Below are 129,558 nucleotides of genomic sequence, written 5' to 3'. Positions count from 1 at the left end.
GATGGTCTGGACGCCCCTCTCTGCCTCACCGTTGCTCTGCGGGTACCTGGGACTACTGGTGGCATGCTCAAAACAGTAGTCCTTTGCAAAGTCTCTCATTTCTTGACATGCAAATTGTGGGCCATTATCGGTAATCAATGCTTCAGGTATTCCATGGCGTGCAAATATTGACTTTAAATGCACAATCACATTGGCTGAACGAGTTGGGCTGAGTTGAGCAATCTCGACATATCTCGAGAAATAATCTACTACCAACAGATAGTTTTTGTCTTTTAGTGTGAACAAATCAGCTCCTAAATTCTGCCATGGCCTCTCAGGTAAACGTGTGGGCATAAGAGGTTCCCTCACATTAACTCTCTCCTGTATGCACAGCCTGCACTTAAGGACAAGTTCACTGATCTGATTACTCAAGCCTGGCCACCACACTGCTTGTCGCGCACGTTCTCTACACTTAACTACCCCTTGGTGTCCCTCGTGTATTTTGTCCAAAACTGCATTTCGCATGTTTGCAGGTATGACCAACCTTGTGCCTCGCAGTAGTAGTCCATTGTGTACACTCAAAACTGCTCTTTCAGACCAGTAGTGTTTTACCACTCCCTGCAGCTGGTTCCTGTCCGGCCAGCCCTCTGCACAGAACTTCATGACTTGGGAACAGACGCTGTCAGACTGTAGCTGCTCACGGAGATCTGTAAGGTATTTGCTGCTAGTAGGAAGGCCCTAAGATCATTGTCTCTGGGAATCACGCTGCCTGCCAGCAGTAACCGTGACAGCGTGTCGGCTGTGGTGAGGCTTTTGCCTGGAATGTGCCTTATAGTGTAAGAATACCTCATTAGGCGCATGCGGAATCTCTGTATCCGCGGTGGAAGCAAATCCAGGGCTTGTCCTCCAAGTAGGCTCACAAGTGGCTTATGGTCGGTCTCAAGCTCAAAGTGTAGCCCTAGAATAAAGTCACTGAATCTTTCACAGGCCCAGGTGAGCGCCAGCGCTTCTTTTTCCAGCTGAGCATAGCGCTGCTCTGTGGCTGTCAATGATCGCGAGGCATACGCGACAGGTGACCACACGTCATTGTCTTTCTGTAGTAAGACTGCCCCCAACCCGTATGAAGAGGCATCTGCTGAGATCTTTTTGGGGTTTGTTTGGGTTGTAAAGCTGTAGTACTGGTGCAGATGACAGTTCTTGTTTTAAACTGTTAAACGCGTTTTGTTGCTCATGCCCCCAGTACCACATGTTTTTAGTTGAAAGCAAGTCTCTCAGTGGTTTGTCTTTTTCGGAGAGGTTTGGGATGAATTTCCCCAGCTGATTCACCATTCCTAAGAAGCTCCTAAGCTCACTCATGGAGCTTGGCTCTTTCATATTCTGCACTGCGCTAGTTTTGTCAGGGTCAGGACTCATGCCTTCAGATGACACAATGAATCCTAAGAATTTCACTGCTCTTTTGCCAAACTCACATTTTGACATGTTCAGGGTGACGCCCGCCTTCTCTGTAGTGCTCCTGTCACTGTAGGAAATGTCCTCCTTTGTGGACCCAAGTACGGTCAGTGCTGCACCTCCTGGTCCATACAGTGGCTTTTCAGCTTTTTGCAAATGCTCATTTGGCTGCTTAATGTCTTTGAATGTCTCCTCTGAGATAGCTGTGACATCTGCCCCCGAGTCTAATTTAAATGTCATGCTTTTGCCTCTCACGCAGATTTTAGCAAGCCACGGGTCTTCTCCTGAATCCAGTTCTCCTAGGAAAAGTTCATCTGCACTGTCTGCCACCTCATGCACAGCTGTAGACCTACAAACTCTCCCGTAGTGTCCACGTTTCCCACAGTTGTGGCATTCTGCATTTTTAGCTGGGCACTGTGCTGCTGGGTGCATCTGTGCTTTTCCACATTTAGAACATGTTTTATTCTCTTGTTTTGTTATTCGTGGTTTTTGTGGCTTGAACTGCTTTTGCTCTCTGCTTCCGAATTTATTTGGCTGTGATTTCCTGACATGCACGGCATCCACGGCTGTTTTGCCAGTGCTGCTTTCACCTCTTAGGTCAGTTTGCTGTCTTTTTATTTCCTCAGATTGTCTCGCCATTGTGATAGCTTTGGTTAGGGTCAAATCTTTGTTGAGCTGCATTCTCTCTGACAGTGATGAATCTTTAAGACCCACAACGAGTCTATCCCTTAAAAGTTCATCGTGAAGTTCACCATATTCACAGTTTTCAGCGAGAGCATATAGAGCTGTTATGAAGGAGTCAACTGTTTCTGCTGGCTGTTGTACTCGCTTATTAAACTTTGCTCTTTCATAAATCACATTCTTTCTGGGGACAAAATGTCTATCAAATGCGTTTCTGACCGCATCGTACTGCTGGCGCTGCCCGTCTGTTAGGTCAAGTCCCCTTATCACGTCGTCAGCCTTGTCTCCCATGCAGTAAACTAATGTGTTCACTTGGTTAGCATCTGTTGAACCGTTCAGATTACTTGCCATTCTAAAATGCTCGAAACGTCTGATCCACTTCTCCCATTCTTGGGGCTTTGCGAAGTCGAACGGTTCCGGTGGCTTGATGATGAAAGTAGCCGCTGGTGGAGCTGCCATAACCGGGCCAGTTGCCGCCGGTAGAGCTGCTGCTTGCTCCGTCGTGTTTGTCGCTAGCCGTTCGCCAAGCTGACGTTTTTTTCAATTTTCTCAGTTCACCGCTTAGAGCGAGTGCACTTCTGACACCATGTTGTGTTGGGCTCTTGAATAAAACTCCCCGCTCAAGCGATAACGTGGAGCAACAACCATCTTTTATTTTAGCTTACTCTCGTCTGATTACATGCCATCATTTCCTGACTAAAGGGTAAGTACTGCCGCCTAGTGGCACATGATGTACATCAATATAGATTACACCACAGCGTGGAGCCAAGTGTAAATCCTGAGGCTGAACGGACTTTGTACAAGCACACACGCTTCTTAGCAGGGCGAAGCTATGAGCTAGAAAAATCCAGGCAGACAGCCTGTATCTGTCCAACCAATCAGAGAGCTCCTTACTTTCCTCGATGTGGCTAATTTGAATAGCCTCAAGGAAGTTGTTAATCGAAGAGCTAATCCAGCAGCTAATCCCTGAGCGAACAGGAAAGGGAAATGGATTTTTGAAATGCAGTTTATTAAATTGGAATTCAAAAATGAATTTACAAATGCAGAATTTATTCTACAATTCATTATTTAAGCACAGACTTCTTTATTTCGATGCGCATGGCTCTTGTGGTCCTCCATATTTCACATGTACCAAAATACTTCAATACTTCAACTCCCTGATGAATGAAAAACAGATTCACCACCTTTTAAAGTCATCAAAGTGTTTAGTTTTTTTCTCAAAACCTTACTGCCTTTGGAAAAAGTCTTAAAAATGTAGGCTGAATGGGAAGTGAACATTTTTCAGGCATAAAAATGAAATGTGAAGGATTTTTAACTAAATGAAATTTGAGAAAAGCAAAATAAAACCACCATAAAAGACAAAGAAAATAGATACAGTCTGTGAACATAGAACCAACTAAGGTATAGTCCAGTAAAGTCACAGTACAAACATTCAGCACCCACTTTATTAGGTATTAGGCACAGTAATCCAGATATCTAATCAGCCTTTCACATCAGCAGCAACTCAGTGCATTTCAGCATGTAGACATGGTCAGGACAGGCTGCTGAAGTTCAACCCAAGCATCAGAATAAGGATGAAAGATGATCAAATGTGGCATGGTTGTTGATGTCAGATGGGCTGGTGTGGGTATTTCAGACATTGTTGATGTACTGGGATTTTCCTCCACAACCATCTCCAGGGTTTACATGGAATTATCTAAAATGAGAAAACATTCAGTGACCAGCAATTCTTAGGGTGAAAATACCTTGTTGATGTCAGAAGAGAATGGGCAGATTACTTTGAGCTGATAGAAAGGGAGAAGTAACTTACATAACCACTCATTACAAACAAGTTATGCAGAAGAGCATCTCAGAAAGCGCAACAGCAACAGAAGACTGTGCTAGGTGCAACACCTGTCAGCTAAGAACGGGAAACTGAGGCTACATTTTGCACTGATTCCCCAAAATTAGACAATAAAAGATTGAAAAACACTGAACTCCAGTGGCCTCCACAGTCATCAGATCTTAGTCCAGTAAAACAGCTTAGAGGAAGGAGAAATTTGGATGAGCAGCTGACAAATCTTCTGCAGCTGTGCAATGCTATCATCTAAACATGGAGCAAAATTTCTAAGCACATTGATGAATCTATGTCACAAAGACTTGAAGTATTTCTGAAGGCAAATGACGCTCCACCTTGAGGCTTGCAAGGTGTAACTAATAAAGTAGCAAGTGAGTATATGTATAGTATATGCTTGTGTGTAATTAACAGCGCCATGACATCAACCTGTGACACAAGAGTATGTATTTCTATTTTTTTCCAATTAACCTTTTCTGAGAACATATGTTTATATTAGCTTTCAGCTGAAGATGAGGTTCCTGTAGGTCTGTCACTGTCAGTGAAAAAAGTAAAATGTTTGAAGTAAGTAATTTGAAGTAATTTGAAAATACTCTCCAACAATGCTGCAGAGTGTTAAGGAAAGTGAGAGACACAATAGCAGTGTACAGTGTAGACAGAGACCAAATAGAAAGGCTAATGTGAGTGGGGAAATGTGTTAATTAAGAGTTAGTGAAAATGAAGTTCCTGATGTGAGAACTGCACCAAAGCGATGGAGAAAAACTGTAATTAGTAAAAATCTTTACACAGTACCTTAAAAATCATTGTATTTAACCCATGGACACATTACTGGCATCATTGACATTCAGCCACAAGGATGACATTCTTGATTTGCTTCATATACAGTATTTAACGTAAACATAAGACAAACAAGAATAAAGCTCTTCTGTAAGACTTCAAAGACCTTTGCAGTGGTGTGGAATGAGGTCATGATCCCCACGTGGTCAGCAGAGTCAATTCAAACAGCAGAGTTCAAGAAGGTCATTAAAGAGACAGCAACATGGTTACACTGTGCACATTTGCATGGGTGTGGCTACTGTGAAGGAGGTTGTGGCATCTGAATTGTGTTCCATCCCTTCCTCCTTCTGCACATGAGCAAATGTATACGTGCATACATGTATTGCATGTGGAGCAGGCGAAAAGAGGTAGTGATCAGGGAGTGGTAAAGGGAATATATCTCTCAAATGTGTCAGTCATCTTTTGGTCCACATCCGGAATAAATCTAGAAAGGGGATGCAACACTTTCAAAGGAGGCCTCTCCTCAATATGTACACAGAATTGCCAAATACTCTCCCAAGTCTTTGATTAGGAAAGCAGCTCAGGGCCACAACTTAACGCTATAAAGTGGATTCCTCTCTATCATCTGCACTCATCTCAGTGGAGTAAATAGCTTCCTATGGGAATTCATTAGATTGCTTTCACTTTCACCAGAAAAAAAAGCATCCCCCCTTTCAGATCACATTAAGTGTAGAGAGAAGACGACTCTTCTGTTTTACTGATATCCAACCTCTTTGAATCTTTTCTGTTTCTGAGCCATTTAGATGCACCCAAGGTTTATCCGGTCTTCCCTTGGCTGCCCTTCTCTATCCATTTTACTGTTGTATTTGGCACTATTATTCTTCACTGCCAACTCAGGGACAGCCGCTCACCATGACACCAGCTTTGGTGAGGCTCATGCCACACTCCACTATCAATAGCTTCTCTGTGCTTCTTGAGGAAGGGCTCTCTTTCTCCCTCTCTCTTTGAAGGGAGCTCTAACACAAGTCCAAGACACTCCTTTTTCATCAGCAGCTGCAATCTGGTTGTTAGCAGTACAAGCATACTGCTTGCTGCTGTTGTTTATGTTGTTGGAAAGCTCTGTCTGCTTTTCAAAAAGTGCATTTTTAAATGGCATGCGTGGATGTGTTTGCGTTTAGATTTTGCTAGTTTTGCACTGTCCGAAGCAAAAGAACCCAAAGAAAACAAATGGCATGGAGTTAGGGTTGATAATGCTGGTACAGCATTATCAGAGAAATATTAATGGTTTCATATATCAGTTATACTGAATATTGTATTATAAAATAAATGGAGGCAAACACTCTCTTATTCACCATCACTCTAACCTTTCACTGATACTGCTTATCTCACTAAAAATGCTTTAACAAAACTCTCAGCTTGTGCTCCTGCTGCCGACTGAAGAATGAATTATAAAAAGTAATGAATGACTACAAACAATAACACTTTTCATGCCCCTTTGCTGTTGTTCTCTTCTTTATCTGCACTGAGATACCTCTACTCCCTCCCCCGCAAGAGTTACTCATACTTTAGCTGCTGTGTTGCTATCACCTGAGACCCTGTGGTTCTTAGCAAGTTTGTCTCTCTCTTGATCTCTGTTGGACCCGTTCTATTCATTATTCAGCACACAGACCACCCTCTGAATTAAAGATGCAAGGGTTCAACCGCTCAATTTTTTTTACATGACAAAATGTCCTTACAGGCATAGAGAACACACTTCTAAATTAAGCTCTGACTCTGTGAGTGTGAGGGAGTGAATGCAAATGTGTGTGTGTGCATGTGTGTGTATGTGTGTATTAACATTATGTATACAGTAAATCCGTGCATGTGTGTGTTGGCGTGTCTGGCAGGCTCACTCCCAATCAGCATGTATTTTGGTGAAGCCCTGATGGACCAGCTAGTCCTTTGTTCCTTGTTGTTCACCCTTTGATGATCCAGTGCAGTGCCTGAACTTTAGGGAGGGCCCCCATCTTCTTCCGCAGACTGATGGAGTCTTTCAGGGACATATCTCTCGACTGTTCTACACACACACAAAAAGCACTGGTGCAGAGCAATCTGCATGTATCTGAATGCCAGCAGAATCAATTAGTCGGATATGCTGTGAGATTATATTGACAAAGACACGTTCACAACTTTCTCCCATATTCTCCGCTTTGAAGTGAAGCTCGGTTGTTTGACGGGCAAATAGCAGCTGACGTGGATGTCTACAGGGGGATGGCTGTTTTTAGGTTTTGCTGCCAGAGGATCTCTCCACATTTCTGCTTCTTGGTTTGTGGTTTGAGACCTTCTGCTCACATAGATGGTAGCAAAAACACGTACTTAAAATTTCTTCTGTTCTTTCCACTCAATGCAGAGGACCAGTTTTTGCACACACACAGACACACAAATAAACTAAATGAAACACTTCATTCATCAGCGTACTATTGTGAAGGCAAATAAAGATCCATAATGTCTTCTCTGATTTGAGTGGCTCTAATGTAGTGATTTGCACATTTGCCTAACAAGCAAAAGATCTGGTTTGGTTCTAGACACAGATCCCTTGGGAGGAGTGCGGACAGTGATAGATTTACTGATGGTTAGAAGAAGTGTGCTAATAATGGCAGGGAAAGAACGAACGGATGAAAAATAACATATCTATTGTAAAGTCTTTCAGCACTTCTTCACTCTATATTTGAACTACATTTAAACGTTTAACAAAATTGGTATGAGGAAACATGTTTAATATAACAGGTAATATCAATATTGGAGCAGTCCCAAAACAATCAGATTAAATTTAGGCAAAGAAAGTTACAGTGACAATGTGGCTGCATAATTTTCTTTAGATAACATTTGTGTTGGTAGCTATAGTAAAAAGTGAGCAAAACTCACTGACTATACTGCCCCGCTGATGCTGTTTTCATTTTGACCGTTCTTCTTCCTCCTGTCGGACCCTTAGTGAAACCACAATGCTGCAGTATATGATAACCAGGCTTTCTGTAATGGGTCATTTTATCCGATTGCTGTCCCAGTGTGCAGAACTTGGAAACTTTAGGTTGAGGAAACTAGAAGGTTTCAAGCAAACATCAGAGAAAACTTCTATATTATTATTATTATTATTATTATTATTATGACAATAACAATATAGTTGGAAGACGAAAGTTTTTCTGGACATTTTTAAGAAAAAGGGGGTGGGGGTTCTGTGTTATGTGAATCTCTATCGTCGCTCGTGATTTAACAAAAAAGAGGCGTGGATGTGTTTGTGCGTGGGGTGAGAGAGAAAGAGAGAGAGGGAGTGAGAGAGAGAGCGGCGTCTGTGTCCTATAACAGCTGGTGTCGGGGCGTAATGACCTTTTGTCTCCAGCCGGTCAGGTACGGAGGGAGGGGGGGCGGAGATACTGAAGGAGCAGTTTCATAGCGGACTGGTCCCGGCATCCCGGAGACCAAATGGCCGTGAACCGACAGAGAGGAAGAGTGTGATCTAGGTTTTTCTTTTCTCCCAGTACTAACAGCAGTAAGAGCTGTCTCCATGCTCACATAGGTTAGAAGGGGCAGGAAGCGCTCTTCATCTCTCACGCTCAGTAGCCTACATTTTATCCGTCTGGCAGAAGAATGAGAGAGTCCTGCTGACACCACGGAGAGATACACGCTGAGACCGACTATGGCTGTGGACGGTAAGAGCGCCTACTATTCCCTTTACTAGAGCATCTTACCCATATCCACAGTGGGTATTCATACGGGGCATGAGCTGGTCTCTAACTGTGACTTTATAAGCTACTTTGGGGTTTTCTTTGACACCATATCACATTTGCACCACATCTATTGTTTTTTATAGAACATTTATGATGCTATTTTTGGTAAAGGGAAATAAAAATGCCTTTAAGTAGCAGGAAATGTTTCTATGGAGATTATTTTATATATGTTTTCTTTATTGTGGAATAGCCTCTAGATTTCAACTATCCTCAGGAAAAATAAATGAATAAGTAAATCTGCAAAGTTGTTTCTGACAGGATTTCAGGTAAGAACTTTTCAAAATAAATGTGGATTTAGTCTTCTCTGTCATGTTAAATTTACCTTTGAGAAAAAAGACTTTTAAACTTGCATGTAGTCAAAAATACCCAGCTGTAACGTCCAGTTAAGTAGCCAAAGTCTTTGTTTTACAGGAAAGAAGACTGTATTGGAGGTTCAGTGTTACCTATGGTTTCTTTGTACTTGATTGTATTTGTCCAGCGTCTGGCTCACCTGAATACATTACCAGCTGAAGAATAACAATGATGCTGTATTCTTTGTTATTCATGCTTTTGTTTTGCTGTTACACAAGTATGAAATATGACTTCATCAGTCATGTAAGCACAATAACCCACCCCCATCCTTTCAAAGCACCACCAACCCCACCCCTCACAAAACAGAATTTGTTGCTTTTAGATCTGGATTGAAAGGATGGCATACACTACAAAGAATGGCAATCCATAGCTCTCTCTTTTCTTTTAAATCTGCTGATTGGTCTGATGACTGTTCTTCATTCATTAATTACTGTTTGTTTTATGAAAAGCTAGAAAAGAAACTGATAGTAAACTACAAAAGCCGTTTAGCAGCTTTGTTTTGCTTGGAAACATGACTGAAATTTAGATTTTGCGTATCAAAGTGATGTCTTTAAAAACCAAAATTCCCCTGAAAACATGTTGAAATAAATCCTACCCATTTTTTCCTTTTGTTTTTGTTATGAGGTCACATTTTACGCAGCCTCAGCTCAAAACAAATTTCTCTTTGCAGAGCTCTGATTGTCTTCCCCCCCCCCCCACCCAGCCCACTTACCCTAGCTTCAGGGGACCAAACGAATTAGACATTAATATACTGTGCAAAAAAAGCTCTTCTGTGTTTTTTTTTGAATTGTTTGTACCCTTGTTTTTTGTCCTGCCACTTTCTCTTTCCCGCGCTTGGGTGGTTGGTGTTAGCTCCAGGCTAACTAACTTAAGTGAAGCCTAATCAGAGCCTCTCTTTGCTCAAGGGCAATAATGTGTGTGAGAGCGTTGGTGTAGTGCCAAGTGGGGTTTCCATCTGTCCTCTGTCTACTGAAGCAGGTTAGCTCTTCATTAGCATGATTGCAAGGTGGAGGCTCAGTCAGATATGCATACGTGCATACTGACACATTGGACAATCCATAATTAATCCATAGTTTACTTAAGCATCATTAATTTACTCAGAGCCTTGGGCGCTGATGCCACCCTGACACTGCTGTGCCACTTAAACTTTAATGAATATGGGTCCAAAAAGACTGTATCACTGCTTGAAGACATGCATGGGGATGACTATACAGCTAGGAAACGATATCAGACTTACTAACATCTGCAATAAGTTATAGGGCACGGATACTTATTTAACAAGATTTTGTCTCTTATTTAAAACTTTTAGAAAGAAAGTTTAAGAGTCTATTTGAGGAATTTAGATAATTGTTAACCGAGTTTACATCCAATTTGTGAACTGTGATTACTTTCAGTTGGGTACGTACAGAACCAAAGCGACACTGACTGATAATGCATTGCATTGATTTTCATATGCCAGGAGACTTTAGTGTTATTGTGAGGTAGGCTCTCGGCAACCGGCCTGTGACACTATCATTTACAAGAGCTGATCTGCATTTTAAATGGTATAATAGACATTTTGCTTCATCTTCATGTAAATTGCTGAGGGAATTACATTTTTCTCCTTGCTGCCTGCTGCACAGCAAGTCAAGCTATATAATTATATTCCCCTCTACGTTAGGCAATTCCGATTTGATGAAATTCATCAGATGTTTGCTTAAATCATCCAGGACATCTGGCTCTGTTGTCATATCTGAGATAAGCAGCCATACAAATGATCCAAGTGGGCCACTGTGCCGTCCAGTGCTCATTGTTTAGGATGAGCAGGATTTTTTTTTCTCCAGAGGAGAGGACAGCAGGCTTCATCCCATGTTCACATTAGCGATAGACATGGGGGCAACCCAGTGTGTGTCCTCCAAAAGGCAAGCCTGGCCAAGCCCAGCAGCAGCATATCCAAAGATTTTGGGCCAGGATAGAGCATTCCAGCATGGTTTCCATCCATCCATAATACAGCGAGACATAAGCACACACACTCAGACATACAAAAAAAAAAAGCCAAAAGCCATGCCCACACCACCAACCTGACAGGCCCACACAGAGACAAGCGCACAGCTGGATCTGAATCTATAAACAACACATTTATTTGTGTCTCTCTCTGGGCATGTTGGTAGAAAGCCTGCCAAAGAAGGGTCGATAGTGGCTGTTTGCCATGGTTCATGATGGACACCTACTGTAGGATGGGGGCTTAAACATGAGGAATGTTTGTACTGTAATTTTCTTCTAAAAGACAGACATGCTGCAGCATTATTTTCTTTTAATTACTCTGAAAATGTAGTTCTACCATAAAATAATTCATAAAAATGAACAACTATGGCCTAGTTACACGCTCCTTGAATAATCTATTGTGTTGTCCTTCCTCCAAATGATGGTTAACCCTTTCTTCAAAAGCCCCAAAGCACAAATAAGTAGCGTTTCTTCAGATCAGGTCACACCATTGTGTGCTCATTTGGTTTTAAATGAACTGCCCCTTTCCACTGAGAAGCCAAATATGCACACATGCTTTGGTCAATGCATCCATTTGTGTTTGTATGTGTGAACATGTTGATGAAGCATAAGGGAAGCTAACACCCCTCTGAGTGAGGCGCTGTGGCAGGAGGAGTGTTAGCTGTAAACAGACAAACTTTGTTGTTTTCCTGGTGTGTGCTATATCGCCTGCTAGAGAGTGCATCCATTTGGTGCTGGAGCCAAATGTGTTTGGGGCCTCTGTAGTTGGGTAATATGGTAATGGTGTGCTAACCCTCTCAGCTACAGTGGCATGGAGGGGTTATACAGCAATTTCATGTGTTTATGCTTGTCAGGGAGCGTGCAAGCTGTTAACCTCTTTGCCGTGTCCATCATCATCCCGTGCTTCCTCACAGCAGGAGGGTGTGCCACTCAATATAATGCATGGAGAATCCTCTTTAACACACGCATGCACACACACTCATGCACTCCAGTCATCCATCATCAGCTCTCTGATCCACTGCTGCCCTGCAGCTGCACCTGGTATGAGCATGTGCATTTTAGACTCGCAGAGAGAGGAATAAAGGCTAAATTGACAGAGGGATAGAGGAAACAGGGGGGATGTGTTTGTGCAATCTTGTACAGTAACTGGAATTCCAAGACCACATTAACAAGAGCCCTGAGAAGTTTCCATAAGCTGTTTTATCAGCTGAAGGATATATTATTGTTATTAGTTTCTTCATAGCTTTGGCTACCATTTTTTTCAAGTGATGATATTCTTGTAGCTCACTCAAGAGAATACTGAAATGATTATGTCTGTACATAGTAATGTATGTTTATAATAGAAAGGTTGGGCCATAATTTTGTAGTTTGTCCTTTTCCCACCTTTTTCATATATTGTAGCTAAATCGACTGGATAATATGAAGGAAATGATTATCTCATGAAACATTTGAAATGTTATTTTAAAAGAAAAGTATGATATATGATATGACATCATCATGCTATATGAGAAAAATGAGAAAGTGACCTTTTCATGAGAAAATATTGATATGAGAGTACCAATGAAGCATTTATTATTAGAAAAATATGAGATGTGTATTCAGTCTTAATTTTATTTATTTTTGTCTATAAAGGAAACCTGTAATATCTTTGCATTACTTAAATTTTAACTTTGTTTTTTAAACCAATTCAGCTGCTGATAATTTGATTAGAGATTGTAGTATGTTATTCGAGAAGCCTCAAGTGTCATCCACTATTACGCTCTCCAAAATAATGAGATATTTTTGTACAAAATAATTTTAATTCCTCAATAAGCTTCTTACCCCCTTTTTATATGTTCTTGTTCATAATGATATTTCTGCCTTTCTGGGTCTCATCACTGGTGAGAATAACTTTTGGGCAAAACCACAGACTTTGGTTTTGACTTACTCAGGTAGACTGTGGTGTTTAAATGATGCTCAGTTGGTACTAAGGGGCCCAAAGATTGCCAAGAAAATATTAAATATCCCCCACTCCATTACACCAATGATACAAGGCAGGATGGAATCATCTTTTCATGGTGTATGCACAAAATTTTGACCCTGCCATCCAAATATTGTAGCAGTAATCAAGACTCATCAGACCAGGAAACGTTTTTTATTTCAATTTTCTGTTCTCCAATTGTAGTGAGCCTGTGTGAACTGTACTTTCCTGTTCTTAGCTGACAAACAAGGCATCCAGTATGGTCTTCTGCTGGAATCTGCTGCAGTCTGTTCATTCTCCTTTCTGACACTGATTTGGCCTTTTCACTCAAAGAACTGCTGCTCACTAAATATATTTTCCCTTTTATGGACTTTTCTTTGTAAGCTTTAAAGATGTCTACACAGGAAAATCGCAGTATATCAGCAGTTTCTGAAGCACTTACTAAAAACCTTGATACTGAAAACATGTTTCTTTCCCATTCATTTGAAACTATGCCTAAATGCATTGAGTTGCAGCCACATGATTGTTGATGAGATATTTGTGTTAAAGAGCAGTTGAAGAAGTATACCCAATAAAGTATTAGGCGAGCTCTTGTACTTGTTACGTTAGTAAAGTTTTAGGTAAGTGAACTTCTCTTGGCTTACTGTTTTATAAAAAAAATGTTCAAAGCCCTAAGCCGAGCCAGGGATATATATATGTATTATCATTCAGATGATTTCCCAACATGGCTGCAGGTTGGTAAGACTTCCTTCAAGATGAACTCTGGTAAAACTAGAGAAACATGACTTAAGTTGCACAACTCACTTGGTAATTCAGGGTGAAGCCAGTCGTATTAGTAACACAATATGAAGTTTAGATCAAACTCAGGTATCCATTAGAGCAGGGGTGTCAAACTCAAATACACAGTGGGCCAAAATTCAAAACTGGAACAAAGTCGTGGGCTAACGTTAATATTTATTGAAATATATTTATTCCTCCAGATATAAGAATGAATCTTTTCTTATGGACTCAAACAGGTTTTGCTGAAAAACTGAATATGGAACAAGCAAAGCTTAATACTAAACAATATATATATTAGCTGTATAATACCAGTAGACAAGCTCTGATAGTAATTTGGTATGGCTTCGCGGGCCAAATGTAATTAGGCTGCGGGCCAAATTTGGCCCGCGGGCCAGAGTTTGACACCTATGCATTAGAGTGTTGCTGTTGGTGGAAAACATTTTCTGAGATAATGATGTAGCGGGTTTTTTTGTGGCTCCGTGAGACCAACCGCCAACTGCTTTAACCTCTGACCCGATGTGTAGGACTTAGATGGACTCAGTACGGTTCAGCGGATAAACATTTCTGCTTTAATCCTGCAGGCCTTTCGCAGATTGATGAATGAGTAAAAGAGGAGAAGCCTGTTTCGGGGTAAATAAGTCGCGGATTAACAAGAGCACAGTGCGGTGGATTTCTGAAAGATTCTGTTCTGAGGCGTCACACCTCAACTGTTTTCATTGAGTCTGCCCTGTGCCCTCATTGATACCAATGCCATGCCTGTAATACTCTGCCAGATGACAAGGCCTCACCTTTCCCAAATTCTTGTCCTGGCTCCAACTTTTCTCCCGCCTCTCCCCCCTCACTGCTTCCTTTCTCTATCCTCTTGCTGAATTAAAGTGCGCACAGGCCCATATCCAATTTCTGTATTTTAATTAGCCTTCTGCACACAGAGAAGGATCAAGGGAGAGGAACTGAAAGGGTGTAGGGACAGAAGAAAAAGAGAGATGTAATTTTTCTGAAGGATTGCACTAATTAGCTTTAATTTCATACAGTGGTTGTATCCCCCATGCATCACTCTGTTGTTACTTACAGACTTAACTCACTGTATTTTCCCTCACTCGCATACTTGATCAATTTAATTACTGAATTTTGGCTGTTGTGATAAAGCATCTGTGTAGTTTTATTTTTGACCATTATTGCGGTAGTTCAGTTGTAATGACTCGCATTATTGTTTATTTCTGCTCTCCATCATTACCATCGGTCCCGAGAAAATGAGATGGCAGCAAACGGGAGGCCATGTTCCACTAATATCTTTGTGTCCTCAGCCTCATCCTTGGCCAGATGTCTTTCAGTCTGCAGTTTCAAGGAGAGCAGTCAACCCCTTTCCCTCAGTCGCTAACTCTCCCATTAGAGTCTGCTAAACAAACAGCCTAATTAAGTGTGGCCTTGTGTGATAGGGTATGCTTGGAGCTTTTTACTCTTTTTTAATAGGTTGGCCTGCTCCTCCTACCAAATGCTGGGGGTCAGTGAAGCTTGTGGAGCAGATTGCCCATTACACCAAATGGCTAATGGCTCCAGCTACACCCTAACAATGCATACCTCCTTGCATAGTCAGGAGCACAAGTCACATCCATTCATCCACTCGAAAAACAATTACATTACTCCTAATAATAACCTAGGAGCGTGTGGCAGGGTCCGTCTGCATGTGAGATGTGTCTTCTACATCGGTTTACGTGTATATATTAAGCCACTGAAGTGTGCTTGCGTGACTTTGAAATTGAACAAGTTTAAATCTCATTCCTCCCGCACCTCTTCCAAAAATAGAAATCAATTTTGTGTTCCGTCTTCCCCTCTTATCAGTCACTTAGCTGTTCCCTCACTTTCTCTGCTCCAGCCTATAAATCACGCTTTTTAATCGCTCTACCTCCATACGGCCCACCTTATGTTGCGCTCCTTTTTCCTTCTGTCCATATTCCACTCTTTCCCTTCCTGCTCTGTTCCCTGATGTGTATGATTACAAAGTTCCTTTGAATATACAGCAACTGGCAGGGTCTATAGCCTCCTCTGGCTGTCACGGTGCTGTTCGAATAGGCCCTCAATTTACCATGTCAATAGGCAGCCAAGTGTCAGCCGAGGTGGAGAGGAAGAGTTGTTTAAATGCAGCTCAACGCACAGTGACTCTCTTTAAGCCAAGCAGTATGCTCTCTAGTTAGCTGCATTTACCCCCACACATTTATACAGTGTTTTATTTCCTAATTTTATATGTTCTCAATATATCTTTCTCAAATGCACTTAATTTCCACTTCCTTTTCATCATCTTTAAAGAGATTTTTGGAAACATTCCTGTCTGGCTCTTCTCTCTTCCCTATGGTACCTCTCTGAAGTTACATTAAAAAGAAGCCCCTCCCCAGCCACGTCAGTTCGACAATTCTTTGCATGTTCATTGAACATGTGACATTTTCACTTCACAAACTTTTTTTTTGTATTTCCTTTTTTCACTCCCATGCTTACCAAACCCAAGGGAAGCTCTGGCTGATGAAAAAGCCATATGGCGCTATCGAAAAGTGCCTCAGACCATGGAAAATACACATTACAGTGATTTATAACATGCTCGAAATGCACTGATAAATGTGAGTAGTTTAATATGACATTCAGGTTCCCGTTTGTGTGTACATGTGATCCGATTTTCTGCAATTAAGTCACAAATAAGAACTGACTTTAACGTCCAAGCCCAGGAGATGTCTGGAGGCTGAAAAGAAGAAATTCTGTAATTTTAGCTTGAATGTAACCCACTTTTCCTCATGTGGCCCTTCTTGACTTCTTAAGTGATTCATTCTCAAAAAGAGATTGGGGCTATTATGTCAAAGGCAATCTCTCATACGGCACATAAAGATCATGTGTTGAAAAAAAATGTTTCTATCTGCGCTTGATTTTGAAACAAAATCTTCTTAGATTCTTACCTGTCTTGTATTATTTCCACTTCTAGCCCTGGTTCTCTATTAATTTGTGGTCGTTTTGATCCTTTACTTTGATCGCTGACATCACATGGTGGAAACACTGGGCTTTAGCGTGGCACTCTTTGTGTACAATACTACGCTTTTAAGTGATTGCACCCTTTTGACCTGATTTAGTTGAATCCACTGAGACATGCGGCTGTTGCAACTTATCCTTAGATTAGGATGGATGTGTCTCGTAAGAGTTATAGATAGGCAATCACTTTCAGCAGCCTCTAAGTGCTGTATTGGTCATAATGGCTGTTAGAGCAAAAGACAAAAATCCTGTAGCTATATATAAAAAAATTTTTAAGCACATAGAACAATCTAAGACTTTTGCAGTTCTTTACAGTTGCTTAAGGGAATAAACAGCAATCAGTTTGTCAGAGTCCAATTATATCTCCCTCAAAACATTTCCTCTCATTCCACTTCATGTGCTTTTGTCCTCCGGTTGTAGTCTTATGCTTTTATAGAATTTTGCTCCAGAAATAGCTGTTATATCAAACTAGGAATGACAGACGTTAAAATGGAACCAGGACCAAACTATTGTCGTGGGAGGCAGCCGAGGTTACGGCGCTGTCAGTCAGAGTTAGTGGGGGCGGGCTCTAAGCTGTCATCCCAGTGTGTCGGTCTCGCCCTACATATCAGGTCACTGGTGCTCTGCAGGCTTTGGATCTCGGTAGAAGCAGACACACACAGAGATGCACATACACTACTTTTAGGGATATAGCTATGTGGGGTATTGTATATACAGTATTTTTTTCTTCCTTCCACTTGTGTGTGCACAGCACGTTTGCACTGATGGGCCGAGTCACCGAGTCTGGAACAATGCTGGAAATAAAAACTGACACAAGTCAGGAATAATTCTTGTAAGAAAGTCCCTGCCTTCAGTGGATTTTCGAAATGGATGACGAGATGAAACAGATCTGACCAACAGATTTGACCAAAAAAAAAAAAAACTGATTTAAATTTCTCTGCAATGACTGAGAGAAGAGAAAAGCACAGCCAGTAAATGTAGGGATATCATGTGAGATGGGTTTGAGGTGCACTAATTTGACAGAAAGTGATGTAATTAAGGTCTGTATAATAAAACTCTTCTCTCCCAGCCTGTCTCATCTAAAGTGAAAATGGTAGACAATCAGCCAGTGCATTAACATCAATAGATGTGATGGCACAGAGATAGGGCTGTGTGTGTATGTCTGGGAGATATAACGCAAAAGAAGCAAAATGGGTCACTCACGCTTGTGCCATTAATGCCCTATTGTTAGTGTGATGTATCTGTGGAACAACTAGTGTTTATTTGTGTGTGTGTGTGTGTGTGTGTGTGTGTGTGTGTGTGTGTGTGTGTGTGTGTGTGTGTGTGTGTGTGTGTGTGTGTGTGTGTGTGTGTGTGTGTGTGTGTGTGTGTGTGTGTGTGCATTCGTATAAGTGTCTGGCTGTGACATCTGAGTAGCTGGGTAATAATATGAAAATGGTTCAGTAAAGTACAAGAGAGCGTAGCGCTGGTTTGGCACTGCAGTTTTGGAACGCAATTACTGAAACTACTGAGACTGTAGTTTCAGTAATTGTAACACTTCTGACCAAGAAGCACTGGTGTTGGCGCTTAACAAGCATACACGCACACACGGGGGTGATTAATTGGCTGGTTTCTGAGAGGAGCCCAGAGCAGTTTCTGCTTCTCTATGAAACATCTGGCATCATTAGAAGCCAACATTAGGGAGTTATCAATAGAGAGCTGATAGTGTTTGAAAACCTGTTATTTACGGAGCTTTGTGGTGCATTAGCCACGGAAATGGGCACAAAGACAACTTACCAAGCTCGAAAAAGATATTTGTTTGAGTAAATGCTTTAAAAAAATAGCCTGAAGTGTCTAATTAGTGTAACAACATGTGTTAGTGCACCTCAATTTGACCTCTTACCGGAAGCTTTACTCTTAGTTCTAACCAATGCCCTTTCCCTCTCTCTGGAATTCAACATGTGTCCTTCTCACTTGGATTCACTTCATCTAGGCGGCTCTCCCATTTCTTTTTTTTGTCTCTTGTTCCCACCTTTGATGCACTGATTTAATATTTGGGTTTGCTACCTGTCCAATTCAAGCCCAAAAATCTAGATAGGATATCTGTGACTATGAGGCAATCCACTGGCACGATCTATTCAATTCAGTTCTATGTTATTGTGCGTTTGCTTTGCCACTGAGCTGCAGCTAGCGGCAAAGCTAAGGTAGAATGGAGCTAATGACAGACAGAGAGCAGTTTGGAGGCACATCACGAAGCTACAACAATATATTTGAACTCAGCCACAGCCAAGATATCAGTATCAGACTGGACCAGGAAAAAGCTGGATCAGGCAATCCCTACTTTTGTAGACACCATCAAGTCTTAGTCTAGAAAACTTTTTTTTCTTTTTGTTTTTTTGTAATTTTTTTGCAATGCTATTCTTTTTTTCTTTTTTTTTTCTTTTTAAAGTGCCTGCTCTTATAAACACTAGGCATAATTGCAACCATAGATGGATATACACTCTTAGAGAAAACAGCCATGGTTATAAAAGTGCAAAAATATCTGTGTTAGATTGCAGAGGCAAAGCAGGAGACAAACAGGAGAGACATTTTCTCTCGGTGCCGAGATGGATCAATGAACTCATCACACACTAGGACAGCTGACTGTCAGCACACAATATCCTCAACATATTTCCATTTGTTTTGCAATTTTCGAGTAGGGCCATGCTTTAGCACTATATTTTTGAATAGACGTGAGGGGTAATTTGACCTGCATATGCCTATCCACTCGATGTCATCCTCAGTCATGCTGGTTACCATGATTGTTGCAGATTCACTAAATTACTTTGAACTGAATAATTAAACTGAGCTTGCACTTCAGTAACTCACAGGCGATGTGGGTGTTTTCCATTATCACACTGTATAAATTAGTGTAACTTATAGCTGAAGTGGAATTCAGCTTAAGGGGCACAATGACTTTATTGGATGGAGCTTAAGTTTACATGACACTCATGTAACAAAAATTCTTCAGGACTATTTTTGTTTTAATCTTTTATATTTATAGCTTATAGAAACAAAAAAACAAGTTTCTCACAATATAAATTCTGAGTTTGAATAAATTATTGTTCAAATAGTATAAATACCTTGTGTCTCTTGGTTTAGCTCAGTATGTGTAATCACAGTCATGGGAAGACAGTTGATTTGATGGTGTTGGAATTAAATAATTTTCTAGATGATAATCATGACAGTCAAAAGGAGGGTAAGACACAGAAGATCATTGCTTCGAGAACTCAGGGAAGTTTCACAAGGAGCGGTCTGATGCTGGTGTCAGAACATCAAAGGCCACCATACACTGACATCTTTGGAATAGAGGCAACGGCTTAAGCATTTTTAATGTCAAACTACACCCAAATGAACGACAATATCTTACCTGCGCTAAGGAGTAAAAGAACTCGATTGTTGGTCGCTGGTCCTCTTTACAGATAAAAGTAAATTTTGTGTTACAATTGAAAATCAAAGTCATAGAGAGACACAGAAGCCAAGGGTTTTGATGTAGTGTGTGTACGTGCTGCAATGTGATGGTGTTGCTGCAGGACTACGGTGTTTTATCAAGTCCAGAGAAACATAGCTGTCTGCCTGGAGATTTTAGAGCACTTCATGGTTCCATGTGCTGGCAAGTTTTATGGTGATGCTGACTTCCTTTTCCAGCAGGTGTTAGCGCCTGCCCTCAGTGCCAAAACCAAATTGTTTGTTGATCGTGTGTGGTTGATTGGTTGGCCAACTCGTTTGAACTGAACACCAGTGAGAATTTACTGTATGGGGTATTGTGAGGAGGAAGAGGAGACCAGCACACCTGATCAAACAGATGAGCTTGTCAGAGCTAGATATTTCTAAACAGTCAGTTCTTTATTGACGGAAATATTCAAGTAAAATGAGTTGCTCTATTGGAGGTAAGATGGCGCCGGTGAGGTCGGCTGCCGTCACGACTGCTCCGACCACTTTTTCTTTGTCTTTGTTTTTTAAGTTAGTTTTCAGCGTTTCTAAATCGGCAAAATCACCACCATTGGGTACATTAGGTATGACAGTGACACTCTTGTTTCTATTGGTTTACAATGTACTCACAAGTCGAAGTTTTTAACTCCGGATCCGAGCTGGCCGAGTGAGATCTTGAGGGAGAACAAAGGGAAGCGGCGGCGGCCTAGAGGGAAGCGAGCCGGCGTCAGGAACAGGCTGAGAGCTCGTGCACACCGCACACCTCTGCCTAGCATCCTGCTCGCCAACGTCCAGTCACTGGAGAACAAGCTTGACGACCTCAGGGCCAGGGTAAAGTTCCAGAGAGACATTCGGGACTGCAATCTCCTCTGCTTCACCGAGACATGGCTGAACCCAGCGGTGCCGGACCACGCCATCCAGCCGGCCGAGTTCTTCTCGGTTCACCGCATGGACAGGACACGGGACTCGGGGAAGTCAAGGGGAGGCGGCGTGTGTTTAATGGTGAACAACAACTGGTGCAACAGTGCGAACGTTGTTCCTCTCACACGCTCCTGCACACCAAATCTGGAACTACTGTCCATCATGTGTCGTCCTTTTTATCTACCTCGGGAATTTACATCGGTCATTATAAGTGCCGTTTATATTCCATCACAAGCGGACACGGTCACCGCCTTATGCGAGCTGCATGAGGCACTCACACAGCACCAGACACAACACCGGGACGCTGCGCTTATTGTGACGGGGGACTTTAATAGCGCCAACCTCAAACGCGCAGTGCCGAACTTTTATCAACACATCTCCTGCCCCACCAGAGGTGAAAGGACACTGGACCACTGCTACACTACGGTCAAGGACGGCTACAAGGCACAATCCCGCCCTCCTTTTGGCAAATCTGATCACGCCGCCATCTTCCTCATCCCAAAATACAAACAAAGGCTGAAACAGGAAGTTCCGGTTCAGAGGAAGGTCGCGCGCTGGACGGATCAATCGGTGGCCGTGTTACAGGACGCACTCGATGACGCAGACTGGGGCATGTTCAGAAACAGCTCCGATGATGATGTCAACGTGTTTACGGAAGCGGTTGTGGGATTCATCGGGAAACTAGCGGATGATACCGTGGAGACAAAGACTATCACAACGTTTCCCAACCAGAAGCCGTGGGTGGATAAAACCATCCGCGACGCTCTGAGATCCCGCACCGCTGCCTACAACACGGGACTCATGACGGGGGACATGGACCCGTACAAAGCCGCGTCATATAACGTGCGGAGGGCGGTGAAAGAGGCGAAGCAGTGCTACGGGAGGAAACTAGAGTCACAACTCCAACAGAGTGACTCTAGGAGCCTGTGGCGGGGACTAAGGACAATAACGGACTATAAAGCACCAACAACCGGTATGACGAACGCGGCCGTGACTCTGGCAGACGAGCTGAACACTTTCTATGCTCGCTTCGAGGCTGCAGCTAAGGACTCCAACAATGCTAGTGTTAGCGGCGCTAACGGCTGCAGACAGGAAGATACTGCCAGCACCGGAAACGTGCTCGTCATCTCCGAGCATGAAGTAAGGAGAGCCTTCAAGAGAGTGAACACCAGGAAAGCAGCAGGACCAGACGGCATCCCAGGTCGTATCCTCAGAGACTGCGCATACCAGCTAGCTCCTGTGTTCACTGAGATATTCAACATCTCTCTATCTCAGTCGGTGATCCCCACATGATTCAAAGAGTCCATCATTGTTCCTGTCCCGAAGAAACCCCACCCTGCTTCTCTCAATGACTATCGCCCTGTAGCCCTCACCTCAGTAGTGATGAAGTGCTTTGAACGCCTGGTCAGAGACTTCATCATTTCTTCACTACCAGACACACTGGACCCACTACAGTTCGCTTACCGTCCAAATCGTTCCACAGACGATGCCATCTCTCATCTCCTCCACACATCACTCACTCACTTGGACACTAGAAGGGGGAATTATGTTAAAATGCTCTTCATAGACTACAGCTCTGCATTTAACACCATAATTCCCTCCACACTCACCACCAAGCTGGAGCATCTGGGACTCAGCTCATCTATGTGTCTGTGGATCTCCAACTTCCTAACTGGCAGACCACAGGCAGTAAGGATGGGCGGACATGTCTCAGCCTCCACCACTCTCAGCACTGGAGCCCCCCAGGGGTGTGTTCTGAGCCCCCTGCTGTACTCTTTGTACACATATGACTGTGTGGCCACTACCAGCTCCACCACCATCATCAAGTTTGCTGACGACACCGTCGTGGTGGGCCTGATCTCTGATAACAACGAGACGGCCTACGTGAAGGAGATTAGGAATCTGGAGAACTGGTGCCAGAGGAACAACCTCCTTCTAAACGTCAGTAAGACAAAGGAGCTGATAGTGGACTTCAGCACTAAGCAGGAGAGGAACTACCAGACCCCCGTCATCAACGAGTGCCCAGTGGAGAGAGTGGACAGCTTCAAATACCTCGGAGTTCACATCACGCAGGACCTGTCATGGTCCTGTCACATCAACACCGTGGTGAAAAGGCCCGTCAGCGTCTCTACCACCTCAGACGCTTGAGAGACTTCCAACTGCCCTCCAAGGTGCTCAGGAACTTTTACTCCTGCACCATAGAGAGCATCCTGACGGGAAACATCTTAACCTGGTTCGGGAACAGCACCATGCAGGACAGACGAGCTCTACAGAGGGTTGTGCGGTCAGCTGAGCGCACCATCCGCTCCGAGCTCCCTGACCTGCACTCAATCTACAGCAGGCGGTGCCGGACCAAGGCCAGGAAGATCGTGAAGGACCTCAGCCATCCCAACAACAGACTGTTCTCTCTGTTGAGGTCAGGAAAGCGATTCCGCTCCCTGAAGACCAACACAGAGAGACAGAGGAGGAGCTTCTTCCCGCAGGCGATACGGTCTCTCAATCACACCACCACACAGTACTGACCCACACATACAGTTCTTACACACACTGGACATTCTGGACATTGTTTCACTTCATTACTTAAATCACGCTGCTGTTATTGTGTATATGCTGCTGTTATTGTGTATATATTTATTTATATTTCTCATACATTCTTATATAGTTCTATATTGTGTATTTTGTTGTACAGTTATTTTATTTTCAACTTTAATTTATATATTTTATCTTATTCTCCCAGTTAAATTTACCCTTCATTCTAATTTGTGTTGTACAGTTATTTCATTTTTAACCTTAATTTATATTTTATTCCTTCCTAGTTAAATTTACCCTTTTTAATTTTTCATATTTATTTCCTATCTTATTCATAGCCTTTTCCTTTTTTGTTTTCTTTAGGTCACGAGCAGTTGTCCAAGCATTTCACTACATATCGTACTGTGTATGACTGTGTACGTGACAAATAAAATTTGAATTTGAAATTTGAATTTGGTGATTTCCATTAGTGTGATTGAAGTACTCTGGTAATATTCATATTTACCTTTCTATCTCACTTTTGCATGACGCTAATTTAAAGCCACTGAAGCTATACAGCACAAGGTTTTAATCTGGTTAGTTTGTTTCAATACATGACAACTGTATGCAATAATTCAAATGATGGTGCACAATTTGGTTTGCTTTTGTCAGGATACTATGGGTATATGTTTGAGTTGCCTGGCTGCTGCTCCAGTCCTTCCTGGTTTAAGTAAAAGAGGAAGCTGAGGGCAGAGCTGGTTTAAGTGCAGAGGCCAACAAATGGACTTAACCATCTGGTGACCACACAGGAGAATGGGGTGTCCTCTTGCAATGTGTTTAGCTATTGTGTCTGTGGTTTTTCCCTTTGATGTTTAAAATGGTTTATTCAGTTACTATATAAGTTGCTAAGTATTTTTTGAGTAGAATTTTGTTTTCTTGTTTTCTTTGTTTGACATCTTTTATGGGCCCACTTAGTCCTTAAAATAGTTTGTTTCCATTACTGTAAATTTTTGTAGTAACGTCTTTTTTGGGGTATAATAAAACCCATCTTTTGAAGATTACACCTGTGCCTGTACATTCTTGGCTGATTGGTCCCTTATTTATTAGTTATATGCCATAATCAACAATTTCTTTTTTAAAAAAGAGAGAATATTTCACTTGATATGTTACTTCACTTGAATACAGAATAATTTACTGTTTTGAATGAAATTACAAAAACAGAATACATTTTTCATGATATTCTACCTCTTTGAGATGCACTAGTATGAGCTCAATGTTATAAGTGAAACAAACCAAAGGAAAATGCATCAAAAGAACCGTGCATAGTGCAGGTTGTGTAGGCAGGCAAAGGCACCCTCATCTATGGGGCAGGTGAAATGAAAAGAATACTGAATTCTAGGCAGATGTTGTGCATTACGGCCTGTACTTGGCTTGACACTGAGGCAATTCTGCAACACTAACAACACAGAGCACGACAGCAGAGAATTTGGTTTCTTCTCAAGATATTATTACTATTGTAGCTGTGGATTTCAGCCCATTCAATTACACTGCCTCTCTATGAAATGCAATATAAATATTATCCATGTGCTTCTGTTTCTCAGTTTCAGGGAGGGTGACGGTAAATGAGGATTTTCAGCACAGGCTTGAACCTTGACAGTTTTATTTCCTCCACCAATGCATATGTGATAATTGCAGTTTGAGTGTGTGTGTGTGTGTGTATGTGTGTGTTTATTTGTCAGCAAGACTACATAGAACCACTAATCCAAATGCCATAAAACAGGGACTGTTTATTATGCGTTATAATACACAGTCTGAAAATTGAAGTGCAACTCCACGACTTTGCTTTTATTTTGACATTTTGGTTTTGGACCTTTTAGAGCTGCTAGTAGGAGATGGAGAGAGACATTTCCATCTACTGCCAATCTCTAGACATGACACTGATGTCAATTCATTCCTAGAAAGGAAACTAAGAGAATGCATGCAATTTCAAACTGCTGAATAATGCCCATAAGAAGAAGGGAAGGCAAGAAATGAAATAGGTACAAAGTGTGTGTTTTGGAGTAAAGGATTAAGAGGAGAGAAAGTAGAAAGGTACCCCGGGGATCTTTGGCCCTGACAAGAAACTCCTGCTGAGACTTTATTAGATTTGGTGTGTGTATTTTTCTGCATGTGTACATAGAGGTGGTGCAGAGATTTGATTCCTTTCCCCTTTTTTATTCCAAACTACCCGCTATGTATCAGCTGCTGCGGAAGCTATTTGAGTGAGCAAGAACAAGTGTGTGTGCATGTGCGTGTGTGTGTGTGTGTGTGTGTGTGTGTAGAAGAGCAGTAATTGGCATGTCCACCTGACTGAAAGGCCTGGGCGAAGTGGCAGTGCCGGAGTGGAGCTGATAACATGGCAATTAGGCTGCGAGAGACAGACCCCCAATCAGCTCAACATGGTACAGAGACTTACAGAGACAGGTGGGACTACAAGGACCGACAGAGACCAGAGAATGGGCGAGTGCCCCCAGGTGTGAGCTAATTTGTCATGCTGCTATACTGAAATCAAGCAAGCTCCGCGAGGGCTTCTGCCAAGCTATCCGTACAGGATGGCGCAGGCAGACAGCTCACGTTCACGCAGAAAACACCTGCTGCGGCTGCTGACGAAAACCTTGGTTTTATTGCGTCTTTTTAAAACTCAAATGGCACACTTTAAAAGGATGAAGAAAGCGGGCAAAGGTTTACATGCTCTGTGTCTCACTACTAATGCACAGATAAAAAAAGAGGAGAGTAATTTCATGGCTGTGTCTGATTGTTTTTGCCAGTGGTTCTTTCTGTCTTTCTTTCTTTCTTTCTTTCTTTCTTTCTTTCTTTTTTTTTCTCCTTTCCCTCCCCTCCAGGAAAGATTAGAAGAAGCCTCCTGGATCGCATCACATGAGCATTGCAACAAACTTTTAAAACTTCAAAGCGCTGAGTTATATTTCAGTTGGCAGACAGAAGTGTTAACACTATCACCGCCTCTATTGCTGAGTTTCTAATCATTCATGCTGCTTGCAAACTAACTCCCTGTCTGGAGCCTTCAGTCTCGACCCATCTATCTCAGCTCCAGATTCATTGGCACATTTTCCTTTTCGCCTCACTGTGCTCTTTTGTCTTTCTCTGTTTACCTCTTAGCTTCTGCAGAGCATTAACTTTTATCTCTTTTTCCCCCCCACACCAGCTCTCCACTCTTTTGATAAGCCTACTCCCCCCTCCTCTTTATCATCTTTTATCCCCTCATCCTGGCGTCTTTGTATGGATTCAGGGATGGTGTAGAGCAGATTATCAACTAATGCTCACAATGGTCATTTATTCACCTCTTTGTTTGCAAATCCTCTGGTGTTCAATAACCTTTGTGTTTATTTATGCAGAATAGTGTGTGTGTGTGTGTGTGTGGGTGTGCTTGTACATTGTGTGTTATTGAATGGTTATTATGGCCACGCTATGCTCCGATGTTTCCTCTCTAATATGTGGCGAAGGCTTCATGAGTGCTGACATACATAAGCAAAAGCGGGGTTTGTGTGACAGTAAAGCTTTAAGGACACTCAATAACATATTGAGTACTGAACCCAGACCGCAGTGTGAGTGCACTGCATTGATTTACAGACCACATGACAATCACAAATAAGTGCGGCTCATACTCACCACTGTAGGCCACTGTGTGTGTGTTTATGAGTGGCAGCTTGTGCACAGACTCCCTTGCATCACTCCAGGAGCTTTTAACCCTTGTGGGCGATCGTGGCTCAAGAGTTGGGAGTTCGCCTTGTAATCGGAAGGTTGCAGGTTCGAGCCCCGGCTTGGACAGTCTCGGTCGTTGTGTCCTTGGGCAAGACACTTCACCCGTTGCCTACTGGTGGTGGTCAGAGGGCCCGGTGGCGCCAGTGTCCGGCAGCCTCGCCTCTGTCAGTGCGCCCCAGGGTGGCTGTGGCTACAATGTAGCTTGCCATCACCAGTGTGTGAATATGTGTGTGAATGGGTGGATGACTGGATATGTAAAGCGCTTTGGGGTCCTTAGGGACTAGTAAAGCGCTATATAAAATACAGGCCATTTGTGGATGATCACCACCTCCATATGGAGTTATCGTGTAATAGTATGAAGAGAGGATTTCTCTATGATCAGCAGACAAAGTTTAGCAAATTCCTGCCGGACAGCCTTTCAGGCTATCACTGAAGGTATGTGTGAACTGGGAACTACTACCATACTGCATTTTGCTTTTTCAAATTGCTTCTTTAATTTCAATTTAGAGGAAAAAACAAAACAATAATAACGAGAAAACCTATTAGTCTCATTGCTTGAACCACTTTAGAGTTCATTAGCACGCCATCTGGCTTATAGCTCTTGGTTCCAGTGATAGGCTTAAACTGCTCTTTAAATGAAAAGATAATATTTTGACATTGAGATGAATGCTGCTATTGTTTTGCGATAACCTGTTAAATGACTAATTTCCTGCTGGCTTTATCGAGGACATGGTTGTAAGTTGAGGAGGAAATTGAGTTTTTCAGAGCTTTGATATTTTGCACCCAAGCATCCGTTAATCCACTCACTGAGGATGTTTTGCCACTCAGGGGAACAGCTGTAAACAAACACCGCATGTTTAAGAAGCCAATTTTGTTCTTAGCAGAGACGTTATGTCATTTCATTTCCATCATTATTTTGGATTATTTCCTGTGGCGTAGAGGAGGACGGCACGTTTGACAAACGGTCTCTCTCTGAAACATCTGAAAAAGTGAATTCTAAACATGGAATTAAATCAGCAAAGTGCACAATTCTGGATGGACAGTTCTGCATGTTTGAGTTATAATATTATAACATCTGCCTGGGGATACCACTGCCACTGTCACGAGTATTTGAAAATGTATACCACGCTTTGCTCGGTCTGAGCACCTCAAGTAAATTTTCATGCCTTGTCTAATTTCCCTTGATTAATTTCTAAGTCCTAATGAGGCTAATTTGATTACATTTGTCAAAGCTTTTCACACATTGTGAATGATAGCAGTTGAGTAGATGTGAATAGGCAGATTGATCTGTGTTACCTCTGTAGTTCTTGTTAAATAATATTTTACAAACATGTACATAAACACTGATACTGGTTGCCATGTGACACTTGAGGCTTTAATGGAAAATCACTGATTCATTGTAATGATTACTCTATGGATTCATTATGTAAGTGGATGCCTACTGCAGACTGCCAAAGTGTCATACAGTAAACGGTACATATATGTAGGCCGTATAGGTGAAGTAGTACTAGATCTACAATGTCTTTACTTTCAGTATTTGAAACATTCACATGGTAATGTGATTTCAGTTGCTGGATAGTGTCCTCACATGCCAGCCAGGTCTCTGTCAGCCAGTTCTGACCAATCCACACTCACACAAGCTTGATGATGTATGAATGCTGTATACTATTAATATCACACCCTTTTGTTACTTGCCATCTGGCATTTGGTGCAAGGCGGTTAATGTACACTGAGTTTTTCACTGAAAATGGCTAATGACTCAGAGGATAATTTTCTGTAGTTAATTACTACAACCAACCCGCTTGCTACAGTCTTACTGTAGTTGCCTTTATGTTAGGATCTTTTCCATTTTATAATGTAAAGGGAACTACATATGGTCAAAGTTTGAAATAAAGAGGTCAGGCCAGGATTCAGACTGTTTCTTATTCTTGGGTTAAGTTTATTTTTCAACTCTTGGATTTGTATGATGTCAGAGAGAGTGGATATGCTGTGGGGCCACAGCATGATGATGAGCCACAGGTTTGCAGAAAGGTCAGTATCAGATAAATGAGGATTATTTTTAAAGTGTGAACGATCCAAAGCTACTGCACCACGGCGGAGTCAAGTGTAAAAATACGGGGCTTGAAATGAGACCCATACAACAAGCCCTCTTACCTCAACGACATAATACGTCATAATGTACTCTAGGGCTGCCACAAACGATTATTTTGATAGTCGACTAGTCACCGATTATTTTTGCGATTAGTCGACTAATCAGATCATCATCCATTGGACGTAAAACGTACAGCATATTGCACCAGCAGCATCTGCTCATATATAACTATCATTAGCTTACAGCTTTAAGTGTTTAAGGTCTGTGCTAACTAAAAATAAAGACAAGATGATAGTTTATTAAATTTTAATGAATTTTACAGATTGTTTCGGTGAAGTTTAATAAACTCCTTGCTATCTAAAATATAACAGGACACCGGAGTAAATTCTCGAGCATCTCACACTTCTGATAATCAGTTGTCTGCTTGACGTTTATTCAGCTGTGTAAAAACTATAACTTTAATCTCAGCCAAACCGATTTACTCAGGAACAAATAAAATACAAAAAAAAGCCAAACAATAACATTTTTAAGTTATCTAAGTGACTTATGTATGTTTAACCTGAGTAGCGAAAGAAGGCGGTGGGTTTGAAAACGATTTGCCGGGAGTCCGGTGTTCTCACGGGCTCTAGTGAGCCTAGCTAGCTATCGAGCTAGTGGGTAACAGACGTCTCCGAAAACGTCGGCGCGCTTTTGAAAATATGTGGCATCTTGATAAACTGAGCAAATATTTGAGGTTTACACAGCTACGTTTATTTTGTGACCCAGAAAAGAATAATAAGAGTAATTTTAAAACTAACTAGCTGCCGCCGTTGTTGGAAATTGAGCTGGGCTGCGCTATGAATTCTGGGACACAGCTTCTTCTTCTTCAGGGTTTAACGGCAGCTGGCATCCATGCAGTGCTGCCCTCTTCTGTTTCAGTCCGTTATTACACTCTTAAATCCTACTACTCATTCCTGCGTCTTTTGTGATCTTACAAAGCTTCAAACGACGCGTCGACTATTAAATCAGTCGTCGACGATTTTGATAGTCGACGTAATCGTGACTAGTCGACTAATCGTGGCAGCCCTAATGTACTCTCAAAGCAATAATAAAGGTGTGTTTACAGAAACAACACATGAGTGTTTCCACATTTGAAGGTGGAGGCGGTGATGATGGCACAGCAAAGATTTTTAACCAGAAACAATTAAGAGACCTGAGTTTGCAACAATGTGAAAACAGTAACAGAATTAAAGATTCAAAATAGGCAGTTTGATGATTTTAACTACATTTCTTTATACACAGAAAACAAATTCATACACATTTGTGTTGAGTGTTGAGCTAGTTTTGACGTTATGCAGCATCCTTGTTTTCAGGCTGCTGTTTTTTGCTCCTTTCATCACTTTGCAATGAAACACACGGGTACCAGAATAGTTATGCATTGCCAAAGTCAAGTTTTAAGTTTCATTTCAGGGTGTAGTTACTATAAAATTGTTTATAACAAAGCATCTTGTCTGTTCCCTGGTTTGCTCAGCCCTGGTCACAACTCAAATTCTATTATTCAAGCTCATCTCCTCCCCCTTGTCCTTCCTCATCCTCCCTCTGCCTCTGACATTCACTCTGGATTATTGATTGTCAGTGAGATCTAATCTGTCCTCCCATGTCATCATACAGGAGCTTGGCTGTGAAGGGGAGAAAACAATAGACATGCATGATCTCCACAAACTCATCTTCTTAGCAGTTCACACCTTCATTCTTCGCCCCCCCTTCGTTTCCTGGTGCAATTAATTTTAATGCTCTTCTCTAAAGCTTCATTTTCCATCTATTCTCTTTCATTTGTAAATTGCCATTTCGCCTAGTTCCCTGACGTTCTATTTCTCCCTATACTCTGGGTTACTTTTCGTCATCCACTTAAGAGAGCATGACCGTGTCAGACCCTTATATCCTGTCTCCTCTTCCTAGTAGTCCTTCGTTTTCTTCCTCTTGTGTGAAACATGTAGGAAGTTCCTTTGAACAGGAGTGGATATGACAGCCAGTGACCTCGATTGGAGGAGTTAGGTGGTCTGTGTCTGTGCCTGTTTTATCTAAAGTGATCTGTAATTGTATGTTCTCTGAAACAGTGATGGATAATCAATAGTTCTGTCTGTCTCTGTGAGAGTGTGGTGGTGGCTAGAGTTAGAGAATAAAAGTCATTTTGTCCTTAATGCGGGACCATTACAGAGCTTTTTTTTTCTCTCTCACACCACTGCTTGCAAAGAGGAGACCAAGGTTGGCCTGGCATTTCCTATAGCAGCTTTTTGTTATTCTCTGTTAGGTGCTCTCAGGGTAGTGCAAGCTCTCACTGGCAAAATCATAACAGAAATGGCAACTCCAGCTGCGTTCTTGGCTGCACTGTGCACTGTAAGCCATAACTGCCCTGCAGTTTGAATCCAGAATCCAGCCTCATATATACAGCCTCTCTGCAGCTTGACTCAGATCCTCTGGCTTAAACAAATACAGACAGGGGATTGTACAGATGTGTGAATATATGAGTATGCATCCTGGCATTGTGAGGCCCATTAATGTATGTATGTGTGAGTATGCTGGCATTTACTAACACCCACAATCAGACACACAGATTAAGTTGGCATTTCTCTCGTCTGTGCCCTGATCAGAGTTGATGACGGGACTTGGAGCCTGTGTCGTGGATGTCCATTGTTTACTACCAATTCTCTGTTTGTGTGTTCCCCTGACACTGATCGCTTGTGAAAAGTAAACCTCAGCCCTAGCCTCTGTGACAATGTCTCGTGTCACAGCGGATAATAGACTGCAGTGCATCATGGAAAAAACCCTGGGGTCCTGGGTTTTATATTTATTTTTAAAGCTGCGACCAGATTCTTCTTCTCCCCCCCCCTCCTGCTCGTTCAAATGAAGTAATTTCATGGCTCATTCCTGGGGTTAAAACTGGGTCTGGTGGAATGGATGAGATGTAAATAGCCCCATGCTTTACCTCTAACATGCTATAGGACCAGCAAATTGGGATCATCGGTAAACGTGTTGGCAGCATTGGTCTGCTGAATGCTGTATTTAGGAGTCCAAGTTTAATGTGTTATACAGGCATGAAATCACTGTGTGATAGAGTTTCACCCGCTTGAAGATTACAGAGAAATGAGGGTAACTGTGATTTTTTTTTTCCTTTCCTCTTTTATATAAAACTTGGACTGCAAATAGAAATTTTATCTTAGAGTTGACTAAAAGGTGTTTGGTGGGGAGGTACTCGATGCCAATATCATGCTGCTCAAATACACCGTGGCACCGTCTCTGTGATGCCTGAAATAAGGTGGATAACCGGATCACTTGCCTCATCCTCCATGCATAAGGATGAAGCAAACACATATTCAGATGCATCCTAAAGTTGAAGCCAAGGTTATGCAGAAATCAAACTTCAACAAAAAGCCTACACAGCAAAAGAGTCCACATGGACTCATTTAGATGCTCTTTTTTAGAGTCAAATGAGCAATGTTCGGTGACGCCATGTTAATCTACTGAGGGATTTGGCTTGGAACGACCTTCCTGGGTGCTGTACCTAACAGCTTAATTACCTTTTCAAAAGGAAATACCTCTGAGAGTTAGCAGCCACTCTCACAGCAGATATGCTGCTCCGTCAAGAGGAGGTGATATGAGGTTACACTTCACTGGGCTGAGTCATATTGACCTACCTGTCCTCTACACACACACATACACAACAGACGCACACACCTGTCCGACACTTTGCCCTTGATTTTGGCACCTTCACTATACACATACCTTTTTTCTCAGTATGTGAAGCTGGAGGTACAGACTTAAATTACACTCCATCACTGTATATCTTCTTTTTCAGCTACCCACAAGACACATATCTTGCTTTTGTCTTTCCATTCTGCCTCCCACCATCCACCCTCCATCATTAGTTGTCTTCTCAACACTCCCTCGGCTGGAAGTGAAAAAAAGTCACCAGCAAGGGCAGCGAGAGATAATGCAACACCAGATAGTGACAAATAGGACAGTGAAGATAGTGCGGTTGTCGAGTCAGATCAAATTCAAGCTGAGACAGACAAGTAAAGGTGACTGATAACACCTTTTTTTTAATGGTAAGGGTGGTAATCACCCCAGATCATAAAGATCTGAAGGGCTTTAACACAGATAGATGATAGTGCACGTGCATGGTCTTAAAGCTTTGCGTCCCTAAAAGCAAGCAGTAGAGGGATATGGTGCAATGTCATTTCAAAAGCGATGTCAGTTGAAAGGTATGGATATTTAATCATCTTTGCCTCATCTTAAATTCTCTGCAGTATCCTGTCCCAGGAGGGAGAGCCTACAAAGTCCATTAAACCACAGAATGAGCAGTTTGTCTTCATTTGTACGTAACGGAAGTGGTGAGGCCTGGCAATGTGGCAAAGGTGGGATTTCAGTGGCAGAGGGAAGTCACGATCCTGTTAAAAGTGATGTCTGCTACATCTTATACCTTGAAAGCTTGCTCTTTAACAGCTTGTAAAATTAAGTTGTTCTGTGGTCTATTAATGTGTCTCCCTGCCTTCTTCTGGAGCTCTTTCACCTTTATAAAGTTTGATCGGTTTGCATGAATCTGATGCTAATTTGCAGCTTGGCTCTCCCGCCTCACTTTGTTTTCTGTCTTGCTCTTGCTTGTGCACTTTCTCTTGCCTCTTTTTGTGAGATTGGCAGGTCTTTAGGGTTGTGAGGCACTTAGCTTCCCATGTTTCTTCCTCCTGTCTCCTCCCCCTGACTGGCAGTAATTACATCAGGTTTGGGCCTGGTTTTTCCTGACAACCCCAAAGAGCTGACAACCAGAAAGCTGAAAGAGAGTGAGTGAGAAAAAGAAAGATGGGAAACAAGGAAGATACTGCTTAAGAAGACACAAAAGTGGCAGCATACAGAAATGGGGAAAGCAGGAGTGAAGTGCAAGACAAGAGTACAGAGGGAGAAAACCGTACACGAAGGGAGAGAAGCAGAAAAGGCTACACATCAGTGATTCCTGACAGGTCTTTCTTCTTCTTTTTCATCTCTACCCCCTTTTGTTAGTCTTCCCATCATGGCTGTGTGAATTCTGTATTCACCACTGCTCACTTCGACCGACGTGTAGGATGAAAAAAAAGTGTCCCCTCCCGACTCGGAGCTGCAACCAGCTGTTTCCCACCATTTTCAGCTGTCATACAGCAGGTCTCAGCAGGCCTTTATTTAATTCTAATATGGAAATGGAAAGATTATAATCCTTTGTTAGTTAATGAACTTTCTTTCTTTCTTTCTTTCAAGATGACCAAGTGTCAAAAGTCCCTTAAAGACAGAAAAAAAATGTAGAAAATTGGTAGACTGATAGATGAACACATCAGAAAGATCAGATTCAGCCCAGTTCAGTTTCTCCCTTCTCTCTTTGGACGAATGAGGAAAAGAATTTAAGAAATCATTCACAGAAGATGGCATTTTTGTTGTTGTTCCCTCAAAGCACGTGCTTTTGTTCTTCTTTTGTAAAGAGACTTTCAGATCAATAAGTAATGAATACAACATTTATTATTCCACATTTCACTTTTACTTCTATCATCAGCAAGTCTGTCTCCATCTCACTAACGGTTTTCACATAGTCAGATAAAACTTGTGGTTTGAAGTAGAAGTGTTTGTCCACCACTACTGTCTCCAGTTGAATAGCCATCACCAGTTGTGTCTGTATCTGGAAGTCCCACAAGACCCTAGCTTGGTCATTCTTAACAACCCTATGGGTGTGTGCCATTTTGACCTTTTGTGGACTTGCAGGCCATACTCAGCACAGATGTTCCTGTATACTATGTCAGTCGCTTGATTGTGTTCCATGTATGCCCTGCCTCCTAGCATCTTGCACCTTGCTGTTATGTGCTGGATTGTCTCAGGGACATTTTTATACAGCCTGCACCTGGGGTTGTGTTTGGTGCCTCTATCGAGCTTGTGCTTAGAGCTCATACTTGTGCTGCAGCCACTTCTTCTATCTGCCGGTGGTATGTACAGTGCAGGGACCTGTCTTTCCATAATGGGTCCTGATGTTGCTCCTATTCTTTCTCATGGTATCTACTAAGCATGTGATCACTTGTGGCCATCTTTCTAATGTAGTCATGGATGTTCGTTGTCTCATCCTGGATAGTGGATCTGACACACGCTAGTCCTCGGCCTCCATCCTTCCACTTAGTTTATAGTTACAGATTGCTGCATTTTTGGTGAAACTCTTAATGTAGGTGGCTTCTATCACCTCCTTTGGCCAGCTGATTATCCCAGCAGGGTATCTGGTGAGTGGTAGGATGTAGGTATTGATTGCCCAGATCTTGTCCTTCCCATTCAGCTGATTCTTCAGGACTTGCCTTATTCCCTGCAGGTATTTGGTGGTTGCAGCAAAGATGTGGTCTCTTTTCAAGTGCTTCACATTTGTCTGTGGGATTCTCGGGTACTTGTATCTGTCCTTGATGTCTGCAGTGTTGCCTTTTGGTAGTGCATTCCCCTCAGTTCAGACTACTTTCCCTCTCTTAGTTATGATCCAGCTACACTTCTCCAGTCTAAATGGCATTTTGATGTCGTTGATCCTAGTCCTAGAATTTATATCGTTTTTAACTTATAACATACATGATGTTATCCATGTAGAGGAGGTGGTTAATGTTTACTCCATTCTGTATTCGGTACCTGTAGCCAGTCTGGCTGATGATCTGGCTAAGGGTGTTTTTTAGGCCGTTTGCCAAACAGCAGTCATGACAGAGCATCCTGGTATATCCCACATTTGATGGTGACTTGTTCAAAAGACCATGTTGATCTTGTATAGTTATAGACATTTTAGGATCCATGTGAGCCATTGAGTCATTGGCTTTCTTCTAGTCTATCCAGGCATCAAATTCTGACTCCACCACCCAAATGTTGCAGCAGAAATCGAGAGTCACCTGACCAGACAAAATTATTCCATTGTTATTCAATTTTGGTGAGCGTGTGTGAATTATAGCCTTTCCTTTTCTTAGCTGACAGGAATGGACACATACCTGTAGACTATCTGCTTCAAAGTTTGACATATGCATTCTCTGATGCTCTTCTGGATACCCTGGTAGTAACAAGTGGTTATTTGAGTTACTGTTGCCTAGCTATCAGCTCAGTCTGACCATTCTCCCCTGACCTCTGGCATCAACAAGGCATTTTCACTCAGAGAACTGCAGCTCACTGGATATCTTCTCTTTTTATGACCAGTCATTGGAAACTCTAGAGATGGTAAAGATGGGGGGGGAAATCCCAGTAGCTCAGCAGTTTGTTAAATGCTCAGACCAGACATCTGTTACAAACAGTTATGTCACGTTAAAAGTCCCTTAAATCACCTTTTCTTCCCCATTCTGACACTGCCTAAATGCACCGAGCTGCAACCATGTTAGTGTCTGATTTGATGTTTGCATTCATGAGAACTTGAATAAGTGTACCACAAAATGGAAATTAAACAAATCTTACTCGACTGGCAAAGAGCTTGCAGTCAAAACGTAAATATTATTTCATTTTTGTTTGAACCAAAATAATCAAGAATGAGTGTATAAATGATTTACAGAATATCAGTGGTTGCATGTAAACAAGGTTTCTCATTTACCACTAATAAGCAGGTTTCTTATCAATCACTTTTTTTTTAAATTACCGCAAAATGACTATGTTAACCAGTTAATTGTCATCAGTTCTCTTTCTGTTTACACACCCTCTTGACCTTTTTACCCCTCTACTGCCTCCTGCCGCCTAGCCTCTTATTATTTGCATTACATCACATTAAATCAATGCTTAGGTAAACTGAGCAATGACTGCATGTCTACGCTTTGAAATAAATCCATGGCTACAGATGACTAACCGCAGTAAAATAGCTCATTCAACTTGATGTGAACTGTAGAAGATGCCCTTTGGCCTTCACAGAACTATACTCTGACCCCACACTGACAACTTGTCTGCTTCAGTGTCTCATAGCAAGCATTTAGTCTTGACAGGGAACGGGGGTAAAGATAGAAAAATAAAATATTCATGAAGTAGGATTTAAATAATCAAGGACTAATCTGAAAGAGAGACACAGTTCCAGAAATCATGCGGTGCCTCTGTGAATATGCACTCAGCATAATTGGAGATCACACTGTAGTTGCACTGCTGCCCACCACCATCACCAAAACAGCCATCTGTTTGTAGCTGTTATAGAATCAGAACACACAGCATGTAATCTGGGGTGAATGCTTCCTGTTAAGCTCCTAGAGGATTATCAATCATTTATTTTTGTTAGGTTTGGATGTTCTTGTTTCTTAGTCCATGGACCTTATGAAAACCCCTTTCGTAAAGAAAATACAAAGTGAGTGCTTATCAGTAGCTATTATTTCTCCTCTGCTTGTTTCCTTCTGTTTCATTTGCTGGTTCTTCTTCTTTGCTCTCTTGTCAGCGGCGTCCAGCTTCAGTTTTTGCCGTGCCTCCCTGGAGCACACGGTGTCTGCTGAGGAGCTGAGTTACCAGCTGCCGCGTCACGCCGGAGGCAGCAACCTGACCTGGCACGACGGCCGTGGCCAGAAGACGGCACACACACGCACCGTCAAACTACTGCAGCAGCCCGGCACAGAGGGCATCCAGGTATGAAGATGTCCACACACACAAACCAAAGGCAATGCGGAGGAGTGTTTTCAGTGCATGTGAATAACTCTGAAGGGTTTTTGCTTATATTTTTATTTTTATTTTTCAGAATTAAAAAGGCCAGTGGGCAATTTAGCATCTTAGAAAAACAAATTTAAGATCCCTCCCCCTCTATGTCAACACACTTTGCAGTACCCTTAGGGTCAGCGCAGTCAGTCAGTTACAGTTTACTCCTGTCAGTTCATTTTAATGACATTTTTATACAGAAATTTAAAGTTTCTCTTTCTTTGGATATAAAATAGCAATTCCTCAGTCACACATGCCTTGAGACAGGTTAGCGACCGGCAGTCACTGTTCACAAAGAAATGCCCAAGTGGTTGCTGTAGGTAACTGGTTGACACTTGTGATTGTTTGCAAAAAGAGTGCTGTACCGAAAACCTTCTTGCGATTGATTTGCTCACAGTTGTATATAGTTTGAATGAAATACTGCAAATACTCCCCATTTTACTGTGAGCGACTGAAGCACGAGAAAGTGCGACACTCTCTGGAAATAGGGAATGTTTGCTTTCAAAGCAAAAGTTGTACCCTACCACTGCAACCAACACATTTCAAGTGAAACCTTTATTTCCAGACTGCATCAGAGTTTTCAGTCATTCATCAGTGCTTGATGAGTAGTTTGCTGGTATTTGCAGCCAAGTTTATGTCTGCCATGCAAGCTACAGGCGACCCTAGCAACCTGCTAGCAATCAAAGCAATTGCAAGGATGTTTTGATGTAGCACCAAATACCCCTGTGCACTCAATTTTGCGACGGCTAACCACTCGTAACCACTCGCCAATCTGTCACAGAATACACTTGCATGCAGGTCTCTGAAAGGCTTGCATGAAGAGGGATTTGACAATCAAATTCACAGCAACTGCCACCAACCACTCGAACCACTGGTCATGAGGAAAAATGTGTATTCTCCAACCAGTGGTTGCTACATGATCGCTAACCAGCCTCTAGACCTGTGTGATTGAAGCATTTAAACATAAAGCATTCTTACTACTTACTATGCCAACTGTGGTCCATTTTTGCTGTAAATAATGTTACATGTCACTTGCATGGTGTTATATTACATTACATTATAATGAAATGCTTTAGTAAAATTATTTGGAAAAAATACTTTTTCTTTGAGTATAATTTTGTTGTAACTTGGAAGTAAATAATATGTCACAAAAATGTATGTAATTTCAAAACAGTGTCTAAGCTCATGCAGAAGAGTGTGGTGCAGCGAACCTATCCACACAACGTATCATACAGCAAGATAAAGGAATGTGCACAAGCAACGGGAGCTTCACCTAAAGCGATCTAGTCTAGTGGGAAAGAGGAAGACTAATTGTTTAATTTACATAATGTTGGCTCGCCTCATCTTCATCTTCATCAAATTTCCCCATGGGGATCAATAAAGTATCCATTATTATTATTATTATTATTATTATTATTATTATTATTATTATTATTATTATCTTAGACTGTGGTGGATACCATCAGAGAAAAACTTATATAATTCAGGAGTGGCGTGAGAACTGCCTTCTGATGTAACTATTCTTGTACAGTCCAAGCAAGCACATACTGCACAGGAAATAAACTCCCAGGAGCATGCAATTTATAGTGACCTAAATGTCTCAGATCATGTTTTTTTTTTTTCAGGCCCCCCTTTTTTTATGCTCAGCAAAGCTTTAGCGGAACTGACTGGTATAAAAACTACATATTGAAGTTGTTTCACTGCTGATTGATGGATGCAGAATGTGTGTCTGGCGGCTCTTACCAGTATCATTTAAGCACAGCAACCGGAGCATCGTTTTCTTTCACACATTACTTTGTGCAAAATGAAATCCCATCTGTCCAGCACCAGAGACAGTCTAAACAAAGAGAGAGAAAAAAAATCTATTTTAAGGTTTTCTGTCTGTGTTTACCCAAAACCAGCACATGACACAACAGCTCCTGTCCTTTCTCCTACTCCTCAAATGAAAGAGACCAGATAGGCTAGCGGAGGACATTTGCTCTGTCTCACCACTGGTTTGAAGAAAATTTGCAACCTTGAGGCCTTAAGATGTACATGTGCACGACAAAATGTGTTCAATAATTCATAAAACAGTGCCCACTCAGCTATAACGGCTATAAAAGGCCTAATGAAAGACGAGTGGGAAGCTGTTTCCATGTGATTACACAGACACCGGATAATTAAACCTCCTCTATACCATGAGAAGCAAGGCTTATCATTTCCTTGTGGCAACAAGCCTCTTAATGCATTATTCAACAAATGGGAGAGCCGTCCAGCTCTGTCTGATACGTGTGCGTGTGAGAATGAGTGCCTGCGCATTCAGAAAGTGTTTCAGAGTCCATTCGTACATCTATACATTTAAGCACTGGTGTATATTGGTGCGTTTTTACTGTCGATTGTTTTCTATGTATCCAGTTCTCTCAGGATGATTAGATTATGCTCCATTACACTGGTTGTGCACACATCAGCTGTAATGAGGAAGCCAGTTAAGTGAAACACAGCTTGTCTTCTGTATAAGGTGGGACCTGGGGAATTTCTTGATCTGTTTAACAAAGCTTATATAACACATTGTGCACTGCTATCCAAACACTCAGTCAGTGGAGACAGAAAATAGTGACAGCAGAGTGGGAGGACAGAAATCTTTGATATTTATTGGTGTTCATGCATGCACAAAAGGGGCCATTATTACAAAAGATGCCCTCAGCATTAAAATATTTTCAATGCAAAAACTATATCAAAAATGTAATTTTTAAAAACATTTTTTTACCACGGTGCACTATATTCCAGTTTTTTAAATTTTATTAAAATGAAAGCAAAGGAAAGACACCAAGAAATGATTATTAAAAAGGTTGCAACGGGTAGACAATTGCACTGAAAACAGCTCAATTTATATTGTAAACAAGTTAGATATTGTCTGCACACAGTAGCAGCTGGCTCAACAGGAGTCAGCAAAAGCATATGTTGAAACAGAGGTTATATACTCCTTTGCCTTATTAAGTTTAGGCTTACAGAGATCTGTCTTCTGACTAGATTTTCCAAATAATTAGTTATTGTGTAGTTGACGTACCTTCTGTGCCATCCCTGAATTGGCTGTTTAGATAGACAGATGGGGTGAAGGGAGGGGTTTGTGGGTGGCTCATTTTGCCGTCTGACTCACAGCTTGTGGGTGAACCTTTAGATGAGACTGGGGAATAGGTGGAATAAAATGAATGCAATCTAGGAAGGTATAGAAGCCACTGTGTCTCCTTTCTCTAAAGCAGGACCAAGTGAGTTACTGGAAATGAGGCTTTTATTCACGCTATGCTAGGTGGGCAAATAAAAAAAACCCACTTAGTGAAAATTTTTACCACTATCCTTATTGAAGACAGTTTCTGACCTGAGCTGATACAAAAGAGTATATTCCCTATTCTCACATATATAATAGTGTTCACTTTTGCGCCAATAGCACCAATGTATGTTGTTTCATATGTTTCTGTATTACGTACTCACTTCTATCATGTATGAACATGTATGAGATTGCTTAGATTATCGTGGTCTGCTGTAATAAATTAAGGCACACGCAAACTACTTGTACAATGTGCATCATAGGCTCCTTTCAAAGTGCTAGGTTTTTAGACAGGATAATGGCATGGTTCTACAGATTCCACAGTTGGTCTGTCAGTCAGTTCACAGCTTGATCCAGATGAATTTCATGAAACTTTTTTCAGACATTCATGGTCTAAGGGTATGAATCCTGATGAGGTTTGTGAAATATCGAAATTCTGGCGAACCACATCTGTACTTTCTTTTCAATGGTAATTAGTTCATGTCAGTGTAGTAACATAGTAAGCCAGGATGAAAGACATGGCAATCAATTTGCCACCCTATCACCAGCATGTTAGTATTTTCATTGAGAGTTTCATCCATCTATTGAGTCCACTAAAGCTCATCTCTTCCTATATGGAAACACTGTGGCATTCCCAAGCCAACAAAGAAACATGTTATGGGCGTGCCAGAGGATCTCCTCCCAGTTGGACATGATTAAAACAAGCTCACCTGGGAGGTGGGCAGAAAGCATTTTGGACAGATGCCCGAACCTAAATTGGCTTCCTTCAGTGTGAAGGAGAATCATCTCTGCTCTGTGCACCTTCTGATCACCTGCTCTACCGGCAAAGGATACGTTAGACACTCTTAAGTGGAACCTAGTCTCTGCTGCTTGTAATTGCAGTCTTATACTTTCGGTCACTAGCCACAGCATGTGGCTATGGATGAGGGCAGGGATGTAGCTCAGCCAGTAAACCAGACCACATTGTGAGTTTCCCAATGTAAAGCATAACTTTGGAGCCCGTCGGGTGCACTGGCGTAGTGCTGATGGTGAAGGCTAGTGGTTCACACCGAAACACACAGAGATAAGTACGAGTGGCTTTGCATCGAGGCAGAAATACTGTAGACTGCATTGTCCTTGTCCTGCCACTCGGTGATGTGTTGCCCTGCCTAAGACACATGTTTGACTCATGCTAAATAGAAAGCTTTGTGAAAATCCCATCTGGCTCTTTGTCCACCCACTGAGAGACTGTTCATATTTGCATGAGTGCAAGCCATTTACGCACTCAGTGTCCTGAGGACAACCAAAGGCAGTTTCACAAAGCTGACAGAGGTTGACAGTTCACACACTCACACAAAGTTACTTGCACAGGAACAATCAAGTAGACACTCACAAAAGCTTCTGAAACATTTTCAGAATCACAGTGACACACTCAAACACACAAATGCAAAGGGCTAGATATAGCAGTGGGAGACACAGGGGTGCTAAATGATGCAACAGAAACTGCTCTGGAAAAGGGATGGGGTTCACTGTTACTAGAAGAATGAAAGATAAGAAGTGTGAAGAGACATGAAGGAATCAGGGAAAGGATCTGTCAGGGTCTTTTGGATTGGAAAGAGAGGATAAATATGCAATTATATGATGACATTACAGCAACTTTTAGATTTGTACAGTAAATGGAAGAGAAACAGAGCTGTTTGGTCAGAGGGGAGAGCATACAGGACACGGGTTGAGTGTTTGCTGTCCTGTGATGAGATAAAGATACGGTAGGAAATGCTGCAGAGCAGAGAGGGGCAGCAGGTGATATATTTATAGTATGCATGTCATGTACAGATTATACAGTACATGACATGCATCCTATAAAACATCGATTCACTCATTCACTTACACCCACCTCCAGAGTTTTACTGCTAATTGGCGTAACGTCATTGATCAATCTCAGGCAGGGTCTGGCTGCGCAGAGACACAGGCAGTGATCGGAAGAGAGGCGTTATCGGTCACAAAGAGTGATTTTTAAGGATTCCCCACGCTCCCTTGACTTTAAGCTAATCCCCCGATTCGGCTTCACAGAGAGGCAGGGCATGCACGTACGCGCACAGATACTTGCAAGTCCACGCGCACCAAAACCCAGGCACTAATATGGACAAAAAGTAGCTCAGTGCACAGAAGTCAAAGCAGAAAAAAGATAGAAGGGAGTGAACATGTGAGAAGGAGGGGGAAGGGAGGGTGGATAAAATTTGTGAGAAGCTAGTAGAAGTGGGGAGATCAGAGACATGATAGAACAAAGTACGCTGGGAGGACAAATGCTGTGCGAGGATACAAACAGAAGGATCAATAGAGAAGTGGAGAGAGAAAGTCAGAGTATGGGGTGGGTAAGAAAAAATTATGCAAAAAATGATGAACAGATAGAGACAGAACTTGTGTTGCTGAATAAATTAATGCACCTAATAGCATACTCAGTTATTAGAATTTATTATGTGCCCTTGTGGCAGTTTCTGAAAGATGAAGTCATAAAAATAAATTATAGATTAAAAGAACAGTAGTACATTTTAGGCTACTAACACAGTTACATTAAAAGGCTGATACAACTTGAAAAAAAGGTGAACATATCCCATATTTGAATGAACAACATTTCTTTGAAACAATGGCTGTTTGTTAAAAGCAATGTTCTGAAACAAGTGATGCATTAAATTTACACTTTGTTTCATAATTCAAGCAAATCTTAAAGAACAGATTAGTTATATGGAAGAAACTGAGGACACTCTTATATTTGTTATACTTTCAAATTCATAAAATTTAAATCAGATTCCAGGTGCCAATGATTAGAGATTCTTTGGGGAGTCATCATATCAAGATGTAAACAGAATTCCTATGAGTCCGGTAAGGAATATTCAAATTATTCAGTAGTTATTTGAGATTAACATACAAGACTTCAAACAACTATCCAAGATTGGTCACCCTGGAAACTTTGTCCCGAGAGCAAAACTTGTCCAATTTTCTTAGCAAGATCTGAGCCTGATTAGCGCTGTTTCCTCACAGGAAGAAGGTTCTGGTGTTAATCTACCAGCAGGCTTGGCTCCTCCCCTACACTGAGTCTGTGCAGAGTCTGCATGCTTTCCCTGTGCATTCTCTCCGGGTATCCCAGCCTCCTCCCACAGTCCAAACATATGCTTGTTAGACTAATTGGTGATTTTAAATTGGCCGTAGGTGTGAATGCTTTTCTGTCTCCCCGTGTTCGCCCTGTCCAACTTGCACCCCCTGCATGACAGCCAGGATAAGTTCCAGTCCCACTGCAATCCTGATTTGGATAAGTGGAGGAAAAGGTATAAATCTGCCACTAGACATAGCTTTTGTTGTCAAAGTACAGGTGTCTAACAAAGAGACAGCACAAATTTAATCTGCATGGACACTGTGCCAGGAAAAAGCTTGTGTGTTAAAAAAAACATTAGAGCAACACTACAGTTTAACAATAAACATGTTCACCAAAGACTTGCTCAAACAGAAGCAATGGAGGGTTATGTAAGGATTTAGTGAAAAAAGGGCAAAGTCTAAATCTCAATGATATGTTATAGAGGGATTTTAAATGCACAGTACATGCAAGATATCTGAAGTAGTTTTGCATGAAAGAATGGTCGGAAGTTTAAATAAATGTCATGGACAAGTAGCCGTCTGTGCAGTTCTTAGTTTTTCCTCAGAGGGAAACCACATGTATTAATATCTTTTTTAATGGATGAGGTGTATCAAAAATCCATTTTTTCTGGGTGCTGTAAAAAAGAGAACCAAATGTGTCCAAAAAAGTCCAGAGACAACTGTTTTACTTTTTCACATCTATGGTCTGTAGCTACACATCTGTTTGCTGCGTTTACCACACTTAGGGATTTAAATACTCTTCTTGCTAACTGCAGTGTATGATTGCATTTACAGTATACTATTTTCCGCCTTTCTGTCTCTTTCTTCCTCCTCTCCATCCTGAATTTCTCCTTACACTTGCGCTCTATATACAGTCTCCACTTTGCATATGCCTCCTCGCCAACTCCAGCTCCCTTCCCCCCCCCCCCCCCCTCCTCTTCTGTATGTAACAAATGAGGGACCTCCTCCAGCTGGACAGAAGTAGGTCTCGGGAGGAGGAGGGAGGTCGTAAAAGGGGGGAACGGCGACGAGAGAGAACTGGCCAGAGGAGATACAGTCTGGATGGCCAACAAACAGAGCGAGAAGAGCAAGGGAGGAAAAGGAGAGCAAGCAGGGATGATGGGAGCGATCATTCCATTTCCCTTCTGTCTGGCTCCTTGATAATGAAGGCCATTACTCATAAGCATTTCACTCTCCTGGCTCACTGTCTTCTCTTTCTTTTCATCATTTTATTTTCCTCTTTGTTCACCCTCTCCATCTGCCTTTGCATCTATGCCTTTCGCTGTCAGTTTCAGTACTTATAATGAACAGTTAAATAAATGTCAACAAATGTGAGTCATAAAATATTCAATAACTAATTATTACAGCCGAGGCATTTATAAGCAAATAGAGACCTGTATCCGTTTCCCAGATTTGTTATTGTGCAAAACGATCCTTCATTGCATCTTAAGGGCTTATGATTTCATCTCTAATATGCCAGCACTCCTGTGGCTTAGCTAATCATTATTACAGATGGTGGGGTCATCCTTTCTGGGAACGTGGATATTCTAGTTATTAAAATGTATATTATCATATTTAATAAATATGAACTCATCAAGATTTTTGCTGTTGAAATGAAAATGGGGTAATAAGCTGTTAGAATCAGAAACCACAGTGCTATTTGTATTACCTTCACCCATTTTAGCATCTCTTTATTCATGTAGTACTCTTTATGTAGGCTACGTTAAAGCCCTGTTAGTAAAGAACAGTGCTGCATTTTGAAATTTGATCCAGAATTCATGTGGCTGTGGCATCTGTAGTCCAAGAGTTAAGTAAGTTGTCTATTAATAAGAAGGGTGGTGGTTCCATTCTCCTCCTGTCCCAAAGCATCCTCAAGAAAGACACTGAAACTAGAGTGTGAGTGTTTGAATGATAGGTTAAAAGAGCTCACCATAGAAAAAAGGCACTTGTGTGAATGGGTGAACGAGTCTTCTTCTACTAAGAAAGCACTTTGAGTGTTGCATAAAGACTGGAATAAGGGAAATAACGGAAATTTCAACCAGTCTACAGTTATATTACTTTAATGTCACTAATAAACGTGTAAAATGGTACATATCTTTGGTCTTTACTGAGTTTATTTGTTATGCTGTGTCTTTACAATGCACAACATCTAAGAAAAAAGGGGAATAGGAGTTAATAATTTTTTGAACTTGTAACAAGTGGCTTTTGAACTTCCCTCAAAAATCAAACCCCTCGCTTGTTGTGAAGACTATTAGCCCTCCAGGTCACGTGATTATGATTATGTCCTTTTTTCATCCTGAGAGAGCAAATCGTAGACCGCTGACTTAATCTTGGCAAAAAATCTATTGGTCTTGTTAAATTCACAGAAGTGATTGATAGTCCAAGCGTTCACATCCCCCAGCGACTTCGGTATTTACTCAACTATGTCAACACGAGGATAGTAAAAAATGATAGACTAATTCTGCAGGGATTTCAGCTGCAGCTTTTACTCTCTTTTGGCCACACTCAATCATCTACAAGAGTGGCCATTTCTACATGTCTCCTAACTTTATCTCAATTAATGATTGGGTCAGAGTTGTAAATTTAGGTTATTAAAATGGCTTTGGCGCTCCACTGAGTCAGAGTTGAAGTATGTGTGTGATTAGGAAACCACCAAACACATTGGAGCGGAGAAATTGAGTTGTTTTCAATTAAGGCCTACAAAGCAGAACGCACTTCGCTAGTGGACCAGCCAGAAGTTGATAGGCCTCGTTGGTGTTTAAATTGATTGAAGGAAATCTCATTACAGCGGCTGGCAAAGATGTAAATTTAGTTAGTTGTGAACAAACTCATGTCTGTCACCTTTTTTGTGCGTGAAGGCATTCTGTGAGTTGCTCTTCGTATCATTAATAAGAAAGGGGTGGGGAAAACATTAGATATGAAGCTACAAGAGCAAGCGAGTGTAAGTTGCATTTGTGCATGTGACATTTCAGCATACACAATCCTATTTAATACGGTCAGTTATGGAGTGGAACATTTGGCAGCACTTCTGTGTTTTTCTGTTGAAAATCAGCCAGAGCTTTTGTCATAGAGTTGGCTCAGACAGAGCATGAATAAATGGATTAGATATGAGAGTAAGTCAGACAACAGAGAGAGAGTTGATGGGACGAGGAAACGGTTGGGGTTTTTTTGCTTGTGAGAACTGGCTGTGGCTTTATTAATGTTCCTATTAATTCCCCGCACATGGCATTGACCTATGGGGGGGGGGGGGAAATATATATATTAAAAAAACACCCAGCACGCCCCTGCGGGCGGTTTATCCTTCAAGCTCGGGTCCTCTACCAGAGGCCTGGGAGCTTGAGGGTCCTGAGCAGTATCTTAGCTGTTCCCAGGACTGCGCTCTTCTGGACAGAGATTTCCGATGTTGTTCCCGGGATCTGCTGGAGCCACTCGCCTAGCTTGGGAGTCACCGCACCTAGTGCTCCGATTACCACGGGGACCACCGTTACCTTCACCCTCCACATCCTCTCGAGCTCTTCTCTGAGCCCTTGGTATTTCTCCAGCTTCTCGTGTTCCTTCTTCCTGATATTGCTGTCATTCGGAACCGCTACATCGATCACTACGGCCGCCTTCTTCTGTTTGTCTACCACCACTATGTCCGGTTGGTTAGCCACCACCATTTTGTCCGTCTGTATCTGGAAGTCCCACAGGATCTTAGCTCGGTCATTCTCCACCACCCTTGGGGGCATCTCCCATTTTGACCTCGGGACTTCCAGGTTGTACTCAGCACAGATGTTCCTGTACACTATGCCGGCCACTTGGTTATGGCGTTCCATGTATGCCTTGCCTGCTAGCATCTTGCACCCTGCTGTTATGTGCTGGATTGTCTCTGTGGCATCTTTACACAGCCTGCACCTGGGGTCTTGCCTGGTGTGATACACCCCAGCCTCTATGGATCTTGTGCTCAGAGCTTGTTCTTGTGCTGCCATGATTAGTGCCTCTGTGCTGTCTTTCAGTCCAGCTTTGTCCAGCCACTGGTAGGATTTCTGGATATCAGCCACCTCCTCTATCTGCCGGTGGTACATACCGTGCAGGGGCCTGTCCTTCCATGATGGTTCCTCGTCTCCCTCCTCTTTCTTGGGTTTCTGCTGCCTGAGGTATTCACCGAGCACTCGGTCAGTTGGGGCCATCTTCCCAATGTATTCTTGGATGTTCCTTGTCTCATCCTGGACTGTGGTGCTGACACTCACCAGTCCCCGGCCCCCTTCCTTCCGCTTAGCGTACAGCCTCAGGGTGCTGGACTTGGGGTGAAACCCTCCATGCATGGTAAGGAGCTTTCTTGTCTTTATGTCAGTGGCTTCTATCTCCTCCTTTGGCCAGCCTATTACCCCAGCAGGGTACCTGATCACGGGCAGGGCGTACGTGTTGATGGCCCGGATCTTGTTCTTACCATTCAGCTGACTCCTCAGGACTTGCCTGACCCTCTGCAGGTACTTGGTGGTTGCAGCTTTTCTAGCGGCCTCTTCATGGTTCCCATTTGCCTGCGGGATCCCCAGGTACTTGTAACTGTCCTCTATGTCTGCAATGTTGCCTTCTGGTAGTTCAATCCACTCAGTTCTGACTACCTTCCCTCTCTTTGTTACCATCCGACTACACTTCTCCAGTCCGAACGACATTCCAATGTCATTGCTGTATAGCCTGGTAGTGTGTAGCCAGACCTGAATGAGAGTGGGGGAGGTTCAATTTGCCATGTTGCAACGAGCTTAGCTTCTGTCTTGCTAGCTTGTGTTGCGCTCGGTGGATCTGAGCTCCACAGTGCGGTCTAGGCGGAGTAGTCGAACGCAGATCCACTGAGCTCTCAACACAGACAGCATCGTCAGAAGAAAAGTTGATAAAATAAATTTAAAAAATTGTATTGTTCGATACATATACATACCAAACCGAAAGCACTGTATCAAACGGTTCAATATCGATACGAGTATCGTTGCACCCCTAAAATAAATAAATATATATATATATATATATATATATATATATATATATATATATATATATATATATATATATACACACACACACACACACACACACACACACACACACACACACACTTACTTTCTGGCAACTACAAGGATATTAGGAAGGTGTGTGAAGAAGAAGAGGAAAAAAATAGAGAATGAAACAAAACGAGACATGCTTTCATGTAACTGAAAGACGACATTGACAGAATCATATTAATGCTGCGCTGACTGTATAATGAAGCACCGCTGTCAGGGAAAATTACCTTTGGAAAAAGATCCTACCAGTCACAAAAAGACACATCAACACCCATAGAAAATGTGGAATGCAATTACTCTCTCAATATGTGTTGCTGACAGATGGTTAAAATGCCACAAATGTACAAAATTAGAATAATAAAATCTGTTTGAAGCTGTGTGCCAACAGAACATTTAGATGGATGGATGGATATATTTATTGATTTCACAAAGGGAATTATTAAATATCTAAATTTCAGTCACAAGGTGATGAAGTTTATTTATCCAGAAGAGCATCTGTTTACCCTTCTATGCCTGCAAGCTTTTAAACTGCTGATTTTTCTTTTGCCATTTGCACTCATGTGGACTTGATTTGTTTCGTACAATACAAAGTCATAACCCTGCTAAATTTTAAATGAGCTGCATTTTTTTTGTCTTGCATGAGAGAAGTATCACTGCAGGCTAAATAATAATGTATGGACACTTAATAAGCTTCTTTCCATTACATGATGTTATTTGCACTCGCTGGGTGGTTTACTACCAGAACTGATTTTGTAGCAGTCGTTGGCATTAGAATGCATCATCCCAGCTGAGTTCACATTAATGAGAAAATCGTGCATGCTGCATATTTAAGTAAGCTAGAGCAATTACAGAGTGTTTATTTGAAAAAGCAATAAAAAAAACAATGTTTTAAATTGCATAATATAGTAACTCAACAAATTAAAGTGCAAACATACAGGGAGTGCAGAATTATTAGGCAAATGAGTATTTTGTCCACATCATCCTCTTCATGCATGTTGTCTTACTCCAAGCTGTATAGGCTCGAAAGCCTACTACCAATTAAGCATATTAGGTGATGTGCATCTCTGTAATGAGAAGGGGTGTGGTCTAATGACATCAACACCCTATATCAGGTGTGCATAATTATTAGGCAACGTCCTTTTCTTTGGCAAAATGGGTCAAAAGAAAAGTCAAAAATAGTGAGCTATCTTGCAGAGGGATGCAGCAGTCTCAAAATTGCAAAGCTTCTGAAGCGTGATCATCGAACAATCAAGCGTTTCATTCAAAATAGTCAACAGGGTCGCAAGAAGCGTGTGGAAAAACCAAGGCGCAAAATAACTGCCCATGAACTGAGAAAAGTCAAGCGTGCAGCTGCCAAGATGCAACTTGCCACCAGTTTGGCCATATTTCAGAGCTGCAACATCACTGGAGTGCCCAAAAGCACAAGGTGTGCAATACTCAGAGACATGGCCAAGGTAAGAAAGGCTGAAAGACGACCACCACTGAACAAGACACACAAGCTGAAACGTCAAGACTGGGCCAAGAAATATCTCAAGACTGGTTTTTCTAAGGTTTTATGGACTGATGACATGAGAGTGAGTCTTGATGGGCCAGATGGATGGGCCTGTGGCTGGATTGGTAAAGGGCAGAGAGCTCCAGTCCGACTCAGACGCCAGCAAGGTGGAGGTGGAGTACTGGTTTGGGCTGGTATCATCAAAGATGAGCTTGTCGGGCCTTTTCGGGTTGAGGATGGAGTCAAGCTCAACTCCCAGTCCTACTGCCAGTTTCTGGAAGACACCTTCTTCAAGCAGTGGTACAGGAAGAAGTCTGCATCCTTCAAGAAAAACATGATCTTCATGCAGGACAATGCTCCATCACACGCGTCCAAGTACTCCACAGCGTGGCTGGCAAGAAAGGGTATAAAAGAAGAAAAACTAATGACATGGCCTCCTTGTTCACCTGATCTGAACCCCATTGAGAACCTGTGGTCCATCATCAAATGTGAGATTTACAAGGAGGGAAAACAGTACACCTCTCTGAACAGTGTCTGGGAGGCTGTGGTTGCTGCTGCACGCAATGTTGATGGTGAACAGATCAAAACACTGACAGAATCCATGGATGGCAGGCTTTTGAGTGTCCTTGCAAAGAAAGGTGGCTATATTGGTCGCTGATTTGTTGTTGTTTTGTTTTTGAATGTCAGAAATGTATATTTGTGAATGTGGAGATGTTATATTGGTTTCACTGGTAAAAATAAATAATTGAAATGGGTATATATTTGTTTTTTGTTAAGTTGCCTAATAATTATGCACAGTAATAGTCACCTGCACACACAGATATCCCCCTAAAATAGCTAAAACTAAAAACAAACTAAAAACTACTTCCACAAACATTCAGCTTTGATATTAATGAGTTTTTTGGGTTTATTGAGAACATGGTTGTTGTTCAATAATAATATTCCTCAAAAATACAACTTGCCTAATAATTCTGCACTCCCTGTAGACTCACTGGTGTCGTCTTACTGTCTGCTCACATACATGTGCGAAAGTGTGAAGCCACAGCTGGTTTTTAAAAAATGGAAAATTGGTGCAGCAATTTACATATAAACATGGGAAATACAGCATATTTTTGTAAAATTCAACTGAGCTGTGTTTTAGAGATGGCTGTAGATAATCATTGTTAAATCTGATATCATTCATACAATATGAACTACAAACTAGAGATTTTGATTCACGCTATAAGCTATTGTCACTGATTTTTGTGTAATTTCACATACCCCAGCCTTTTCTCCCTGTTTCCCTTCCCTTCACTCTTCCACTGAGACTGAGGCTTCAGTGAAGAGTAGATGGATCAGCTGAAGGGCCAGATGTGTCCTGTGTCAGATCTTTAAAGGATTGTTTTCCTATTTCTTAAGGACATGACTGTCAGATACTGCTCATCTGCTGTAGTTTTTTTATGCCTGCCGCTTATTCTTTTGTTCTCCAGTTGTTCAGTTTTAAGGAAACACTGCACATCATGTAGATTCATAGATTCAACAAAAGAAATAGAAACTAATTTTATGTTTTTGTGGCATACTGCAAGTAGGAACGTGATTTATAATTGGTTCCATTGTTAGCTGTCTGGTTTCTATATACATAACACTGGTCCATCCCTGGATTTTGTTGTGTTTTTGTGCTTAAATGATTCATAGGTTAGTGTTAAGTGTCATGCTGAAGAGTGATGTAGTGAGGACCTAAAGGCAAAGGTGGAAAGAGAGAGAGCACAAACAAAAAGCAAACTGTTTAAGTAGACTGGTAAGTCCATACCAATCTGAAACAAAAAAAAATAAAACAAACACCCGACATAAATAGAAATTATGAGGAAAAAAATTGCCAAACACAAGATGTAAGATTCACAAAATAAATACCAAATCACAGGCATAAAAACCTCATGTTCATGGCAGCTTAACATACAAACACAAATAACATTCCTCCAAAAATGGTCAAGCGCAAGGACTTGACTGAAAATGGGTGAAAAAGCAGCCAATCTACATAGGCAAAGTTTGAAAAAGCTTCAGAAATCCTGAGAACTACTTCTCAAAACCAGCAAAGTATAAAGAAATCCAAGACTTTTGCACACTATTGTACAATATGCACATTGACAAACTGCTTCCTGTGTGTGTTCTTCAGTTACGTCCAGGTGAAGCGTTCACTGTGTACCACACCAGTCCTACACTGTCCAGTCTGTCCAAACCAGTGGTGCTGTGGACTCAGCAGGATGTCTGCAAGTGGCTTAAAAAACACTGTCCACACAACTACCTGACCTATGTAGAGGCCTTCTCCCACCACGCCATCACAGGTACAGTGCACAACATGTGAATATGTAGCATCAGTTGTTACAGAACTTTATGCTGACTGGGATTGTTGTCTTTTATTTGCAGATAACGTCAATCACTATCCCTGCTAATAGTGTAAAGTGCACAAGATCTAGTCTTCTAGAGGGTGCTGTTTGTGTTAAACTTCTCATTGACCTCTGTTCCGTTCAATAAGCATAGTAGTGATGCTCATTTGGACTAAGGCATTGCAAACCAGAGCCATAAAAGGCTTAGTAAATCTCACACAAAGTTTTATTTTTAGGTTTGTGGTTCCACAGCTTAGCTTTCTCAACTGGAAACAGGTTTACACCCAAATCTCTGCAAAGGAGATTTAAAAGGCATACATGTGAGGTAACGAAAGGAGTGCAGCCTATTTTTGCAGAAGAAAGGCAAATCTGTGGAAAAAGTGCTGTGTTATCGTGTTTGAGTTCAAACAACACGCTCTCACACATTTATTTGTTAGTACTCCCACACAAATGCATGCGAGTGCTTAGATACACAAACCAAGGTAGTAACAGACATATGAGCATGTACGTGTTGACACATCCTCGTCCTTGACAGACCAGACGGTAGAGCAGTTTCTTTTTCAGAGTCTCATAGAGAACAGATTGCTGGTCTATGCTGCAGGGTCAGCCACCACTCACTTACATTTACACACACACACACACACACACACACACACACACACACACACACACACACACACACACACACACACACACACACACACAGTGCATTGCATACACAGGCTTCAGGGTTAACAATGCTGCCACCATCATAGCTGCCGTAGCTCTGATCTGATCATTTCTATTTATGTATTCTCTAACAGAGAGCGTGAGATAGAGGCTTCAGCTCAATTATCCCTGTGTATTCACTTCAAGATGTCCAGCTGGATTTTATTTTGGCTCTGTTATTAGCTGATGTATTTTTCTTGTGCAAATGAGAGTTGAATATGTGTTTGTGTTGTGGATGCATTCGGTCAGCATAAAAAATAACCTCAGAAAAGACTACATACAAATTCTTTGCCTTTTTTGAAGGATGCTGATTCTCATCAGCAGCCATGAAATGGATTCTGTGTTTGTAAAGGAAAATATTTCTCTGAGCTGCTCTCAACCACTGGAAAAAAGCTATACCTGAGAAAAATCAGTGTAGCTTTCATAGTTTCTCCTGCAGTTTGAGTTGTTGTGCATTTATCAGCACGTTTAATCTGTTTCTACTGTTTCTAGCAATAGTGAGTACACAGTATTTTGTCAGTTTTCTATATAATCTATATTCTGTAGACTACATGTGCAATTTGATTACCACGTAGTAATGAGAGTCAAACTTATGATCCCATTAATGAACAGTTTCAGGAACAGTTTGAATTGAGTACTAGAGCAGTTACAGGACAACAATAAATGCTAAAATGTGCTATAGATGTGTAAATAAGCTAATGCTAGCACTAGCTAGCTTGAATAGCTTTTTTGGAGAAAATAGTGGTTAGAGACCTCAGCAGAATCCAAATTATTGTGATGGTGTGCAATAAACTTTAAATCTTTTTGCCTTTGAAACTGCTGTTTCAAAGGCAGGGACCAAGTCTGCAACTGCTGGCAGTCAACTGACATCTTCAAAGCAGATTTAGTGCATCAAGACAGCAATAAAACGGTATTAAGATGGAATCAGTCTGCTATCAGTTTACAGTTAAAGTTGGAAATTGCATGCAATCTGTTTGTGATAATGCTTTGATTAGCTGTGATAAATGACCAAAAACTGTGGTGTCTATTACAGAAATTCACATTAATTGCTTAGTCTGGCCAGAACCTCCCATATATAAAACAGAAAATAAAGACTTTCCCCCACAAATAGTGATATAGTTGCTACAGTACAGCAATTTAGCTGCAAAATAACATAGGCAACCTTGCTTTCATGTATGAATAACACCCGTCAACTATTGAGGTAAGTCTCCTATTGCAAAGAGAAGCATCGCAAACAAGTTGCACTTATAGGAGCAGGCTCTGATTGATTGCAATGTGTTGGTAAATTAGACAACAATTATTTGCAAAGCTTTGCCAATCTGTGTGGGAGTGATTATAGTTAGTCTGAGCCAGACTTTTGTTTGGAGTTTGCCTCTCTCCAGGTGACCTCTGCAATCACCTTGCAATTGAAAGTGGTCGCCCAGAGCCTGAGGGTGTTCCATGTTAAAATATAAGTGCGTGGTGGGGTACTTCCAATCAATTGTCGAATGCAAAAAGTATCAATTTTCATGGTCACAAGGAGGCTGTAGTCATATTTTTTACTCTAGTGTGCCTGAGCCATTAATAATGTGGACATGTAGATACCAAAAATGCTGAACAGTAGCCTACGTGTGAATGTTAAACAAGCCCTTGATGCACAGAATAGCCACACTCTAGAGCACACACTACTTAATTATCTGATTTACTCTTAATGGGAGTATAATTTGCAACGTGAATACTATTCTACATTCAATTAGAATAAAAACTCCAATCTGAAAACATAAACTTTGCAAAATATTTATCAAGATCATAAATCAAATGAGAAGTGGAGTCATTTTCTCAAAGTTTTCCGTACAGCAATTTTGCAGCTATTGGAGTCAGCCCCTGCAGGACAGTAGAAATACTACACGTTTAAGTAATGTCCTTCATGACTTAAATGGCTTCATCAAGCGGCAACTATACTATACTGCATGCTGCACTGCAAGTTAGAACTATGCTACCGTTCATATTAGACTAAAATAACCTCAACTCTTTTGCAAAATGAGAGGAAAACAGGGCAAATAAAACTCAAACAAGCAAAGTGTGAAAGCAAGCAAATTTCTTACTTAATGCTTTTAGAGTTGATCATGTTACATGATGTCTGTTTAAGTCAAGGATCTGAATACTTCCTCCATCAGACAGCTGTTGTTTGCAGAAGTAAATAATAGATGTGATTACACTCGATTCTAGCAGATGTGCATGTGAGTTAGTGGCAGAAAACCATTTTTGCATTGCATTAAAAAGTTGATGTGATAGATGAGATGAGTCAGACTGAGGAACAGATGAGTCACACATTCAGACCAGTTCTTTCAGTTTTGTGCACTGTCTCCTCAACATTTTGATAAGTATTTCGTAAGTACTGTACAATAGGCCAAGAGGTGTGAAGCTGATAAATTGGCACTTGCTATCCAAATCTCATGTACTGTTACTTTCTCATAACATGGCTGTATACTTCACAGACTGAAGTTTGAACACACAGAAAGCTAGACCACCTCTATATGAGGTTTTAACTAGATTGCCCCTGAAGTTGCTCCTATATTTATTTCTTATGTTAATATTCTTAGTATAATATTTTATACCAAGTATGATTAACAGATATATTCAATAGATTAGTAATATAGACAGACCACAAAGTATGTAGCCAATAAAGCAAAAGTTAAATAGTTTAAATTGTTGGTCAGTTTGATCACAGATTTAAACTAAAGGTTGCCCTTTTATGAGCCCTTAGTGCGCAGGGTGCCACCAGCCACCCGCACAGTGCAGAGATGGTCAGAGGAGAGCGAGGAGGCTCTTAAGGACTGTTTTGAGTCGACTGTGTGGGAGGTGATCTGTGACGACCATGGAGAGGACATCGACAGCCTTACTACATGCATTACTGACTATATTAATTTCTGTGTGGATAACACCGTACCTACCAGGACTGTACGGTGTTTCTCCAACAACAAACCTTGGATTACCCCAGAAATTAAAGCTGTCCTCAAGCAGAAGAGGAGGGCCTTCAAATCCAAAGACAAAGAGGAGTTGAAAAGGGTGCAGAGAGAGTTGAGGGGACTGATAAGGAATGGGAAGGACAGCTACAGGCAGAAGATGGAGAACCAGCTTCAGCAAAACAACGTTGGTGAAGTCTGGAGAGGCCTCAGAACCATCTCAGGCCACAAACAGCAGAACTCTCTGCCTGGGAGGGATGTGAGGTGGGCAAATGAACTGAATCATTTCTTCAACAGATTTGATTCAACCATGAGACAGTCTACAACATCGGCTGCAGACTCACCCACCCCCACTGCTGCTGTTCCACCTCTGACACCTCAGACACTTCACACCTCCTCTATTCACCCTGCTCACTCCCCCCCACCCCCAACAACAGCATCCAATACACACTCAACACAAGGCTCCAGCCTGTCTCTCTCAACCACCCAGGTTAGGAGGGAACTGAGGAGGATTAATGGCAAGAAGGCAGCGGGCCCAGATGGCATCAGCTCGAGGGTCGTCAGGTCCTGCGCGGACCAACTGTGTGGGGTGATTGAGCACCTCTTCAACCTGAGCCTGAGGTTGGGAAGAGTCCCACAGCTCTGGAAAACCTCCTGTGTTGTACCAGTGCCAAAGACTTCACGCCCCAAGGACCTCAACAGCTACAGGCCGGTGGCTCTGACATCCCACCTGATGAAGACCCTGGAGCGGTTGGTCCTGGCTCAGCTTCGGCGCCTAACAAGCTCATCACTGGACCCACTTCAGTTTGCCTACCAGCCTGGCATTGGCGCGGATGATGCCGTCATTCACCTCCTACATCGTTCCCTCGCTCACCTGGAGACCGCTGGAAGCACTGTGAGAATCATGTTCTTTGATTTCTCCAGTGCCTTCAACACTATTCTTCCCTCGGTTCTGAAGGACAAGCTGGAGAACTCTGGAGTGGACCATCACCTCACTACCTGGATTTTGGACTACCTCACCGACCGACCACAGTATGTGAGGACTCAGGGCTGTGTGTCGGACAGGGTCGTCTGCAGTACGGGGGCCCCACAGGGAACGGTTCTGGCTCAGTTCCTCTTCACCATCTACACTGCAGACTTCTCCCACAATTCCACCCAGTGCTTCCTGCAGAAGTTCTCTGATGACTCTGCAATAGTCGGCCTCATCACTGATGGGGACGACAAGGAGTACAGAGGACTGACTCAAGACTTTGTGGACTGGTGCCAGCTGAACTACCTCCAGATCAACGCCAGTAAAACCAAGGAGCTGGTGGTAGACTTCCGCAGGCACAAGCATTCTCCACTGCAACCACTGAACATCCAGGGTATGGACATTGAGGCTGTGGACAGCTACAGGTACCTTGGTGTTCATCTGAACAACAGACTGGACTGGACTCATAACTCAGACGCCCTCTACAGGAAAGGGCAGAGCAGGCTGTACCTGCTGCGGAGACTCAGGTCGTTTGGGGTGGAGGGCCCACTCCTGAAGACCTTCTATGACTCTGTGGTGGCTTCTGCTATCTTTTATGGTGTGGTCTGCTGGGGCGGCAGCATCTCTGCTGGGGACAGGAAGAGACTGAACAGGGTGATCCGAAGGGCCAGCTCTGTTCTAGGATGCCCTCTGGACCCAGTGGAGGTGGTGAGTGACAGGAGAATGGCGGCTAAGCTGTCATCCCTGTTGGACAACGTCTCCCACCCCATGCAGCAGACTGTGACAGCACTGAGCAGCTCCTTCAGTGGGAGACTGCGGCACCCACGGTGTGGGACGGAGAGATTTCGCAGGTCTTTCCTCCCCACTGCTGTCAGACTCCACAACAAAGACTTTAACTGAACAAACACACACATCCACACATGTGCAATAACACTAAGTGCAATAATCTTTTCTGGCATCGTTGTATTTTTACTCAGTTGTATATAGCATTCGTATTCTATTTTTATCTTATTGTATATTTTTATTCTATTTTATTCTACTGTATATAGTATATTATTTTATTCTATTCTGTACAGCTGTGTACTGTATTTATTCTTATTGTATTCTAATTTTTGCGTCATAACTTTTGCACTGTCCACTTCCTGCTGTGACAAAACAAATTTCCCACGTGTGGGACTAATAAAGGTTATCTTATCTTATCTTATCTTTATAAGGAAGTCGTCCCCCCCCCCCCCCATGCACACACACCTTGGATTGCTTTTCAGACTGTTTTAAGAGTCATTATTGTTCCAGCCAAGGCAGAACTGCTTCCCATTTGCCCAGAGACATTGTTAATAAGCAATTTATTTTGAAGCCAAATTGAGAGAGGCGATCTCTATTGAAACAGCTTTTGTTTTTGTGTCTCTTTTCTGCCTTTGACAGCATACTTTCCCTATCTGCAGGCAATTATTAGGAGCTGTATTAAGTCTGTCTGAGGGGAATTGATTTGAGCTCCATTCATCTGCTTTGTCTCATTTGTACACATGCACACACAGACATTCACAGAGCAAGGGCAGTAGTTTTTTTTTTTTCTAGGACACACTGGTCCTGCTTTTGGCAAGCGCACATGAGAGGGCTTTTGTGGGGATTGGGTAAAGAGGCCGACGAATGTGTACGAGCAGACAGAAGTGTGTGTGTGTGTGTGTGTGTGTGTGTGTGTGTGTGTGTGTGTAAAAGAAAGAAATACTGATATACCACACAAAATAAATGGAAAATTATTGTTGTATCCTCGAGGTAGTTGTGCTCATACAAATTGGGTAATTCGACTCTGCGTGCTCGAAACAGGGAGCACCTGGACTCGGAGGAGAAGCAAATAATCTCCCTTTAAACAAAAAGTGCATAGACACACATGCACAGCAAACACACACGATCCATTCAACCATTATAAAAGCTAACTGGTTTGTCATGGCCTTTCCTCCAAGGGAGAGCAGCCATACCCACAGAAGAGGGAACTATTGTCTATATTGTTGGAGCCCATCTGGTAGTAAGGAAAAGACAGGCTGACAGTTCTGTCCTCATTTGGCTTGGCTAGTTCCATTGAGAGCAGTATATCGTATATCAGAGAGCTGGGAAGTGTACAAAACACACACTGCTGCTATCTTATATTATATTCAGCTGTCTGTTTGTGACAAAGTGGGTGAGAAGACCATTTGTCTACATTCTTAGTTAACATTCTTGTTTTGATTTAACCATATTTCACATGTAATCTGCAATAGGCAAACATCTACTATCCCGGGTTTGTTTATGTTCTGCACTTTTACAGATTATATAATATAACATCTTGGTTTAAATCAATTCATGCAAGTTTGTTAAGTTAACATGTTATTTATTTCAACTGTTAATTTGTATTGTTTGAACTTACCTTTACCTACCTGTCTTCCAGAAGCAAAAGGAGGAAATGTAGTTCTACTTCCTGCTTTATACCTTCTGGGTTCATCTGAGGTCACAGGAAGAGACCAAGGGCAGGAGGGGAAGAATTCTTATAATTTAATAAAGTTGATTTTAAAGGGTTTATAAAGAAATAGATTTAATGTTGTGATATGTATTGATTACACCAGAGTTTATGTTGCCAGTCAAGAGGAGTAGTAGAGGATGAATATAATCATGTTCATCTCACCTACCTACTGAATGGAATAGTCCAGAGGAGAAAGTGTTTGATTAAGGGGACTATTTAAGCAGACGAACTCAGGTGTTTCAGAAGAAGGGTTCAGGTCAGTGTAGCTGTGTGCAGTTTGACCTTAATTTCCGTTGATTTAAGTTCAGTTATGTTTATTTGAATTGAGTTTATTATAGAGTTGAGTTTCTTATTTGTTTCTTTGTAAATATTCTTGGGCCACAGAATGGTGAATAAATCACTTGCTACACTGGACAGCATCAGTCTCCTGCACTTCTTTGACCGCTTAAGTCGAGTCCTACCACACTGTTATATAAAGTATCAATTGGCTTTAAAAGAGCATTTTTGCTGAGATAGTTCCTCACTGTTTTGCATTGTTCTAGTCTGAAATTGTATTTCAGTTTACCTCAAGAGGAAACATACCACACTCACATACCACACTCACACACACATACGTCCATAGTAGAGTATAAAAATAAGACTGGAACCAAAAGAGTAGCAGCTTTTATTTGTGAGAGTGTACTAAACGGCAAATGAGTCAGCTGAGTCATGCAGCCAAAAACATGGAAATCTGTCAAGATGCCCATGCTACACGAGCTGATGGAAACAAAAGGTTTCCTTTAGCTAAATATAGAGCTGTTGGACTCATTTGGAAAAATTACACAATCCCAGATCAGTGCTTTTATACTGGTTTTAGGTTAGATGAAGGGTTTTTGCTGTATAACTTATCTGAATTGCTGTGATTAAGATGTTAAAGAAGAATATGGTTTGGGGCATGTTACATTTTTCTTAACAGATGGTTTTAGAGGCACTCAGGCCGGGCCTGGGTCACAACAGACCTATTTCAGTGTAATGCAGCACACCATCAAATCTCTTCTCCAACATAGAGTCTGTGTTATAAAATATGACTACAGAGTCCTTTAAGGGTATTTATATTTTATGGGCTAAGAAAAAAGACAGAGGGCATGTGGGTCTAATTCTCTATCCATTTTCCCTCTTTTGATTTTATTTGCTTTTATTGTGTTCCCTTCTTTCTCCTCTGCTTTTGCACTCGTCCTACAGATTTGCTCACTGATTACTGTGGGTACATAAAGGAAAAAATTGAGGCTCAGTGTAAGTGTGACAGCAAAAGAAACAGAAAGGAAATGTGAAAGGTGTTTACAAGCTATGAAATACACACTGGTTGTACATGCAATATATAACCTGTGTGACTTTTCTTCTCCAGAACATACTTATGATGCAGGTATAGAAAAATGAAAAAAACAAAGGTACAGAAGATATGTGCAGGGCAATGAAATGGAAATGAATAGAGTGATATAGAGAGCTGCATGAGTAATGAGTCAAATTATGATTTGGGCGTCGTACAGAGCTGCTGCAGGTATGATGGATTCCTCTTCTTTCTGCGCCTGCGAAGGACGTAGCTCTCCTACTCTCAGTAAGCTCTCTGTGTGCTGCACCTCCACACATACAAGTGTTTGATATTGTGTCTGTGTTCATGGGAGTGCGGCTTGGTTGTAAAAGCTGTTTACTGTGGGTAATGGTATGTTAAATGTGAGTGTCCCCAGGGTTAACTGCCAAACTGTAGTAAAACTTAGCCATAGAAAGAGTCTGCCTGTGTGAGCCAGCCTTTTTACTGTTAGCCACCAGGTGGCTGAAGTGCTGACCAGGAAAAGAAAAAACATTTCTAATTTATGTACATAAGAATGTGCATTTCATTTGCCTTTTCTTTTTTGAGATTGGGAGAAAATTCACATTGGAAACATGTGGAACCCACAGATTTCTATCAAATGTATATTTTTCTTATTTTATTTATGTCAGCGACAACACTGCAACATTTAATAGATGCTTTATAACACTCACACGCACAAAGAGATGGGTCCTGATATGTTCTTGCAGCTACATTACTGTTACATTTTATCAAATGTAAATGTAGTAGTTAAATGTGTCAGTATTTTCCCATAGGGTTATATGAAACAATATTTCATTTACAAGGGCTAAATCAAAATTTTAAGCTGATAACACTGAAATATCTATTTTATGGCTACTTTCTGAATTAGTGGAGAAAACTATCCTGACGTTTCCCTTCTGTTCCTTGCAGGACGGGCATTGCTGCGTTTAAATGGGGAGAAGTTGGAGAGGATGGGCATTGTCCAGGAGACACTAAGGCAGGAGGTCCTCCAACAGGTCCTCCAGCTGCAGGTCAGAGAAGAGGTCCGCAACCTGCAGCTCCTTAGTAGAAGTAAGATCTCAAGATTTTGTGAGCGAATAACCACGCTGCTGTGCACTTCTGTTTTGTGCCTGTAATTGTGTGCTGGTGTATTGATGTGAGAGAGGGAACAATAACAAGAGACAGGGGAAGAGCAGTTGGGCTTGGTTAAATTGGGAGGTGGCAGCGTGAGACCATTGATGCCTGCTGTGACATACGTGGAGTTGGGCATTCAAGTGCAATTGTTTGTGGCTGTGTGGTTTTATTGAAGGGAGCCCTTGATTTGCTGCACTGCCTCTGAATGGTGACTTCGGTAAATTCTTTTATTTTCCAGCCATCAATAAACTTGCTCAGGCAGGCACCGCTGACCTGGATTCAGACGTTGATGTGGTTTGTGTCTTAAAAGGAGTGTTTTTCTTTTTATCTGCTGCGGTGATTGTTTTCTGTGCGCATTGAGGACTGGGTGGCATCAAAGGGAAACACGTGCACAGGCTCCTTTCTCTGTATGAGCACGATTATATGGTTATTTAAAGCTTCCAACATTTTCAGTACATTTTATATTCCAACTTTAGCAGAATTACCTCATCCAATAGGCCAAATGTAATGATGATAAGTGCCATAGTTTTTCTTGGTGTAAGAGTTTGTATTCAAAGCCAAATGCGGGGCACCTTCACTCAGTTTAAACACTATAATCTTCAAGATCATGACCTATATCAAGAAGCAGCAACATCCTAGCTGAGCACATACCTTGAATAAAAGGGATTCTGCAACATTTAAGGGGAATTGCAAGAAGCTTACAGCCTTAGTCGTTTCTAGATTGTTCAAGCTTAAAACAAAAAATGTCTCGAGGTTTCAGATTATCCTGAAGAACAAAGCTTTTTCTGCAAAATTCAAGAAAAAAAAAATGCCCAGTCTCCCTTAACATGAGTGTTTTTGTCTAAAATTGATTATTTTGTTAAATCAGGCTGAGCAGTGAAGTTGTTTTTGTCATCAAGTGATCATCATCAACTGATGGCACAAGGGCTCTTATAATCACCAGTTAGATACAAACAAGTAAATGAAACACTCCTTGTACTTTGACAAGCTCTCCACTTTCAGTATCTGATCATGCATGCTGCTGAAGTTACTGTTTGGTTTTCTGCATATTCCTACTTGCTGCAGACCACTTTGGGGTAAGTGTGGGGAAAATATGTTTATGTGAATTTTAATTTTTCAGTGGCCCATACATAAAGCTGTGTACAGAGCCAGAGAGACGGAAGAGCTACACATCTGGGGCTACAGCACGAAGCTGTACAAAAATCCTGCATGGTTGTGCACTGTTGTCAAGGCATGGACAAGTTTGCCAGTTAAACATCTACAACAAACTAACAACAATAAAGATAAATCATCTTCAGTTTGAGATATAGGGAAGCAGTGAAGAGAGTTTATGTGGTTTAAAATATTATCATGTGATAGTTTGAATTTACATTCAGTAATGAAAACACTGGAGTTGTAGTTCTCTATTAATAAAAATGAATTCTTTAGAGCTTAGAAGCAAAGGTTGTGCCTGAAAGAGCAATAATGTAGATATATTCGGGGTGAGAGGTTGGGGTTGCAGAAAATGTTTGAGAGTTGCTGAATTAAGAATTGTAATTGGTATAAAACCCCTACAGTAATTAATGAATAACAAGAAACAGCACACAGGACTGAATTGGGTGACTACTAAAGACTAAATTCTAATTTGTTTCAGTAAAAGGCGCTGCACTTTCTTTGAAGTGGTAATTATACAAAATCAGTCTCAGGTTAGCACTCAGTACTGTTTGACACGGATGGACCACTCCCTCTCATCTTTTTGCCTCATTCACTTCACTTACAGATAAAGAATGTAAAAGTGCATTTGATGGCATGCGTGCCAACCAAGCATGCTGTATTAAATTAAGCTGAATTAAACTGAGACATGTGATGCAACTTACTGGTAGGCAGAATTGCTTTTGGAAACTTCTATTAACTGGAAAATGCATTGCAATGCAAATGTAATTTCCCAGTTCAGCAGCCTCTGACTTTAAGCTATAAGGCCAAGCTAATTTGGTGCACTCATAAAACACCTGAGTTTCACAGGGTTGCAGGGTATTCAAAGGTGATAAAGGCAGGTCGAGGTGTGAACCCTTGGAAGAAGCGATAATGGGGATGTTTCAGTGGCTGAAATGAAATGAGAAGTGTTATGAGGTGGTGTGATGTGATGAGGTGCTGATGAGGTGCTCATCTCAGGAAAAGGTGAAGGTCTGGACTGAAACTGGTTTAGTGTAAGATAACAATCTTGTCATTTTCTAAAAAACAAGTTAATGTTGCAATCAACTTCATGTAACCAGTGTCAAAGTCATCCACAATTTTATTGTCAGAACTTCTCAGAAGTAGAGGAGGAAGAGACACAGCTGTTTTCTAGCCTAAAGTCAAACGTCGCAGTTTATTGTCAGTGCCTCAGCCAACTTGTATCTTAACCATTCCAGTAACATGGCTGTAGAAATAAGACACCAATGGCTGTCACTTACCTGACCATTTTCATCCAAACCACTGATCCCACTGCTTTTGTATGATTTTGGTGTGCCTGTAGCTCAGGTGGTAGAGCATGTCACCTACAAATCAGAAGACTGGTCATTCGATCGCGGGGCTGCTCCAGTCTGCATGCCAAAAATCCTCGGGCAAGACACTAACCAGGTTGCTCTCCAATGCATCCATCAGAGTGTGAATGTTGGACACAAAGTGCTTGTATGAATGAGTGTGACTAGGTGAATGAGGCATGTTGTTTAAAGCATTTTGAGTGTTCAGGTAGAGTAGAGAGGCACTACATAAGAACCAGTCCATTTACCATTTGCCATAAAGCTTCATAGAGACATTTATGGCCCGCAGATTATCCTCTTATTTCCAAAAGTTCCAAAACTCTTCCTTTATCCCTACCAAAAAAATATATATTTCAATTTTTTAGTAAAATATATTTCTGATGGAATTAAGTTTCTGTGGATCAGTCACCAGGTGGGGCTGGGTTAAGACGGAAAAAATATGCTGATGTGAGGAGAAAAGGGAATGAGGCTGACGTTTTGGCTTGTGAGTCAGATGTGGAGAAGGATGCTGATGGTGAAACGGAAGATAGAGAGAAAGAAAGAAAGAAGCAGACTCACTCAGTGGTTAATGCATATTAGGATTTAGACTTGTTCATCTTTGCTCACTCCACACACATTTCTAACTATTCTCCCTGAATGATTCGCCCAATACACTTTCAATTCTGGGGTGATTTAGCAGAGCCGTCATACCAGCTGTCAGGTCTGATTCATCTCCAGTGGATTTACCAAAAATTAAATATTGATCTCACAATAACTTTTAAAAAAAAGGGGGGGGTGAAAATACAGATGCAGCAGTAAAGCTGAATCTGATGGGAGCTTGTCTCTGATCTGAGCCGCGATAGCACACTTTAACGCAACCCTTACAAGGCCCTCACATTATTGATGTCAGGATTGTAGAAGGCTCTGTTCAGTAATTCTTAAGCTTTTACAAGCAGTGCAGACTTTCTCTGTCTCTCTCCAATTCATTAAAAAAGCTGAAACAGAGCTGTGATACAAAATTAAAGGGACAAATTATAGAAAAGAGCACCTAAACACCTGGAGGGTATGATTTGAATATGGAGAGGTGAAAAAGACAAGACTAGTGTGCCATAAAAAGGAGGACAGAGAGCTGAGACTGGAGGTGAAGTGTTTAACAGAGAAAAATACTGGAACTGAAATGAACAGATCACAGAGATAAAGAAATGAGACAGGTGAAGAGGTTAATAAAGGGACATTGATACTTGATCTGATTTCACTTTTATTCTCTGACTACGGGGCCCTACTTTTCTGCTTCTTGTTAATCTGCGTAAAGCAGGCTCAGTTGCTTAAAGCAATGTAATAACATTTCACACTCAGCCAAGAATGAGATTACTTTGGCTGCAAATTATGGTTGAAAATGCTCTTCTGCATGCGATACCCAGTGAAAAACAAAACTCTTGTCTGTGGATAAAAGGGAAGTTTGTCCGTTATTTGATGTCCATAAAAATTGTGGAAAGATTTTTTTTAAGATGTTCCCCATCTGTAAATTTTGATTATTAAATTAAAACATTTCATGATATTTCCATGCCCTGAGAAAATAGCAAAATAAAACTGGAGGTGCAGAAATGTAAAAATAGACTAAAACACTAGATGGGATGGTTGGAGGGGGATGTTTTGGCCTCCACTGCACCAGCTGCAAATGTTCATTTTTAAGATGTCTTTCACAAGTCACCCAACTTCATGAAAGCCCGTGACTAAACTGCTACTCTGCCCTTTAAAGGTTGGCTGTGGTGACTTCGATGGTTAGGTATTTTTGGTTTCTGTAATAGCAGCCCTTCCTGTGAGCCTCGGAAGAACACATAATCTCTTAAAGTCCTCACAAGCCTTTTCTTTCCTCCCTAAACTCCTGATATTCACTTCTAAAGACTTTGCTAGATTTTTCTCATTGGCTTCTTTTTTCTTTCCTTCTACCATATAAAACATGAATGGAAACAACATAAATAAAACTGATGTTTTAGAAAACACACAGTTCATTTTCAGTCATTGCTGCAGATCCATGTAATGGATCTTGTCTTACTTACTGACCACTCAAAGCACTTTACAACTCACCTGCCTCACAGCCATAATCGATTAAGAATCACCAATTAACCTATAATTCGGGTCTTTTGATTCTAGGCTGAAGGCGGTGTACCTTGAAGAAATCTATCCTAATCAGAGAGAAAGCAAGAAAAGTCCACAAAGAAAGGCCCAAGCAGGGCAAGAGATTCAAACTAGGAACCTTAAGCAGCCTATCACTGTGCTTTAAAAATACATAACTTGTTTGGGACACTAAAAAGCCCAAGGTAAACTCTTAAGGCATACATATATATTCATGTTTGAGAAAAAAAGAACCCTACATCATTTGGCATGTTTTCAGTTATTCTTTTGACTGTATTGTTATATATGGGCATTTTTGATAACATGACATGAAATTTTTTGCTTTGCAATAGCTCATTTTGCCTCCTTCACCTAATAAGATGTGTTCATGCAGTCCAAGAGTCTTGTTGCTTCTGGTTCCCCTCCAGTGCTCTTTTGAAATTGGCCAAGTTTCTCTCAGAGGGGATGTTTGGTTTCCAAGTGCCTCTTTGCCTTATTTGGCACCATGTTCATATTAGACGATTTCTCCTGACAGATGACACGCTGAGGCTGAGGGCTGCTGACATCCGCGGTCTAGCAGAAGTCATAAGAAAGGGGGATTTTAAGATCATTCCTGATAGCTTCTTCTCCCTGTTTTCAGGGGGTCTGTGGTCACATTGTTGGTAGATGTGTTTGGTTCATGCAAGAAAATGATTCATGTTCCCCTATCTGAAATCTTGTTACGCTCTTTGCTAAACCAGGGTTTAATGTGTTACGCTATGATAATTCCTACCCTCCAGAAACAACATGAAATGACTTAGTTCAGTTTCACAGAAACCTCTTAAAAAACAGGGAATAGAATTTGCATCTGAATTGGAAAAAGGGGGCCTACAGCTATCAGATAGTGGATATGTTTTATTTCGTTTTACGGCATGTAAATAATAGTCAAGTAATTGTCAGTGATGAGTAATGATCAGTCAAATGAACAATAAGGGAATTGATAGTAATCTTTTGCATATAAAATACCAATCATCTATCTAACCCATCCAACCATACAGAGGCTGATTCCAGTGAGATAAATGTGTTCTGATAGTCAGGGTCCATTTCATGGTTAAAAACAAAGTCCAGCTCACAATGATGTGACTCTTGGAGCATAACCCACCTCACTCCTTTACATATTGTTTAATATTAGACTGAAAAACTTTTGGAATTCACTGTTATAAACTTTTTATCCACTTTTTAAGTCTGCAGACAGTAAGCGTTTGAAATGCAAAACATTTGAAAGAATGTAGATTTACATCCCAGCATCAAAGCTAAATGCAAATTTATACATGAGCGCATCCGTCCTGGCAGTACTATGCAGCATACAATACTGCTCTTCATGTATACAACCCTGCTACTGTTGGGAATGGTGCGGTGCCTTATCTTTTTTTGTGTGTGTGGATCTTTTATTTGTACTTTTACACACTACATTTCAAGTGTTCTCGGTAGAATTGGTTGCTTTACTTTAGTCAGCAAGTGAAAGGTAAGGTTGATGTCTTTCAAAGCCCAGAGCCACAGCTCTCTTAGGGCAACGTAAACCATGCAGGGGTTGTAACATCTTTAATGCTTTGGGAGAGAGGATTCACATCAGAGCCCAGTGGGAGATCCACCTTCCCTCTTCCTCTTAGCCACTGGTTGCGAATAATATGTTTATAACATACTGTCAGAACCCCCCCCCCCCCCCCCCCCCCCACCTTCTTCTTCAACATATCAATTTTTCATCAGTCATTCTGTGCATTTGTATGCAGCCATCTGCCATATTTTAGACTCTTTCCAGTAATTATCTAAAACTGATGAAGTTGCAATTAACCTCTACAAAACACCAGACACCACCCACCCCCAAATGCAAAAAGAAACCCTGTCAATAGCACTTTGGCTGCCTTACGAGACTGCCTTGGTAACCTTTTTGCTCTGAATCGATTCTGTGTGTTGCCCATCCTTGCACAGCTTTACTCGGAGCTCCCTATGGTGCCTGCCAGCTTAATTAGAATATGAATGAAACTCTGAGTGTGACAGACAGAGAAGAAGGAGGAACATGTCATTTCTCCTCAGAACAAATTTTGCTCAGTTGCGTTTCACCCCCATCCCTCCCGTCTTCCCACCCACCTCCCCTCCTCTGCTTCATCTAGGCTCTGACGACTCCATAGGGAGCTCATTTAAAAGAATTTCTATCACAGAAACTGTTTTCTCTTTGTCTGTGCAAGCCTCAAGTCATATCAGCGCCTCTCTGTCCTGTCTGCTTTTCCATTCTGTCCCTCTGTTGTTTCCTGGTCGAGGTTTACTACGGTTCTACGTTACATCTGTCTGTGTTGGCTGCAAATCTACAGACAGGTATTGTCTCTTCCTTGGCAATCAGAAAAGGAGGGCTTGGAGCTGAAATGCCAACAGTCTGGGAAAGAAAAGTCTGCCGTTCTGCTGACACTGGTGTCATTTTAGGATGCAACAAACTGGCTAGTTGTCAGGGAAACCACCTGGTTGAATCTGTTGTTTGAAAAGACCCAAGAATAGATAATTAGAGAAAAAAAAAAGGTTTGCTAATTAAATCCCTTTTTTGTAAAGCTTTGTAGCCTTTTCTACCTCCAATTATTAATAATTTATTCATCTCCATTTTATTGTCTTTTTCACTACTTAGTACCATTATTCTACTTCTTAGTCAGTCTGCCAGTGCTTGTCCAAATGACTGTTTGTTTTGGAGACTGTTGCTCTGTGACTGAGTGCAGAGTATTACATCAACAGAGATTAATTACAAAAGTTTCACACTAGTGTAAATGTGGTTGTATATTGTACTCGGAACAACAAGCATGAATTTTATTCTGTTGTTCGGTGGTTGTCTTTTTCCCCCACTTCTTTAGTTGAACCTATGAAAAATGCAAACAACAACACAGTTTGATAGCCATGAAATAGTAGTTTTACACCAACATGGTGATTCCCAAAGAGGTATTAGTCAAGTTTAGAGCATGCTGTATCTCTATACGTTGTGCAGTCCCCCCCCAAGAAAAAAAAAAAAAACCTGAGGAGACTGAACCAGGCCTGAAGACTATCCACTGCCGATGAATAGTATCTTGGGGGGGGGGGAAATCTGACACAGGATTATAGAGATGTGTCTGGTCCTTCCATTTATCCATCTACAGTTCACCAAAACCACAATGAAAGGTTGCTGACAATAAGGCATCCTTACTGAGACAAATGCTTGGATATTAGAGAGACTCTTAGATACATCTGTGCTCTCAGGACAGCACAGACTTGCACTGAGTGCATACAGAACAAGCATACCAAGAGAGAAATGTGTATTAACTATTTACTGAGGTCACAAAGGAGTATGATGTAAGAACAAACTAGTGCTGCACTTTCAACCTCTTTTGCATGTGAATCCTATTTATGTATTCCCCTCTCTTCTCTCCCCTCTCTGCAGCCTCCTTTGGAAATTTCTCTTAGCTCATCCCTGGATCCATTTAGTGGCCCTTTCCCTCATCCCTTGTCACAATACGTCTCTAGGAGCCATGGAAGAGCTGCTGTCTTCAAATATGTGAGCGGAGAATCAACGAGTGAAAGGGGAGAGGACGAGCCTATAGACTACATGCCAACCAGTCTGGAGGATTCTCATTCAACACGGCCAATCGGGTTTACAGACACTGAGACAGAGACAAAAACCCCGCTCTAGGCAGGGTTACCCCCTGTAACATACGATAAGATGATAAGATGAAAAGATGAAAGATTAACAATCTTTGTGATGATGTTTGCCTGGCGCGGGTATATCTTCGGTCATAGCAAATCTCCTTTTGGTTTCCTTTCTCAGCTGGAATGCACTGATTGAGTCATTTCAGCAGTAGCTATTGAAATTATATGTATTTGACATAAGTAGCGGTTATTGAATGAATTATTTTTTGACATGGTTTCACTTAGTTTGTAATAAGCATTTGGCCCAGTGGCAAAGGAAATGTGGATGTAACCATAGATTTATAGGCAGAGCTACAATTTAGACAATGGAACCTTACATTTAATCTTTATCTCCCTGTAAAGTAACAACCATGAGCGTATTCAAAGGTAATTAGAGCTTTTGTTAAAAGCATTTGACTAATGCCAGTTTAATCAACCCCTCACCCAGGTGTCACACTGCATTTTCCTCTCAGGACATCGGTGTCAGAATTTGCAGGCTTGGAAGATGAACATTAACACTTCAGGCTGAATGTCATTCCCACAATAAAATTTTTGTATTGTGACTAATCTGCAGTATTTCAGTGAGAATTTAGAAATATATATTATAGGGTGTGAGCATTGTAGAGTAACATACACTTTAATGTGTGTATACTGTAACAGTTCTTTGGTCTTTTATTAATGAAATGGATCCAAGGGGCTCACAGAGTTAATGAGATTATAATTGCTTGATAAAGCAATAATGCTAGTGCTAAAAGGTGAAGAAGATGCACATCTGTAGAGATGGGATGCACCGTGTGAGTGTCTGCTGACGGAAATAAACACCTTGCCCTCTACAGTGGCAGTACTTGCAAGCCTTGTAGTTTCAGTCCTTTGTCTGTGATCATGTATACTGTATGTCACCTCTTACACACAGATACAACAAGAAGGATGGGCCTCCGTTTGTGTTCCATCTTGTTTCTCTCCCTGATGTGACGCTGTACTGTCAAATGGTCAGAAAACAAGATACGGTTGAGATTCCCACTGTGAACGAAACCAGCACCTTTGATGTCCTTCTAGGCAACAGCAGACAGCGACGATGACAATGATGCTCAAGACGGATGACTAAATCAGTGAAATGAAACGTTAAAAAAAAAAAACACACACAACTTCCAAAACATCTGCACCAACCATCTTCCAACTGTCCTTTTACAAGGACGCTTTGAGTAATGTGAGATATCGACTGTTAAATGGGAAGAAAACACACTTTTATTTTTAGATGAAAAAATGTACTGTAAATACTGGTTTACATTGACTGATGATTTATGACCTGCAAAAGGAGAAAATGTTTCTCTGTTTTACAGATTCAACAGTGGAATGGAAAATGATGAAAGCTGTCATCATGTTTTTTGAATAAACTAACTGAGATGAATTGTTAGTTGAGTTTTTAATCGGCAGCCTTTGAAATGCATGTATTTGACAGTAAAATAACAATGGGGGGGGGGGGCACAACAAATGACGCTAAAAAGAGGAGACAAGACAAAGGAAGGCATAAAAGAAAGAATGGAAAAGAAACAAAAAAAAACAAGCCCCAGAACATAATCACACTTCAGCCTGATATACACCGCCAAAACCTATGAATCAGCCCTTTATTTAGTCAGTCTTACAATATAACATCCAATATTTTTCCAAGATAGAGAGATATTTTAAGTTATTTAAGTTAAAATAATTTTCAAAACTACAATTGGTTCCTCTACCCTTCTTGAAACACAGCGTCTGATTGGAAACAGATTTTTGGCAAGCAGTGCTCCCATTATCAAAATGGCTACAGAGCCAAACGATAGATTGTCCTCTCTGTTTCGACAAATCAACCCGAGTCTCTCTTGGAAAGGAAATTGGTTTGGATATTTTGAAATAAATACACCAGACACATCCAAAAATAAATGCAACGCAGTTCCATTTTTAGTTTTGAAGCTGTTAAAAAGGTTGTTTTGATGGTCAAATAATGTTTAAGACTTCTAAAAAAATGAATATGTAGCTCAAACTGTGAAATAACATTTTTATTTTCTTGCTAAACAGAGAGAAATGCAACTTGTGGGTTTCTACCTTCATTATACATAAGCAAAGATGAAAATGCATAGAAACATTTCTTTTTATTTTGTTTCACACATGGTAAAACAGTAATTCATTTCCTACACACAAACCTTTGTTTCAATTAAAATGACACTGTATCCATGCATGAAAAGAAGCAGGAAGAAGAATAAATTCTTATTAATGCCTATCTATAACCATGCAAGTAGGCACTGACAACCAAAATACACTCTGACACTATTCTACACACAACAAAACAAAACAAAACAGCAATCAGCAATCAGCAATACCACTAAATAGCAAATTAAAAAGGATAATTCTTTCTATAATTAACTCCTGTTATTTGAATCTTCTTCATATTGGTTTAACATTTTATTCTTATAGCACCTTTTAAATTGATAAACATTTGTACAACCCTTAAGATGATCATGGAGAGAATTCCACATTCTTATACCTATAACAGTTGGACTCATTTGCCTTCGAGTGGTCCGAGCAAACCTTAAAATAAAACTTCCTTCTACTATCCCCATTTTCTGAACACAATACAAATAATCTTTGTAACTTCAGAGGCAATGTTTTATTTTTTGCCCTAAACATAATTAATAATGTCTGTAATTTCACTATATCTTCTAGTTTTAATAATTTCAATTTTATAAACAAAGTATTTGTGTGTTCTCTGTATTTAACATTATGCATAATACGCAGTGCTCTCTTCTGTAATAAGTATAATGGTTTCATATTAGTCACAAACACAAACACTTGGTTTTAAAAGGTCACAAAACTTCCCCTCAGAATCAAAAAGTGCTTCTAGAAATTATAATTTGGCGTTATTACCTTAAATGAAGTGTGTTTATAATTCCAAGTGCGTAAAAATGTTCAAAAATAATTTTTTTAAGAAAAATTAACTCAATTTGAATTACAGTTACTGAATATTTGTTCCAGAAGTCGCACGTGCTTCCTGAATTGTGGGTCCATCTGTGACGACTCTGACTCTGTGAATGCAAAATAGTGCTACACACGATTATTGTGTCTTGCATGCACATTCATGCACGCACACTCACAAACACACACACACACATTGGCATCCAATTACTGAGAGACATGAAGCATCTCACCTGTTAATAACAGGGCACATGTATGATAAACAGAGTCGGTGAACAGTAGCTTTCTCAAGCTTGACGGGAAAAAAAAAATCTGGCGCAGATGGTTCGATGGTGCAGTTAATTGGATGCTGTTTACTGTTAAGTGTCTTTTCTTTCTCTGTGTGGCATTTGTAGATGAATGAATTCCTTTCAGAAAGCTGCTCTTTTATGATTATTCGCTAAAATACCCCAAAGCTGACACCCTTCTACCAGATTGTTTATCGTTATCTGCTAGTGACTTTGATCAGATGGATCTTAGTCATATGACAGCACTGAAATTGAATGAAAAACACTCTGTCCCCTCTCATCAGCTATATCTGTTGACAAGCCCTTTAACGGTTGCTTGAGTGAATTTCCTCTATGGAATAAACTTAAACAGCTAGAGAATTTAATTTTTACTGGCATCCCTCAGATGTTAATACAGAAAACTAGTACAAAACACATTAGCATGAAATAGTGCATGCCTGCTCCCCAGACTTTCACTGGAAAGGTCAATAACAGTCAGCTGCTGGTTCAACTTTTCAAGAGCCTTTAAGTGCACAGACCACTCCACCTGGCCAATTTTATAAACTATTAAGTAGCCTTTTGCTCACTCAGCAGAGCAGGAGTGGGAACATTAATCACTGCCATGGTTGGAAGTCTTAATCAGGGGTCAGACTAGGCTCTGTATGAACTATTCATTAACAGCCATTAAGGAAAGCAAATTTCAGGATCAGCTGGATATTCGGTGTAGAATGGCAGAAGCCAATTGCACCCCGCAGACTTGGTTTGTCAGCTGAGTGTCCCCTCTGGCCTAACAGATCAGAGATCAACCCCAACAGTGTCTGTACCAACACGTGTCGCTGCATAAAGTCCAGTCACTATGGAAGAAATATAGTATCATCAGAATTCAACTATTTTTAGACATTGAATTTATAACACTGAATTTTTATCCTCCAAATTTCCCTGCAAAAATATTCACCTGCAAAAATTCACCTGCAAAAAATTCACCATCAAATATTATGGAAGAAATATAGTATCATCTCTGATGATACTATATTTCTTCCATAAGTCACACATTAAATAGCGACAACAATGCTGCAGGAACCCAAATATTTCTATCCAGTAATCAACAAGAACGGTTTCTAACACAAAACAGGACTGCACTGCTCCCTTGTGGAAGAATCCGGATAAACCTTGACTGAAAAGAATAATGAAACTATATGAAAGCTTTTCAGTGGTAATAACTTAATGTTATATAGTCCAATCGTGTGAAATTAGTATCTATGACTATTCCCCACATGGGTTTATCTTTTTATTGCAAAAACATGAAGCCACATAAAAACCTAACCACTTTGTATGTTAAATACCACAAAAGTGACTATCCCTCTCTCTCTCCATAGATAGATAGATAGATAGATAGATAGATAGATAGATAGATAGATAGATAGATAGATAGATAGATAGATAGATAGATAGATAGATAGATAGATAGATAGATAGATAGATAGATAGATAGATGGATGGATGGATGGATGGATGGATGGATGTGTGGTGGTTAACACTGTTGCCTCACACAGTTTGACTCCACCATCTCCACTGAGGTATTTCAGTAGTTGTATTTCTTGTTCCACTAGCCCACTTCTCATGAGTTTGTCTTGGTTTCCCAGCATCTGATGTGGACTTTAGTAAACCAGGTCACATCCAAGTTGGTATAAGTGTCACGTTTCGCATATGTGTCATGCTCCAGATCTAGCCTGGGGACCCTTCCTGGACACATGCTGATAGGGACATACACTCAACAAAAATATAAACGCAACACCTTTGTTACTGCTCCCATTCCCCATGGGATTGACGTAGAGACCTAAAATTCATTCCAGATACACAATATAACCATCCCTCCCAAACAGTGGTCACAAATCAGTCCAAATGTGTGGTAGTGGGCACATCTGCTATATTGAGATAATCCATCCCACCTCACAGGTGTGCCACATCAGGATGCTGATCTGACATCATGAGTAGTCCACAGGTGTACCTCAGACTGCCCACAACAAAAGGCCACCCTGGAATGTGCAGTTTTTTGCACTATTGGGGGTCTGGGGACCCAGAACCGGTCAGTATCTGGTGTGACCACCATTTGCCTCATGCAGTGCAACACATCGTCGCATGGAGTCTATCAGATTGTCAATTGTGGCCTGTGGAATGTTGGTCCACTCCACTTCAATGGCTGTGCGAGGTTGTTGGATATTCGTGGGAACTGGTACACGCTGTCGTATACGCCGGTCAAACACATCCCGAACATGCTCAATGGGTGACATGTCCGGTGAGTATGCTGGCCATGCAAGAACTGGGACATTCTCAGCTGCCATCTGCCCTGAACAATGTGAACCATGATTCATCCGTGAAGCGCACACCTCTCCAACGTGCCAGACGCCATCGAATGTGAGCATTTGCCCACACAAGTCTGTTACGGCGACGAGCTGGAGTCAGGTCAAGACCCCGATGAGGACGACGGGCATGCAGTTGAGCGTCCCTGAGACGGTTTCTGACAGTTTGTGCAGAAATTGTTTGGTTGTGCAAACCAATTGTTCCAGCAGCTGTCTGGGTGGCTGGTCTCAGACGATCTTGGAGGTGAACCTGCTGGATGTGGAGGTCCTGGGCTGGTGTGGTTACACGAGGTCTGCGGTTGTGAGGCCGGTTGGATGTGCTGCCATATTCTCTGAAACGCCTGTGGAGACGGCTTATGGTTGAGAAATGAACATTCAATGCATGGGCGACAGATCTGGTTGACATTCCTGCTGTCAGCATGCCAATTGCACGCTCCCTCATTGCTTGTGGCATCTGTGGCATTTTGCTGTGAGACAAAACTGCACATTCCAGGGTGGCCTTTTGTTGTGGGCAGTCTGAGGTACACCTGTGCACTACTCATGAAGTCAGATCAGCATCCTGATGTGGCACACCTGTGAGGTGGGATGGATTATCTCAATATAGCAGATGTGCCCACTACCACACATTTGGACTGATTTGTGACCACTGTTTGGGAGGGATGGTTATATTGTGTATCTGGAATGAATTTTAGGTCTCTACGTCCATCCCATGGGGAATGGGAGCAAAAACAAAAGTGTTGCGTTTATATTTTTGTTCAGTGTATATACACTCACTGATCACCTTATTAGGTACACTTTGATGGTGACTGGACTGGCTGGACTGTCTTGGACCTCATATCCTTCAGAACTCTCTTATTTTTTCCTCTCAGAGGTTCATTATTATTGCAGGATCTCTGTGTTACAATATAAAGCTTTGGATAATTTTAGCCATTCTCCTCTGACCCCTGGCATCAGCTAAGCATATTTGCACAGGCGACTGCTGCTCACTGGATATTTTCTCTTTTTTAGATAATTCTTTGTAAACCCTAGAGACGGTTGTGTAGGAAAATCCCAGTAAGAGTTTCTGAAATACTCATAAAATCCCGTCTGGCAACCATGCCACATTCAAAGTCACTTAAATCACATTTTTTCCCTAGTCTGATGCTCAGTTTTAACTCCAGGAGTCCATCTTGACTCTAGGGATGTATATATGGCCATTCTGAGACACAGCAAAGGAGTTGGCAAAAATGCTGGAGACCGTGATGAGGTTAATTTTACTTTGTATTTATTATTGCTTTTTATCTTAATTCTTTTTCACTCATTTTGTTTTGAAAAGTGTCCCATTGTGCACTAATGTTTTTTTTCTCATGCTCAAGTGCATGCAGGTCTTGGGGTCATGATATTTTTCATCAAGAAAAACCTTTTTAATCGCTAATCTCGCGCCTTCTCGGAAATATTTATTAGGCATTATTGAAATACCAGTAATACTTTTACATTAGTCAAACCTGCTATAAAAATGAGGATCTACCGCCCTCCTCTGGCAATAACGATCCCACATAAATTACATCATGGTTCCTGATGATTTCCACTAATAGGAAATATCGGGTCATGATGACTGGCACCAATCAAAGACTAGCAGGGACCCACTGTTGTTTTACTGGAAGTGAGTGACGTGGCAGTGATGCTGTGAATGATTAATTTAGAAAGAGAGAGAAGAAGAAAAAAAAAGATGTGGGCTCACACCATATGTGAAGCATTTATTATTCTGTGTTAAATGGGGAAATGCCAGTCTGTTCATATAGCCCGTAACCAGCTTGCAGCTATACAGCAATTAAAGACCCAGCAGTGTTACTGACTGCAGGCCTGTGTGCTGTTAAGCTGCCATTAACATCAAAAAGGACTAATGGCTTATGTCTAAATACTGACCTTGAATTGAAAACACAGCATCAAAGACTTTTTACTCTTTACAAAACTCTGGCTTTAAATGCAAAATATTGAGCCAATTAATAATTCACTTTTTTATGTGGAGCCTTTTGCTCTTATGTATAGCCTTACTAAATTATAGGCATACTTGATATTTCAGAGGCTTTTTTTGGAGGGAGCTACTTGCAGTGACTACAGCACCGGCCTGGTATGACAGCTAGAACAGCCTGCCACACAGACTGGACAAGAAGCCGTTATCGGCTACGCGGGAGGACATGGGAAGAACATTTTGGCTGCAGCTAGATTAAAATAATTCGCTAAGGGTTTGTATACGGAATTTAAGCCCTGACCCTTTTTTTTTTTGTCGTCAGGAGCGAGCGCCGTTACGTCGGAAGAGTAGCACGAGCCGGTATTGCAGCGAGTTTATTAGCCAGAAAGCCCACTATTATTCAGCTCGAAAATTGATAATAATAACGCGAGAGTTTGCAAGTTGCCTCAAGACTGTAGTCGCAACTGTCAAAGGTGGAGTGGATACGCGCATGACCCAACACACATTACTGTAATACTGTACACGGCCGCCGAGATAATATCCGTATAAAAAAAACGAATAATCCCGAGGTAAGGAGCGAGGAGTGAACCAAACCCGACCGAGATTTGGCGCTTCTGCTGATTCGTTTTCGTTCGTTTTCTTTTACTCTAACCAACAGACTCACAGCCGTCGAAATTACTGCACTAAACATATTTTTGTGCCTCCCTTTAGCTCCAGCCAGCGCAAGGATTTTTTTTTTTTTTACTCCTCCTTCGTAATAAAGTCGCCATTTTGCTTCACTGCCTATATAAACCATCCCGTATTCTAATATTTTTTCTCAAGGAGTCGAGGGCTCTGTCTTTCCTGGCTATTTCTATTAATTTGGAGAGTTTAACGAGAAGACAAGGGTTGGAGAAGTGCCTCGTGGTATACATATTAATGCACGAAAGGAGAACGAGAGGGGGGGGCAAGGCAATTGGAAGCTGGAAATAAGGTGAAAGTATCCTGGATTTCTTTTCATGTTCAGACGAATTTATAATTTCTCATCTCCTGCACTGCTCTTTTTTACCGTCCACCTGGTCGTCGTCTGCAGACTGGGGGGGACAGGACGACGGTGACGACTGTCCGCTTCCTTTCAGGCCCCCCAAGCTCAACCTGACCGCTCCTTGACGCACAGCAGGTGTGATTGCCATGTAACTTAACGTTGGTGAAAAAAAACGCCTACTTTGGTGCCTGTCTCCTGCCCCTGACCTCCTCCTACCTCACGTGGATGACCCGGGGCCACCCGGGCTCTGGTGCTGGGTGACTGCTCGACAGTTAAGGTAGGTGTGGCCGGGGAGGAGGAAGAAAGTAGAGCACTATTTTAGTTAACCACATAAATAGGCAACTCAGACCTTGTTGTAGTTGTCAAACAGCGTGGCCGTGTGCCACGTGCGGTGTTAAAATACTTATTTCTAGGTTGGTCTCTCAGCAGATTGTGAGAGGAGATGTGAGTGGGTGTCACGGGGTTTTGTTGTGTCTAGCTAAGTATATGGTAATAAAGTTTCTGTAGCAGGTTTGTGTTTACATGTAGATTTAATCGTTTACGAAAACCCCAGCTGCAATGTATTTATTCATTTATTTATTTATTAGGAGGATGCTGTTGAAACACTGTGGCAAATCTAAAAGGGGGTTATCCTACATAATTATTACAGGGTTGCACAGTAAGACTCACCATCAATCAGCCATATCTTTCTCACCACCTGTTTATTTTAAGTAGTTATGAGCTGATCTGTAGCCCATCTCTTCATGCTCTGATACATCATACCGGAAAAGGAAGATGCCTAGTGTTAATGTGTGAAAGATTTCATCAAGTTGCACCCTGCAGCAAGTTCACCGTGCATTTTATAGTCAAAATCATCAAAACTTTACAACTACTGTGAACGCTTTATCTCTGTGGTATTCACGCAGTGAATTGCACAGCATGTAAATGGACACCGAGTGGCCCCCATTGAGTGACCCTTTGTGTGCTTTGTAATTCATTAGGAGAGTGACATGAATGTGTGCTAAGAGAAACCATGTTGGATTGTAATCAGTACCACTCACCATAATTAGCAATTGTCAGCCTCTATTCAGAAGGCTGTTCCTTCCTGATGGGGAATGATGTTTAAGCACAGAGAGTCTGAACTTGACATGTACAATATAAGCATCGGGATTGATAGATGTAATGTATCTCAATTGACCTGAACTAGAGATCGCTGGTTTTCATAGTAAAGAAAGCTTGCACAGCTGCTCAGGAGCGTAGCTTTGTATCCCCACCATCTCTTTGACTCACCTTTTGTCTAATGGGCAGAGCATGAAGTTAGTGTGCGAGTGAGAGTATTGATTTTGAAATGAAAACATGGAAGGTCACACCCTCATTATCACACGTGTGCCTGCGCTCAGATAACCTTCAGGCCAATAGCACTGATGGCCAACATAAAGAAGCTGCATTATTGAACAAGGAGACAGCATCAGCACACGCTATTGATGCAGCAGACTTTGCTAATAATGTTTTGACAAACAATGGATTCGGATTAATGAGCAGCAGAAGCATTTCCGATATTACCTTTAGCTATGTCTCCTGTGTGTTTGTACCCCCTCGTTTGTACATTGCAGGCATGGAGAGCCCAAGTGGGCCCAAGCTTGGGAAGCTGTCCTCATCAGGGCTGTCGAGGGGCCGAACGCCCAAGCATGGACATCCCCAGGAGCAAGTTAGAACCATGTCAAGCCCTGAAAACCACAGCAAACATAGTGAGTGATGAGCCGCTACATTTTGTTGAATGAATACAGTGTGTGAGTTCAGCTTTTGTTGGTATGACTCAAGTTTGCTCCTGGACTGATTCTAGGATGAAGTTCATGAAGCGATACAGTGTGAAGAGTAGGTACTGGGTGCATACAGCATGACATACTAACACATATATGACAACTGAATTTTTCGTTTTTGCATATTTGTTTCTTAGATCCAGCAGGTTTGCATTGGCTAAAGTTTTGTAATTCCAGCTAGTGCACTTTAGTGTGCTTTCTCAAGGATTTGATTAGCATACCATGCATGCAGGGGTCTCTGTAGCTGCTTTTTTTTTTTTTTTTTTTTTTTTTTTTTTTTTTTGAATGGATTATATTTTATTAGAAATCAATGGTTTCAGGTTCAGTGTAATTCTACCCCACAGTAGAGCCTGGAAACTCCAGCAATTTCCCTGAGACTGCTTTACAGTGAGAAAAGCAAACAAACAAGAATTGCCAAGCACTGACACAAGTGAAACCCCAGGCCATCTGGATGGAAATGGAAGATTTTGGAAAGAGAGGGCCAGACTGGGGAATTATTTTTCAATCCAATAACCAGTAGATCATCATGACTTTGTTAATAGCGGTGGGCAGGCTTGGAAAAATGGGGCTGTTCTAATATGACCCAGTTGTTTTGGTTGCTACAAAATAGCCTCTCATTCCCAGACACACAGAGCACAAACACTAGACTAGGTGCTTCGGTTTATTTTCTTTTCATGTTATTATTCAGCCCTGTAGGCCAGAGTTTCATACTGTTGTGCATGCATGTGTTTCTGTGTATGTTTGCTTGTTGTGGTTATTAATGCAAAGCTTGTGTTGCAAGAAATGAGAGTTCGGCGACACATGGTACAAAAAAAAGTGTTAAATCCCTTTACTAAAATCTTTCTTGTATGATCTTTCATGTATTTATGACTGTCTGCAAGATCTTCCCATAGTTAGAAATAAAACACTCTCCTCAACTTCTCATTGTGTAGGGTCTGGCAGCTGATTGGCTGTTTTTGCTGTTGAAGTACATTTGTTTTTTGAATGAAATGGTTTTCTCTGCAGCCTCTTAAAGCTTTGTGTTTTATGGGCATTTTTTTACACTTTATTACTCAGTAAATAAGAGGAGTTTATAAATCAATCAGCAGAAAGTTTGTGCTGGGCTCTGCTCTGATCGATGTGAGGCTAAAGACAAGAGATTAGATACACACTTTTGGCTTAGCTTCACTAATGAATAACTCTGATGACTGCGCGTTTTACTGTGTGCGCGCGTCTTAAAGTAATACTATAACAGGTGATGGATTGGCCCTGGTTTTTATGGGGCTTTTTCAGGTTACTTAAGATTCTGCTATTTCTGTGTGTCTATTTCATTTTCTCTTTTTACACTTGATCTGTTCGGACTTGCAATTATGTTGAGCTTCTAAGTGATACCAGTAGTATTTAGATCATGTTTGATACTGCAAGTCTGTGCTATTGTCTGTTTTAAGAATAGCTTCTGGCACAAAAGATAAGAATCTATGTTCCACTATGTCTAAGGAAGCTTAGCTGGTAACATTGCCAGCTGGTTGAGATTTATCTTCTCTAAGAACCACAAGGAGAGAGACAGATCTTCTCCTGGAGCACATGTAGATTGTACTGACCAATAAGAAGATGAATATAGACATAACATACAACACGGGAAATGTATAAGAAATTCTACATTTCCATTTTAGGAATATAGTTAAATTTTGTACAGTTTGGAATATGATTCATAAACCAGTAAGATATTCATTGACTGACTGACTGTGCCAAATTGTGTTTCAAACACCAAGCAATCTTTTACAATTTTCAGTCTCCTTAACTTATTATTTAGAAATTTTATAGATGTTATGATAAGGAGAAATGCTACAGTGGTGATATAATGAACCTGGCACTGGCCTGTCTATCCCAGGGGGGATATGAACCTCAGTTTGGGGAAACAAAGGCATCAATATCTAAGGCTCCCTATGAAGGTTTTTCAGTCCATGCTCATTGCACACAGTGTGCTCTTCTGATAGCCTCATTATCTGCCCTCATCCCACTGGTTACTTCTTCATTTTTCATTTTATGTCCATGGAGAGTTTGGACTGTTATGTTGCGTTATCAGTTCTCATGTTGGCCCATAAATCTCCAGCTGGAAACTTTGCATGATGTAATAGCGGAGAAATCCCGTCTGGCTGTTGTACTGGTGGTTTCCTGAAATCACTATGTGCCTTCATATGTGACAACAAAACCTGGGTTTGTGTGCTTTCCTAGAGTGTTGTGGTTGAGCTGTCACCTTGCCACACCAGAGAAGTCACAGGAAAGAATGTGGTCCTTGAGGGTGATTTGCGCGCTGTTTCTCTCTTTTGTGCTTCAAGATGTTTCCTATTAATGTCTTGTTTGATTCTAAAGCTAAGTCATTTTTTTATTTATATAGAACTAATGCTGTTTTGCCAAGTGCTGTAGGCCCTGAAAATAGTTACCTTTCAGCAAACGTTAACCCAAGTCTAAATAAGTAAAACCTGGATGTGTGAAAGGCCGCCCCCTTCTTTACCCTCTCTGACCCCAGAACACACTATCCAGTCGGCATGTTCTGTGTAAGAGGAGATGAGCGCTCCAGATTTGTTGTTGTATGGTAACATAAGTGGGTTAGGAGGGGAGCTGAGAGCGTGATAAGTTTTATGCTTGTGGCTGTGTGTGAATGATAATGTGCTATTTGGTGCCATTTGTTTGTGTTTATGTTTATGCATCTGTTCGTGCCTGTGTTTGCCCTAGCATGTGTGTTCTCATGCTACACTTGTCTACCCTGCTGTGGGGACCTTCTTTTCAGGTCCACAGTTGCTCTCTATTGACCTGGTATATCTGCGTCAGTATCCGTCCATCAGTCTCTTGCTTTTCCTCTAAATGTGCTGCTTTTTCAAGCTTTCTCTCACTTACTTGTTGTCCAGACGTGACTGTCATTGCTCACTGTTCTGTTCTTCCTCAGCCTCCTCAACTATTTCTTGCTTATGTATTAGCAGTGACTTAACCTCACTATTCCTGCCACTTCCCATTCCTTCTTCAGCCTGTTCCCAACCGTTACCCTCACTTCTGGTCTTCACTCTAATCACATTTCATATTTGTTACATTTTCTAGGGACTTCCTCTTAATGGCTTGAGTCTATCAAATCAGTAAAATAACAAAATATCAAATCAATAAAAAGCTATAGATTGAGACTGTTTGTTTTTGGGTAGAAATTGAATTCTGGTGCTTTTCTCAGCCTGATGCTACACCTCATTTTGAGGAGAGTCCTTTGTCATCTTTGTCACACCTTCACTTGGCAGACTTGTGGATGGTTGATGAGAACGAGTACAGGGAAATGGGAGAGGAGAGAGATTGAGTTGGTGAGTCACTGTCCATAAGGAGGGTATTGCAAACAGTTTGTAGCAGGCATTGTCTCTCGGCACACATATAAAGTGCTGGATGCCCTGTTGCATAGGCTTATTTTATTATTATGTTGTTGTTTTTTCAAGTGTCTGTATATGCTGTGCATCAATTGTAAACTCCCCAGTGATTGGTCAGTTCTCCATTATCCCTCAGGTTTTATCTAAAACTGTTGCGATTTGATGTCACTAAACATGGCATTGGCTGTGGGCCAAATAAGTATCAAGTAATTCATTGAGTTTCCAATAATATGAAGCATGCTGTTGATGTGGAAGGCTGTAAAATCAATACAGGTCTGAAGAAGCTGTTGAGGTACAATGAGTCACCAGATTATGTAGCAGAAATCTCAAGCCTGAGCTCTATTCTTGGCTGCTTTACGTGTGGTTTAGTGGTGGAAGTAAACTGATATTCTACCACATGTCTGTGTAGTGATCCCTGGCCTCTCAAACAAAGTGATTCCCCATACAGTAAGTCTGCGGGCAATAAAAATTGGCATTCATTAGGACATTGAAGAATCTCCCAGTGTAACTGTTTTCACTAAGACTGAGTGACTAGTGCAAGTATAGAAATAAATGTAATTATTTTATATATCCATTTTCTTACACTTGCACAATTCAGGGTCATAGTTGGAGCCTATTCCAACTGTCCACCCAGACAGGTCACCAGTCTATTACAGAGAGGCAGATTTCCATTCAAGCTCACAATCGCACCAATGGACAATTTAGAATCACCAGTTAACCAAACGTGTTTAGGTGGTGGGAGGAAACCGTAGTGCTCTGAGAGAAGAACCCTTGCAAGCAAAGGGAGACGATGCAAATGTCACACAGAAAGACCTCCAGTCAACCAGTGGTGTCAAACCAGGAGCTTTTTGCTTTGAGGCAACAATGTTAACCACTGGACCAACAACTCTCCCTGAATAATGCAAGTGATAGCAAATGCCACAGTCTATGCCAGCACTCAGAATGGTTTAATATTAGGAAATAGGTGAAACAAATAGGAAGGTGGTGCCACTAGACAAAAATCCAAAAGTAACCTATCAGCATATTATAAATCGAGTTGTCTAAGAGGAGTTTTTACTCCTGCAACTGCTTTCGGCTCTGTTCTGCCCCATGATAGGGAAACTTTGGCCAATCTGATCTTTTCTGGAAAAGAACAGTCAAATAGTGTGGCATAGTATGAAGAAAAAGTTTGGGTATAAAGCACCCCACTGTGCAGTGGGCTAAGGAGAGGGCATTCTTAGAGGAAAGCTGGATTTGATTTCTTTGTAAAGCCGTAAGTCAACATTGGCATTATTTTAATACATACCAACACATACATATCAAATTGGCAGGGTGGAATGGGGCTCAGAAGAGAGAAGGAAAAGCTGTGGAAGGCGGGACATCTACTTTCAAATTCTGGTCCTTTCCTAGATTGCTGCCAACAGGAACTCTAATTTATTTTGCAAATAAACCAGTGGAGCTCCACCTTTTATTTGTGGTTGTGTCCACTTTTCAGTTAAGGCAACCCAGAGCAAAGGTATGTTTTCTTGCAATGCTCTATAAATTATACAGATTTATAAACATTGCTACTGATGAATTGCTGTTTCCTTTCCATTAAAAAAATAATGAATTTTGACAGATTAGTTAAATGTTTGTGTCTTTCAACAAGTGGATGTATGTAAAAGATTAAGCTCAGATGGTTACACAAAGCAAGAGATAGAAAGGAGGGAGGGGAGAAAAAGACAGAGAGAGAGCGAGAGAGAGATAGAGAGAGGAAAGACTAAGATGGAAAGTGAGAGCCAGACTCACTGAGACTCTGGGGTTTTTTTCAGTTAGCTGTATCAGGGTAGTAAGACTTGTCTGGTGTTGCTCCACCTCACTCCTTACTCACTGTCTGGAATCAGGCCTGACTGTGAGGGAATATAGGAACGTCTTCAAAAGGAGGTGTGTATATAAATGGAACAACTGTTGTGCGTGTGTGTGTGTGTGAGAGAGAGAGAGAGACAGAAAGAAAGAAGGAGGGAGGAAATGAGAGAACATAATGTAAAATAGCATATAAATATGTGCGTGTGCTTGTATAAAAGCGGTGAACTGTTGCTAAATCAAATGTGTGAAGGAAGGAAACAGTAAGCAAGAAGAAGTTAAAGCACAATAGACAAAAATTTATAGCAGAAACAGAGATGTTAGTAAGGTCCTGTGGTTGCATTCACTATAAAAGCTGCACAGCTTGCACATGCTGTACAGTCATCTGCTAGTGCGTTTGCTCTGCAATGAGTCCAGGTGTATTCGTTTATACATCTAGCGTCTGTTGAGATTGAGGAAGTACTGTGTCTTGTCTTTTTTTCATGAAGTAGCATGAGTGGTGAGTGATGTTGTTTGTGTGTTGTCTTTCTAAACTACAGCATGTCTAAAACCAACTGTGAAGGCACAGACAAAGGCTCCTGTGTGACTGTTTGTCAAGGAAAACAAATGACTGTTCTGTGTGTGTATATGTGTGTGTACATTTGTGGGTAATGTGTGAACCCTTGCACTCAGGGAGAGCAGTTGCAGGCGTAGCTAGGAGAACTCAGAGGTTATTTGAGATCATTAGACAGCTGCCAACACTCCTGGTTCTCTTCTCTTCTCTTCTCTTCTCTTCTCTTCTCTTCTCTTCTCTTCTCTTCTCTTCTCTTCTCTTCTCTTCTCTTCTCTTCTCTTCTCTTCTCTTCTCTTCTCTTCTCTTCTCTTCTGTCAGTGTTAACCATTCTCTTCGCTTCTGTGAGTGTTAACCAGTCTGCTGCAACAGTTGCAGACAGCTGGGAGCGAGTCACACTCTGACATTAGTTGAACAGCTGTTTTATCCCTATGGTCTGCGCCTGAGAACTGGGGTTTAGATTTGCCACAATAGACCTGCTTTGTTTCCTACCAAGACAATGGTTGTGATTGCCTGAATGTTTGAGCACAAGTGTGCTAGCCATAGTCATTTCAAACAAAGTAAAATGTATAAAAACATTTTGTGTGTGCACAGTTCACCCCAGAAAATCATGTTTTTTTTTAAAAAAAAAATCTTTTTGCTCTAACTTTTGCCAGCATGTGCACTGCTGTGGCTTTGCAGTGTGATTTTTGCCTGTTTGCACTATAGCCTGCTGCATGTGGGCCTAATTGTTCTGCTTGCTGTAAAGAGGCCTCTGATAATGGTAACTAAGACAAGTGGATCTTATTCCCATAGCAACAAGAACATATCTTTCCCAAGAGCAGAATTCATTAATTATGCCTTTCTTTTACAAGACCTTTATTTTCTAAGACAGGAATTAGAATGCATGCTCAATTTCCTCCTCAGCATAAGAGCTGCACCGCCGACTGCATCACCTCTCCAGCTGCTACCCAGACAGCTAATAGAGAAATGCTCTGTCGCCTGGAGAATATTAATACACTCATATCCATGCAATCACATCTCGTTCACACTCGGTAGTAATGGTTTTGTGTACTTGTTTGCGTGTCAGTGTGCCCTGATGTGTGTGTTTACACCTTGTGTCATCAACTATTCCAAAACACAGTCAGTATTGCTTTGCTACTTCTTATTACATTTTATTCAGTCTTGCTTTATTTTCAATCTACCTTATTATTGTGAGTATGAAGTAAAATGTTACATATAATCTGCCTACATATGTTTGTATCTCTGTTTCCCAACTGAGAGAGTAAAAAGAAGACAAATGAGGGAAAGGGAGAGAGCTGATACTGTGTAATAAAACACGAAGGGAAATGAGCAGGGGAGGCCATAGTAGGTTAGTCCTCGTGTGCTTCTTATACACATTAACATCCCTGGTATAGAGAGTTGTTTTTGAGGGGGTCAAAGGGTGGCTTTTGCTAACACAAGCTGTTTTTTTTTGGGGGGGGGGGGGGGGGGGGGGGTTGTTTTTAAGAGAAATGATGGCATTAAGTCAATTCATTTATCTGATGAAAAATTATCCAACCATTTTGTAATCCTGGTAGGCACACAGTGTGCTCTGATCCAGTTTGGGACCTGCTGCAAATGGGCAGCACCAGGCATGTGCATGCTGCCTTGGCTTGTCAATTTGCAGGAGAAGAAAATAGTTAGCAGAAAAAAATGTTATGGTGATGTGAAAGAGATCTAAAAAAAAAAGTGCATTCCACTTCACAACAAAATACCATCTTCCCTACTGTAAATAGATTTTATGTCATTGAAGCATCTCTTGAAGCGTCTTTGTTTCCTGCTTATTATTTACTTATTTTCCTACTGTTGCTGTTGGGTCTTGTCAGATTAATGCAGAGTAAGTTGAGAGAACATGTAAAGATGTCATTTTGTAGAGCAAAGTACAGCTACCTGGAGCACTATGATTCAGTGTTATGCTCAATCAGAGTTATCCACCTCTGCAATTCTCTTCTCTTCCTCAACATCCTGTGCTCTCCTCTTCTTCCTTTGTCAACCCCCCTCCCCTTCTTCCACATGCATACACTCATCTTCAGCTCTTTCCGCCTTCCCTCTCTCCTTCTTCAAGGAGCAGTGTATAGAGGGAATAGAGTGCAGGGCTGATAGTGTGGAGGTTTAATTGCACCCAAGAAGAGAGCAGTGATGAGCCAGTGGAACCGTAGAGAGACATTGGAAAGGGTGTGAGCAAAGAAAGGGAAGAAAAGTGAGAAAAGTAGACATGGGGTGAGAAAGAAGTAAAGCAGCAGCATGAGAGATGGAGGGAATTAGCAATAGAGAGCACATAGAGAGCTGAGGCAGTCGGTCTGCAGTCTGCTGTGTCAGAGGTCCATGCAGGCACTAGCGATTTATAGCTGATCTGTTTGGCTCTACATAAGGCCTTTGCCCAGGCTGCCTCATTTTTCCCTCACTTACACACACAATCGTGGACATCCATTCTGTGTCCCTCCACAGAAGAGGCTAACATTTGAACAATGGTCACAGTTAAACCTAAACACTGTATAACTTTGCATTTATTTGTTTTTCTTCAGAAGTGTTAGTGTTCATACTTATTTTGCAGTTTTTGTGAATACAAATCTATTCTTCTAAATCTCTTTGTGATATCTCAAGAGCATATCTAGACATGCCAAGTCAAATATAACTAGGCTTGTTAGGTCAATAACAAAGAAGTTCCAAATGAAACTTCAGGATTTTAGGTATTACAGAATTTTTTATTTTATGGATATGAAGTGCTGGCAGTAGATTGTTTTTAGCTCTGATGTGGCTTTCTTTCTCGCTTTGCCAGGTCCAGTGTGTGATGAGCCAGCAGAGGGGAAGCGGAAAGGTCGTCCTAAAGCAGAAATGCAGGAACTGAGAAGCATCCCTGTGAGTATTTCTCTTTGAAATGAGTGGGTACTTGAAGTGGGCTTCATTTTTCTTGCACAGTAGGCAGCTCCCCATGAATATTCACAATATACAGTGCTATATAGCAATAAATCTGGCGTGGATTCAACTCTCTCTTCCTCACCCCTGATCAGGCCCATATGATAGTACAATGGAAGGAAGAGTTTAAGCGGCACTCCAGGGTAAAATGTCCGTGTTCAGGCTGCTGGTTAGAGTTTCCCAGCATCTATGGCGTCAAGTACCACTATCAGCGCTGCCCGGGGGTGAGTCACTAGCCTCTGCTCTTTCCTGCCACAAGGCTGTTTATACCTTTATGCTTCAGAGTAGACTTGTAGCACTGGACCATTTTATAGGAGAAACCCATCCAATAGGGCACCGTTTAATAATTCCAGAGAATATATAATGGCCTTATTACAAACCTGAGCAATTATTAAGGCTTTTTCAAAAACCTAAGATAAGTCAGCTGGAGGGGGGGGGGGGGGGGGGGGGGGGTGGTATTTTCTTTTTTGTAACAGCTACCCACTGTCATTAGATTTTGGATAGGGAGAGAACTCACTTTGAATCTCCTCTTCGTATGTCTGCATCCAGGCCACCGTAGCTGAAAAGCTGAGTCATGGCTGTCCCTACTGTGAGGCCGTGTTTGCCACAAAGGTGCGTCTGCAGAAACACAAACTGTGGAATCACCCAGAGAGAGTCAGCATGGAAACCAAGGACGAGCAACCTAAGCTTCAAAAGACTTTTGTGAAGTCCAGCGCTAAGAAAAGGTGACTGAGATATAGCTCAAATTCCTAACCAGATTGAGTCACTTAAAGATAACTGCCTAAAACTGTCCTGTCTCATTCTGTGAATTCAGGCCCATGGAGATCAGTCCCCCCTCTCCTGTGTTCTTCAAAGTGAAAAAGACCCATGAAGTGTCCACACCCTCTCAGAATGGGGAGCTGGCCTACCAGAAAAATGAGAGGAAACAGCACAGCCACAGCCAGCCTTCACAACAAATTCACCAGACCCTGCCAGTCCAGCCTCACTCCCAGCAATCTCATTCCCAAAGCACGTCATCTGATGCAGGGGGAAGTGAAAGCGAGGGGGGCAGCCTTCCCTCTTCTTTTCCTGACGAAGACCCAGAGCGAATGAAGCACAGTAAGATTTCAACATGCCATTTGAAATGTTCTCAATTATATGCTCCAGTATATTTGTATAACCATTATGCACTGTTTTTCCTCCTGCACTAGGACGAAAGCAGAAAACACCTAAGAAATTCACTGGAGAACAGCCCTCAATATCTGGAACTTTTGGATTGAAAGGTAGATACCTTTTATTAAAAGGAAAACATGGGGTTTTTTTTAGTGAAAACTTGAGCATGACAAAGAATTTTGTGATGTAATTTCACATGCCACTGTAGGGCTGTTTGATATAACGATATATATCGGATGACGATATAAAAACATCTATTGTTTCATTTTACGCTATCGTTTGTTTCGTGGTGTTGCAAAATAAACTGTTTACGGCAATATTTTTTCATGGTTTTGATGGTCACTGTAGTGGCTATGTTAATTTCTTAAAGTTCTCTCTTTCTCTTATATTTAATATAACCACACTACGGACGGACAAGCGCCTGTTTTTATGCGTTGTCGTTAGCAACAGCGACGGTAAAACCACCGCGTGTCCGCTTGTTTATTTTCCACATAAACCTTTCACAATAAAGCTCAAGGTCCTGTTGAGACTTTTCAAAATAAACTGAATCACGTGAAAGAGCAGATTATTTACGGATGAGAAGCAAAAAAGAGCCGCCAGGTGCTAAAAAATAAATCTTAGATTCAAACGTTAGAACAGGCTTTTCCCCGCAGCACGCCGTGTAATAAATACTCACAAAGAAAACGGCGGCCGTTACAACTTATGTCTAAAAATGTATAGTTTCATGCATCGATTAAAATACTCGACTCGACCAGGTACATGACGCGCAGCTGGAAACACTTCACGCAAGTCAAGCTGCCCGAGATTCACAGAATTTACAGAAAATGTTACATTTCTGTGATTTATATCGTTATCGGGACGATAGATGTCTTATATCGGGATATGAGATTCTGGTCATATTGCACAGCCCTATGTCACTGATATAATAAAAATATGAGACAGAATAGTTTTTTTTTTTTGTATGCTGGTTGATTTACAACAGACCTTAGGAGCCCTTTGCTAATTTACTTAAATATTGAGTTCCAGAGTGGACAAATGTGCCACTGCTGGGAGGAGGGACATTATTAGTTATGTAAGTGACTGAGATTGCTCCCTGCTGCCACTGATCAATGGTGCTGTTTTTTTACACAGTGCTAATGTAGCAACTGTAGAGATGTCTCATATCTGGCTAAATTAATCAGTGACTCACACATCAAGCACACATTACATACGCATATTTTTTTCAGCCTTTCTTTGTCTCATTCACATATATGCTGAAAATGCTCAGTGACTCATATAGCATACAGAGGGCTGTAAACTACTTACTATCACTTGTCAGACAGTTCATCTGCAGCTCACAGGCGCTGTCTTTTGCTGTCTTTTAGTCTGCTTGTCATTGATTTGGTATAGCTCAAAACAACTTCCATTTTCAGCCTCCTTTTTTCAATTTATAGTCAGTATCAACTTTCTGTTTTTAGTATCGTGTTCTTGTTTGGTTTGCCCTACATCTGTCCCACTCGCATTTCTCACTTTATCTTCTATACTTTCAGTTTGAATTTTAATCACTAGCGTGACTGTCTGTGTATATGTGTGTGTCTGCGTGTGCACATGTGTGTTGTAGGTATGACTAAGGTAGAGGAGAAGCTGAAGGCAGGCCGTGTGAAGAGACCAGAGGGGAGTGGGTTCATTGAGGAGGCTCAGAGAAGACCTTCGTCAGGTCAGCCCTCTAGAAAAGACTCGGCCACAACAAGCTCTGGTGAACACCAAGATCACATTTTTTAAATTAATCATCCATCTATCTAGCCATCCACACATCCATCCATCCAGCTATACATTTTCGTATCTACCTGTCCAATTCAGGGTTTTGGGGGGCTGTCATAAGGCTAACACAGAAGGTAACACATTCATGCTCACTTCACACCTACAGCCAACCAAGTTTATTAACTAAAAACTAAAATTAGGTATGAAAAAAATTAGTTGACTAAAATAACAATAAAATGTATAAAAAAAATTAAGACTATCTTTAAAAAATAGTGAACTTGAAAAACTAATTAAAATATAAATACAGCGAAAGTAACCTTAGTTCTAGGTATAGTTTGGTATAAATGTTATTATAGCTTCCTTGATTGGGCATTGATGGACATGCTTGAACATTTAAACTAACTAAAAGAAAACCAAAACTATACATTTTCAAACAGTAAATGCTAAACTGAAATGAGAAATCCATTCTGGAAAATAACTGAAACTAGAATTGGAACTAGAAAATACACTGATCACTCTGCCACCAACTTAGAATTACCAGTTAACCAGTTAACATGCATGCCTTTGGACTACTTGAGGAAGCCAGAGTAATTGGAGAAACCCCACGCAGGTAGAAGAACATACATAGTTATTAATCAGTTAAATATAATTATTACTTTTATAAGTTGCATCATGTTTTCTTCAAAGAGCATTTCTTAAATCTTAATGAGATATGCATGCATATGACAAAAACGACAAAAAACTTATCTTCAAACTATCAAAACCCCATGGATATTCATTTCAGTCATATGAAACTGAGAAAGCAGCAATCTTTCACTTTTGGGAAGCTAAAAACGTAAGTGCTTACTGATCATCTAGATTGCTGACACATAAGGACATCATACCAGTGTAATTTCATTGGCTAAATAACAAAGCAGTACTGTGTTCTGAATGTTACTCAGGAGCTGTTCCTGACACTCAGTGGCAGCGAGCAATCTCAGAGAGAGGTGAAGTGGTGTGTCCCACTTGCTCCATCGTTACCAGGAAAACAATCCATGGCCTCAAGAAACACATGGAGATTTGTCAAAAGGTCAGTAGTCGATGCATCTGTTCATCAGAATGGGAGCGGGGTGGCTGCGCTGTCAAAACAGCTGTTAGAGCAAACTGTGAAACCAGTAAAATTGTTTTGCTGGTAGTAGCATTCAAAGACAAACTGGAGCTGTAAAGCTCAGCTTGAAGAAGCCTTGCATTGTGGTTATTGTGCACTGAATACGTTAAAACTGGGGAGCCTGGGAACCTTTTCTAGTAAAGATAATGAAAATAAGGCTATCGGATCGCCCATGAGTCTGTTGCTGATTCACCACTGTTCTTTCCTTAGACCAGTTGTGATAGATACTGACTGCTGCAGTCCAGAAACACCCCATAGGAGCTGCAGTTTTTGAAGATGTTCATAGTCATCATAATCTGGTCCTTCTCAGGCTCATTTAAATCCTTACACTTAACACATCAACTTTGAGGAAAAAATGTTCACTTGCCCCCCTAATATATCCCACCCACTAACAGGTGCCATGATAAAGAGATAATCGGTTTTATTTGCTTCATCTGCCAGTGGTCATAATGTTATGTATGATCATAAAAGGGGAAGGGAAGGGCCCTGTAAGCTACTGAAAATATAGTGTGTAATGGGCTAAAGCGTGGGGGGAAAAAAGGGTTATTTCAGTTGTATTATGTCAAGCTTGTCTAGTGGATGAATGAGGTTGAGTGTTGCAGTAGCCTCAGCCCTCAAAGACAGTGTTCCTGGAGCCTGTTTTAATGGCTCCTTAGCCCAGTGGCCTGTGTGACTCTATTAAAGTGACAGTCTGCTGTTAAGCAATGACAGAATCATCACATTACCACTGGGTCACTCACCATCAAGACACCTCTGTCTCCAAATCAATACTGAGGCGAGGAGAGAAGCTACAACAAAGTTGTGATATGTGATAAATTGGGGTGGGGGGGGTTTAAGGTTCCTAATGTGTCCCTTGCCTTTTACTTTGACCAGAATATGCACTAGTAACAAACTTTATTAGGTTACAGATGAAATGTTGCTATACTGATGGATTCAATAAAGAGCAAAGCCAGCAGGAGTGGGTTATTTTCCTCTTATAGAAAAATGTTATCTGAGCTTCTTCTTTGGCCTTCAACCCCTGCAGCTCCAGGATGCCCTGAAGTGCCAGCAGTGCCACAAGCAGTTCAGGTCCAAGGCCGGCCTCAACTACCACACCATGGCCGAGCACAACAGCAAGGTAATTCGCTGACGTTGTACTTTGTAAACCGGTTTCAAAGACTTTAAACTTAAAAATGACACCCTGTGACTGATTTTGCTCCTTTTTCTATGACTCATTATGAGTCCAGATGGTTTGGGTGATCAGATCATCACTGAACATGGTAATTAGTTTCAAACAACACCAAAGAACTGAAAAGTGAATGCTAATAGTTTGGTTTGTCATGACAGTATGCATGGAAATCCTACATTTATTTCTGCTAGTATCGGTTTACACAGCAGATGTCCAGCTATTTATATGCATCAACGTATAGAGTAAAAAATATACTCTATCCTATAATTTTATCAGTTACAAAAGTATTGTCAGATGCTATGATGATCTCTCAAAATTTGATCTTGTGGTCTCTAAAAAATCGTGATTGTAAAGTTGAACTGGCGATTGGTATTCCTGTCAGTGAAGTGCTCACATTTCTTTCTGCAGCTGTCTTAACTCTGACAGCAGAGAGCTTCATTAAGATATTATCATGACACTCCTGCATTAGAGCAGTGGTGCCACTATGAAGTTTGCTGAATAATTTAAAGCTACCCGTTTCAAAAAGTATTATAAAAGATTAATGAATCTACACTCAGCAAACCTTGTGGCATGTGTGTTTGTGTTTTTGTGTGAATGCGTATGGTTATAGTATATGAAATACATGGTAATCTATGTGTATGTGTTTAACAGGCTTTGGCTGTGTAATGTTTGCTAGATTAAGGGCTCTGATAGATGACCGTGCCATCTGTGTCAGCCAAGTTAAACTGTTTGATGCTGCCATTTGTCTTCAGAGGGGACCTGTTGTGTCCTGACCTTATTGGCGGGATTCCAGTCCAGCCGAGCAAAAGGCATTAGTGCATTATTTTTGTGTGTGTGTGTGTGCTTGTGTGTGCGTGCGTGCGTGCGTGTTAAGAATAAAATGCTTAAAGGTTGCACAAGGTAGCCTTCCTACACATCTAAACTTCTGCTGTTTCTGTTCTTCTGATTAGATAATTACAACTTTTGTGACAGAATGAAAGCTGTTATTGTGTTAATCTCTGTTTGTGTGTTGGTGTGCTCTAGATTTGAAGTAGTTCCTTATTAAAGAAGGCTTTTTTAGCTTGTGGGTTTGACTGGTGTCACACTCTTTTTACTTTCCAATGAATTTTAAATTTCAGGAAATTGAAAGATCAGGAGGAGATAGCACATTTCTTAAAATCAGTCTTTAGAAGTATGACGTGCCCTCTTTCTGTTTAGATACAAACGTTTCCTTTGTGCTACAGTAAGACAAGTACTTTTCTACAGTATCAATCATGTTATTTATTAATGCTACAATGTATACAATGTTATACATTGTAGCGGTTTTAGAGTCATGTTTTTAAGGAAGTAGGCACTACTACAACTGTGCTTTTGGATACACTGTATATTAATAATAATAATAATAATGGATTGGATTTATATAGCGCTTTTCAAGGCACCCAAAGCGCTTTACAATGCCACTATTCATTCACTCTCACATTCACACACTGGTGGAGGCAAGCTACGGTTGTAGCCACAGCTGCCCTGGGGCAGACTGACAAAAGCGAGGCTGCCATATCGCGCCATCGGCCCCTCTGGCCAACACCAGTAGGCAAGTAGGGTAAAGTGTCCTGCCCAGGGACACAACGACCAGGACAGAGAGCCCAGGGATTGAACCGGCGACCTTCCGGTTACAGATGCGATTCCCAACCCCCTGAGCCACGGTCGCCCGTTAAGGCATTTATTCATTCAAAAGTGTCAAAAAGACCAGTGTTTGGTGCCTTTGAATTGCAAAGCAGTTTTTTTTCATCACTCATGTGTTCCACCGACAAATCTGCAGAACTTTTGTTCATGCAAATATGTTGAACTAATGTATTTTCCAATATTTGTGAATCACTTGGTACAGTGTCCTTTAACATAGAATAGAAAAATGAGCATATAATGAAAAAAAAAGCTTTTGCTCATACATTTTATTAGAGGTGTTAAGTTTACATATGTTAATTTGTCCAGTACTATTCCAATAAGTTGAATTTCTTATTAATATTTCTATATTAAACCGATTTGCACTTCAGTCTCATGTAAGCTGTGTTACTGTGTTTGGTTTCTGTATGACTTGGAGACTTCACTGACCATTGCTCTGATATTGTAAGTCTTGTCATGTGGCTTTACCCAAATGCAGTGTGGGAAAGGCAGCAGGCTGACAGAAGGACAGGGGTCACCCACTGAGATTGACCTTGGCGTTGCTACTGTGATAGTGCTGCCTCATTCTCTTACACTTGCTCTTTTGCTCCTTCCCTGATAGAAGCATTAAGAATACAAGCTGATGTCGTTTCATTGTTGCTGTCCCTGTCATTGTATATCAAAGGCTTGCTGGTGCCTGTCCTGCTACCCTCAGGCTTTTGCAGTAGCTTTATTGAAGTACTCAAGTGGTATCTCCCTCCTACCTTTACAGAAAGCTACTGTAGTGTTGTGTGTCAGTCATCTCTGTGTGTTAACACATGAGAAAGCACATTAAATGTGTTCCGCTGGGATCCCTCAGTTAGTCTACTCTCTCTCCAGTCCCCTGCATTTCTTTTCCATCTCTGGCAGCCCTACCATCTGTTGTTCTGGTCTTGGCTGGTGTTTGGCACCAACCAACATGCGAGCGAAAACACGAGTTTGACAGTTGTCATAAACATGCCTTGAGTAACAGCCTCACCAGGAAACCATTTAATGATCCTGGCATCGTGTGAACATTAGAGATAGAAAACACATTTTGGTTGCTTTTTTTTTTTTTAGTCATGAGGAAGTGGGGTGTGTGGTGGTGTGATAGTGTATTTGTTCCCCCTCAGCCCTCAGGGAGTGAAGGCCAGACGGGCAACGAGCATGAGGAGAGGGAAAGGCTGCGCCGAGTGCTCAAACAAATGGGACGAATCAAGTGTCCCAGTGAGGTATGCACTTCTTCTTTTTACCTGGTCCTTTCCTCTTTTACTGTCTCTCATTCTATACTACTCTTGCTTTCCTGTGTCTTTCATTTTATGTCACATTTCTGTCCCTCGTCATCTGCCAGTTTTGATTTCATTTCTCTCTTGTCCTCAGGATCTTCTTTTGTGCCTTTCTCCTTTTACATCTCTCTCTCTCTCTCTCGCGCTCTCGCTCTCTCTCTCTCTCGCTCTCTCTCTCGCTCTCTCTCTCTCTCTCGCTCTCTTTCTCTCTCTCTTGTTATCTTTCTCTCTCTTCCTTCCCTCTTCCCTCTCTTTTTCCTTTATGCCTTGTTCTTGACATGTTGCCCAAAATCACATCAACACCCTGCTTCGCATTACTCACACTAGAGTGCAAAAGGCAGAGAGAGTAAGAATAGAAAGAGCTGTAAAGAATAAACTCTACAGTGACATGTCTTCACACTGAAAAATGAGCATCTTTCTCCTGTTTTCTCTGTCTTTTTAACATTAACCACAAAGTATTGACCAAATGCAGAGTTCCATTAAAACTACACTTTGTTCCACTTACCCAGTCTCTTGCTTAATGTTTGTTTTCATTCTGTCTCATTTTTGTCATTGGCGTCACTCAATCACACAAACATTTTGTGTACAAACACACACGCACACACGTACACAAATACAGGGCTGTTCAGCCCACTTTTCCAGTCTGATGGGCTACCAGTATCACCAGCAGCGTTGTGGAAGAGAGTGTTCTGACGATGCGAAGCCTGTGTTTCTGTGCCAGCACTGTGGAAAAAGCTACCGCTCCAAGGCTGGCAGAGACTACCATGTACGCACCGAACACTCCCCGGCCATCACCACCACAATGACAGCCGCAGCCACCACCAACCTCATGGATAGTATCACTGACACCAACAACAACACTGGCAAGGAGAGGGTGAGATCATCATAGACGAGGGTTGTAGTAGCAGTTATAAGAGATGAACCTTTTTTTCTTTTCATTTTATGCTGATTACAAGCACATTTTATTGAATTTTAATGAGTACCTAAAGTTTTCCTATATTTTCACTCAAAGGTCTTACTGTTCCTTCAGGTGATCTCTGAAGAATCTCCAACAGGAGGTAAGAAGGAGCAAAGCCAAACTGAAAGGAAACGGTGGCAAGAGAAAGCCCCATCCAGCCATCCTAAGGAGAAGGACAGAGGCGCTAGAGAGAAAGACAGGGAAAGGGAAAGGGAGCAGGAACAAGATCAACAAAAAGCAGCACAGATTGAGAGACAGGGGGAGGACTTTGAAAGGACCCCCAGTGGCAGGGTGAGACGGCGGTCAGCTCAGGTGGCGGTGTTCCACCTGCAAGAAATAGCTGAGGATGAGCTGGCTAAAGACTGGGGCACAAAACGCCGCATCAAGGATGACCTGGTTCCTGACAGCAAGAGGGTGAGGAATAAAATTTGGATGCATTAAGTGCACATGGTGACCACAGTAAATACAGTATATTAGCAGTCCAGGTCAAAGGCCATGCAAAGGCTCCACACAAACTCCATCAGCAGATTTAAAAAATCCTTTATGTTACATCCACTTTTTTACACTGTAGAATTATATTAATAACTTGAATACTGATAGATTAAAAAAAGTTGTCTTCTGCATAGTTAAACTACACCCGCCCTGGCCTCCCCAACTTCAGCCCAGAGCTTCTAGAGGCTTGGAAAAATCAAGTCAAGGAGAAGGGCTTCATCTGCTGCACAAACGAAGTAAGAATATACAAATACACCATGTACAAAAAATTACCTACAATATCTGAGCAAAACAAAAGGGATTTGCCTTAACGTTGAGTGTAACATAAATACGAAGTCAGTGTGTTTAATCCTTGTTTGTTTCTGCTTTGTTCTAGAACTGTGAAGCTGTCTATTCCAGCGTGTCAGGACTAAAGGCCCATCTCGCCAACTGCAGCAAGGTACAAATCCACACTACTGCAAAACTCAGTGTCTGAGAATATTACTGGATATACAGTAATATTCCAACAAACCAATACAGACATCCCAAAAATACACTCAAACTGAAAAAATTTATCTTAAGCAAAAGGAAGTGGAATCTGATGGTACAGTTCAAATAAAATTAAGACAAATAAAGATACAAAATGAAGAGAAAGCAGGAAGTATTAGAATCACAGCATGATCTTGTATAACTTGTAAAACAGGATCTATTTTGCTCATTTCCAACTCATCTCAACGATTTTTCACTCTCTACTAGAGTACCTTTGTATTATTAGCAATTTACTATGATACGTGCGGGGGGGGGGGTATACTGGGCTTTTGTGCTGTCTCTCAGTTCATCCGCTGTATACTACAAGCCTTTTTAGATTGACTGTGCCCTGGAAAGAAAATGTTGGGAGGGGCTGCTGCACTCATATTAAGGATATCCCTTCTCACTGACATCATACAGGGTGAAGCATAGTAAATATTTTCCGAACATTCTGAAACCTGAGTTTTTGGTTGATCGGCATTCATTGCACGTAAGTTCACCTCTGCGTTTGAAACTATGGCCCTGATCACTATCAGAATCCACCAAGATTTTGTTTTTGAGCTGTATTTTCTCAAAATATGTTTTTAAGCTTATTTAAATAAAAACTTAACTTGGAATATGTTTTTAACACCCTCCTGCTGTAAAAGGCTGACAGGGTATGGTTTTTGATGGGTTCTTAACTTGCACCTTCTGCAGCAACCTTAAACTGGTTATCTAAGCAAATATCTTATTAGTCATGAGGCAGAAAATTGGCATATGAACAGGTGGACATGGTAAAGATGGTTTGTTAAATTTTAAAAAAGAACATTTCTGTCCACATGGCAGTCAAGAATGGGCAAATAAGGCTATGGTATAGTTAGAATTTGGCATAAACAACATAGAAACATGCATCTATTCTCTTTTGTGTCAACAATTCAGGGTGTTCAGATAGTGTAATGATGTGAGGGATAATTTCTTTGCACATTTTAGTACCAGTTGAGTGTCATAAATTCCAAAGACTGAGTATTGTTGCTGACCATCTCGATCAATTTATGACCATCCCTTTGTCTTGTCCTTGTCATCTAATGACTACAGCTGCCGTAATAATGGACCAAGTAACAAAGGTCATACCATCTCATACTGGTTTGTTGAACCAAACAGTGACTTTAGTGTACTCTGGTGTCTTCCACAACTACCAGATCCAACAGAGAACCTTTGGAATGTGGTGGAGCAGGAGATACACCAGATGATGCCGTTACCCACAAATCAAGAACAAACATTTGATGATATCATGTTAACACAGACCAAAATCTCAGGGGAAAGTTTAAGTGTGTCCAACCAGGTACTAGCAACATTTCTGGTGTGTGTGTTTGTTACAGGGTGGTGGCGAAATGGGGAAGTACACCTGTCTGATCTGTCAGAAGGAGTTCAGCTCGGAGAGTGGCGTCAAATACCATATTAGCAAGACACACTCACAGGTGGGTCACTGTCAGTATAAACTTAGAGGTTGCCATTAACATGACCCACTTAGTAAATTTCATTTCTGGTAATACGTCATAAAATAATAAACAGCATTGGTTAATCTTAGATCCAGTTTATTTTATCAGACTTGTTGCCAATATGACCGAAAAGAGCACTAAGAAGCTGGTCACTGGGACTCACTGGGAATTGTTGTGGAAAAGTGTATGAAGAAGAATGTGCAGACCACATTTGGCAATAGTAGTCAACCAGTCTATAATAATTTGGTTGAGTGAACTGTAGGACAGATCGTATCTTCCTGCTGCCATGAAATTTTATGATGTTGTTATTAACACAAGATTCATGGGCAGGTTACCAACGTGGTAACAGTAATGAACTTGAATTGAACATTAAGTCCATTATGGTTATACTTTTAACAGCCAGATAGGAGGACTTTCTAACGACATGTCAATCATGTCATATCCGGTTTCAAAACACCAAGACAGTGAAGCCACACACTTTAGGCTTCATAATGAGACTTTCTAAACTAACGAGTGACATCATGGTGGCTACATCCACCTGTTATACTGTCTGTGGGTAAAACCAGCTAGGTTGCACATTAACCTTGTCATAATACTCTTGCACTCAACAAGTCTATACATATCTTCCTTGAACTAATCTTTTCTCTTCACCAACAACAACTTTAGTTACAAGATAACACATAGTTTTTTTTTTCCTTATAAAAAAGCCTCTTTGTTTTTCGGTTTTAACATCCCCATCTTGTCCCCAGTTAACATTAACCTTTGGTGTTCAGACATGGTGGTTTATACAGTTATTTAGAAAGAAAAATGTATACACATGCAGTTGTATTCTGCTTGTTTGCCTTCTTTGGATCTTGACTGGTTTACTGTTTTTTTTGTTTGTTTGTTTTTTTGTCTTAGAACTGGTTCCGTGCAGCTGCCAGTCAAGTTGTGTCCAGTAGCAAAACTAAAGTCCCAGAGAACAATGGGATAAAGGCCGAAGTGAGGAACGGAGCCACGACTGGTAAAAAGAGGGGCCGTAAACCAAAAGAGCGCCCCCCTGTGAATGTACCTCTCGAAACAAAAACTGAGGCGCTTACCACCCAAAACTCAACCCCTGCCGCGACTCTGTTCTCTGGCACAGCACAGCCCCCAACTCTGTTCCCTGACCCAACGGACAGTGATAATTCAGGCCAAAACAGACAGCCAATTCCCTCCGCCACCAGAAGAAACAAACCCAAGAGGCTGTTACTGTCCGACTAGCTCTGCTTTTGTTGACCTAGGAGCCCAAGAGGATTCTTTCTTTAAATATCTGCCAGGAAGCTTAAAGACATTTCTAGCGCTACAAGAACTTGGCACTGAGAAGAAAGCCAAAAATCAACCAATATGAAGTAAAACCCAGTCTTCAAATCTTGGTTTCGAACCCCCCGAGATAATGTGTATACTGTTGTACTCAGAACAGTAGTGTTTTATTTCCCCATTCCACTTTTGTCTCCCATTTAAGGCACATTTTTCAATTTCTGTACTCACAGCAGGGGTGTCAGTAGTAATCAAAGTCCTGACCTAAACATAGATTTTTTTTTTAAACAGAGTTAGTATTCTAAATACCAATGGAGAGTCATTTTCTCTGCAAGATTTGTGTTGTGTTTGAGAGGTTTTAAAAAGGATATTCTATTAGCATGGTGAAGTCATTTAATAATAGCTAGTGTTTTCACATTTTTTCACAGATATACTGTACTGTGTACATGAACAATATCTATATCTATATCTATATACTCAAAGCAATGATGCCATCCGTCATTTCCAAGCCTGAAACATCCAACTGGATCATAAGCGGTCAGAATTTTTTGCAGTGTGTGCTTTAGTGCAATGTTGTTTTAATATAGTTTTTTTTTCTAGTTTGACTTTTATTGTTTCTTGCTTTTCATGTTTTACATAAGCAAATGTCATATAAGCTAAAATGTTTGTAAGTTGTTCATGTTTCACATTATTTTTTACAGTTGTTACTTCCAAGGATTTTTTTTCACATGACTGTGAACAGTATCTGCTTTGACAACCATAATTAAGTGTGAAAAGATTATTTCCAGACTGGTTTTACACGGAAGTTGAGATGCAGAATACCCAGAAAAGTGACTGATATTTTCATCTGTAAGGCATACTGCAACTTAGTTGCTATTAGAAATAGAAAGACACGTTTAATTGAATTTAAAAAAAAAAAACAACCAGGAAAAAAATGTTGAAACACTCTAAAATCGGTCTAGCAAAGCTAAATGTTTGACAGGAGGAAGAATTCTGTGTGAAGCTTGTTGCACCATTGCAGCACAATCAAATGATGAGGCCACGTTTTGGCTACTGCTTTAGCTTCAATCAAAGCTGAGGAGGGAATTTTAAAAATATATTATCTTTTCTAGAGAGGTCCAGGATAATAATCTTTTATTAAACAGAAAAACTGCTAATTAAGATTCACATATAATAATGTAAATGAATGAATTCTTGAACGCTCAAAGTTATTGCCTTGCACTTTAACCTTTAACCCTTCCTGCTCCCCTCTTGTAGTTTTGCACTCCAGAACTATTCACCCTAACCTAGTGGCTGTCTGGTGCAGGAGTGGGATTTTTGTTTGTTTGTTTTTTTAAACTCTGGTGGTAAACTAGAGAAAGAGACTAAGTTTGTCATGAGCAACATGACTGACACTTTCTATATTGTATCTGAAATCCAACACAATGGTATAATTATGATTCACCTCACAAAGCCATAACTGGTCTTATTGAAGTTTAGGGCTGCTTAGCCACTTAATGTTAGATTAGCTTAAAATATATAAATATATAAACAAAATATTAAATGACTTTTCAAAATCTAAAAGATTAGAGAATATTTTCACTTTAACATGTTGAAAGTAGATACTTGAATCCACAGTTGTATTAACAATTTGAGCAAATTAAAACTCCATGAATATTTGATTTATATTTGAAGTTTATGTCCATGAAAATAACGACTTGCTTGCTTAAAAAAATACAGATCATAAATCTATTTTATATTCTATGGTGTGTGTTACTTAGATAGCAATCTGATAGCTTTGGATAAAATTATGTGAGGATATTCTGGTGAGATAATAAGGGTGCTTTACTTGCCACTCTACCTTAAGGGCCTGATACAACTCACTCAAGTCCATATTATCCTTACTGGCAAGTCCTCTGAATTTTGCATCATAATGTCAATGTCATTAAAATCAAGCACTGATGTCAGCAGAACATTTTCAAGAAACATTGAATTTGAAATGTGTGTTTTTCCAGGTGGTTTCATTCCTACGCTGTGACTTTTTATAACGTAACGCAAAGATTCAATCTGAATTCCCCCATTGCTAATCAACTGATGGAGTTAATTCAGGTGGGGATGATTATGCACGTGTCTCTGTCATGGGGATGGACCTTTATCTTCTACCTGGGTTCAGATGACAGAGAGGATAAGATGAACAAGCACTGAGTGGTCCTCGGACCTTTTCAATATGAGTTGTCCAGACTTTGTGTGTGTGTGCGTGTGTGTGTGTATTAAACAGTTAGCACCTTTTTTTGTAATGACTGGATGTCAGAAATAGTAACACTTTTGAGTGTTATGCTGTGGCACAGAATCAGTTCATCAGCTGCTTGTTACTCGTTTCATTAATGACGTCACATTGACTGTGTTTACCTGACGAGCTTTGGTGTTGCAATATGATAGTTTAGCACTGCTTTTAACAGTGGGTATTTTATATTTTATCACACCCTTTACTATCTGTCTTCCTATGATGTGGAAAACACATATCTATCCCGCAGTGTGAGCTAACTGCAACATGTTTAGAGAGTACAGCAATACACCATATTTAGCTGATTTTGTTGGCTTGCTGATATTTTGATATCGATGTGTCTTCTCGAAATTGTATGGCTTTTTTTCCCACTCCCCTTCTTTTATTAATTTGCTTTAAAAAAATGCTTTTTACATATGATGAAATCTACACAAAAAAGGTTGAGAAACTTTGTAGACCACAAACAACATTGTAGGCCTGAGTGTTGGCATACACTGTTATTTGATCCATTTTGACGATGCACATAAATTGAGCTTTTTCAGTACATGATGGCAAACGGATTGAGAGAGTCCTTTTATTATTATCTATTCAGTATGGGACAACAAGGCATATGTATGTGTGTTTGTTTCTGTATTTAGTGCACTTACTATACCATGAAATAGGCTTGAAATAGGAGTGTTGTTGGAGCTTTCTAGTTACCTGGACTGTGTGTGGTGTGACTTTTGTACCTGGGGAAACAGCAGGCTCAAGTGTCTTCCCTTTGTCAGCAATGTTATTTCCAAAACCAAGATTATTCCTTAGAAATTCCCCTAGACAGCTGAAGAAGTTTACACTTTTTATTTGGTGGTTTGTTTTGTATGCTACCTAGTTCAAAAGCAGGAAATGGCATCCAGCTCTGTTGTTGGGGTCATTGTGATGAGTTTTAAGAGATGATGTTGTAGCTCATAACTGTTTATGGTATATAGGTAACAAATTAAATGAGACTAATGATGTATTAAAGATTTCCATATCTGAAATTAAGCTGTATAGTACCTAACATTGGAGGATTCAACACCTCCTTTGAGTCTGAACTGTTACAATTTTTTCTCCCAAACTTGTTGTATTACCTGTGCATTAGTATCCCTTAACTAATTAATAAAAGTTTGTTGACTAAACATGTGTCATCTCTGTCACCTTTTAGTTACTTTTTTATAGCTATTGCAATGTACAATGTAGTTGATGGGATTGTAGATTGTGTAAAGATGATGAAGATGGTTATATACAGACAATCAGTGGAATATAATAAACTTATTAGGGTGAATATTTTGACAAACACAAGGCTGTGAAATAAGATTAATAGTCCTTTTAGCCAAGTACAGACAATAGACTATATATATTCAAACCAACATCACACATTAAAAGGAGCCCTTAGTGCATAGGTGTCAAACTCTGGCCCGCGGGCCAAATTTGGCCCGCAGCGTAATTACATTTGGCCCGCGAAGCCATACCAAATTACTATTAGAGCTGGCCTGCTGGTATTATACAGCTAATATATATATTGTTTAGTATTAAGCTTTGCTGTTCCATATTCAGTTTTTCAGCTAAACTTGTTTGAGTCCATAAAGACTCATTCTTATATCTGGAGGAAGATTTTTTTCTTCAATAAATATTAACGTTAGCCCGCGACTTTGTTCCATTTTGAATTTTGGCCCACTGTGTATTTGAGTTTGACACCCCTGCCTTAGTGCATAAATGTTTTTTTAAATGCAGCTGAATAATTAGGGTTACAATTTTATCTAATACTGGCTTTTATCACACTTGTTCATAGTTTATTAAAGCTGCACTTAGTTGCCACTAATTGTGCTCATGAAAAAAAGGAAATATATATTTGTACAGTACTGTGCACAACCCCTCACTGAGCCACCCCTCACTTCTTTATATTTTGCTAGGAAACTGGAAATTTGGGGCTGAGATTTATTGAAACGTACAAAAATTCCTGGAAAATAGTGTAGGTGAAAATAACTCTAAAAAGCTTGGAATGTCCACCTTCAATCACCAACACAGCCTGAACTCTGTTAGGAAAGCTTTCTTTTAATTTCTCAAAGAAGTCAAGCCAAGCCAGTTTATTTATACTGTGCACTGAAACACAACAGACACTGAACAAAGTGCTGTCACAACACTGGTTCATTCCTTGATATAGGTGGTTTTTTGTTGTTTTGTTTGTTTGTTTTCCATTAGTAGGTCAGTGTTAAGTGGTTTAACAAACAAATAACATTCTTCTGAAAATGTTAAGGTACAAGAACTGGACTGAAAATCATTTAAAAGACTTTAAGAGAACTATTGCTCAAGACTGCTTTAAAAAATTACCAGAAAGTCTGGTTTCTTGGAAGCAAAATATAAGGACATAGGAGTGGCTCAAGACACAGCACTGTAAAGTTATTTAGATTTGGAGAGAGATTATGAAGCAAAACTAAAATTTTAAAACTGACTAAAAAGATTCATCTCCACTCCCACCTACACGTGGCCTGTAAAAGGCCCTGTAAGCTTAAAATAAAAGTACATGCTGTTTATTGTGAATAGAAAAAACGGATCACGTGCATTCTGGGGCTTGAAGTCCAAGTGCAGCCGCGAAGCTGAAAGAGATTCCACTGAAGAAATACAAGTCCCATGATGCCTCAGCTGTGACTGCGCTCTTAACACCTGATTGTCAACAGGGCAGAAATGTCTGTGGTTAGCGTGGAAGACAGGCGCTCAACGATGGACAGCGAAGCGAAAACTTCCTCTGTATCGAACAGGTATAGAGTTTGTAGATTGCTTCGGAAACCTTTGGTATTATAGTACATTATTATGACGTTACTGGATGCATTTTTTTTTTCATCTTATCCTGGCAGTTGGGTTAAGCATCTTTACGGAAACACGACCTGTTACACTGTACGTCCCAGTGGTACAGTAATTAATATATAATACGCCTGATAAATGTAACAGCAGTCTAGAAGTTACAGTATAATTATTAGTTTATTATAAATATAATAAACCCGAGGCCTGCTTTTTGAGTCTCTCTTTTTGTCCACTCTCTCTCCCTCTCTTTGGCTTTACGATCTGTCATCTTATTTTACACGAGGTTGCCTCGTAGCTTTACTTCATTGTAATCTTCGGAAGCGAAGAAATCACATCAAACACGTCTTTACCAAGCAGTCACTGTTAACTGAAACATGCTCACCTATTTTAACGTGTAATGGGAATCGCTAGAGAGAACTGGAGAGCTAGCTTAAAGCAGAGAAAGTGGACTAAGAGAGCTTTCTTTTAGCAGAGGTGGAAAGCACGCGCCTTGGTGTTTTCTGGAGGTACTGCGGCGTGAGTAAAGCGGGTATTTCTGGCAAATGTCATCTTCCTATGGGATATATAAGGTAACGGAACAGAATAACATTTGGGTTAGGTGACTAAGACTCAAGCTGAAGCACTTGGTCCAGTTGTTTGTCAGCTGCTGGTCTGCCTTAGATGTTCAATACCTCGTTATTCCACAAGAGGGCGGTATTGTATTGGTGTGTCCGGAACAGAGAAGTTCCTGCTCTTCTAGACGTCAACCTTAGTGGCTCGCAGGCTTTAAAGTTATACTCACATTATTAAATGTATGACCGCTGATATTAATATAGTTGTATGACAGAACTCAGTTGGTCACTAAACTATAACCTAACACAGAGGCACCATAAACTGTTAATTGAGGCAGTACCGGGCCAGTCGAGAGCTCTGCAAGGCAAAGGTTCTATGCACTGCAACCTCCCTTTATCACTGAATATATTTGACTTTTTTTTAAAATTAGTAAATAAAGTCAGCATTACATGCTGTTACTAATACGTTTAGCTTATATTATAGTGTGTTTACAGTATTAGTTTTAGGTTAAGTGTTATTGCAGCCGAGACTTTGTAAGCCTCCTGTGCATCACTGTCGCCATAGCGAGATGGCTGAATGTTTGGCATAGAAACCAGTTCAGGCTTCTTGTTTCGATGTGGCTTTCTTGCTCTGCAGCTGTCCTCTCGATGAAGATTAAAGCGACAGTGACACTACCAAACCATTACAGTTCAGATTAGAGGAGAACACTCAATTCTCTTTCCCCTGTTGGTCCCCTGTATAATATAAAAAAGTGAATAAAGAGAAATGAAGTCTGGTCAGAATCCATGTTCCAAAATATTTGGAAAAGCTTTCATGTTGCTTTGTATTATAGCTAGTAGCTTCTCTAAGCTGCTTGATTGTTTTTCTGTGCACTGAAAAGCAATTAGTCCATCTCCTCTGAACTCTGAGCATAATGATTTGTTTGTCTGTACAAGTTGTGGCTAGGGAGGAGTGGAATGGCGTGCATGTGTGTGTGTGTCTGTGTGCGTTTCCCAGGGCTGTTCCCCAGACCGTCAGCTGATAGAGCAGCAGTGGTAGTGTTGGGTTTCATCATGCTGTTTATTCCCCAGTCTTCACTGTGAGTGAAAACAGGGAGGGGACTTTGCTCTTCGGGCGTGTGTGTGTGTGTTTGCTGTGGTGCTGACATCTCTAGACTCGGTATAAGGCACACAGATGCACTGTATGTCCCCACAGGGTAAAAGCACATCAGCTCCCCTCTACCCTTCCCCTCTGTCATCCCCGCACCCCCTTCAATTTCTCTTCACCTCCCCAACACAGCCTGAGGCGTCTCTGTTGTGAATTCAGCCAACTGCATCAACATCAGAGGAGAATAATGGCTGGCTGTGTGACTGCGCTGCACTCTTGTTATTTATTTCTTTGTTTTGTCTTGTTTTGGGTTGTTTTTTCCACCCTCTAGTTTGTTTCTTCTCTTGTCACTCTCTTCTGGTTCCTCTTTCACCTCCGGCCACATACTGCGACACTGACTGCCAAAGACAGATGACCCAAGCTTGGCATGTGTCTGTGTGTGTTTATATATGTGGGTGTGTGCGTGTGTGTACCAGGAGTGGTGTGGTCTGGTTCTAACCCGGTGCTATTAATACACCCTAATGAACATAATCTGGAGGGCAGGTTATCCTCTTATGTTTGTTGGCTGGGCGTCTAATGGGAGGAGCAGCGAGTTAGTGAAAGAGGAGGGAAATGCTGTGCTGTAGTTTCACACTGAGTGCGCCTCCTCTACCAAGCTGCAGTGCCTTCTCTCTCGCTCTGTTGAGAGAATGGAAGAAATAGAAAGCTAAGCAAATGTTTAAAGTTTCGTTTCTCATCCAAGCCGATTCCCATGTATATTAACCACCTTCTGTCGCCACCTCTCTGGATGTGATGCTCCAGAGAGGAGCGCTGTTAAGTGTGTGTTTGAGTGCATATGAATATGTACACTGAGTATACCGGCTGACAATAGTATAGGATTAAAACACAACTTTTGGAGTACAAACACTGGAAGCTTCCCAGTTATGAACACTCTACCAGCTTACTCAGGAGCTAGAATATCTGGCTGTTGGACGCTAAGATCTGATGGCAGGTAAGTGCATTTTATTTCCTTTAATGTACTCCTTAGGTGACCTGGGCAACTTTATTCCTCTTTATTTAGCTCACTTGTTTATACCCTCTAGGTTTTTGTCTACATACTTTAGGAAATGTGGCACCTTCTAAGTGCAAACGTGATGTGAGGAACCGTAAAGTTTTTTTTAAACTGAGAATTTTACACTGACATTACAGTAGTGTTACGTACTTGTACATACTCGTTTTTTATGAAATCTTGTTGGACAAATGAACAAGCTGATGTGAAACAGTAGTCACTTTATGCAGCTAGGTTGTGTTAATTTACTCTTTGTGTGAGCCATTGTGGAGAAAGTAAAGAAAAACATGTCGCTTTACTGACATTAGATGTGACGTTGCGTCTTGATTTGCTGCTAATATTATCCTTCAATCTGCTGCCCATAAGGCTTAGATGTCTGCTTCATAAGGGCCTTCTCAGGTACCCCACACTATAACTTCTTATCACAAAGGTGCATTCATGTAATGTTTTGAAGCATTGGGTACTGTAAGTGTAACCACAGAACAAGGACATGATTCAGCACAGTCAGCTAAGCTAATCTTTTATTGCACACTAGTTGGGTTTTAACTGATAACCATACTTCAGTGAGCTATGTCCTGCGCACGCTCTCAGCAGTCTCCCACTCTGCTCCCTGGCTCCCTCTAACCAGGTGACCCTGGTGAGATAAGATAAATCTTTGTTCTCTCTTGTTTGCTCCTCTTCTGAGCTCCTGGCAGTCCACCTGGGCAGGTATATGACCTATATAAATGTGTGGAGCCTGACAGTTGACTGGAAAACAGAGGAAGATCTAAGACTTGTTTATTACAAACGCCGCTATAGTTATGGCCGCTGGCTTTTTACAGTCTTCACTGGGTGAAGTGTGGATGGCTCGGATAATGCAGTAAGTGTTCCAACTGTTGCTCAGTTAGGCATACCGCACACAGATGTTACGTTGTATTTGTTAAACAATGAACGCAGCAGTTGTTTTCATGATGATTGTGGGCGGCAATCGTTGAGCGACTTTAGATTGCTTCGCTAATCGAGTGGCATTTTCCTAAAAAAGCAATATTTTGTTTATCAAACGTCAGCGGCACAGCAGATTCTTGAGACGCTGACAAAATAGAGTTATGTAAGAGAAGTGAGGCTGTTGTTTTAGAGGAAGTAATAGAGAGGTTGCTCACCAATCTGCTCGACCAGTTCTTTGTACCAAGTTTTTTCTCTGCTCTGAATTCCAGTTACTCACAACTGCCGAATGATTTGTAAAGGCACAACATTAAACTTAGTCATTATAGGTTAAGTAACTTACAATAGTAAAAGAGTAGCCCATATGTGCAGCTGTTTGCAGTTTAGACACAAAACTCTTGCAATGGGTATTACATAAATTTCTTTCTTAATTTCTTCTATCTTACAGAACAGATGAGAGACCATCAGGTGTAGTTTGAATAAGTCAATGCAAATTCACTCCATGCCTCGCTCGCCTAAGCACCTTGTACATGTTTTGAATTGGCTTGTTGTCATTTGTTTATGAGGGCCTTTTTGCAGCAATCTTTTCGCTCGTAAAACTGATCACAGGACTATTCGATTAGTTGAATCAACATTTCTCCACTTCTAACATGTTCTGTAGGTGTTTTTAGGTACTGTAACCACCTGCTTTTCTAGCATGCTGTCTTTCCAGTGGCGGATACCTGATCCTTTCAATTGGTAAAATACAATGGACTATGAAAACACAATCCATCACTTTGACTCTATAATTCTCTTATGGTTATGGGGAGCTTTAGATGTAATATATTATACCATCTGTACATTAGTACCTGCAGCAGTTACACTGGACAAGACTGGACAAAGCTGACAGGTTGAAAAATTAACCAGTGACAGGAGGGAAAATGCTACACTGCTGTTTTGTTGGTAACTAACTGGGCCGCCTTTCTTTAGTCAATCTGTTCATCCATTGCATGGTTACATGCCACAAACAATGTCTGTCTCTGTGTGTCTAATGTGTCACCGGGCATTAGATACAAGGGGACAACAAGGCTATACCAAATAAGAGATTGCTATTTCAGTGGGACTGATCCTGTATATTACATTGGTATGTTATTGCCTTGATTCTGTTGTTTTACCTCGTTACCTTTCCATGAACGCTCACCGATGTTAGAAGTTGAAATCATGACACAGCACATTCGGGTTCAGTGTGTCTTACTATATACAGGTGGAGAAGATGTGATGATGGAGAATGTTGGCGTTATACTGCTACGCAAAAGGTTTTATGAAACCCAGAAAAATGCAGTGACAAGAAGGAAAGTTGCTTCCTGTGTACCAGAGAGTAATGTCATGTTTCTCATCTGCAGTGGAGGTGGCGAGGGATCACTCGACCGTCTCCTCCCCTCGGTAAGCACAGGCCTCTCGCCCAGGAAAAGGACAACCAGCCAGTGTAAGTCAGAGCCTCCTCTGCTACGCACCTCCAAACGAACAATCTACACTGCTGGTCGCCCACCCTGGTACAACGAGCATGGAACACAGTCCAAAGAGGCATTTGTCATTGGTAAGAAGAATGACTTTCTGTGTTTGACATTTAGACATCATAAAGATCTATGACCTGTCAGAGCCCCAGCTTAGATTAAGTGGTGAGTTTTCATCTAAAGTATTATAAATATGTTCGGATTGTACCTTTAAATTTAGGAAACTAATGAATAATTGTTTATAAACTAACCTTATACTTTGTATAAGTGAAAATTTTTAATGTTTAGAAAACTCAGGGAATGCACACATTAGCATAATTTCTTCCCATATAGTTGTGGCACAAAGTTGTCATTACCCTATTTAAGGTAAGGTAAGGCATTTTCTTGGCGTATTTGACCATTTTATGAAGAAGAAAGCTTGAGAAACCTAAGCCCAGTTAGAGATGCACTGGTTAAAATTAGTTGTTTTTCACAAACTGGAGAGTTTCCTCTTTGGCAGAGTGTTTTTAAATACAGGAAAGCCCTGCTATACTAGTGATAAAGGGCATTAACTCACAATTTCTCACTGGATGGAGCAAAGCAGATCCATCCAAGTATGTTAAAGATGGGTGTGCCCTGCTATCAGGAAGTGCTGAACTATGTGAAAAATAGGAATAAAGAGAACGTTTATGTTGAAGAATGTTATTGGCTCTGTTTCTGCATGCCTTTTTAAAATAGCCTAAAGCAACCTCACAATGCACTCAAACAAGTCTTGCCAAACTAGTCAAACTACTGATAGCATGTTTGCACCAAGTGAAGGTACACTTACCAAACACTTTATTAGGGCCACCTTGCTGGTACCAGGTTGGATCTCCTTTGGCCTTCAGAACAGCCTTAATTCATGACATAGATTGAAAAAAGTACTGGAAACATTGCTCAGAGATTTTTGTCCACATTGACATGGACTGATTCTTATATAGCGCTATTTTACCTCAGCACTCAAAGCGCTTGTTTTTTTTATTGACATGACAGCATCACACAGTTACTGCAGATTTGTTGGCTGCACATCTCAAAGGTGTTTTCTCACTTGCATTGATCTGTGACTGTGGAGGCCATTTGAGTAACTCCTTGTCATGCTTAAGGATCCACTTTGAGATGAGTTGAGATTTGTAACACGGCACATTTTCCTGCTGGAAAATGTGACCACATGAACATGGTCAGTAACAATACTTGGACTGTGGCATTTAAACATTGCTCAAGTCGCTACTAAGGAGTCCAAAGTTTGTCAAGAAAATATCTGCCACATCATTACACCGCCCTGAAGGCAGGGTGGTTAGATTAGATTAGCCTCTATTGTCCTCTGGGGACAAATTTACCTTGGACAAGCGAGGGAAACACATCATGTAAAATAACACACATATGCAAACACTCACAGAGAAAATGTAACTCCAACTCACAGTTTTGTACCTTTTTCCTGAAGACATCAACTCATAATCATTATAAAGGATGTCATTTTTGTCCGTAGTAATTTTAACTATCTTTGAATCAGATTTTGAATTTGGGATCTGAGCTTGACAGAAAGGTTTTCAAACCATGTAGTGATACCATAACAGATAATAGATTCAACAGTTCCCCTAACATCACGCATTTATTCACTCCAAGGTAGCCTTAAGCTCTGAAAACCTCTGACTCTGCCATCTGAACGTCACAGCAGACGTTTTTCCAATTTCCTTTTTTTCCAGTTTTGTTGACCCCTGGAAACTGTAGCATCAGATTTTCTATTTTTGGGTCATCCTCTGTAAAATCTAGAGATGGTTGTGTGGGAAAATCCCAGTAGATAAGCAGTTTGTGAAATAATTACAGTAAAACCATACCTATTAGTCATTTCAACTTTCTTCCCAATTCTGATGAACTTTTTAAACGTCTGCAGATCATCTTGACCATGTCAACTTGCCTAAATTCTTTTGTTTTTGTAATTTAACTGGAAGGAAGTTATTACTCAATGGCTGTTTGTCAATTTTTAATTTCAGGCCTGTGTGGTGGCAGCGCTTCAGGAAAGACAACTGTAGCAAGGAAAATCATAGAAGCTTTAGATGTACCCTGGGTTGTACTACTCTCAATGGACTCTTTTTACAAGGTATTTCTGTGGTGTCTACAAAACCGTATATGTCCTTTTGCATGCAGTGATACATTTGTCACTGTATCTGTGAAGTTGTTAAAAGTTATCTGAATTTTTAAATGTTGCTGCATGTCTAAATAAGTGTTTAGAGTTATAAATAAGACATGTGATAGGTCCAAGAAACTCTGTTCTTATCACTTTTGTCTTGAATGGCTGTTAACCACCCAGGGGCCTAAAGGAAGGCTAAAGAAAAGCGAGCCTGAGTGCAGGAAACAGGGTGAAAGAGAAAAGGAAACATTTCCTTTGGATCCCAGAGGGAAAATGAGAAAAAGAGGTTTTGATTAGAGAGAGAGAAGAAACAGAGTAGATAAAATATAAGGAGGCAGTGCTGAAAACAAGGATGAAAACACAGTGATGGGTGTTAGGGGGAGAGAAAAAGAGATGTAGTGAACAGTGTAGCAAGAGCCATCATTCTTGCCCCCTCTACACCTCCACCCACTCTCTAGTTGTGTAATCCTGTCAAAATCTGACAGCGGCAGATCAGACTGTGCAGAGTTGGAGGGATTTACCAGTGACCAGTGCCGCTGTAGCCCTCAGCAAGTGGTGGTCTGCTCACCACATTTTACAAAAGATTGCCATTTATTTTCAGTTAATCTATGCATTTTTATATTTTGCTTTTTTTCCAGTATAACATTGGTTTATTACATAAATATGTTACCAGTTCATTTGAGAAGGGAGTGTTGCTGTTCATTAACTGCCAAATACCAGGACTGGGTTTTTAATGTTCAACCACCCAAAGGACAGATACGTGCGTGCACATACCACCTCGTACGGACGTCACTGTGGCACATGATGTCCTCCTAAATTTAGGTCCCCAAACTTCTCTGCTCTCGATCAGCGATCTGTGCCAAAATGTTTTTGCGTTATTATTTGTGAATGCATCATTTGTTGTACTGCAAAACACGTGTGTAATGTTAGTTGACTAAGAGATTTTTCTTTTGATATGCAAATATTATTATGTGTTCATGCCATTTTCTCAGGAAATCTTGTAGCATTGAAAAGCAGCATGCAGTGGTGACATACTCTAACTTCAGTATCATGGCAATCCTCAGGTCCTGTCCCCAGAGCAGCAGGCAATGGCTGCCAGTAACGACTATAACTTTGACCACCCAGATGCCTTTGACTTTGATTTGCTGACACACACCTTGCGCAAACTCAAACAGGGCAAGAGCGTGAAAATCCCTGTGTATGACTTTACAACTCACGGGAGACAAAAGGACTGGGTAAGGATGAATGCACAGACCCAAACATTTGGCTTTGTATTTTTAAGTTATTAAGTAGCGTGTCATTTTTGCATATAATCCCTCCTTTTTGTTTACCGAAGAAGTTTTTAATCCTCTTTTCTATAGATTTAGCTGCATTGTAAAGCTGTACATCTCCAGATGGTCTCCGACAGATCGCTATTGTGATATCTGTCTACTTCTCTTTATCCTATCACACACAGACATTCACACATTAGTGAGGCAAGTCAGTTTGAGAGCTTACAACGATTGTTGGAATACATGCACACTTAATGTGTAGTGCTTTAATGCCCTCGTTCTCATTTTTGGTATGTAAATTTTATTGTGTTATTACATGTACATGTCTCTGCCCCAGAAAACAGTTTATGGAGCCAGTGTTATCATCTTTGAGGGAATCATGGCCTTTGCAGATAAAGAACTGTTGCAGGTAAGAGAAGGTCATTAGCCCTGAACAAACCAATACAAGGTCCTACTGTCAGCTTTGTTGTCAAAAATATGTATTACCTAATAAAAAAAAACACTCTTAGAAAACACATACAAGTGGTGTAAGAGGTCTTTATTAAACAAGAGGTAGCTGTTTATTTTTCCCATGTTGTGTACATAGACAAGATTTGCAGGTTTTTAAAATAGATTCAGCATATGCATGATAGCCCAAGATAAGTAAATAGATTGAAAAGCCTGATATGTTTGTATGCACTGTGTGTCAGCTAATATGTGCAGAGAAGTGAATATTGATTTAAAGATAAGAAAAAAATATCTGCAGTACATAGTTTGTCCACTTGAGGGCGCTGACAGGTTTGTTTTTCAACTGTTAAGTGTCATCGATTTAAAAGACGTAATGGTTCTGAATAACTGCAGTATCAACTGCAACACAGTAAAGTTAATGAGTTTTTTCCTTTAAAGGTCTGTTAAAATCAGAAGTCATTGTAAGCAAAAGAGAAGCAAACATTTTCATTAGTTATCTAATATTCATTCATTTTTCATCTATACTTACATTGACGTTGCAGGAAATATTTTTTGCTTTCAGATCTTTCATTCATTCATTCAATTTTTTTCTAGAATTTCTTGCAGGCTTTCACAATAACCCTTTAAAAATACAAATTTGAATACAGTTTGGTATTTTAAGCTCGCTATTTTCATGTCATCTGTTTGTGAATGTGTCTTATATTACTTTGTGTTGATCTAATCAACTTGTTTTTCCAGTTGCTGGACATGAAGATCTTTGTGGACACAGACTCTGACATCCGCCTGGTGCGCCGATTGAGGAGGGACATTACAGAAAGGGGCCGAGATATCGAGGGGGTCATCAAGCAGTATAACAAGTTTGTTAAGCCAGCTTTTGAACAATACATTGAGCCTACCATGCGACTGGCTGATATCGTGGTGCCACGTGGTGAGTATATACCAATATACTTTCATGTACATGTTCAGTATAGCAGCAACAATCCTAAAAAGATTTAAAATTAAAGCCTCATTTTTCTTTTTTTTCCGGTCAGGAGGTGGCAACATGGTGGCAATCGACTTGATCGTACAGCATGTTCACAGTCAGTTGGAGGAGGTAAGTGAGGTCATGCTTACAGACATAAATATAAATACACACGCAGAAAATCTGTCATGCCACTTAAATAGTTAATTTGGGGGGAGAATTATAACCTTTCATTTGTCCTTTTTCTTGATGGCCTCCGGGTCAGTACATCTAGTTATGTTATTGCATTCATAAGAGGGTGTATGTGCAGGCTCCCCTTCAGTATGTGCCTGTAATTTCAAGGCAGATCACCCCCTCTAGTGGAAAGAAACTTTACTGAGGCTGAATGTCTGTAAGTGCTTTGGGGAAAGGTTTAATCATTAACACTCAATGGAAAAAACTGTTCTAAACTGGTTTTGGTTTTGCTAACTTTCCTAGTAACAGTAACAAACTGTAGTTATTTGGTTCAGAGAACATAAATTTTAAATTGCTTTGTTTTTTTATCTTCTACTTTTTCTTCTCTTATGTGTTTATTTGAACACTCAAAAAACTTGACAAGATTTTAAAAAGTGTTTAATTATTAGTCATTTTCTGAATCTACTGCCAAAGCACTTAAAGCAAGAAGGCTAAATGATGTTTTCTGAAATGTGCTCTATGAAAACAGGGCTTCTGTTTCTGTTTTCTTATCATTTCATACTTGAGAAGAAGAATGAATATGAATATAGCCCTTTAAATATGGCATATATGTGTGGTTTAGTGATTTACACAAACAAACAATCCCTGGTTAGACCCTTGGAGGAGACTCAAATCCCTTTGGGGAAGGACATCCGGCTAATGCAGAGCTCCCCACTGTGGTGACCCCTTGTGAATAAGGGAGCAGCTAAAAGTAGCTTCCTCAAATAAAGAAAATATGTCAGATGGAGCTTGCTGACAGAAATAGGTTTCAGTGTTTTAACCATATTAACCTCTTGCTGTGGTTATTTGTCCTGCATTAATTCAAACCAAACTAATCTCCAGGCATTTAGTTTAGGAATAAATGTAATCACAGTGGAAACATTACATCCTAATACATAATTATGCAGCATTAGTCACACAGCCTTATAAGACACCCTATCTTCATACTTGTCATACACAATGTCGATTGATGGCCTGTTAGACGCACTTTGGGATTAGCTGTGCAACATGCACTAATCACTGGTCACCAAAGGCACGCTCTTGGCTGTCGGAGCACTTTGCCCTACTGTGCAGTTTGCTTTGTTCCCTCACAACATACACACACTGAAACACATATGCTGCTGATGGACTGCTCTCTCACTCTCTCCCCCTCATCACCAAATCCCTCCATTGCTTGCAGCGGGAACTCAGCGTCAGGTAGAGTGGCCTTTATCCTTTATATCGTTCTCTCCTCAACATCTGCCCAGTTCCCCTGCTGCACCAGCTTTTTTACTGGGAGAGCGAGAATAAATGTCAAATCAGAAGAGAGCAAAACCAACCTCTACCTTCCACCGACGTGCTGGCTGCCATGACACGTCACCAGGCGGCATTCTTGTATCTTGTAGCTAACCAAATATGGCTAATTAGTGCTCTGTCAGTGGGGACATAATACACGGTTAAGACTCGGTCCACAGCACCTCAGAATAAGAAGAAGTGGATCAAAATGTGCAAAAACTGCTGTCAACATTTAAAAGCTGCACTCTGATAAGAAGTTTGAAAGTGGTGTAGTGCAGCCAGCATTCAGTGTAAAGGTGTTGGTTTTCCTTCTCTCTACCTTTTAAAGAAATGACAACTCACACTCTTCCTGCCTTCTGTGTCTAAAAATACACCAATGAGTCAAGTCACTGACCCCTCCTTTCAGCAGCAGCAAGAATAAGAGAGAGAGTGACTACAACTGAAAACGAGAGAGAGAGGAAGCTCTTGCTACAGCTATTGTTGACTATCGCATACCTCAGCCACAGAAAAAGTTTCCAATACCCTACTACAAAGCGCTGAGTTTTTCCATTGAATGTCGGCCACAGTATCTGAGACAGAGAGAGAGAGGAAGTGAGCTTGGTGTCTGTCTTTAGACACAGGATGTGCTGGGGCCTGTGAGCTGAAATACCAACTTCTACTGTTCTACACAGTGTAAGAGTGACAGCCACACGATAGTTTGTGCACCTCCCACGCATACACGCAAGGGATGCATGGGTACAGATATCAAAATCGGAGCTAACACTTGGTTGGTTTCTTTTTCTCATTGCATTATTATTATTATTATTATTATTATTATTATTACTATTAAATTTTGATGTCATTTAGTTCAAGGACTTTTGACATTTGCAATTCTGGCTGTCACACTTTTCACTGTTCTCGATAATCTTTTCATCCACCTGATTTTATGTCTTTTCTCATTTTTCTTCCTCTTATCTGTTGTTGTTTTTTTTTTGGTTTGTTTTTTTGTTTATCTGTGTCCCTCCCCATAGAGGAAACTTCGCTGGGATATGTGAGCAGACATGCTATGATTTCTCTTTTCTTTGCATCTGGCTAATGTGTATCTCAGTGGCATTGCAGTCAGTCTAGTGTGAACAACACTGCATCACTGAGAATTTGTAAAAGCGTGTCTATTCCCCTCAAGTCCAAGGTAGAGCGAGGCTAACAAGGCATTCAGAACTAATATTTATTCATGCAAACATGGGGAAATATTAGAAGTGCAGCCCTACCATGGGAAACTAATTATGCATGTGTTTATATTGCACATTTAAATCTTTTATTTGTATCTGTATAATTATAATTTTCAAATTAATCTATTTTTCCATTATCACGGTCTCTGTGGTGTTGTTATTTTCCACTGAAATACTCAAAACTGGCCCTGTGTGCGCTGCAATTGTGTGTGTGTGCTTCTTCCCAAGCACTCCCATTACTGTGGGTACACTGCCATTATCAACTTTACTCTAACTGCTATTGAAAAATTATTTGTGTGGGGTTTTTTTGTGTTATTTATTTATCTGTTTTTGCATGCACACACAGGTCTGTGTGTGTGTTAAAGTGTGTATGTGCACGTGTGTGTGTGTGTGTATGACCTTGCACATACTGTACACATGCGTGCAGAGCAGTCTTAATTGCACTGGCTTTCACGTGTTGCACTCATGCGTCTGTCCATCTTTTCTCTTTTCCGCTGCTCTCGGCGTGTACCACCCCCGCGCTACTATTTGTTGCCGTGGTTACAGGGCAGCCCTGGCTTCTGCACACCAGGCCCAACCCCTCCCCCAGACCCTCAGCGTTCTGGAGAGCACACCTCAAGTCAGGGGCATGCACACCATCATCAGGTAAAAGCTAAGAAAGCACATTGTTGTTCCGTTAATAACTGCATTTGTTTTCATGGAAACCTGGACGGTGGAAAGCTGCCGAATAAACCTTCGATCCTTCTTTTCTCGACCATCACATCTAGAAACAAGGAGACCAGTCGCGATGAGTTCATCTTTTACTCTAAGAGGTTGATGCGGCTGCTGATTGAGCGAGCCCTCTCCTTCCTCCCCTCACAGGTCCCAAACACAAACACAAAACGGTTCAATTCAAGTATTGTATTACACTCTTTCTTAATTAAGTTACGTTCTTTATACCAAGGAGGGCATTTAAACAATTGGAAAACTACCACAGATAGAGAGAGGTGTAGGAGAAAGAAAGCATGAGATAACCACTCAATAGAAAGATGCTGACAAGTCACACACGGAGACCGTGCTACAGTGTGTGGCCCTGAAATGGGGAAAAATCTGAAAAGGCACTGATAAATGGAAAAAAGAATCTCCCCATCTGTCTTCAACAAAGAAAATCAGATAGACATAGTGTATTGGCCTGCCACATGAGTATGGAAACTTATCAAGTCACCACAGTGGAAAGTTTCCATATCTTTATCGCAACATTCAGTGTGCATTTCACAAATGCACGTGACCGACAATTCAGCATTCACTGTAGCTTGTCACAGTATATTTTCCTTACTGTGGTAGACTATAGCATCGTTCTAAAGCTCTTATGATTTTTAATATTACCTCAGGTCCACATAGTGCAGACCCCCCAGGGAGAGGATTACGAAGGCAAGACTTTCCACGGAAAGAGGGTGAGTGAACTCCATTTGCTTCCTGCTATATTCTCTGTGCGTTATTTTTAATTGAGAAAAAAAGAAAAACATTCTGAAGAGTTTTGTCTCGAAACTAAATTGATGCAATTAACCTCTGCTTAATTTTTGTACCCCTCTTTGTTTTGCTTTAGATCACAGGGGTGTCCATCCTGAGAGCCGGGGAGACCATGGAGCCGGCTCTGAGGGCCGTATGCAAAGACGTCCGCATCGGCAAGATCCTCATCCAGACCAACCAGGACACTGGAGAGCCAGAGGTAATAAACCACATTAATGTCACATGCTGTCAAAAACCTATAACCAAAAACAATTTTGGTTATATGAGTTTTTACATTTACACATTTTCACAGTAACCTCCTTTGGCCTAGTTTGCCATGAAGCAGTTGTTTGTAATATTAGAGGTTTTCTATATGTATATATATAGCTGTAGGTCATATGTGTCACATTTTAGCGTGAACCCACATCCTGTCTGTGCACAATTTTAGCTCCATTATCTTCGTCTACCGAAAGACATCAGTGAGGACCACGTGATTCTAATGGACTGCACTGTGTCCACTGGAGCTGCTGCCATGATGGCCGTGCGAGTCCTGCTGGTGGGTGCACCCAGTTGTTCACAACAATGCCAATGCCTCCTGTGCAAATGAATTGCACATGTAGATCATTTTTCACAGTTGTGTTTTCAATTTCAGGATCATGATGTTCAAGAGGACAAGATCCTGCTGGTTTCTTTGCTCATGGCTGAAATGGGAGTCCATTCTGTTGCTTACGCGTTCCCGCAGGTCAAAATCATCACCACGGCTGTCGACAAGAAAGTCAACGATCTCTTTCACATCATACCTGGAATAGGTGAGCAATGCTGAGGAAGCAGGAAGGACAGGACAGTTTTAAAGTCATTGAAATGTAAAAATAAGCATTGTAGCACTGTATTTATATTTTTTATCGATGTCGTTTATTGTTGTTTTTTAGGAAACTTTGGAGATCGGTATTTTGGAACAGACGCACCGCCTGACTGGAGTGATGAAGACATGGATGAGCCCAGTTACTAAATCAATTGCTGTCAGTTGACTTACTTTTTGAGAGTCAGGGCTGTGCTCCTGGACGATATGAAGACATACCATTTGCCCCCGTATGGCTGCTGTTGAAAAAAAAAAGACTAAAGAGAAGAAAAATGTTGCTTATTTGTATCTGTTTGGTTTTTTTTAAATAATGTTATTTAAATTTGTGTTAAATATATTTTTATTTGTACAGAATGTAATAAGGTCAGAGCGTTTTAGCACTTAAATTGTGACAATCTCTATCGATTTCTGCAGAAATGTTCTGAAAAGATTTTTCTAGCCTTAAACCATGTACTGTGGACGACACAACTGAATGTGAAATTGCATGCGACATAAAAGGAAAAGAAAGAAAAAAAGAAGTAAACTTTTTAAGGTTATTTTTTACCACGCACCTTCCTCACAACTTTCACAAAAGTAAAATCAGAACATGAACTCATGTTGCTCAACTTCCATCGCCATGAGCACTTTCTGAAGGACCATTCAATCGGAAAATGTGTAGGTGTATTTTTTTTTGTCTCTCTCTTTTTTTTTTAGCTCACTGGTTCACTCTTTTCCTTCTCTGTGGATGCTGACCTAACCAGTTGAAAAGGATGTTGAAAAGCATTTTTCATTATACGGCTTTAAGTGCGTACTTGTGGTGCGTATTTATGCAGAATGTCGCTCATTTGCATATTTTTTTACTATGGATAGTCCTGACCAGTCAGCGAGCAACTCGTACGTCTTTTTGTTGCAGTGAAAATGGGTCATCTTCATTTATGTGAAGTGTTTATTTTAGTCCCTCAGATCCCAATTTATCCCTCCATTATTTCATTTTTTTCAGCAGCCCATCAGATTGTTTGTTCAAAAACGGCTTTTGTGGACATATGAACTCAAAATATCCAAAGGTCACAAAGAGTCCTGATAGTGCCTCATCTTTAAACTGTCACGCTAAAAATGAATGAGATCTGTCAATGCCGTTGCCTGTTTAACATTTCCTTACTGTTTGCTGAAAATGATGCTTTAGTTTGCCAAACACGAGGCGCTTCGCTTCATCCTTGCGGGTATACGAGTCCGGGATATTTGAGGAAAGTTGTCTATAAACTTCTGATATTATAAACCGGGCCATAATTACCATTACACAGTGTTCAGTTTAACAACATTTTCTATTTTTTCACAGTTATTTGCTTTTTTCAGGAAAGGATTCATAAAACGACAAAGGAAAAAACAAAAACATTGCACTGAAACTGTAAATCTGTTCTGTCACATACGCAGCAAGTTCACCTTTAAATATTAATTGTGTGTTAATGTACATTAAATGTGCACGGGTATGAACCGATTGTGTTATGTAGCCTCATTGGGTTTTACTCATCTGCATGTTTTGATTTTAATTCTTTTTGGGACTTTGTTTGGTTTTGTTTTGCTTTTTTTAAATATTGAATAAAAGTGCAATACAACTTTTAAACTGCTCACAGTTTATTTATGCGAAATGTGAATTTCAGAATCTAGTATTCTGCCAGCTCCCACGACTTATCTGAAAATATTCTCCACTCTGGCTGATTAAAATACACCTGCAAAAAACATAAAGCAGGGTGAATATTTCTACCTTTATCAACACATTTCGAGAACGAGAGACACATTACCTACACTCAATGAACAGGAAGGATATTGTGGTTGTCCTCTTCTCATGGAAAGTAACCTTGATATCTTCCATCACTTTCCATAATTATCACTCTGACAGCTGTCAAGATGTCAGCCGCAGTAAAGTGTGATTGACGTGCATTTCATGAGGCTGATGGACAATTACAAATCAGCAGCCTCTTGGGCAGATATCAACACACATGAAGCATCGTGTTTTCTTTCTTTCTTTTTTTTAGAAGGCAGGAGGACAGTCAAAAGACATGCAAGAGATACAAATATCAAGAAGCTGAGCAGCAACATTTGTATACTTGTTTGGTTCTTCAAAATATCAGCCGATTTTAAAGGTTTTCAGCAAAGGTTAAGTAGGCTCTGAAATGAGCTAATGTGCTAAACTGGTTTAAATTTGAAACAATCTGGTCCTTTCTGCTGCTTGATCATGATGATGACAAGTGTATTTTAAAAAATCGGCACAGATGTGTTTTATTCCACGTGACTAAATGCTTGAAAACTTCAGATTGGTCCTCTGAATGAAGATGTCAGTGGAAAGTTTACCACCAGCACTGACAAACAGGAAGGTAGTGTGTCTATGTGTGCGTCTGTGCGTGTGTGAGTTGCATCCCCATTGGTAGTACAGAGCATGATGAGGTCACAGCTTGGTAGAGACAGCAGGGGTGGCCGTTAAAACTCAGCGACCTGTGTTTCTTTTTCATCCTCATGTCACCCACCAGCTTCTAACTCCAGGTTGCTGTGCTCTCTTCCTGTGTGCCTTCTTTTGGTCTTGACTTTGAATGAAGGTGAAGCTTGCCTCCCTGTCTTGCTTGACTGGGTCTGAGGAGTCTGCCATGAGGGTAAGGACTGCACAGAGGAGACTATGAAAGCTCTTCCACACAATGAGACTTTCCAAAGTTGTTGTAATTACGCTTGAGAAATCGTGGAAAGGAACCGTGTTTTTTTCATGGTTGTTATTTGTTTGGTTAAAGTGTTATCTGGCAGAGAGTGCGTCTGGGTTGTAAATGTTGAAGAGATGGTGTGAGTAGGCCAGCACAGCTTAATGCGGAGAGTAGAGGATGAATAATTCAGACGATGAAGTATTTCTGAATCATGTGAAGAGGGTTTAGATTAGTCTGTTGAAGAGGGTAAAGTATTGTCTTTCCCTTTCGCTCCCTCCTTCTCCTTTCACTCTCTCGCTCTGTGTGTGTGTGTCTTCCCCTCCACTCTCCATCTGCATAGTTTATCATGAGAGTAAAAATTCTAAGAGACTGGACTGTCCTCATAAAGTCAGGCCAGGGTGATTTAGTTGTTTTTAGTATGAGTTTTAGTTTGTGCATTAAGCTCCGTTGCCTGAGTGTTTAATTGCTCTCTGAGTGGTTTTAGTGCAAGTTAGCTAACAACAGGGGCCAGATGTGGTGTTAATCTATGGCTGGAGTTTCTGACTGAGAAAAATGGCACAAATGTGAGGCAGATATGTTGTTTGAATGCTTTTCACTGTGGCAGTGTTTGCCATCAGGTTAAAAACTTGTATTCTACCGAAATGAGCTATGATGAATCGCTGTATGCGTCGCTGCTTTAAACACAATAACATATATAGATCACAAGAACAGGAATTAAATTGTGTAACCTCAATAAACTTAATGTGACGCTGTTTCCATTAATAGCTTTTCAAGCGTTTTTTAATTTCTCAGTTTTAGTCTCGCTGGGTGGTTGCCTGTGGCGCCAAAATCACACCCTTTAACTATACAGGTGGCTAACAAATGATTTACTTTTTAGATTTTCAATTAGATCTTTGTTTGGTTTTGCTTTTGGAGTTGCTTTTTGATTTTATTTCATATGTATTTAATAATCCTGCAGGAAATAAGAACAACACCACAAAATGGAATCCAATCAATAAACCTGCTGTACTGAAATTCTTATGTTTAGCTTTAGAAAAAAAAAACTACCTTTGGGTGATATTTAGTTCAGAGCAATTAGAAATGTTGGTGGTCAAAATATTATTGCTGCAAAATATGATTTCAGCTCTCCACCACGAGGTCATACAGTAGATATTTGTGCCTCCGAATTATGGAAAAACAGCTCACTAGAATATCCATCAACAGGTGTATATTTCCAGATGTGTAATCACATGTGGAGTGTTATCATAGACACATTCTCATCTTTTCTTTGTCAAGTAATTTTATTTTTGTACACATTTGCCTTCAGCGTGGACTCTGCATGCGGCGGCTCGCAGAGCGGCCTGAACAACACATCCGGTCCCGCTTTAAATCTTGAGTAGTCCTTTCAAGGACTGTCCAACCTGAGAATGGTGATTATAGGCTCAATCTCAGGTTCGTCAGCCCATGAAATGCTAACTCGCCTCAGCAACGTATGAGAAGGAACACCAAAAAGAGCCCAAACCTTCCTGGACCGTGCTGGAATTTGGTTCCCGCATCAAGATTTTGAATTACCTGCTGAGGACGCTGACAATCACAAGCTTTATGTCTCTTTATTGCATGGCTAAAAACTGAAAAACACAAAGATCCTTCGTGTTTTCTTAACTCAACGGGAATATTGCAATCTAACAGCAAAGAAACCCCTTACTAAGTTCATTATGAGCTATATTAAAGATGGTTTGACAGGTCACTTTTCCTCAAACAGAAATATATTGTCATAATATTTAATGTTGAGTTACAGAATACAACAGCTTCTTTCAGTAATTATTAACCAGTAGAGGGAGCAATGTACACAGTAACCAAAAACCAGAGGCTGTTGCTTCTTGTGGAAATTGTATTAAGAATGATAATTTTAATCAAATCTAAATGTTCCTATTCAGTAATTCTGTTTTAATGTCTTCATGAAGTAGTTGTTGCTCTTTAAATGTTGAGGACAAACACTTTTTTCAAATATGGTCAAATAGCATTAGACCCAAAGTAAAATATACTCTCAGCATGTTTTATTATTAATAATGTAAGCGCATGTGCTTTCTCTTCTAAAATACTGAAGAAAAATCCACCTCTGATGATCCAGAATGATCTAGAATCTTGTTTGCTCCGATAAAGCAAAAAATCTTCCTCTTGTTCGACGACTTGACATCTCTGTTAACGTTCAAGTTGTCTCCGATTTTTTTAAAGAGAATGCATGGCTGAGAAATGTAAAAGATGCTTTAAAAAACTTGAGAATTATATTCAAAGTGTAAGTGATGCCTGCATATTGTAAATGGGTTGCACAAGCTCATAAAAAAAAATTAGGCCGCACTTACCTTTTTTGCATTATTAATATTTTTTGTCATCAATTCTGTAGAAAAACATTAAAAACACTTTGAATCTGTAACTAAAGTAGAATTATATTTATTACTGTTTTACAAAAAATATCTAACTGTTCCCTTTTCTTTGATTTTGATTTATATAATCGATACAGTGAGTAAAGTGGCTAATATCCCTGAAGACAAATCAGTGCACCAACTCAATAGTTTATTTGCCTGTTTGGCACACAAATGTAGTTCAGCACGTTCTGAATCATCTTGCTTAAAGCAGAATCTTAACCGAAACGGTAATCGATCAACAATATAAAAAAAATATTGTAATATTTTAAACTAAACATGCCCAAATAAAATGAATTAGTTGTAACTGGACTTGGAAACTGTCAGTGAAATATGTAAGTCTTTAAAAAGGATTTATTTCTCTTAAATTAGTTAAGATATTTACTCACTGTATCATTTCCAGCGTGTTTACTACAGATGTAGTACCCCAATTTAATAATCTATAATTCAATAAACCCCCCAATTTTTTAGATCGTTCTCCACTCAGCTTGTAAGATTGCTCCCTTGAGATGTCTCATTTGTTTTTTTGCACATTTCTAAAACTTTGAATAAAATAAGATTTCTTAAAAATATTTTAATGGGAAATTGCACTGAGGATATTTTAGACGCAGGACACACATCTTTTAAAAATGACCACATTAAATGTATTTCTTGTGAGTTATGTACAGTACCATGTACTCGCCTTCATAGTTTTATAATCTTCTGATTTACTGAAATGAATAAGTAATTTGATCTAAAACCTATAGGGAAAAAAACCTATAATTGAAATCAGAATACAAGCGTGAAAAATTCCTCACGTACAATGATGTATTAAAATTGATGTGCCTTTTTAAAATCTGTATTTTTGGCAATTTTACTTTCATTAAAGAGCAGCAGAATTATTTTGTTTTTCGGGGCTTCTCATGATTTTTGCGAGGAGGTGGTTTTAAAATCTTATTTAACGCAAACTGCCAATAAATTGGCGGGATAGGAGAGAAGAGTTTTGCAGTAAATGTATCTGGACAATATGCAAAATGCAAGATTTTATTATCCCTGAATACTGATTCTGCAAGCATCCCTTCAGAGGCAAATGGTCATGTACAAAATGGACTGGAGGAGTGTGTGACCTCACTGACATTCCTTTCATCCGGGTTAAGGGTCAGATTGGGATAGAAGTCTCTGGGGAGATTAAATGCGGTCACCAAGGTAACGCTATGAACACTGGTGATGACAAGGGTCACTCTGGCAAACGCTGACACATATATTAATCTTGAAGGTGAGAACGTGTTTATGTTTGTTGTCTGTATTTTGTAAAATTGGCTTTGTTGATTTGAATTATTAATAAATGTTTAATTCAATCATAACCTTAGTGAAAAAATTCTTTGAGTGTGTGTGGATGTGCGTGTGTGTTTTCCTGCTGGCTCGCCTAGCTTTAACCTGTGTTCCCCCACAGCA

The 129,558-nt window shown here is 40.8% G+C and overlaps 3 protein-coding genes across 19 annotated transcripts; all 3 read left to right on the top strand.

Moving 5' to 3' along the window:
- Nucleotides 1-8,113: 8,113 nt before the first annotated feature.
- Nucleotides 8,114-72,514, top strand: LOC146550937 (sterile alpha motif domain-containing protein 10-like). The gene is made up of 5 exons (XM_085259525.1): nt 8,114-8,406; nt 37,702-37,886; nt 53,045-53,213; nt 62,630-62,770; nt 70,862-72,514. Exons 1-5 carry the CDS (start codon nt 8,394-8,396, stop codon nt 70,882-70,884), a joined length of 531 nt encoding a protein of 176 aa, XP_085115651.1. The 5' UTR covers nt 8,114-8,393; the 3' UTR covers nt 70,885-72,514.
- A 6,131-nt stretch (nt 72,515-78,645) lies between these two features.
- LOC146550936 (zinc finger protein 512B-like) lies at nt 78,646-106,425 on the top strand. Of its 12 annotated transcripts, none has more exons than XM_085259016.1 (18): nt 78,646-78,906; nt 79,455-79,933; nt 81,249-81,383; nt 90,010-90,089; nt 90,242-90,370; nt 90,696-90,871; nt 90,961-91,244; nt 91,337-91,408; nt 92,899-93,033; nt 93,980-94,107; nt 95,210-95,302; nt 98,143-98,241; nt 98,915-99,169; nt 99,308-99,667; nt 99,880-99,981; nt 100,122-100,184; nt 101,611-101,709; nt 102,631-106,425. In XM_085259016.1, exons 3-18 carry the CDS (start codon nt 81,251-81,253, stop codon nt 102,970-102,972), a joined length of 2,550 nt encoding a protein of 849 aa, XP_085115142.1. In that variant the 5' UTR covers nt 78,646-78,906; nt 79,455-79,933; nt 81,249-81,250; the 3' UTR covers nt 102,973-106,425. The 12 variants fall into 12 exon arrangements, with proteins under 12 accessions (XP_085115142.1, XP_085115144.1, XP_085115143.1 ...); XM_085259018.1 differs by having other exon boundaries at nt 78,646-79,605; nt 79,751-79,933; XM_085259017.1 differs by having other exon boundaries at nt 78,646-79,605; nt 79,705-79,933.
- Nucleotides 106,426-107,906: 1,481 nt separating this feature from the next.
- Nucleotides 107,907-124,656, top strand: uckl1b (uridine-cytidine kinase 1-like 1b). Of its 6 annotated transcripts, none has more exons than XM_085258854.1 (15): nt 107,907-108,045; nt 113,078-113,271; nt 115,198-115,304; nt 116,399-116,569; nt 116,943-117,014; nt 117,791-117,980; nt 118,084-118,145; nt 120,512-120,531; nt 121,256-121,354; nt 121,477-121,570; nt 122,080-122,142; nt 122,295-122,417; nt 122,646-122,753; nt 122,850-123,006; nt 123,127-124,656. In XM_085258854.1, the coding sequence occupies exons 1-15, from the start codon at nt 107,972-107,974 to the stop codon at nt 123,204-123,206; spliced, it is 1,614 nt and encodes a 537-aa protein (XP_085114980.1). In that variant the 5' UTR covers nt 107,907-107,971; the 3' UTR covers nt 123,207-124,656. The 6 variants fall into 6 exon arrangements, with proteins under 6 accessions (XP_085114980.1, XP_085114981.1, XP_085114986.1 ...); XM_085258855.1 differs by lacking the exon at nt 120,512-120,531 and adding an exon at nt 119,407-119,423; XM_085258857.1 differs by lacking the exon at nt 107,907-108,045 and adding an exon at nt 108,120-110,717.
- The last annotated feature ends 4,902 nt before the right edge of the window (nt 124,657-129,558 follow it).

This window comes from Mchenga conophoros, linkage group LG20 (genome assembly GCF_057382185.1).
Source record: "Mchenga conophoros isolate Kocher_MC1m ecotype Shallow Benthic linkage group LG20, M_conophoros_male_GT1.1, whole genome shotgun sequence".
In the NCBI taxonomy this organism is placed as follows: Eukaryota; Metazoa; Chordata; class Actinopteri; order Cichliformes; family Cichlidae; genus Mchenga; species Mchenga conophoros.
Note: the sequence above shows the minus strand (reverse complement) of the source record. Positions and strands in the feature narration are given on the sequence as shown.

Excerpts from the sequence above, each read along its gene's own strand:
- uckl1b (XM_085258854.1), top strand. The coding sequence starts at position 107,972 with ATGTCTGTGGTTAGCGTGGAAGACAGGCGCTCAACGATGGACAGCGAA. Across the intron at positions 117,981-118,083 it reads TGATATCGTGGTGCCACGTG|GAGGTGGCAACATGGTGGCA; the intron begins GTGAGTATATAC and ends TTTTCCGGTCAG. Across the intron at positions 118,146-120,511 it reads TTCACAGTCAGTTGGAGGAG|AGGAAACTTCGCTGGGATAT; the intron begins GTAAGTGAGGTC and ends CCCTCCCCATAG.
- LOC146550936 (XM_085259016.1), top strand. The coding sequence starts at position 81,251 with ATGGAGAGCCCAAGTGGGCCCAAGCTTGGGAAGCTGTCCTCATCAGGG. Across the intron at positions 90,090-90,241 it reads AGGAACTGAGAAGCATCCCT|GCCCATATGATAGTACAATG; the intron begins GTGAGTATTTCT and ends ACCCCTGATCAG. Across the intron at positions 95,303-98,142 it reads TGGCCGAGCACAACAGCAAG|CCCTCAGGGAGTGAAGGCCA; the intron begins GTAATTCGCTGA and ends GTTCCCCCTCAG.
- LOC146550937 (XM_085259525.1), top strand. Across the intron at positions 37,887-53,044 it reads CCGGCACAGAGGGCATCCAG|TTACGTCCAGGTGAAGCGTT; the intron begins GTATGAAGATGT and ends TGTGTTCTTCAG. Across the intron at positions 53,214-62,629 it reads CTCCCACCACGCCATCACAG|GACGGGCATTGCTGCGTTTA; the intron begins GTACAGTGCACA and ends TGTTCCTTGCAG.